We start from the raw sequence: 108,860 nt of genomic DNA on the forward strand, positions 1-108,860 counted from the left end.
TCTGATGTCTTAGACATGCAAACGAGCTTATGCCTGAACTAAGAAATGAACTGTAAAGCTCTAATACAGCTATTTATACAGTTTAGCCCACAGTCATTGAATCCACAAATTCAAAGGACTGTTGACCTAAAATATTGAGATCTTGAACTCTAAAATAGTCTTGAGGCCTCTTCACACCAAGTCAAAAAAGGCGCATGAGAAGAAAGGTGCATTCAAAATGAAAAAAAAAATCATTCCTAAAAAATATATTCCTATGATGTGGTTCACTTTTTTTTATTATTTAGTTACATTTTTTTTTTTTTTTTTTAAGATGCCTAATATTTTGACTTTACCAGTTTGAGAAAATTGGCATCAGATTCTGTGCGAATAGTTTTGGTGCGAAAATTATTTGCAAATATTTTATACTTTCATGTTTGGTCGCATCCGTCTTGGTAACCCCTTTAATAGATATTCTTGAATATTTGACAAATCTTAAGTGATCATCTACTGTAGTTTACATGTTGAGCAGTTGCATAAGCTGGACTTATGTTACCACTCTTTGGGAGCAAAATACCTTATAATTGTCTTAACCAGTCAGTATGTTATCCTTCTGTTTACCAATTAGTTTGGCAAATTTTGTTACAGTTCCTGACTTGTTTTTGTTTAACTCTTTTCTTCCTGAAATACAGTAAAATTAATTCTGGCAAAAAAATACCAGAATGTTATGATTATCCTCGAAATCAGTACAATTTGCTGTGCACTGTATTAAAAGACTATAGGTTTTTTTCTGCCCATGTTAAGCCTACAGAACATAGGACCTATGATGGTTTTAGTTTCAAATGATGGTTTATTTAATAAGCAACTTTGTTAATTAGACTTGAAGAATTCATGTGTAGTTGCTACTCCTCATCTTGGGGGTTTGTGAGGTGCCTCTCGCTGGTATCTGAAAGTCATGACCTAACAGCTGTGCATTGCTAGTCTCTTTTAGTGTATTTTGGTGACATAAATGTCTGTACTGTAATGATAAATAATGAAAAATACCTATATGTAGCAACTTGAATAAACAATATATATTGTATATTTATGAACTGATCAGATTTTGTATACATATTTTTTTGCATAGTACATGCCTCTGGTTTGTTTACACCAGCAAAAGGGATTCTTGTTGGCATCTTTATGATTGACACCTCGTTTTGGCTTTAAATTTTGCTATTGTTGCAGCTTTTAGGATCAATAATGCATTGCTTAATTTTTTTTTAAATGAACTTTTTTCATTGTTTTGTTTTTATATACATTTTTCATATCAGCCATAGTCTGTTGGGGCAAGAAAAGTCATAATAAAGACCATGATACAAAGTAAAAAAAAAAAAAAATTTTAATCCACATTGTGTGGCTTCTTTTTCTAGTGTAAAAATTCATTCCTGATTTCATATTTCAATTACAATGCAATTTGTAACACAAACAGATTTCGTCTAACGTGTAGACTCTGGAAATCTGTTCCGATCACATTCTTTGCTTTAACCTTTGGTCACATCACTTATCCACATCCACTGAACACTTGGAATGTGTTGGACTCTTTTCCAGCCGCTTCACGTGATTCAAATCATTGCACAGTCAGCTCTCTTTGAAAAATGCATCATCTATTATGCAAATCCATTTACAGTTCATTATGATTTCTGAATGACTAATAGGCAAATAAAAAATGTAAGCATACTAATTTTAGTAAGGTTATCTTACTAAACTATTTACCAATGGGACAAGGAAATTTACCTTTACTGTAAAAATGAACTTGTTTTAAAATTGACAAAGAACTGCACACACCCATAAGAATTTGGCAAATTTAGCACTGATTCAGTCTAATACTGGCTTGATTATTTTTGTGAATAATGTCCATTGCTACGTTCAATTTTAGAATCAATTCTAATTCTGGCATTAGAAATGACTGCTGGGAATGGAAAATGATATGTAAAGTGCTTTCCTGTCCACATAAAAGTCTGTGGATTGTCTCAGTAAGGAACTGTCCCAAACAAATTGGAGAGGCATTCAATATTGGTTTGTAAGTGTTTGAAAAGATTGACTGGTGCCATTGACCTTCAGTGGTTTTTAGTGCAGGAGTGTGTGTGTGTGTGTGTGTGTGTGTGTGTGTGTGTGTGTGTGTTATTAGGTAGGAATACCCAGACAAGATTGTCACAGGTTTACCTTATTGTTACCCTTATTGTTTCTTCTTCTTTTTCTTTGTCTCTCCAGTTCTTTTGTTTATTTTTAATTTGATTGATTGATTGATTGAATGAAGGTCTGAAGGAGGGGTATTCTTGGCAGCTCAGTTCAGTGATTCAGTCCATGCTGGAGCTCAGCCCAGTGAAACAGCTAGCCTACAACACATCAGTGTCTACAGTGGCCATGGTTTATTCAAAAAGACAAAATTATACTTTTTTGTAAGATAAATTCTATGGGATGCTTTTTATAATAGTTACAATAAGTATTTTTATACATTTAGTACAGTTTAATCATTTAGAGTTAAATTGACAGTGACTTCCTGTTGGTCGTATGTTTTTTTAAAGGAGACTGCAGTAAATTATATTTCATTTTAGTAACTTTATTGTGTTTTTGTAATTTTGTTAATTTTTATATATATACTTAAGAACTCGAAGGCTTCTGGTATCTGTTTCTTTACCAACATTCTTCAAAATATCTTCTTTTGTGTTCAACAGAAGAAAGAAGCTCATACAGGGCTTGAACATCTCGAGGGAGAGTAAATGACAGATTTTCATTTTTGGGTGAACTGTCCCTTTAAAGCCACGAGAGGGCTTGTTTGAGCTCCAGTTAGTATCTATTAGTTTCTGCACGGGTAAAAATAGCTAAACTTTGTGGTTTGACTACATTTGTATTTTCTCTTTGGAATATTTTATTTTCAGCTTTTCAGTTTTACATTTGTATTTTCTATATATAATATATTAAAGTGTCTGTCTTAAGACCGTTTGTCTTAAAGGAACAGTTCGCTTGAAAATTAAATTTATACCTTGTTTACTCAAATCGTTTTGAACGAATCGAATCGTGAATCGGTTGATTTGAATGAATTGATTCACAGACTGAAAGTTCCAGTCGCAGCTTAAGTAAACAACTAGCTGCAGAGTAATTTTCACTGAAAAACAACTTAAATTCTTCAGAAAACTGAACTGCCATTTTATTAAAATTATGCTTTTAGATTATTCAATATATTTAACTTCATTGCTTCACAGATGTAAGAAGAAAGCCGATATGAGGGCGAGTATGACAGTATTCAATTTGAGGTGAACTAACTTGTCTGTTGCCAGCTGCATAACAAAGTCAGATTTTGATCCCTGACCTAGTTTGGTTTTCTGTTTACTGTCTGGGGTGTTCATATCCCTCTAAAAGTCCTACGGCTAGACATTCCTTATGGCTCAAATCTACCCAGACAGCCTATTACAAAGTCAGCTGAGAGAGAGAGAGAGAGAGAGAGAGAGAGCAAGAGCAAGCAGCTAATCAGTAGAATGTGTATTTGCATCCTTGTAGGTTTGGTTTAACAGAAGCTCCATCTTGTAAGGAGTAAAGAGAGAGGCCCTCATCAAAAGTAAGTGTTTTATTTTTAAATGGTCATTTACTTTAATTTATGTCACTTGATGCCTTTTGATGAATTGTGGCACAAAACTGCTACTCTCCATCATTTAGATAATTTAGTTTCATTGTATTTATTTAGGAAGGTTTCCTTTCCTTGTATAGTCTCGTATTGCATATTTACATAAATATATATGTTTATAATAATATTACATTGTGTATAACCCATTTTCTAGCCTCTCTTATTATTTAGATAATAATCTTTATTATTATGTGTCAATGTGTTTTGCTTATTTTTGCATATATATTCTTGGCTTGTGACTAAAATTGTAACTCAATTTAGGTTAAATCTAGTTTAGTAAGTGGTTCACAGTGTGTTTTCTGGTCAGCTGATACCAATTATCATTGCTGAAGACAGCACATACTTTTGATCGAGTATCACCATATTTATTTGTGTTCAGTCTGTTTAAGTGTATTGCATTTCTGGTTCACTGTTAATTATTATGTAGCTCTAATTAAAATTAATCAGCTTATTTAGCATGAATGGTGTAATAATTGCTGTTGCTGTGTGAAATAGCTGAATATATACAGAATTTTCCCCATGCATTGCATGTATTCACTGCTATATTTTTTACAACAGTGCATTTGTGAAAGCCGGTCTCTGTGCTTCACTCATTCCTTTCCAACACTCATTTGAGAGGATTTTCTCACTAACAATGGCCGCCCTGCAAAGTGGCTGAGCTCTGCATTCCACTCCAGACCCTAGCTTCATTTGTGTATATATTTAAAGAAACCCTAAGAAGCACTTGTCATGGTCCTCTCTCAAGGGTGCCACACTCTTAGTTTAATAGCTCTCAACTTTGAGCTTGTTGCCATGCAACTCTAAAATCACACTTTAGAGTTGCATTTCCTACTCTCCATGACTAACTTACTGTTCTTAATTAACAGATCAATTATTAACTGAATTTATTCTGTAATAAAGAACATATTATTTTCAGTAAAATATATAAATATAAATATATATATATAGAGAGAGAGAGAGAGAGAGAGAGAAAGACGTCTCATCACCAAAAAGCAGCCAACTAAACATTCAGAGTACCATGAATAAATTGTGTTAGCACACCCATTTTTATGTTTTATACATTTTTAAAAGGAGTGGAGTTGGAAACCATAATGTATTCTCAATTCATTCTTTCATTGAAGTGAATGCTGGTGTGATTCAAAAGTTTGGGGTTGGTAGGATTATTTCATATCTTTGAAAGAAATATCGTATGCTCACAAAAGCTGCATTTGGTGAAAACTACAGCAAGTACAGACCTCACTGCTTTATGGACAGTGAGCTCCAGCAACATGCAAATGCAACCAAACGATCACATGAGAGAGATTTTCAGTGCAGGGTTTATTTGCTGCATAGTAACCACCCATCTCATTAGACCATGACAATAGAGGAATGACTGGAGAGATGAAAGCACATCACTGAATGAGCTCATTTATTTCCATATACATTCATCTCATGACCTGCAAGAGTGCAGACCTAGGCTGTACCAGAGTAATTAGACAGCCTTATCATATTGGATACACTAGTGTATGTGTCTGCTGTCTTGGAAGGTGATATAATTGTATTATTTTAACACTTAATATACGCAGACAGTTCAAAGGGATGCACAGTAATATCTGTCTTAGTTGTATCTTTTACAGTTGGTTAAGGATTGATCCATTATAGGACCTCAGTGAAGCATGTCTCACATCAGAAACTTGCAGAGATGAAAAAAAGCCTTCTTATCCTGGCATAATTCTTAATATTGCTTGCTGTATTATATATTGCATGTACACTAACATTCAAAAGTTTGGGTTCAGTAAGATTTTTAGTTTTTTACTTTTATTCCGCAAGGATGCATTAAATTGATCAAAAGTGACAGTAAAGACAATACAATAAATGTGCTTCTTTTGAACTTTCTATTCATCAAAGAATTCTGAAAAATGCTTTCAATGTGTTTCCACAAAAGTCGTAAGCACAGTAAACTGTTTTTTACAGATAATAAAATTTGAATCAAATATTAGAAGTATTCTGAAGTATCATGTGACACTAAAGACTGGAGTAATGACTGCTAACAAGAAAACATTACATCTTAAAATTTCTTAAAACATACATCACTTCACCTGATTTGAAATGTATGATAAATTAGTTTACTAAGGTTCCTGAATCTGTGTCTGACTCTAGTATGTTGCTGGTTTTGCTGGGCTGGTGTTTCGGGGCCACAGTGCTTTTATATGTGTTGTACTCCTGGCTCATCCCCACTGCGGTGCAGTTCAATGGCAGTCTGGCGTTACTCTGGCACGATGTCATCGTTGAGCGCGCTCTTGATACTCTGACCAGATCAACTCGACCACAGGTGACTCAGTCAGTCCTGGTTAAACACGGCTTTCCATCACCAAAATTACGGCATGTACCTGTTCTTTGTCTGCAACTAGGATGGATAATGGGATCTGAGAGAGTTTAATGATGTTAGACTTGTGAGGCCCATCAAGTAAACAAAGTCATCACCAGATTTCTTTATTCTTTGTTGTGACCAGCGTCTGCTGAAAGCAGTACAGAAGCATGCGACCCGTGGTGACCCTCAGAGTGTGATCTCGGCCATTGATCATTTCTGCCGACACAGTGAATGGGCTATGAACGTTGGAGATGAGAAAGGTCAGAGCGCTGTTTTTATTCTTTATTTCCAGACTCATGTCAAATGATTTTTTTTCAAAAAATTTTGGACAAAATCTGAAAGAAATATGTGCGTTGACACAAAACAAAATGTATTTTGTTTCAGATATTTAAAAAAAAAAAAGTGTTTATATGGTTGCTCCAAAATACAAGTAAGAAAATGGATTTTATTAATTATGCAATTTTTGCAACTAAACTAAAGATGAGTAAGTGTTTATTTTATTTATTTATTTTGGCACTGGAGCATTTAATTGACCTAAACTGTCAGTAAAGACTTGTTGATCTAAAGACATTGTTGCTAAAGATTTATATTTCAAATAAGTTTTTTTTTTTTACTTTCTATTCATCAGAAAATCCTAAGATGTGTCATGGTTCCCAAATAAATATTAAGAAGCACAACTGTTTTCAACTTTGTCGATAATAATAAATGTTTCTTGAGCACCAAATCAGCATATTCAATTGATTTCTGAAGGATCATGTGACACTGACTGGAGTAATGGCTGCTGAAAATTCAGCTTTGCCATCACACAAATAAATTACATTTTAAAAGATACAATTAACATTTTTACATGTATTCAAATAGAAAACTGTTAATTTAAATTATTTAAATTCTTCACAATTTTCCTGTATTTTTATTACATAAATGCTATGTTTCTGAGCAGAAAACTCTTCTTAAAAACAACCCTTGTCAAACTTTTGAACTGTATTTTTTTTTTTATCAAATAAATGCTGTATTTCATATTAAAAACAAGTCTTGGTCAGCATAAGGAACTACCTTAAAACAGAAAAAATATACTGTCCCCTAACCTTTGAACGGAATTTAATATTCTTTAAGTTGCTTTGAATAAAAGCATCTGACAAATGTCAACATTGCTCTACTGTTTCATGTCCAAAATATGTTTAAAGATAAAGAAATACAAAAGTATTTATATTAGAATTTACATGTATTGCATCCATTCAACTCAAATTCAATAATTCAGTAATTTTAACAAAACAACTTTAATTTTAGATTGAACCAGTAACTGTCTTTTACGTATTTGTGTGTGTGTGTGTCTCTATATGCTCAGGCTCTATTCTGGACTCAGTGGTGAGTGAGTTGAACCCAGAGAAGGTCCTAGAGTTGGGCACATACTGTGGATACTCCACAGTGCGTATCGCTCGTCTGCTTCCTCCTGGAGCTCGACTGATAACACTGGAGTTCAATGCTGATTATGCTGCAATTGCTCGACAAGTAATCGCCTGGGCAGGTCTTGAAGACAAAGTAAGGGCCCTGTTCCTCAACAAACATATTTTACATTGTTTGCATACAGTAATCTTTATTCATGTGAACATTATGATCGTAGCCTATATATTTAAAGGTTAAGAGTCATTTCAGTTAATGTTTTACTTTGTCAGGTCCAGCTTGTAGAAGGTGCGTCTGAAGATTGGATCCCATGCATGAAGGAGCACTTTGGAATTGAAACGTTTGATTTTGTTTTTCTGGACCACTGGAAGGACCGTTACCTCCCTGACACAAAACTAATGGAGGTGTGTTTGATTCTGACCATTTTAACCTTATTCAATCTCAGCTAGAGATTATGGTGTCTCTTCCTGTAGCCCAAACAGGCACTAGCAGTGCCAATGTCATGGGTTCAGTTTCCAGAGAAAGCAAAAAGTCATATAAATGTAAATGTGTACCTTAAATGCAAGTTGCTTTGTATAAAGTGTCTGCCAAATGCAAAAATGTTCTGAATTTACTGCTATTCCAGTATTCTCTTCTCAATATTGCACACCAAGCCTATATCCACCATTTTCTACTCTTCTCTTTTTCTATCTTCTTTGTTTGTAGGATTGTGGTCTGCTAAGGAAAGGCACCGTTCTGCTTGCTGATAATGTGATCTGTCCAGGAGTCCCAGACTATCTTGAATATGTGCGCAATGGCCTTTCTTATAAAAGCTGCTATTTTAAATCCCATTTAGAGTACACCAAGGCAGAGGACGGCTTGGAGAAGTCTGTGTTTTTGGGCTAGAGATATACAGGGATGGTTCAGAGTTTCTGAGACCCAGCATGAGATATATTTTAAATGATTTATTATCATAAGTCCCTAAGATGTATTGTGCTTAAAGTGTAAATCGGGACACACAGCTCTGCGTTTATGTTTTACAACTGTGTACCACTAGAGGGTAGGATCACGTTTAAAATGGCTAAATGAAATATGTGGCTGTGTCAAGACCAGACCCTCATATATCACATATTTGTGTTTGTACAGAAAATAGGACTTTTGTAGGTTATTTCAAGGTTATTCTGTAATAATTAAAACATTGCCACTTTGTGCTGATGAAGATATACAAGTCAGCCGTGATGATAATGACAGAGGCATTTGGAGTGTGCTAATTTGATGTATTTTTTCAGTGTTGATAATAGCATGGATTGCAGTTGTATTTGTTTTCAAAACATTTGGTGCATAACCGTGTATGCTTTTTACTAATTTAATTTTTTTTTACTACAAATTTAAAATGTTTGTCTCTAGCATTTATATATATTTTTTTTATTTGTTTAATTTTTAAGGTAATACATTAATTAGCTGTTACTATTTTTTCTCTTTTTGTCTGCTAACTAAGTTATAAAATCTTTTTTTTTTCCTTACCCATTCTTTATTTCTTTCTTTCTTGACACAAACATGAGGGCCTGTCTTGAATAGATATTATTGTCACAAAAACCAAGACCATAAAGATGCAGAAAATTACACTTTTTTAAATTTAATGTTCAGATCCCTCAGATTTTATAGAGTGTTATATCCCACAACTTAAATTCACTGCCATAAATCTTTAATAGCATTCCAAATTAAATGCTACAGTTCATTAAAATATACCTTGTGATTTATAATAGATGAAACATCTCGTAATAACATACAGATCATACAGCCGCATACTTCAACTCATTTCATCCACAGGCACACTAATAAATAAATGAAAATATTACAAGCACCTTAAATGAGCATTAGACATGAATATTGTAATACTTGATTGCAGGTTTGCTTTAAAATTTAAAAAATATGACAAATTTAGTTGATTAATTCATTAATAAAATAAACAATAGATGAACAGGTAACAAAAAGTGAACAGTCGGTTAGTTGGGGATGTAAAAGCATTAGCCCATATATATTTCAGTGATGGTGCTATTAAGGACTAGAGAAAGCCTATACACTACCATTTAAAAACACACGTGACCGTGAGGTCAACTAGATTATCTGTCTTTATATATATATATATATAAAAAAAACATAAAATCATTCTAAAATGTAGCTGCTAAACAAAGCATGTAAATCCTTATGATGAGACCAGGAGGGATTGTTGCTTATAAGCAGACGGTCTGAATGCAGAGAACTATATCTAGCAGTTCACATTAAAAATATATACGGTCCATCTCTCTCAGACTTCTCAAATGCATGCATGTGGTAATCCCAATCTGTGCCCATTAGTGCACATCGAGAGAGAGACTGAGTGGGTGAGTGAGTGACAAAGAGAGAGAGGGAGAGAGTGAGGGAGAGACAGAGTGAGGTGGCTTTTAAAGGATTTGACAGTGATTTGTAGAAGCACAGTTGTGGAATGTTTGGGCATTTCCACCTTTTCCCGCGTTTTAGGTTTTACTAAGGTTCTGAATACTTTCTATGTTAGGATCGTATCTGAATCAAAAAAAAATATTTAGCTCGTCTTTGCGTGTGAGAAGGCTGTGGACGTTTTAAGATGAGAGCTGAAGACTCGGATGTTGGTGACGTTTGCCGTCGTGCTTCAAAACCATCAAACTTCAGTTTCAGATGGGCGCACACTGGCATCTGCAGCAGTCGGTGAGACATTTTTAAGAAGCGAATAAACTAATAATCTTTATGTCAGTATATTGAATGTTAATTAAATGTGGGTAAAATGTTACGATGTTGTAAAAATGTGTATTCAGGTAACGCGATATATGGTGAAGAAGGATTAGTGCTGCTGTTCCCCTCAACACTCGATCGAACGGTCGCGCGCGTGTCTTCCCGCAGCAACTTCAGTTTTTAATCCAAATATAGCACTTTTCCGCTCACCTGTTGCTGAATATGCATGAGCTAATTTACATAAAATTTTAATAAGCATGCCTATACATGCCCTTTATTCTCAGCGGTCTGTTGAGTGCGAAGACTTACAAAGTGAATTCATTTTCTAGAGGACAGAGACTTTAGGTTGAAATATAATTTTGGAAGAATAATTATAAAAAAATAAAGTAGCTGATCATTCAAATGTGTAATGAATAATATAATTACATTATATGCACTGTATCAGGGTATACAAAAACTATATAGGCTATTGTTCTTCCTTGAATATAGTATAAAGTATAAAGGATGTAAAAGAATATGCATATGGTATTTTTTGAAAGTACCTTTCAATATCATTGTGCCATGGTATATGAATATGTAACCAAGTTGTTTAGTACTATTTTTTATTCTTTGTTGAATATTTCTGGTGGAAGAAATGAAATAGGAAAAATGGAAATCAAAGCCTTAATCCTTGGTTAAAAAAAATCTAAATAAATAAACGGAATGGCAAGTTGTAAAAGAAATGTGTATTTGTAAAAACGGTAATAATATAAATTTATTATTTAAATAGGCATTGTAATTGATCACATATTTAATCAAAATATAACACATTCCTATTCTGTATTAACTAACATTTATATACTTTTAAAATCTTACTACAATTTTTTTTACAATATTCTAAATTATATATTAATATACTGTAATTATTATATTTAATTAAATGTATTTGTATTGAATTATATTTATAGTTTTTAAATGTAATCTTTATAAAAGCAGTGAGTGTGGGTCAAGAGGTCAAACATTCAGCTGCATTATCACATGCAAAGTAGTGCTGTCATAAGGTATGTTTTATACATTTTTCATGTACACCTTCTGTCTCATTTCTCCATAGGAGACACAGGTAGAGAAGAAAGCATTGTGCTGTAGTAGAAGACTACTACGACAACTATGACATCACAGCACCACACAACATCACTATGTCATCGCCGCAGGATCAGCGGGGCGCCCGGACAACGTGTGAGCTCCCTGATTCACGTCATGTGGATAGTGATGATGGGATTCACTCCAGAAACCTTGGCCTCCTCAGAAACTCAGCCTCATTCCATAAAGATAGAGGGGGACGTCACTCTGGGAGGCCTTTTTCCTGTGCATTCCAGGGGCCCCGCTGGTGTTCCTTGTGGGGAAATTAAGAAGGAGAAGGGGATCCATCGTATGGAGGCCATGTTGTATGCGCTGGACCAGATCAACAGTGACCCAGACCTGCTTCCTAACATCACCCTGGGTGCCAGGATACTGGACACGTGCTCCAGGGATACGTACGCACTGGAACAGTCCCTCACCTTTGTCCAGGCCCTCATCCAGAAGGACAACTCAGATGTTCGCTGTTCCAACGGAGAACCACCCATCATCCCAAAACCGGAGCGTGTGATAGGGGTCATCGGGGCTTCGGCCAGCTCAGTGTCCATAATGGTGGCCAACGTCCTTCGTCTGTTTGCGGTAAGAGATCTTTTTAATAAACCTAATTTTAATTAATTACATTTTAATGATGATTCCCTCAGTTACAGGAAAAATTCTTAATTTTCAAAGCGTGAAACTACAGGTGAACAGTGTAAAAAAAAAAATCACCATTTAGCTGGTTTATTATTCACAGGACACTAAGACAATTGTTTTGTATCACAAGTTTTCTAAAATGTAATGTCTTAATATGCAAATGAGGCACTAGTTAATTAAATATGGGCTCATTTGCATACATTCAGAAGACTGAGGTAGGATTTTGAACATCTCTCCATAAATCAGAAAATACTTTCAATAAATAAAATATAAGTATAAAACAAATCAAGTGGATGTTATAATGAGCAAACCCATCTGTAAAAATCTTAATAATATAGAATATAGATAGAAACAAAACTGCGAAGTTTGCAAAGTAGTGCTACTGAAGGGAAGGTTTCAGACAAAGTGTGTGAGAAAAAAAAAACTTATTTTGAGAAAACAGCTTTTAAAAGTGTGTATTGTATTTGAAATCTACAGGTGCAAAACCTCAAAATGTAAAAAAATAAAAATAAATAAATAAATGTACACTTTGGAAGTTTTCTTTCCACACGTTATGCCTTAATTTTAAGAAGACATGGTATGAAACAAAATCTCAAAATTTACCATTACATGTAAATACAATGGTTTTGCCTTTAGTGTCTTTCTGTAAGACAGATTTGTAATTAGGTGATGTTTTTTGTGTGATTTGTAAGGCTCTGTTTATGTTGTATATGTGTGTGGCAGTCATTGGATTCCCTTCTGTTTTGTGAGGAGCTCTTGCATGATTTTGCTGCACGACTGGAGTCTGCAGTGCTGCAGGAAGTATAACTAATTCTGTTAAAAGGTTTGGATTGTGTTTCAACTCACTGCCCTCTCAGCAAGAGCTTCTTAAACAATATAGATTCTTCCTTTATTTAGTTCTGAGGGAGAGTGCATCAGATTTTCTTTGAAGTGAGAAATGTTTTTGACAACCACGAAGGTGAAATGTGCTGTGTGCATGTCATTTAATTTCAAGTCCTTTCTCATTTTCAGACCGTCATTCAGTAAATCCTACACCTGAGCTACATTCAATTTCATTCCACCCTCTGCCACTTTTTCGGATTTTTTTATTCATTTGTTTTAATCAATAGTGTTCTTTGTGGTCACCGCATCAGGCTGCGTGTGCTTTAGTACATGAGCTGATAACCTCACCCAGGAGTTATCTGCAATCATTTTCAGTCATCACAGTTTCAGGGAAGATAAACAATTCACAAAATAAAAGTGACTTAGTCAGAGCTCCATTAGGTTTCTCTCAGGACATTATACCTGGAATTTGTACATCGTAATCATATTTTGCTGTGATTATTCATTACTTTTAGTGATACACTCTGGAACACGACTGGCTGATATAGCTAAAACAATCATATCTAAATTCTCTATCCTTTTTATAGTATTGGATAAAGGGGAGACTGGGGCTAGTTGAATAAATGAGCAAATGAACTTTGAGAAATATTTATTGGAATAAAAAGTGTCACCCAGACTTACGTATCTAGAAAACACTACAGGCAAAATCATAGTTTTTTTTGTTTTTTTGCATACTTAAAAAAAAGCACATTATTTTATTACACTTTATACACTTTATCTATTTGCTTCTGTAGATTTCAATTGCAATACATATATTCAAAGCTTTTTTTCCCCCTCATATACTGGGCCAGAAATCTCCAATCCAGCAGCTCTTACGTTCACCAAACTTGTGAGTTGTGAGTGTTTTATTATTTTCCAAATACTGAAGGTGGAGGGGTGGAGGGGGTGCATATATTATTTGCCTGATCTATATGATATTTAATTCCTTAAAACAGTTTTCTGGCTGTTAACAGTATTTTATGATAAATGGAGTAATATGCAAAATTCTCTCTCTAACAAATACATTTTTAATATGACAACAAAATTAAACAAGAATTTTGAACATGACTTTATCCAATATGCTCATTTTCATATTTTAACATAACATTTCAGAAAACATGTAATGCAAAACAATCTTGTACTTTGGTTAATCAACTGTATAGTTTAAAATCTTTTACCCTATTTTACCCTGATATCTTCCCAGGTTTGTTTTCTTCATTATTAAAAGTATAATTTCAACCAAACAGCTTATTCATAATGTTTAGTGCATGATGTAAAATACAATTAAAACAAAATGAATAATTTATTAACTATCAAGGTAGTTTTCCACACTGTTTTCCACAAAATGATTATTTTTGTTTATGTACAACAGTACATAATAATAAACATCAATATTTTTACAGTGTTTTTGTCAAATATTGTAATACAATAAGAACAAAGAGACCTCCACGAATAATTTTAAATAGTGACTGAAAGGGAGCAAATGAAGAGTTTAAATCGATTAATGAAAGAGACTGTGTGTATGGACTTACCACAATGATTAAGTCACACAGAGATTAAAAATATCAATCAAAACCATCAAAGTGTAATCTTGAATGTTTTTCTATAAATGTCAATCTTCCCACTAGTTTATGTCTATGTTCCTTACTGAGTTCTGGTAAGTGGGAACTAAGGATGGCAGATATTAACTACAGCATTACGCAGGATCTGCTCTCCATTAAAGCCTTCTGACCATCTCAGACTCCTGATGGGAAATCAAGCGTGAGCCCAGAGAAATGCAGCTGCCCTGTTATCAGAAAAGTTTTTATCTTGCAACATTGTCACTTTTAAAAGAATACTTTGGAATTTCCTTAAACAAAAACTCATTATAAAATCTAAATCATATTGTAAATCTTTAAAGGGGTCATATGATGCTTTTTTAAAGATTATTATTTTGTTTATTTGGTATAATAGAATATGTTGACATGCTTTAATGTTCAAAAAACACATTATATTTCAAATACTGTACATTATTGTAGGTCCTCTATGCCCCACCTCTCCCAAATGTGTTGTTTTCTACAAAGTCCCTCCTTCCAAAAAGCGCAGTCTGCTCTGATTGGCCAACTGACCCAGTGCATTGTGATTGGCCAAATACCGCAAGCACTCGGCGGAAATGTAACACTCCTTTCCATAATCGCGAGCTTCATCTTTCAAAATAAATGTAAAGACTAGTGATTGGAAGTTTGGATAATTTTACAGACTCTGACCTTTGAGTCTCATTTTAGCAAAATGAACAAAAACATTTTCATTTTGTAAATATTTATCAAAATATAATTAATTGTTACGTGTTACTTCCCTAAGATGTCTACTAGTACTTACACAAACGTTGATCATACTACAAACAATACAAAACTACAATTCTATAAGAAACAGAAAGTATTAATTTGTTGTTTACCTGGGTCTTTAGCCTGATTAGCTCACCTCTTATCTGACAAGTCTTCGGGTTTGAGTCGTTCTTTCATCACGTGACAGCCCCATAAGTTTCAACCATAGACTGCATAAAAGGCTTTAACCTATCGTTCTTTCTTTTGTCACGTGACAGCATTGGATAAAGAAATTAATTTACAAGCTTCATTACAAACGGGTGTATAGTTTTTATTATCATCATCATCATCATTATAATTATTATAATTATTACCTACTCTTAGAGTTACTGCATTTCTCCATCTCAAATTTTAGTTTTTTTTACTTCTTACAGTTTATGAATGTGTGAATTTATGTCATGATGGTTATTTTCCATACACTGAATGTTGTAACAAAGGTAATAAAGAGTTGGTTATTATTATTATTAAGTCCCTTTCCGACTCAGACTGCTAAGGTCAAAGCTTATGGGTCTGTCACCTGATGAAGAGAACGACCCATCACTAGTAAAGACATTTAATAATGTCCTTAGCTTTACCATCAGTTCAAGCCGATAGTTTGTTTGCAGTACACAAGCCACAGATGGTTTAGACAGCTGACTCCACTGTGTGACCCTGTCTCTCTCAGCATTTGAACATTCAATAGCAAATACTTAAACAAATAATAAAACATACTTACAGTAGCTGATTCAGAAGTGCCAGATTGTCGTAGAAGTCAGAATGACCTCCTCTCCTAGGTTCACGAAACTGTCGTCCATAAAATGCTTTGCTGTTCTGTTGAAAGTAATCTTAAAGATTCCTAAATGCACCTACTTTCAGAAAGCCAAATAAAGTGCTTTTGCTTTCGCCTAGAAACACACAGCATCTCCCTGACACAGCTGCTTCAACACTAACTGTGGTTACTAAATCAATGCTTTCTTTCTTTGCATGAACATCTGGGTGGCATTACACAAATATTTCCACATAGTGATGTAGACATGTGGGGGCGTGTTTGAACGAGCTGTTTTAGGGGGGCGTGGCAGTCTTAACTTTGATAAAGAATATTTCTTTGGATTTGAGACTTTAGTCTTTGCAACTTTACATATCTTCTTTATGCACCAAGAGCTTGTAACACTCCAAAGAGAAAGAAATTTTTTTAAACGCATCATATGACCCCTTTAATAAATCGTAGAGTATACTATACTTAAAAAAAAATTATAGTAATTGTCGGGTAACCTAAAATTTATTTTAAATTAACTTTATAAAATCAGAAATATTATTTAATCTGGATGAATCAACCTGAATATTTTGGGTTGTATTTGGAAAACAGTGAAAGTTACTTTTAAGGGTCAGATCATGACAAAATAATGCAGATACTCATATTTTTACAAAAATGGATGCTTAGAGAATAAATTGAAACACTTCTAGGAAATATGGGCATTTGACTGCTGTTAATCTTGACATGACTCATGAGGATAGCAACAAATCAGTATCTGAGACTAAATATTTCAGTAATGTCTCCCTATAACCATGTTTTTTGCTTGTATATTTGCATGAAACTAATGTATTAGAATTGCATTTGGATGGTTGGATGGATAGTTTGCATTTGCAAACTTAAAAATGAGTTATTTCTCATGCAAGATGTAACAAGTGTCTGGATGGTCATTGGTAGATCAACAGGAGTGCCACACACTGTAATGTATATGTTGCATGATGGGGGAGGAGTGGTTAAATATGTCGCAGCATCTAAGCTAGTAGAATTAAATATATTGTATGGCTTATGGCTGAGAAATGGCAACCTTGTCTCTTGATCTGTCTCTCTCCCTCTGAGCTTAACGTAATTTGAATAAAACCCCTCTAATCCTTCCAGATAATCTGTCAAATGGTCCTCTCCCTTTTCTTTCCTTCTCCGGTCTTTATCCACCTTTTCTCACTGTCCGCTGTCCGGCTTCTTTAAAGAACCTTTCATTAAGCCACACGGGCTCAGCAGATATTAGTCTGTGCAAAGCCTAGTCCAATGACATCAGGTGCATCATTAAGAAACTAGCACAACAGTAAATTAATCTTCTCATCCTTTTTTCATACAAACAAATGCTTTTACAGTGGTAGCTCGTGCCATCTGTATTTCCCCAGGATTTTTATGTGCTGCAGAGAACATTACCACTAGGGTTGTTTTTCTGCAAAAGACTTGCTAGGACAATGTAACACGAACAACTGTGCTGTTGCACTGAATATGATGATCTTAAAACCTGATTATATCACAAAGGAGTATACTTGGAGTGATACTTCTTTTATATAACAGTTCAGTAAACAAGAGAAGCCTGTAAAAAGTTATTTTTCAAATCAAAGTGTCAATTCAAAGACCATTGTAGAAAGAGAAATACTATAGACTATAGAAATACAAGAAAATACTGATTTCAAAATGTCATGTTTTATTCAGTGTATTACTTGCCATTTCTTTGTTACTGTTTGTGAAATTTACCTGCAATTTGTGAGTGAAAAACTGTGTATATCTTAGACCCAGTAAGATACTTTGTCATATACTTTGTCCATCAAAAATAGTTTTTGTTTTATCCAGTTGTACTTACACAGTGCAACTTATAACATCAAGTGAAAGATATAACACCAACATGTCAGAAAAAAAACCCTGAAAAAGAAAGATCACTTCCTTGTGTCAGTCTTTTGTTAAACCACTTTTTGCTGTAATTTAGCATACGATGTGCAAATCCAGCGTCGACTTGGGCCTTGTTTATAAAACATTCGTCACTCAAATGAACAGAACACACAAAGGCACTTGATACACTCCGTTGCTGCCCCGGAAAAACAAACTGCATCCACTGTTCATGTAACGCTGGGTTCCTTGGGGAAGCTGAACAAGGTAAACTTTCCCTCACATCCAAAAATGTACTTATTTGGAGGCATTCTCGAACAAATCCTATGCAGCGCTGGCGACGATTTTGAAGCGCTTTGATGTGCGCGGTCTCGCTCTCCTCTGGTCAATGTGTGTGTGCGGGTGCGCTTTTCCGGAAGAAATGCTCATATAAAGACCGCTCTCGTCTACGTCATTAGATCCACGATCAAAAAAAACTGCCGAAACTTGTACCAACCCGGAAGTAAGATTTTCGACACAGAAATTCTCAGTCATTCTTCTAAATAATTTTTTAAAACTTTGGCCATGTTTTTAGCATGAGAATCCATCTCTTTAACACTGATGACAACTTTGAATACACGAAACACCATTGTACCCCCCCCCCCTTTAAGTTTAGTAAAATTTGATGGTGACTGTTTGTGGACTGCAGTCTTCAAGTCATTTTTACATCACCTTTTACTCCTTCAACCACTGTGTTCTCAGTTTTTCTGTGTGCTTTGGGTCATTGTCATGTTTGACATTCTTCTTTCCCATTGACAGCTTTCTGGCAGAGTGCAGCAGATTTTCCTGAAGAATTTGACAGTATTTTGCCCCATCCATTTTCTCTCCTATCCTGACAAGTGCTCCAGTCTCTGCTGCAGAGAAACACCTCCATAACAGGACATTACCACCTCCATGCTTTACTGTACAGTAGGAATGCTGTTATTTGGATGTTGAGCTTTATCAGATACCTGCCAGACAATACCATTTGGTGTTGAGGCCAAATAATACATTTTAGTCTCATCTGCCTCAGAATCTTCAAGGTGTGTTTTGGCAAAGCTCAGTTGTGACTGCATGTGGCTTTTCTTGAGGAGTGTTTTTTTCTTGCAGTACATGCTTTTTTTTCTTCCATACAAGCCACATTTGTGGAGAATTTGTGATATTGTTGTCACATGCACACAATGACCACTCTTTGTCATAAATTCTTGCTGCTGCTTCAGAGTTGCTGTAGCTCTTGGCTGCCTCTCTGACCAGTCTCCTCCTGGCTCTTTTATCCAGTTTGGAGTGACGTCCTGATCCAGAGAGGGTCTGTGCTGTACCAAATACACTCCACTTCTTAATAATAGACTTGACTGTGCTTCTATGCATTGCTAAAGCATTTTAAATATTTTTGTATCCATCTCCTGACTAGTGTCTGTCCACAACTTTATCCCGGAGATCTTTTGACAGTGCCTTGCCACCCATAGTTAATTGTTTGCTTCAGTTACACTACAAGGACTGAAATGCTCCAGGAAAGCTCTTTTCATGCTGAGCTGATCAAAATGAGCACAGCTGATCACAGATGAAAGGCAAATGGCCTTTTGTGCCATTGAGAAGGTGATTAGCTACACCTGATTGAGTGGAATGAACACTTTTTTAGGAGAGTGGCGATCCATTTTCCAAATCAGAGATTTTTTTTTTCTGCTTGTTTGTGTTTTATCTTTCACTAGGATGTTATACAAGTACGTTTCATTGAGTACAGCTGGATAAAACAAAAACTGTGTCCATCTTCATTTCAGGCTGCAAAGCAGCAAAATGTGATTATTTTAAAGAGGGTAATTCTTTTCTAAACCCACTGTAATTTGGACATAATACATCCATGTTGTTATTTTTATTTGACCAACATTATGTGGCCAGCATCTATTGTGACACTTTACACTCACAAATCCTCTCCCATGGCCTCATGGCATAGTAAAGTGTTCATTTGATGTGCTCTTCCGAATTCTGCCGGATGTAATCTGGGTCATCCGGGTACTTTTCGCCTACTGTTTTATAAATAATGTTCAGACATATACAGATCAGAGAAATTCATGTTCACATTTTGATGGAAAGTGAGTCCTGCTGCTCGCTGATCTTTTATGCATCTTTCATTTTGCAGATACCTCAGATCAGTTATGCTTCAACAGCACCTGAACTTAGTGACAACAATCGCTACGACTTTTTCTCCCGAGTCGTGCCACCCGATTCCTTCCAGGCCCAGGCGATGGTGGACATTGTCAAAGCCATGGGGTGGAACTATGTTTCTACTCTGGCTTCAGAGGGGAATTATGGAGAGAGTGGTGTAGATGCTTTCGTTCAGTTATCAAGGGAGGCAGGTACAGAAAACTGAATTGCTAAAAAATTGAATTAAAGAATGCATATATAAATGTATATATGTAAACAAATACATGTGTTTTGGTTGCAGCTTAATTTACCATAAATTACCATACCCTGATTTTCCATAACTAAAGTAAAATGTAATGTCCTCAGAGTCCTTCAAAACTGTCTGTCTTTTTTTTTCCCCAGGTCTTTGTATCGCACAGTCCATAAAAATTCCTAGGGAGCCAAGACCAGGAGAGTTTGACAAGATCATCAAAAGGCTAATGGAGACATCCAATGCCAGAGGGGTTATTATTTTCGCTAATGAAGATGACATCAAGTGAGTAACTTTTTAGTGGTAATTCTGAATCTCTCTGAGGCAGGAGGTATGGCCTTGGAAAGGGTTTATAAATGATTAGAGAACAGATTAATCACCTTACAATGGGAATATCAGGAGTCTTGGAAGAAATTATTGCATATGAATGTACCACAGTGTGAATTTTTAGTCTAGTCTAATTTGCATTTGCATAATATAATTTAATTTGCATAATATAAAATGCTGCTAATACATAAAAATTACATATATATATATATATATATATATATATATATATATACACACACACACACACACACACACACACACACACACACACACCAAGGCATATACAGTAAAAGCAGTAACATTGAGAAATATTACAATATTATTAGAATTTAAAAGAACTATATTCTATTTTAATACTATAAATTGTCAAATTTATATATTATAAAAAATTTACATGTAATTAAGTTCTGTGATAGCAAAGCTGTCACATGATTCTTCACAAATCATTTTAATATGCTGATTTAGTGCTCAAGAAACATTTCTTATTATTATCAATGCTTTTTTTGTGTGGAAATATTAATATTTTATCTAGCAAGGAAGCATTAAATGCATTAAAAGTTCGCTTTGAAATCAGCAGCAATCAACAGATTCCTAACTATGATGGATCTCATATCCTTATCTTTAATGAAACCTGCCTTTTGTGAGGTGTCTGATATTTTTGTATTCTTTGTATTGTAGGCGTGTCCTGGAAGCAGCAAAAAGAGCCAATCTTACAGGTCACTTTTTGTTTGTGGGATCTGATAGCTGGGGAGCAAAAAACTCACCCATCCTAAACCTGGAAGACGTGGCTGAGGGTGCAGTTACTATCCTCCCCAAGCGGGCATCCATTGAGGGTATAAAATGACAACACAGGCAACTACAAAATCAATAAAGGCTAGATCATTTAAATAAAAAAATCCAACTGAAAGTCTCAGTTGAACTATTGGTAAGCCCCTCCAATCGAACACAGATGAGCCAATGCCAGTTGAGTATCAGTTGCACAGGGAGCAGAACTCGGACATCTTTAGGTTTCAAAGCCATAGAGAAACATTAGAAGATCCGAAGCTTGCATCGGTTTCATTGTGTTTATGCTTCAAAAATGGGGGAAAAAAAGTGCTTAGGGTACTTTTAATGCTAATTCCAGGTATCCTGAGAGGATAGGAAATGTAATTTATTCCATTTCCTAAATCTAACCGAAACAGAGCAAAATGTCCCTAAACATCATAATGAAGATGAAAACTTGATGAAGATGAATTTTTCTGGTTGTTACTCTCATTAAGTTACACTTTATCAAAATCTGCTCAAGGAGAATGTTAATGTCATCTTGTGCTTCAGCAAGGTATCTCTGGCTAAAACGAGCTAATCTTAGCGTTAAAGTTAGTGAGTTCATGCTAACGCACAAATCTAAATAGCGAACTGTTCTCACGTCGTGTACCGTGCAGTGAAAGTCAAAAACACATAAACGAAGGTCTATATGAGAGTGTCTCTCCATATTAATCTGGTTAAATGTAAAATAATTTAATCTTACGCTGCAGTATATGAACGTGTTGATCCGGGATGTTGTCACTGCGATCGTGACGACCTTAACCTAATTCCCCCTTTTACACTGTGAACTGTATATTTTATTTTAATTTATTTTATATATCCCTCCATGGCATATTTAAGTCCCATTTGAGTGTCCCATCTGTGTCCCAAATTTATCAGAAACACCTCGGAAGAAGGTTTTACTGAAAGCTTTTACTGAAAGCTTTTACTGAAAGCTGTTTTACTGTAATTATTGTAAGACAGTGAGCAACTCCGTTTGTTTGTCCGAGTTAGCAACAGTAACTAAGGGGGGCGGGGCTTACCGGTAGGTCAATTATTCTGAAGATTTCTGCTCATGTAATTACTTAAAAGGATAGTTCATCCAAAAATTCTGTAATCATCCATGCCATTCCAAACCTGGGTCCTGTTTTTTTCTGTGGAACACATATTTTTGAAGAATTGTTATGCAGCTTTTGCTGTAGCAAAACAGTAGTTGAAAATAAGAAGGAAAACACAAAAATTCTACTTATGTGTCCCGTTGAAAAAAAAACAGTACAATGTTACATTTTTTCATATCCCTTTAATCTGTTTCTCAGGGTTTGACCAATACTTCACATCAAGATCACTGGAAAACAACAGGAGGAACATCTGGTTTGCTGAGTTCTGGGAGGATGACTTCAAATGCAAACTGACACGTCTTGGCATCCGAGGAGACAGCGGGCTGAGGAAATGCACAGGCGAGGACATAATTTCCAACAAATTACTCCTATAAATGCAGTAGTACTTGGATTATCATACTTTCTTATGCTTTTAAGACATGTAAAGCACATCTAAGTGGATTATTCCCTCAGCATTGCTTTTAGATTCCTGTCATGTTGCTTTCGGTCATTCAGGAGAGGAACGAATCAGCCAGGATTCTGTATATGAACAGGAAGGGAAGGTGCAGTTTGTGATCGACGCCGTCTACGCCATGGCCCATGCTCTCCATAGCATGCACATGGACCTCTGTCCAGGTTCGATGGGCGTTTGTGACAAAATGGACCCGGTGGATGGAAGAATGCTGCTGAGTTACATCCGTGCTGTCAGTTTTAATGGTAAGCCTTCCCAAGGACACAGCTGAAGCATGTGAGCCATTTCAAACATTGTGAAAGAGACCTTGAAACGGCCAGAATTTTAGCATTGGGTCTGTATTCATACAGTGCAAGACTTACATGAACATCTCAAGAATTTGAATGTAAGCTTTTATTTCCGAGGAATGCTTTGTTCCACTCTGCCAGGAAGATTACACATAATAAACAGCTTTTGCCAAACACTCTCAAATCGATGATATTTCCTTTACTGTGAGACTGTCAGGTGAAAATAGGTGAAGAGTAGTTTCTACAAGAGGGGAAAGGCCAGAAACGAAGCTGCTGTTTCCAAGGAGGAGGCATGCAAGTCCCATGGGTTAGTCAGAGTGCGGCAAGAGAGGTCAGCACTCAATCCCAGCCTGAAGAGATCCACTAATGCACAATCCAGCAGCGCACATACTTCTTTTAACCCCCTCCCCTCGTCTCTTTCCTTGTCTTTGATTTTCCCTAGGGCAGCCTCTCTCCAAACACAAGGCGCATTTCCTTTTTTCAGCGCTATCTCTCTGTGAAAATCCTTTTTCTTTTCGTCACTCACTTCTAAGAGATTTCTATGAAAAGCACAGCTATTCAGTTTATGCACAGTGGACGTCCTCACACTCTTGTATGAAAATCTTTTCAGCTTTGAGAGCCTAAGGGGAACAAAATCACGCCACGTGGAGACCTTGCCCCTAGTGATTTGTAAACTCTGGTTTACTGAAAGAAACCTGGGATTGAGTTTGCTTTGTTGAAACACATCTATCTTTACAGAATTACATCTGAGACGTGTGTATTTTGTCGATTACAACACCATATTTTCTTGTAAACAACCTTTGATATGGAAAAGTCACCTTTAAAGTTCTGCTTGACAATTTTACTATAAAATCAAAGGGTGAAAAAGAACAATGATGTGCCGAAGTGTGTGTTTCTATGCATGAATCCAATTTTATGCCCTTGAAGTGGCCCATTTCTATTCTGTTGTTTCAAATAATTGCATTTGAAGTAATAACTAGTGATGTTGAATATCAAAACCTCTTTTTACTCTGAAGGGAGCGCTGGGACAGGTGTGATGTTTAATGAAAACGGTGATGCCCCAGGACGATACGATATCTTCCAGTACCAGCTTTCCAATACCACCAACCCGGGATATAAAGTCATCGGCCAGTGGACCAACCACTTACGACTCAGTGTAAGCGTGTTAAGCCCCTTTGTAGTTTGGAACATTTTTGGATTTGTGTTCTTGAAATGTCCTCTCTCTTTCTGTAAGGCGGAGGACATGCAGTGGTCTGGAGGGGGTAAACTGGTTCCAGACTCGGTTTGCAGTTTTCCCTGTGAGTCTGGGGAGAGGAAGAGGATGGTGAAGGGTGTGCCGTGCTGCTGGCACTGTGAACTATGTGATGGCTATCAGTACCTCCTGGATGAGTTTAACTGCGACACGTGCCCCTTTGACATGAGGCCCACGTCCAACCGCACTGGCTGCCGTCCTACTCCCATCATCAAGCTGGAGTGGAGCTCTCCGTGGGCCATTATCCCAGTATTTCTGGCAGTGCTGGGCATTCTTGCTACATCAGGAGTCATCATCACCTTCATCCGCTTCAATGACACCCCCATAGTCCGCGCTTCAGGCAGAGAGCTCAGCTATGTTCTCCTGACGGGCATCTTCCTCATCTATCTCATCACCTTCCTCATGATCGCTGAGCCGAGCACCGTGGTGTGCGCGTTTCGCAGGTTGTTTTTGGGGCTGGGCATGTCCATCAGTTACTCTGCCATGCTCACCAAAACAAATCGGATCTACAGGATCTTTGAGCAGGGAAAGAAATCAGTGACACCACCAAAGTTTATCAGCCCCACGTCCCAACTGATCATCACATTTATTTTGATCTCAGTACAGGTGCGTGTATGTCTGTGATAAATTTACATTTCTTCATTTAGCAGATGCTTTTTATTCAAAGCGAGCTGGAGACCAACATACATTTTGAATAAATAAAAAATTAATAAATTACACATAACTTATAACATGTAGTATATACAGTATATACAGTGAATTAATGTATGTCTTGAAATATATATATATACAGTATATATATATATATATATAAACATTTTGTTTGTTGAAAATGTATAATAATAATAATAATAATTTTATATATATTAATTCACTTTAGTTTAGTATATATATATATATAAAACAATTAAATATATACATTTTTATGTATATAAAATATATACACATTTTGTTTATAATAGCACAACATTGTCAATGTTAATTTAAATTATCTGCACAATAATCAGTGCTAAAATTACTCTTGTTCAGAGTAACTGCTTTTCCAAGTTGTTTACAGTGTTGTCACTGTGCTTTATGTCCTTGAAATAAATTTTTGTCTGAGAACATTTTATCAATTGAATAATTAAAGCAGCAATATTTTGAGAGTAGCATTTCACTGAAAGCTCTTCTCTTTTTGGTGTTCCATTAATGGTTGTTAATGCATATTATTTGAGGAAACGTTAAGAGACATGGTCTCCTTCTCAAAGATGTCATTTTGTTTGAAGGTAGGTTAGATATCATTGACCATTACGGACATTGGTTTTGTATAAACATTCATTCATGCGTCTTTCTGTTCACAGCTCCTAGGTATTTTCATTTGGTTCGGAGTGGTTCCACCTCACACAATCGTCGACTTTGATGAGCTACATCCCCCCAACCCAGAGTTTGCCCGTGGGATCCTGAAATGTGATATGTCAGATCTGTCTCTGATTGGCTGTCTGAGCTACAGTATGGTGCTGATGGTCACGTGTACAGTCTATGCCATTAAGAGCAGAGGGGTTCCTGAGACCTTCAATGAGGCTAAACCCATCGGCTTCACCATGTACACTACCTGTATCATCTGGCTGGCCTTTGTTCCCATATTTTTCGGCACGTCACAATCCACAGAAAAGGTAAATTGTAAATAAAATGTAGTTTAAGATTAGAGACTATGCTTTTCAACAGAGGTTTTTACATTTTAATAGGCAATAAAAATAGATGTACTTTTTGTTGCAACATTGCATTTATTTGGATTTTTCCATTGCTATATATTTTCGTATGTAAAAAAGCACATTCAAATTAGTCAGAAACAATAACTAAATTAGCAAAAAAAAAAAATGTGTTTTATAAAATAAAATTATTAATACACTTGATGTAATGATACATTTAAAGAGAACAAAAGAGATATCATATTATTGGTTTTCTTACTGAATTATTTAATTTCATTTTTATTTAATATTACCAGAGATACATGCATCACTTACATTGCAATGATTTTACTATTGTTTGACTATTAACAGTCTATATTTGGGTCTGTTGACATGTCTGTTCCTAGATTTTCTCATCTATATAAAACCCTTACTTCCATGCTATTAGTGTAGAAGATTGGCTGGTGCCTGATATTAACATGACATACAGGAATATGATCTTTACCCTGAGAGTGTCTAGACATACATTTCACTAGATTAGATGGTTGTGTTTCAGTTAATGATGCTGCAACATTTACTTGTGTATGCTTCAGCCATAATCAGATGATAAGACACCTAAAGAAATGTAGCTAATGTCAGGTTAACGTAATTGCTATTTAATTGTGGTGCTGTTTTGTGTTGACCTAAAAGCTGTTCAGATGCTAGCCACACTTCATGCATTTAGTCATTCAGTTTTTCACATCTATTCATCCTGTGGGGGATGGTTTTGCTTACAAAGCACAGGGATTTAAAAATGGAAAGTATACTCTGACTAATAGAGAGGTCTTTTAGTGACCGGTCAACCGAAAAGCTTTTGGCCCTCAGGTGGCCTTCAAGTCTTTTCATTTCTTGTAAACGAAAAGAAGAGCATGGAAGAATAAAATACCAGACTATACAGCGGGCTGCAGTATATATATTTGTGGGATCTTATCTAACATTTTATCATATTGAGTTTAGATTTTAAAGTGTAATTTGTTTATCTTCATACTTCTAATAGGAATTTTTTTTTAACATCATAGTTTCTCGTGTTTACATTTTTCATTAAATGTATGTTGTGCATCTTCAGCTTTTGTCATAAACATACATGATATACAGGCTTTTTTGGCTCACATTAAACAAAGAAAAAATATGTAGTCACATACCTGACCTCAAATCAACCTTGCTTGAATACAAAATGTATGCAAATTATATGTAGCTTTTACTCTATAGGTTTGTATTGTAAACTGATTGAAATTAATGCTTGTGGATGATTTCAGCCATTTGTCTTACACTATTAGTAGTCTTTACATTGATTTCCAGGAAATGCACTGTGACAATCAACAGAGAGTTTATATATAAATATATATGTGTATGTGTGTGTGTAATGTGCAGTGATATCTCTAAAGCCCTGAATGCTGATCTGTATCATGTGATAGGTCGTGGCTGAGGCCAGGCTGAAATATTACTCTTAATCTTTTTTTTTTTTTTGCCCTGAACCAGATGTTCATTCAAACTACCACACTGACCGTGTCCATGAGCTTGAGCGCCATGGTGTCCCTGGGCATGTTGTACATTCCCAAAGTCTACGTCATCATCTTCCACCCAGAGCAGAACGTTCAGAAACGCAAGCGCAGCTTCAAAGCCGTGGTCCAGGCAGCTACCATTTCCACTCACCTCTCACAGAAGTCCAGCGACAAGCAGAACGGAGAGACCAAAGTTGAACCAGATAGATCCAAATAAAGACAACGAGGTATATATATATATATATATATATATATATATATATATATTGTACATGTGTTTTTTTTTTTTTATTTATTTATTTTTTAACACTAACACCCCCCACCCCCCAATATCTGCAACAATGCAAGAGGCTGTGTGAGAAGGACACTAATATAAATGAATAGTACGATATGTAAAGGAATTAGATGATCAGTGGATTTTTTGTGGTGTGGAACTCACTTTCGCTTCGAGACCGAAAGTATTTGTCCCCTTTAAAATTTCCTTTGTCACCACAACATCACCAGTTGAGTTGAAATGATTCATGAATTCATGATGAAGAAGACTTGCCAAACAGAGTCCCTTTGGAAAAAAAAACAACAGAAAATGTCTTGCACTAGCATTCCTTGAAGGACTAAATGTTTGTCTCTGATGTGTCTAAATGGAATCAGACATTAAACTTGGGAACACATCAGTGAGTCATATTCAGCTTCAGTGTCATCTCCATCCTGATCTCCTTATCCTAAATACATATCATAAAAGATCAAATGAGACTTTCAGAGCTACAGAGACAATGCTGGGATCAAATGTGCTTCCAACAATTCACTCAGTGGAGTGCACTCTCTTTGAACTCTTTGGTTTTAAAAACGTGCCATAACTTTCAGTATAAATGTTTTAAGTGTCTTGTGTGCGAAATCGTGTATTCTTCATTATATTTATTAAAATGTATATATTACCAAGAAAAAGCAATGACAATCTAATGAAACAACAAAAGTTTTGATCAGAGATTTTTAGTTGTATCATGTTTCCTTGAGCTTCCCAAGAAATATTGATTTTAAACAAAAATATATTCTATTGATCAATATTTATTGAATAATTTAAATTAAAATAGTAAAATTTTAGATCCTTTTATTGGCACATGCAACTGGCTTTCAGAGCAGTCACTTGTATCTTAGAAAGGAGAGGGGAAAAGAAGACCATGCATTATTGTTCAGTTACTTGTATTTTCAGCATTAAAGAAGCAGTTAATATTTAATGATGATCATGCAGTTACTGTAAACTCAGGTTCCAGTTAGGCTTACTTTACCTTGATGAATTTTGTGGGTGTCTCGTTTTCATTTAAGAGATGTAAAATATATTGATTCAATGCATGTTGGAAAAAAATATTAAAAAAAAATCCTGAAAAATAAATTGATATGTAAGAAATCATATGTTTGTGATTGTGAGTGTTTTTGTTCTCATAGTGTTTAGAACAGAATTGCATTCAATGGTCCCTTTACTCTGGGGATTTTTACCCATTGTTCCCATTCCCAATCATATAAAATCATATTAGTTTCTCATTGACTTAGTATGTGTGAATGGTGAAGTATTTGAAAAATAGGTTTTTAGATTCAAACTTTCTATAAAAACTATCTCTTAAATGACACAAATTATGGGAAATACTGGGAAAAGGGTCAAGAATCACAGTCAATAGAAGTGTTAATGCGCTAGGGGGCAGTACAAAGCAATATGAGCCCATTTGACAGGACAAAGCTGAGCAAGGGTCGGAAGTGACGTAAAAATCGCATTGTGGTTTGTTGATGTTTGTGTCAAACGCTCGGTCTTTAGGTGTTACGAAAGAAATAAAGTCGATCTGTGACGACTGTGTTGATTCGCCGAGACCCCGTATTATGTTAGGACGGGTGTAACTATACATGCAGCGAGCAAACTGTTCACAGACAAGCGAAAACGGCAGTTTATGATCTGCGTGTAACTCATAACAACACACATCACCGCACGCTGGGCCAGCGATGACAATCCTCCCGAAGAAGAAACCGGCCTCTACAGCCGGTGGCGGGGATCATACGGACGAAGCGGACAGAAGAGGCGGCTCTGAGTCGCACCCTCATCCCCTCGCAGGACGATCGGGGTCCAGACCCAGGGCCTCTCCGCCACCGTGGACATACCAGGCCACACCGCACACGTCCAGAGAGGAGCGGCGGATCGAGGCGAGCGCTCGCCCGCAGCAGGCCTCCCCGCAGCCAGGTCCCGCTGGAGCACCGGTCGTGCAGTGCGAAGGGAACGCGAACTCGGTTGTGGTTGCGAGTCGTGTCGAGGTGCCCTGCGGTGCAGGTGTTGTTGGAAGCTGCTGCTCGGGACCCGGACTCAGCAAGCGCAGACGACAGGCGGTGTGCTCCATCGGTCTGACAGGTGGAGGAGGTAGAGTGGGAGGCGGAGGTGGAGGAGGGGGCAGTAGTCCAGTCTCAGAATCCGAGGACGGAGCTGGAGGCAACAACAGTGAGGATGAGTATGAGAATGCGGCCAGTCTTCAGGTGGTGGACCCCGCCACTGTCGAGCAGGTATCAAACTGCCGTTTGTCAGGATACTTGGCAACACAAGGTTGGCAACAGGTTGCCAGTTGTGTTATCCTCTAAAATGCATTAAATGTGTAGCTGCTGTTCTTAATTATCTCTACACATTCACTGTTACTGTAAACGTTTTTAATGTCATTCATAATTGAAAGAAAATAAATAGATTTTCCTAAGAAATACAGTAATGTTACTAGACTGAATGAAAATTCTCTCGTTATTAACCCCCTAATTTCTTTCCAATTCTGTTTTGAGTTTTGGTCTTTTAATTATTGACTTAATTAATTCTATGAAAATACAGTTAAAAGTTCAGTAAATGCACACACAAAAAAAATTGTTGAAATTATGGACATAACCTCATACAAGTAAACCTACATAATTGGATGTTTGACAGAATTTTTTTTTTTAACCAACTATTAAACTGTATGCCCAAATACATTTTGGAGACACTGTCTATTTTGGTGTTATGTATGTGCTCGTTGTAATATAATATACTTTCCTGGTTACCTTTTGGCCTACAGCAAGAAGAATGGTTTGAGAAAGCCTTGAGGGAAAAGAAAGGCTTTGAAATAAAAAAAATGAACGAAGATGGAGCATGTCTTTTCAGAGCAGTCGGTAATATTTCTCTTCTGTGTCTTTTTAAGAGTTTATTACTTGAAAGCTGAGTTAGTTTGTCTTTAGGATATATGCTGTGCTTTGAATTTGCTGAAATTATCATTTAGCTGTGCAGATGTAGTCATGTGCTTTTTCAGCGCATAGGTACTACATTGTGGCAGGGTTTCCACAATTAAAGAAACCCTTGAAATATCAGTTTTTCAGTCCTAAAGTAGTGATGGAAATTATTAAAACCTTTAAAAAAATCTATAATTTCTGTTTTTATTAATGTTTTGAGTTTACATTTAAAAAAAAATTGTGATTTTGTTATGCGCTTTTATCATTTTTTTTTAAAGCTGATCAAGTATATGGGGACCAAGACATGCACGATGTGGTACGGAAGCAGTGTATGGATTATTTGGTGAGTCAGTTTCATATTTAAGAATAAATTATTTGCATTTAAATAAATGCGAAATGTGAACTTTACCCTTTTGAATTATTGACCAAGGTGCCGCTTAGATTTTTTGTTTATACTTGCATTGCAGACGAAAAATGCAGATTACTTCTCCAGTTATGTCACAGAGGACTTCACCACATACATTAACAGAAAGAGGAAGAACAACTGTCATGGGAATCACATTGAGATGCAGGCCATGGCAGAAATGTACAACCGGCCGGTGGAGGTTTACCAGTATGGCATAGGTTAGTTAATATCTGTTAAATTCCTGGCATCTTATAGGCTGTCTGTGGTATATTTGAGAAAAGAAGAGGAAATACATTTTAATTTTATTTAAAAATCCCCAATTTCCAGAGCCAATAAATACGTTCCATGGCATCCAAGAGAATAAAGACGAGCCGATACGTGTCAGTTACCATAAAAACATCCATTACAACTCTGTGGTGAATCCCTTCAAGGCCAGTATTGGGGTAGGGCTGGGCCTCCCCTCCTTCAAACCGGGGGTAGGTGTTGTGAATAAGATTCATATGTGTTTACCCTTATAATATTTCACTCAGTAATTTTGCTGAGAATGTACTCACCCTCAGGCCATCCAAGATGGGGATGGGTTGTCTTCATAAGTTTAGCATTACATCACTTGCTTACCAATGGATCCTCTGCTGTGAATGGGTGCCATCAGAGCGAGAGTTCAACAGCTAATAAACAACTCACAAGGCATTAATTGATGGATTGCAGTTGTGTGGATTACTGTAATCTTTTTATCAGCTGTTTGAACTCTCATTCTGACTGCACCCATTCACTGAAAAGGATCTACTGGTGAGCATAATGTAATCACCAGTCCCCAGATGATAAAGAAACAAACCTATAAACATCTTTTATGGCCTGATGGCGAGTACATTTTTATTTTTTGGATGAACTGTTACTTTAATATTTGTTATTTTGTTGGAGTTTAGCATGCTGACCAGAGTCTCATGAAAAACGCTATTAAGACGTCTGAGGAGTCTTGGATTGAGCAGCAGATGCTGGAGGACAAGAAGAGAGCATCTGATTGGGAGGCCACCAATGAGGCCATCGAGGAGCAGGTGGCTCGTGAGTCCTACTTGCAGTGGCTTCAGGACCAAGAGAAGCAAGCAAGACAGGTATGAAACCATCCCACCCGTGCTAATCAAACAAAAAAGTTTAAACAACTCTGAAACATTTGCCTCTCTGCTTTTCCATTCAGCCTCGTAAAGCTAGTGCCACCTGCAGTTCTGCCACAGCTGCTACATCCAGTGGCTTTGAGGACTGGGGATGCCGGTCTCCCCGCCAGCGCAGCTCTGCACCCTCTCCAGAGCATCCAGGCCCGGCTCACCCTGAACCCCCTGTCAAACCCCCCTCCCCAGCTGGAGCTTCTCTGGTTTTTCCTAAACCCCCGTCACCATGTGCCCCAGGTATCTATGTATATGTATGTTTTCTATGTTTACACTAATATGCATTTCTTGCTTAATGACTGGTTCTTCCTGGACTTCTTTTCAAGGTCCAAGTCATCAGTCTTCTGCCAACTCTTCCCTCGTGTCTCTCTACCCAACTTTGGGCTACAGGACTCTAATGCAGGATATGTCACCTACTGCCTTCGGTAAAGCATCATATGCTTCTGTATAAATGTTTGTTGATTTACAATACATGTCTTTAAACAAACTTAGTTAATTAGGTGGTTGATTTGTTTTTAGGTTTAACAGATTGGGAAGATGATGACGTTCTGGCCTCAGTTCTGGCTGCTTCACAACAAGAATACCTCGACAGCTTGAAGAAAAATGCAATGCACAGAGAATCTTCTCCAGACTGCAGTTGATATAATGGACAGCACAACTGGCAGCACAAACCACAGAACAGCTGCATTTCTACATTTCAACACATTGCAATGTTTCTTCCTCTCCACTCTTTATAAATACCACTGTATTTTGATCTTTTTTCTTTTTCATTTTTTTGGCTAACCCATTTTCCTTAATTTCATTAAGCGTCATGGACCTAGTTAGGTGCGTTTAAATAAATACACATTGTAAAATTAATATAAAAAATATCAACTCAACTGTTTATTATTATCAGGTGTTTTCATTATTTCAGCAAAACAAATTATACTTATTATTAGTATAAGAATTTTGAAAATATTGTGATTTTTCTTCTCATTTTTCCAATATTGAACAATGCAGCACAGCAAGCTGCAGGTTTTTGGTTATTTAAAGATGAACAATAAACAATTCAAATTCATGCTTTGATGTTTGCATACCGTACAGAAGTATTTAGTGAAACTTGAGGTTCCTCTAGTTTCTGAAAATCTAATTTCATAACATATGAAACATACACACACACACAATTGATATATATATCAATTGCTAAGTACAAATTGTATATATTGTGCATATTATATATGTAATTGTATAAGTTTATATATTGTGTATATAGATATATATTTATGTGTATTAACATGGAAATATACAGAATAACAAATAGATAGATATACACGTGCGTGCACACACACACACACACACACACACATATATATATATATATAGTCAAGTTTGAGATCAGTGAGACTTTTTTTTTTTTTTTTAAAGAAGTCTTTTATGCTTATCAAGACTGCATTTATTTGATCAAAAATACAGAAAAAAAATAAAATAAATGCAGCCTTGATGATCTTTAAATACTTCTAAAAAAAAAACAATTATTACTAATCCCAAATATTTGAACAGCTGTATATGTGTGTGTGTGTGTGTACAGTCGTGGCCAAAAGTTTTGAGAATTACATAAATATTGGAAATTGGAAAAGTTGCTGCTTAAGTTTTTATAATAGCAATTTGCATATACTCCAGAATGTTATGAAGAGTGATCAGATGAATTGCATAGTCCTTCTTTGCCATGAAAATTAACTTAATCCCCAAAAAACCTTTCCACTGCATTTCATTGCTGTCATTAAAGGACCTGCTGAGATCATTTCAGTAATCGTCTTGTTAACTCAGGTGAGAATGTTGACGAGCACAAGGCTGGAGATCATTATGTCAGGCTGATTGGGTTAGAATGGCAGACTTGACATGTTAAAAGGAGGGTGATGCTTGAAATCATTGTTCTTCCATTGTTAACCATGGTGACCTGCAAAGAATTGCGTGCAGCCATCATTGCGTTGCAGATAAATGGCTTCACAGGCAAGGATATTGTGGCTACTAAGATTGCACCTAAATCAACAATTTATAGGATCATCAAGAACTTCAAGGAAAGAGGTTTAATTCTTGTAAAGAAGGCTTCAGGGCGTCCCACGCACAGTGAGGCGAAGACTTTTGGAAGATGGCCTGGTGTCAAGAAGGGCACAAAGAAGCCACTTCTCTCCAAAAAAAACATCAGGGACAGATTGATCTTCTGCAGAAAGTATAGTGAATGGACTGCTGAGGACTGGGGCAAAGTCATATTCTCCGATGAAGCCCCTTTCCGATTGTTTGGGGCATCTGGAAAAAGGCTTGTCCGGAGAAGAAAAGGTGAGCGCTACCATCAGTCCTGTGTCATGCCAACAGTAAAGCATCCTGACACCATTCATGTGTGGGGTTGCTTCTCATCCAAGGGAGTGGGCTCACTCACAATTCTGCCCAAAACCACAGCCATGAATAAAGAATGGTACCAAAACACCCTCCAACAGCAACTTCTTACAACAATCCAACAACAGTTTGGTGAAGAACAATGCATTTTCCAGCACGATGGAGCACCGTGCCATAAGGCAAAAGTGATAACTAAGTGGCACGAGGACCAAAATGTTGAAATTTTGGGTCCATGGCCTGGAAACTCCCCAGATCTTAATCCCATTGAGAAATTGTGGTCCATCCTCAAGAGGCGGGTGGACAAACAAAAACCCACTAAATCTGACAAACTTCCAAGAAGTGATTATGAAAGAATGGGTTTCTATCAGTCAGGATTTGGCCCAGAAGTTGATTGAGAGCATGCCCAGTCGAATTGCAGAGGTCCTGAAAAAGAAGGGCCAACACTGCAAATACTGACTCTTTGCATAAATGTCATGTAATTGTCGATAAAAGCCTTTGAAACGTATGAAGTGCTTGTAATTATATTTCAGTACATCACAGAAACAACTGAAACAAAGATCTAAAACCAATTTAGCAGCAAACTTTTTGAAAACTAATATTTATGTAATTCTCAGAACTTTTGGTCACGATTGTATATACATACATACACAGACACTCGCACACATTCTTATAAATCTAGTGTATTTATAGAAAATTAGAATGTGGTCTCACTCTTGATATATTTTTTCATGGCCTTCTATTTTGAAACATGTCAACCGGAAGTGGTTGTTGGTATTTATTTTGCAGTGTTTTTTTACGTCAGGCTTCCTGGAGCAGCCGCCGGCTGAGTCAGATTAAGCTAAGGATGATCTTGGTTTTGATTTATCGTTAATAATTTATTCAATCAGACATGCATGTGATTATGACGATTAGTAAATCAGTTCACGAGAGGAATCCTTTATTGCGGGAGATCATGAGCTTTTCCCATAAACATCGTAACGTTAGACTAGCTGAAGTTACTGTCCTGTAATCAGCTTGATAGCTCTGTAGTTTGAACCAATCCTTATTATTTAAATAACTGCGATTAGTAGTCATTCATCATTATTAAAGTTTGTTCAAACTCCAGGAGCGCTGCAGATATGGGATAACACCAGTAATCAGATTAAACGTGTTTAAACGTCACATTTGTACACGAAGTACGAAGCTCCATTCATTAAATTGCTTTGCTGAAATATTTGCCGTTTGATTTGGTGTTATTAAGTCACTTTTTCGTTATAAATTCAGATGTTTGCATGTTGACATAGATCAGGTGAGTCAAGAAAGTGGAAATATGGAGGAGGAGGTGAAGATATGTGATCCATCCATCCTTCCACAACATCTGGATCAGACAGGTAAGGCTTTGCGCTAGTTCACTAGTCAAACGTGTGTTATAGTGGCTAACCTGCTGATTCTACTCTGCTTTCCAGATGTTGCATACTCAGATAGTGATGTCCCATCAGAAAACCATTGTGTGAATGAAGATCACAGGATGCCTTCAGACCCAGAGGGGCTCTTGGAGTCAGCAGACCCTAAACCAATAGAGAACTGCCAGTCACAAGAGCCTTCAACAGATATGCAAAAGCTCCACATTGATGAAGACCGTGCTCTGTGTGCCGGTGGTTCAGAGACTGATTCTGGGAAAGCGTCGGAGGACTCTGCACTAGCGGACATTGGCCATGATGGCTCGGGTGAGTTTGTCGTAACCATGTTAGCCCGGCGTCAGATCGAAGAGCAGGGATTGGGTATTGAAGAAGTCTCGTCCCCTTTATCCGAGACTGGCACTCCTCTGGGACCTTCCTCGCACAGGAACGAGGATGTGACGGCGGATAGTTGGAGACAGCACAGGAAGCATGTGTTTGTGCTGAGCGAGGCTGGGAAGCCCATCTACTCCCGATATGGAAGTGAGGAGGCCCTGTCCTCCACCATGGGAGTGATGATGGCCCTGGTGTCCTTCGTTCAAAGTGGAGACAACATCATCCGTTCGGTCTATTCCGGTAAGTGACTTCTAAATGATTGGCTCAAAGACCCCGTAAAAATCAAAAATGCATGCTTCAATAGCTCATTTACTCATAAACGTGCATGGAAAATGTTAATATATTAATGAAAATATGAATATATTAATGAAAATATTAATGACCAGACTTGCACTTAACAGTGTTTGCAAATCTTTGTCCAATCAAATGCTTTTCTAAAACGTGAAAGCTCCACCCTCTTATATCCTGTGACATCTAAAGTGTATCTAAAGAGTATCTAAAGTGTTAAATTTAATTTCACTGATCTGAAAATCTTTCGAATTAATTTGGATGAACAATTAATCATTATTTCATTAATACTTTGCATAAAGAAAACATTGTTAAATTGGGTTGAATATATTGTAGGTTTTTCATTTTTATTTTATTTTTATTAGCTGTCTTGTATTCTATCATATATTTTATTTAAAAAAAAATACACTTATGTACAAAAATTTGGCTCGTCAGATTTTAAATGTTTAAATGAAAAATCTCTTATGCTCACCAAGGCTGGATTTATTTGATGAAAGTAAATAGTAATATTGTAAAATATTATTTCAGTTTAAAATAGCTTTTTCTATTTTAATATATTTTAAAATGTAAATTATTCTTATGATGGCAAAGCTGAATTTTCAGCATCATTACTCCAGTCTTCAGTGTCACATGATCCTTCAGAAATCATTCTAATATGCTGATTTGATTCTCAAGAAACATTTCATATTATCAATGTTGAAAACAATTGTGCTGCTAAATATTTTTATGGAAACTATTTTTTTTTTTAAGTAAATAAATAAAAAACATCATTAAAAAAAAAAAAAGTAAATACATAAATCTACATTAGTACAAATGTGAACAAATTCTTGTATAATTGTTGCGTTAGACCCAAGAACAATTAATCATATACCAAGTAATCATTCTTAAATAACTTGAGCAGGATTCTTTGCTTCTGTTCTTCTCCCCGATAGATGAGCACACAGTTGTGTTCATGCAGCTGGGTCCTCTGGTGCTGGTGTCCGTCTCCAGCAGCCGTCAATCAGAGCAGCAGCTCCGGAACGAACTGCTCTACGTCTACAACCAGATCATCAGCATGCTCACGCAGGCCAGCATCACCCGCATCTTCGAGCACAAGAAGAACTATGACCTGCGTCGTCTGCTGGCCGGCTCGGAGAAGATTCTCGACGGCCTCCTAAACCTCGTAGATTCAGACCCCAGCTTCCTACTCTCCGCCGTGCACTGTCTCCCCTTGGCCTCGTCTCTCAGGGACTCCCTCAGTCAGATTCTCCAGAAGGCCATCACTGCTAACCTGGTCTTCTCCATCCTCATAGCCAAGAACCAGCTGCTCACCATAGTGCAAGAGAAGATGGTCATTGACGAGGCCCGACTGGAGCCTGCTGACCTCCACCTCCTGCTAAACCTCATCGGGGCCTCGTCTGCCTTCCAGGCTGGGGAGATCTGGACGCCCATCTGCCTGCCCAGTTTTAACCCTGACTGTTACTTTTATGCGTACATCTCATATCTGGACCCTCCTGAATGCACTGTTTGTCTGGTTCTTCTCTCTACTGATAAAGAGGCGTTTTATTCGGTGGCCGGGTGTAAGAGGAAGATCGAGGAGGCTATGCAAACGCAGAATGCGCTCAGCTCCATAGCGAAAGCTCATTCGTACAGCGTTAGTCAGGTGGGAGTATCTGACCTCAGGCATTTCATGTACAAGCCTTTTGATGTGCCCGACAACCATCGCCAGCTAACACAGTTCACCAGGTGAGTCGTTTGAGAAGCTCACAAAACCTGTCCAGCTCTTATTTCATCCCAAAATAAAACAGAAAAAAGTAAGAAATTATATATTTTAGTTTAGTACCATCAAGAAATTTTTTTTAGTTCTAATGAGCTTTTATTTTATGGCTGCTAACGGATAAATGCAGATATTAAAAATGACTTGCTATACTATTTTGTCCAAAAAAAAACAAAAACACGTTTACATTTAGGGGAATATGTGCTTAGGAAGTCGTGGCCTAATGGTTAGAGAGTCGGACTCCCAATCGAAAGGCTGTGAGTTTGAGTCCCGGGCCGGCAGGAATTGTGGGTGGGGGGAGTGCATGTACAGTTCTCTCTCCACCTTCAATACCACGACTCAGGTGCCCTTGAGCAAGGCACTGAACCCCCAACTGCTCCCCGGGCGCCGCAGCATAAATGGCTGCCCACTGCTCCGGGTGTGTGCTCACAGTGTGTGTGTGTGTGTTCATTGCTCTGTGTGTGTGCACTTTGGATGGGTTAAATGCAGAGCAAAAATTCTGAGTATGGGTCACCATACTTGGCTGAATGTCACTTCACTTAGGTGTCATAAAATAGTGTTACAATGTAAAAAGTATTAACTTTCTTAATGCAAGAGATAATTGCTTTTTTCCTTTTGATTTTTAGATCAAATGTGAGCTGGACCTGTTTTTATGAGATTAACCCACATAAAATAAATGTATGCGCTACGATGCAGTGAAATTAATTCAAGTAATAAAATAACTTTTAAAAATTAAATAAAAATAATTTAAGGTTAATTGAAAAGTATGTCAAACTGATAAACATGGAAAAAGGAAAAATAAAAGCGAAGTCAAAATTTTAACAAATACTATATGTAAACAGTACAATAAAAACTCTGACGTTTTAGTTGTTTTCAATTTACAAATTTTTAAATGCATTTAAAGTTTTATTTTTGCTGAATAGGAGATAAAGTCTTTCACTAAGGCTGACTTCATGATGTTAGATTTTTTTATCAGCATCTTCATAACCAACTTTTTGAACCGTATCTGTGAGATTAATATTTTCACTCTATACCTGAGCTCATGCTCACACACATTTCTCAAATGAATGTCATGGAGGACAGTAATTGAAAGCATGTTTTCAAAATTAATTCTATTGATTGATACCCACAGACTGCAGTGGTTTTATTGAAAGTGCTCTGTTTGTCATAAGATGTGTGGTACAATGTGGGGCTACTAATATAATTTCTGAAAACATTGATGAATGACATACAGAAATGAGATCTAATGCACAAAACCACATTTGTTTTCCTCTCGGTCTCATGGTTTTCCCGCAGCCCAGAGATGGAAGCCCCTTACAGCAGTGAGGAGGAGCAGATGAGACTCCTGGACCTGTACAGAGACATGCACGGCCGAATCCACAGCACCTCACGTCCCCTCAAGCTCATCTATCATGTGGCCGAACGTGAGACTCTGCTGGCCTGGGTATGTGAATAATAACTGCTGTCACATGCATCTGTTCTCAGTCCTCCAAAGGCAAAACATGTTGATGCTGTGCTTTCTATCTTGCCTGGCGCTTTCACAAGCTCTCTGCGCAGACCTTAAAAGATCAAGTTACCTTCAAGGCCTGTGAGCAATTTGCAAATGAGGATCCTCTTGACCTTGCTCCAAATGGAGTCACTTTGTGATTGATTATTAGGTGGGAATCTTTATAATTTTCTCAGGTTCATTACGTGTTGCATAAAGCAATTTCAATCAAAATTCAAATTTGCTGAAAATGTATTCACCCTCAGGCCATCCAAAATATAGGCGTGTTAATTTCTTCATTAAAACAGATTTGGAGAAATGTAGTATTGTTCATCAATGGATCCTCTGCAGTGAATGGGTGCCGTCAGAATGAGAGTCCAAACAGCTGATAAAAAGCAAATTGGCATATTTGGTCTGAACTATTCCTTTAATTTCTCATTCCAGGTCACGAGTAAATTTGAGTTGTATACATGCTTCAGCCCACTTGTCACAAAAACCTGTGCCATCAATGCCATCACCAAACTGCTGCGCTGGATCAAGAAGGAGGAAGACCGTCTGTTTATCCGATACCCTGCAAAATACTCCACCACCCCCAACCCCAGTAAGAGCTGAATCAGATTATGATTTCTTGGTCATTTACAAGATTCCCTCCATCAGCTGACCACCTGCACTGATTTGCTTTCAGATGCACACTGACCAGACCAACTTAAAATGTCACGACGTGCATCTCTGCATTCGAACTTAACTCCGTTTAGCTGCTTTTTTAGTTTTTTTGGACTATTTGACAGACACATCTTGGACTGGATCTAATTTTATGTGGAAGAAAAGCGAATCACATTTTGTGAATGTTATAAACTCTTATAATTCCAGAACAGAACACTTTGAGCTTTACGTAGCAAGAGGCCCAATAAAATGTGGATTTTCTTCTCCTCAGCTGGTGGCAGTGAACAATTATTGAGGATATAACTGGATTGTTTTATTTAATAGAAAAATATTCATGGACATTTAATTGCATAAATTAGAATGTTTATGGTACAAAATGAAAAGATCAAATTTGGTTAATGAAGAAGATGAGCTGTTCATCATGGTTTCTGGCTGCTGGAGCTGTGCATTGTCACACTGCACCTTTGTTCATTGTACTTGTGATGTATTTTAAAGGTTTCCTTTGACTTTTTGTCTTACATGGTTTTCTACTTCAAACCAAACAGACCAAATCTTGCTCCATTTTAATAAATGAAAATAACATGATCTGAAACATCAGAAGATCATAAAATTACGTCCTTACTATGGGATTAATGTTCTTTTATTTTTGTCTTTCTTAGGTTACTGCACGATACAAGTGGCTTACTGTTGTATATATGTTTGTTTGCTGTTTGACATGCCAGTCATGATTTGTGACATTTATTCCTATCTAATAATATCAAAACCACCAAAATAAGTTAGGTTGAACCCACTGGGCATAACAGGAAAATCCTCATTGTATGGTTTTTAGAGAACTACATAAACATTTGTATTCAAGAGGATTAATATATTGGTGCTGGAATAAATCTGAGGTAGCTCAAAGTACATGTTGTATTTTGAAATCTTATTTACTTGCATGAAGGCTAAATATAGTGTAAGTGTGGGATCAAGATGTATTACTCAAGTTCAGCTTGTAAACAGATGACATACAGGGAAACATCAGCTCGACAGTGTTTTTATTTCTCGTTTGAGAAAATACTGTTTCAGACATTTTTATTTGTTTGGTACTATTACCTTTTTTCCCCCACAGGCTTTAAAAAAACATTTCTTTTTTACTCTACATTCATGATCTAAGAGACTACATAGTATTTTATTCTATAATGTTCTCTCACTGTAGACCACTAAGGAACAATTGCATTAAAGTTGTAATGCTTTCTGAATAATATAAAGCTCAACAGAGCTGTTAAATTAAACCTTCTCAATTACTATTAAATAACTTTTCCATAACCACTCCAAATAAATTAAAATGACATTTACAAAGTTTGCCATTAATTTACATTTCAGATTTTAAAACACATCTGCATATTTTCTACATGCATTTATATTTACACACTGATCTTCTCCACCGACAACTACAATCTCGTCAACAGATGCATCCTTTTTCTTTCAAATAAACAGCACATATTAATTTAAAAAGGACACAAAACAGGTGCTGGGTATAAGCACTGCCAAATATATGACTATTTTCATTCAATGGCATCTCACAGTAGTTTAAAACTGTCATGGTAGTTGAACACCAGACGCTCAGAAGTTGGAATCTGATAAAGATGAAAAGCATATATGATCATGCTAGAATGATTAACCAGTAGCTCGAAGTAAAGTGTTACAAAAGGCATCTAGCTCCTGAACTTTGCTGCCTGAACACCCTGGCACATTGGCAACATGAGTGATACGATCAGCTCACGTTCAATAAAAACAAGTGGCAAAACATTTTCAACATACAGAAGAAATAAGTGCAATTACAACAAGTGAATTTCAACATTCTTAAAAATCTTAGTTGAATGAGAAGGTTAAAAGTGAGTTATGGATGGTAGGAAAACAAGACAGAAGAATTATTAAATAAATAAAAATGAGCTTATGAATCTGCCTTTCACTGGAATAAAAACCAATAAACAACTGAATGTTCTGAACGTATCTTCACTGGTACCTTACAGTCAGTTTACCAATACATTTAACAGAAATCCTCTATATAAAATTTGAGGGGTTAAAGGTTGAGTTTTCCTTCACTTGGCTCAGGTGTGTCATCGCCCGGTCATACGCCATGTGCACTGACTTGCGCACATTCGGTTTCTTGCCCTCCATCAGACGTAATCTGTCTACAGTGTCGTCAATGCCCATGTGATGGAGCTTGTCCAACGGCAGCCACTGCCTGATTGTCAATTAATAATAAAACAATGACTTTGGTAGGCTTAAAACAGACTTGCAGGTTTGAAATGTGTTTCATGAAATGTGTGTTTCACTTTACCAGGTTCTTTTTGTATCAAAAAACAGCACAAGAAAGAGCTTCTCCTCGGTCTCCTCCTTTCTGCGTTGACCCAGATCCAAAACGTCTGTAGGAGGCACAGGGATGGGGATGCCGTTGTGAAGAATTCCTTCCCGGGGCATATTAGGATTGACAATCTGTTGAAAAGCATCATTACTTTAAGATAGGATAGGTTGAATATAACAAACCATATATTCAAGTGCCCGTGTGATCCTTACCATTGCAGGGTATGAGGGGTATCCTCGACATTTTGCCCAAACTAAGGTAAGAGGTTCCATCTCATCATTCTGAGAAGTTTCTTCGCCTAGAAAAAAAGTAAAGAAAATGATAGTTGACCAAAACAAATTAATAAAAAAAAAAAAGAACAATATAGTTTAAGGTCTTTGTTGTACTCACTTGCATTGGAAACACCGTTCTCCTCCTCACCAACAGGAACTTTGCTGAGAGCTGGTTTACCACGACTGCGTTTTGGAGGTGAGGAACTGCATCAAATATTAAAGACATGTGTTTTTAAAATACAAGTCTCTTGTTTGTAACTGGCACCTTGAACACCTGCTGTTAACATATACCGTATGTCAGGTGATCCAATCTCAATTGGGCAGTGTAAATACCCCTTCATATAACTGGTTTCCAAGTACTTTTAATGTGCTTTTTGGGATGCTTTTTTGATTTGAGGTGGATACATATTTTATCCAGCAAGAAAACATGAGCATAAACTTATATACAGTAAACTTTGTAATGTATAAAGGATAAATTAAATGTATAAATTCTAAATTACATAAAACATTTTAAATGCAATTTTTATTTGTGAACATGACGCTAAATTTGCAAATAAACGCTTATTGTTATAGATTATAGTTATTTTCCCTGTTCTGAACAGAGATTGGGACAGTGCCACTGCATATCATGCCAAAGGGCTCATGGCATGCCGGCGCTTCATCAGCTTGAGAGCGGTTTATGAGCTCGGACTTTATAGTGACTGCCAATCAAACTTCCCAAAGGCTGACAGTGATCGGCAGCCGATCAATCGGAGCACCCCTAATTTAAATCCCTCAATTCAGTGTGCTGACAGCATCCATTACCTGTGTGCTGGGAAGGTGGGAGTGCAGCTTTCTGAATCTGACGAGTTGCCGCTGTGTCTCTTGAGTCCATTTGTGAAGCCTAAATAAAGAGCATTAGAGCACTTTAGCATATTAAGCACATCGTGGTGAACAGCTTTTAAATCACTGGTCAATAAACTTGAGTAATCGCCTTGGTAAAGATATTCCAGTACCGTTCTCTTCAGGTGGAGAATGGGCCTTTTCTCCTTCGCTGTCTGAGCATGAACTTGGTCCTCTGGATCTCAGCTGGTGAGGGGACGGAGAGGGCGATTTTGGGGCTGGTGACAATAATTTGGCTGGTGTGGCCTGCTCCGACAATGCATCATTTTCAGCTTTGCCTACTCCATTTTGCAATAAAACAGCCTTGTCCTTTGCCAGTCTAGTTCCATTTTTAGCTTTCTTGAAGAGGATCGATGTCCGACGACCCACACCCATTTTGGGGGAATCAGATGGGCTCTTTGTGGAGGAAACCCTGATCACAGGGTTGGAGTTCTTGTCTTCTTCTAAAGTCTGATCGTGATTTTCTTTCAGGCCCCTTTCTTTTGCTTTTGCCCTCTGTTTTCTGCTGCCAGGCTTATTTGACTGTGCTGCGGTGGTCCGCCCTGTCTCAAGGCTGAAGATAGGTGGGTTTGGTGGAGCATCTCCAGGTAAAGGTGAAGAGGCCGGACAAGTGGGTTCTTGCACTTTCTGTAATGTTGATTTCTTGGGATCTTCAGCTATGGAAAAAATAAATGATTAACTCATAATATTTGAATTAAAAACAGTAATTTTCCATAACTTGATGTATGGTTTTCTGCCATGGTCCATTTCTGAAGCTCAGTTGTGCCTCAATTAAAAAAAAGGTAATTTGAGACAGTTTAAAATAACATATTATCCATTGTTATTAACTTAAACTATTAAAACATTTTAATAATAAAATAAAGCTGAAACCAGATAAAATTTAAATCTTAAATGAAAAATCTATACTGACAAACCAAACTGGCAACTAACTGAAATAAATTAAGCTGAAGCTGAAATGCTACAATAACTCAAACTAAAACTAAAATAGTTTAATATAAAGCTTAATATAAATATTTAAAAAATACAAAAATCGCAAAAGCACATAAAACTACTGAAACTTAAACAAAAATTCAAAAGAAAAATTAAAATAAAATATTAACAAATACTACCATAGTATTTAAATAAAACTAAAACCTCAAAAGGAAAATTACCAGATATAAGGTCACAACAAAATATGAAGTTACAGATATGGAAAATAGTCGCATTTTTTTTTTTACTAAGGTGCAAATGGTCTGAGGCAAATTGAGGCATCAACAGTGGGCCTGGAAAAGAATAGCCCTCTTTCAAATAATTACATTTATTGCTTTGCAGTCTGAAATGCAGATGAACACCATTTTTGTTTTATCCAGCTGTATTCACTCATTTAAACTTCTAACATCCAAGTGAAAGATATAACACCAACATGTAAGAAAAAGAAGAAAAAACTGAATCACTGAGTTGGAAAAAGGATCACCCTTGTTAACTTGTAAACTCAATCAAGTGTTGCGAATCACCTTCTCAATGGCACAAAATGCCATTTGACTTTCATCTGTGATCAGCTGTGCTCATTTTGATTAGTTCAGCCTGAAAAGAGCTTTCCTGGAGCATTTCAGTCCTTGTAGTGCAACTGAATGCCTAAAAAGCCCAGTGAAATCTATTATTAAAAAGTGGAAGGTATTTGGTACAACACAGACCCTCCCTGGATCAGAATGTCACTCGAAACTGGATGAAAGAGCCAGGAGGAAACTGGTCAGAGAGGCAACCAAGAGCTACAGCAACTCTGGAACTCAAGCAGTTGCAAGAATTCATGGTCATAAAGAGTGGTCATTCTGTGCATGTGACAACATAATCCCAACAGACTTAAAATTGTAATTAATGCAAAAGGTCGGTTCAATAAAATACTGACAGAAGGGGGTGATCCTTTTTATCAGTGATTCAGTTTTTTTATTTTTTATTCTGACACTATTTACTTTGCATTACCTGTATTAGAGGTCATGTAATCCATCTTCTCATCGCTCTTTTCCTCTTTAATTTTTCCATTCAGCAATAGTGAGTTGCGGTCCTGGTGGCTGATTTTGTAACGGAGGCTGTTAATTTCTCTGCGCAGCAGTCGCATGCGTTTTGTGCGACCTCCGCTGGTGCGCATAGAAGACACCAGATCCAGTTTGTCCAGCAGGGTTTTCAGCTGGTCTTCAGGAGACATGTGCACACGATTTTCTGGGTCCAACAGCAAGTCAACTGTAAATCATTTGAGATAAAGAATTTTTTTTATAATTAATATTCAGGCACCAAGGGCTACATTTTTGGTGTTTTTAATCCTTTATTTAAACCTTAAAATGACCTGAAGGTGATTAGATAATGACCGAATGCAAATTGTTTTGAACTTCAGAATGTTTAATCACATCATTTAAAGACTGAACACCGTTTGGGTGACTTTTGGCATTGGAAAGAAGCTCACCTTCATCCCACCAGGAGACTGTGGCATTGTGTGAGCTGGGCTTTTCTGGCAGGTGCATGCCTGTGATGGGATCGAGGCCTATGCTGAGAGCCTGAAGTTGGGCGTGTCTCAGAATAGCTCCGCCCACCTCTCGAAGTTGCATGGCAGCTTTGTGGAACACTGTGTCATTGGAGTTGTACCTCAGACAGTTGGATATCATGAGATTGAAATCACTTTCCAAGTCAGCCACTGAGGAGTATTTATGGGCTTCCAGCTTGTCACGCATCGTAGAGAAGTCCATCGGCTCAGAAACAAACTCTAGATAGTCTGGAACCTAGGAAAACATTAAAAGACGACATGGTAAATAAGGATTTTCCTTACTCTCTTAAAATAAAAAGGCCAGTCAGTGTAGACAAACGCTAATGTACACAACAGGAACATTAAAAATGGGTCTGCAAATTTTTTTTCCTTTTTTTCCCTTTTTCAAATTTCTAAAATGTAAAGATATACATTTATGTATATCAACGGTTTTAAAAAAATTAGCAAGTTAGCCCAGCCTGATGAATGACAGTTTGAACTACCGCAAAGTTTGGGTGATTAGCATGGTCCAGTTAGCCCTTATAATAATAACTTAAATTTTATTTTCATCAATATTTATAAAATTGCAACATTTTCAATTATTTATACAATATTTTATTGTCATTCATTTTAATTATCTCTGACGTCTTAAATATCCTAAATTTAAAGTGATTTAAAACAACAACAAAAACAAAAAGTATTTAAATAAAATAGAATTGAAATTAAATAAAAATGTCTGTTATTTCCTCACCTCTTTCAAATCGACAGGTGTGGTAAAAATGTGATCAATATCCTTCTCCTGCAGCTGTTCAAGTGTAGAGTGCAGAAACACCAGCGCAGGGGTAAGTTGCAGCTCCAGGGTAGCCTGCTGAAGTTTCATCTTACGAGAGAAGAGAGCCAAATTAAATCAATGCTGTGAATTAGTAATTACCTCAGACCTGTTCTGGCAATAAGTGATGGTTAGCAGAGATCGGGCCTTGAGAATGTAACAAAAGAACATCACAGACATGAAAGGATCTATGTCACCTGTTCCCTTTTAAGTCTCTCTCTCTTTCGTATGAGCTCAATAAGAAGTCGAGCTTTTTCCAGGTCCTGACGAAGCTTCTGCCAATACTTTAGCTCTTCTCTAACAGCCTGCAACTTTGCATCTGGCTCTCTCTAAAAAGGAATAAAGAGAAAATCTGTGAAGACAATGCACATACAGTACAAACAACCCTGGGTCTATTAACACGCCTGATAAATAAAACTTTTGTCCTATGTAGACTTTTTCTGCTCTGATTTTGGGGAAAAATTTGCAGAATTCTGCAGAAAATTCCTTGATTTTAACAAGGAAAATGTGTTACTAAAAGATGAAAACATGATTAAACTAGCAATAATATTTAATAAACAAACAAACACAGGGCAGGTAAAATGTGATGACTAGTGCTGCAAATTTGTAGAAATCGACAGCGCTTTCTGCAGGCACAGATTCTGTGTGGGCTTGGTTATTCATAGTTGAAGTACATTTTATTTACACTCTTAATAAAAGCACAATGTGTAGGGGTGTAACCGAAAAAAAGGCGATACACTACCCACGGTACATACCGCGATACATTCTTTCTTGGCCTAGCCCGCCTCCTTCTGAGACAGCTGAAAAACGCATTTGGCCATGATGATTTTATAGATCCTTATATAAACTTTATTATCAGACAATATCTGAATATTTTTCTTGCGTAACAGTAAGTTTCTTTCACACTACATCTTTACAAAGAAAATACGACATTTCACAGTAGACACAGTAAATAAGATTGAATAAAATAAAAAATAAAAACACAAAAATATAATTCCTGTTTCGTGTACCTTATCCAGTTCTAGGATAGAATGATGTACAAAAGAGTGTTCTAATTTCACTCGGTTAAATCTGAAGTTTTAGACTTTAGTTGCTGTAAAATACGCAACTGTTACATAACTGCAACGTAATCTGACGAAAAAACTTTCGTTTTGCCACTGGCAACGACACTAATTACATCATGGCAACTGGAAAAGTGAAATTCTGTTTTGTCGCCACAACGTAGCTTTGTGATGATGTCAAGTAGTAACTGCGACGTCAAAGTAACGTCGTGGATCAGATAATTGTGTGTTGGTGTCGGTTTTATTTTTAAATGTATTTTTTATTTGGACGTGAGTAGCTAAACTAATTTATGTCCTTATTTGCCCAAACTATTTTAAAGGCTATTTCAACAGAAGTGAATGAGGAATTCAAAGTCATTAATAACTTTACATTTATTTTAACAAATACCAGCATGAACAACAAAAACGCTAGCTATTAATAAAAATATTTTTAAAAAGGTAAGTTACGTTGTGACAACCCTAAATGTAAAATTCCTGTTTTCGTTGGGATGTGGCAAATACTATCAAAAATAGAAACATTTACAATATTAATATTTAAATGAATGAAAACATCAAAGTTCGGTACTGAGCATCTTAATATGTGATATGTTAAAGATGTGTTATCAAGCATACATGCTAGTGGACAGATGATTACCGAATAATCACAGACAAATATTAACAAAAGGACTTCTGATAGACTGTGGGTAATATTACTTACAAAAGTTTGAAGTTGCAGTTACGTTGTCAATAAGTCATGAAATTACTAAAGTGTTATGAATACAGTACCTAACTGGAACGTTCTTGGTTATCTTATGACCTTAGGAGGCCGTGCTGGCGATGCTGCGAGGAGGTAATATAAGTGAATCTAGTGGTGCCATGCCATGAACCCTACCTCCACAGCAAACAGAACCAAATGAATCGAGTCTTGGTTCCAAAACCGTGATATGAACCGAACCGTGTCATTGGTATACTGTTACACCCCTAGTAATGTGTTACAGCCCACTAACCTGCTCAGACTTCTGAGCCTGTAGGTGAGAATGGAGCCGGCGGATGAGCGGCACTCCATTACGAGAGTGACGCTTTAGCAGCCAGTAATTGTGGAGCCTCTGCATAAACTGATTCTTCCTTTCAACAGAAACCCCTGTGCAAATCTTGTTGAGCCTATTTAAAAAATACGACAAAGGCCAACTGATAAATTCTAAATGAAACATTCACAACCTTTATTTCTTCTGTTATGATGCATGTCTAAAGTAACACAGGATATCCAATTGTGTTTATTTTTGTAAAAAAAAATTTTGTAAAAATTGAGTGTTCAATATTTGAATAGAGCTAGACCTAAATGTGCTGGTAAAGGACTTTAACAAGTCAGCCAGTATTGAGAATTACTTTTTTTTACAGGATGAGAAGGCTGAAGGTCAAGTTCACCTTCAAAAGCTTCTTGATGTATCCCAATAGTAATGCTTAAAGCATATATTTGTTTGCCATTATTGCAGTAACATTTATTACACTACGACCAATCAAAAGCTTAGTGTTAGTAAGTTGTTTTTAAATGTTTTTGAAATACGTTTCTTATACTTGATCAAAAATAAAGTAAAAATAGTAATACTGTAAAATTGTATTAAAATATAAAATAACTGTCAATGACAAAGCTGAATTTTCAGCCCTAGTTTTCAGTGTCCTGATATGGAGCTCAGGAAACAGTTCTTATTATTATCCATGTAGAAAACAGTTGTGCCGTTTTAAGGTTTTTCTTGAAACTATAATACTTTTCAGCATTCTTTGATGTATAGAAGATGACAAAAAAAAACAGCATTTATTTGAAATAGAAATTGTTACAAAGTAAAATTCTTTACTGTCACTTTTGATCAATTTAACATTCACTAGAATTAAGTCACTTCCACACTGACTGAAGATAAGGTTCTGCTACATGCTTACAGTGAAGTAAGATCAAAAGACCAGACATAACAAACAAAAGACCAGACGAAAACATTTACCTAAAGGAAGGTATCTGTGGTACCAGCAGAAGCGGCACTCCTGTCTTCCGTGAGGTCCCTGCCGGATTCTTCTGTTGTGCGGCTGAACCTTTTTTCCTCCCATTCTGGTTTTGCTGCAGCGGGGGGCCTAATGTGTATGACCTTTGACCTCTGTTACCCCTGCCCCCAACCAACCCATTGTCTTCATCCCCCTCAGTGCCTTTGCCAGGAGGCAAGTGGTTCTCGCAATAAGCAGTCTTCTTCACAGTAAAAGTAGTGCCATTGGCACCAGTCTCCCGCACCGGGTCTATTTTCATGTAGAGACCGGCTCTCTGGGCACAAGTGACGTGAAATGCCCTGTAGCAGTTCGCTTTGTGACACTGAATAGATGCTCCCCTGCCTTTCTGTTTGCACAGGTAACAGGTGAGCTTCCATCGTGCAGGAGGAATGTTCTTCACTCCCTCCACGGGCTCCAGGAACACAGTGTTGGCAAAGCACACTTCAGGGATCCATATAGCACAGATGACGTGGGTCCAACTTCCGTCGCTGGTTTGCTTAAATGCACCTCCCCGATTCGGGCAGAGGACACAATCGACGGGGCGTGAAGGGGACTGCAGACAGCGCCTGCACAGCCACTGGCCCTCAGGGATGTAAGGCACCCCGTAACATTCCTGGTGCACGGCGAGGTTACAGATGTCGCAGAACAGGATGACGTTGCTGTTGAGACACTCGTCGTCGAGGCAAACGCAACAGTAAGCATCCTCGTCAATAGTGCTCTGGGACAGCATCTGGCTCCGGGACTCCAAAATGGACTCTCGCTCAAGTCGGTCAATCAGTAACTCGAATGTATCAGGGGGGACCGAGGCATGTCCATCGGACACACGCTTCTGATTGACCATCTCTAGCCAAGCCATGTCCTCCTCATCCATGTCATACTCTGCCTCGTTGTCCAGCTCCTCACCTGACTTTTCCATGTAGCGGTAATAAGCCACAGGAAGAGGAGGAGCCTCTGAAGCTGTGAAAGTGTCCACCTTACGAAACGTAGGCTTAGGCAAGGGGGTTTGGATATGGGCGACCTGGTTCCGCAAGCCATACTGAGAGCTTGATCTCTTTTTGGCTGCGTGTCTGCCATCTTTCCGCTTGCTTTTAGATGTGGCTTGTTTGTTTCCCCGTTTTTGCTCACTGTTCTCTTTGTTACTGTTGCACTCTGTAAGATCCTGAGCCAGCATCTCATCCTCGGTTACGACAGAGAGCTGGTTGCAGATGTTGATCCGGTGGAGCCTTCCTTCCAGCTCAATCTCCACCATTTTCTGAGCCTGTGTATATGTAAGTGTGTCTCTGGTTGTAGAGAGGTTCAGTCTGTATGGAGAAGGTGGACAGAGTAAAGTGTCCATGTCAGCATGGCTGGATGGACCAACTTGACCCAGATTGTCTCCTCTGACCATTCCTCTCCCAAAGCCTCCATCCCTGGACTGGCCAACTCGTTTTCTTAACTTCCTCATTGGAGTTGTCCTCTTAATGTAAATAAATGTTTATTAAATATTTCTTACAAATATTGAGCAGATACTGTTGAAAAAACTTAAGGCAAGAGAGTACAGGCCAAACCATTTCATGCACTGGTCAGTTTTGGGCTATCGCTACATTTTGCTTCTAGAACATGTCTTCTTTCAGACTAGTAAGAAGAAAACATCCAAAACACACATTTAAGTGTTTATTTGTTCTATTACACTTTATCTTTTTGCATCAGTAGATTTGAATTAGATTACATAATTTTATTTTTTCAAATTGAGTTTTATTTCTGATTTACTGATCTTACTTCAGTAGCATGTACATACACCAACCTTTTCCTTTTTTTTTTTTAAAGAAGACATTGTTAAAATTATAATTAGCATATTTGTTATATATATATATATATATATATATATATATATATATAGGCAGTAGACAATTGGCAGATTTATGGAGCGATTAAAAAAATATCCAAAATCCCCTCAAGTAAAACCTTGAAGTCTAATAAGTCAGCAAAAATAAAAACTTTATTCATTTTAATTAAAGAAATGCATGCAAATTATTGCATGTATCATTAGACAATGCATCATATGCATATTTAAGCATAACAAGTATAATACAAAACTGTCTCAGTGCACTCTGATTTATCGAATCAAAACACTTGATGATTTAATTCATTCACCGGTTCACATGTAGTGTCTTGCCTTAAAACATAAAAACCTTAGTCCTGCAAAGCTTCTCAGGTTGTTTTAGCAATTATATGTGTTAACATCTGTACATAATAGAACATTAACTGTAAAACGTAGCAGCTAATCTGCTCCTTCGTCGTTTTTGCTGTAACATACAAATTAAAAGTAAATGATTTATTGTAAACAAAAACATCTTATTAATAATGAGTAGATACAGATTTACAGCATGCATGTCACTCCATTTGAAACATTAAAAATAAATATATATCAAGCGAACCAATAGGGTGCTTCGCACATATCACATGAATAGTTCGAGCCAATCACCGGGCAGACCATCAGTGTTTTCTCGACCCAGTTGACGTAGTTCGGTTGCAGAGCGCTAAATACCAATCCTGAAGCGAGACAGACAAGTCAGCCATTTTAGCAGAGCTTATGGGCAGTCTCAACCTTGATTGTTTTTCCCGATAACAAACTCTGACGGTTAAATATGTCCTATTTAGACTTGATCAACCAAACGACAGAAAATTGCATTTGACGCTATAGCTATCTCCAAGTCGTTTGCATGCAATGCCGTGTGCGTATCTGCAGAGAAAAAGCACTTGTATGCAATAAAGCGCCGTGTACAGTCAGCAAAGCAGCTAGTAAATAAGCGCCTTTCAGTTTTGGAGCCATATTTAGAGAGTGCAAGCAAGCAACCGCCGCGCTGTCTGCCCCTGCGACGCGACACTTTTCAGAAAGCAGTGCAAATAAATCAACAAACTTACTGTTTTATTGATCGCTCGAAACGAAAGAGAATGCCGGTCATATCCAGGAGCGACAGCGTCCTCTTCTGTAGCAAGACGGGCTTCCTCAACCCTCCATTGATGAGACTTCCCACAAAAACCTTTCTAAACACGTATCCCGGCTGTTTACACAACACTATCACGTTGACACGGTACTCGAGAGTTTCAAATAGGCGCCTGACATTGTTGCAAAGTGTATCGTGTGCATTGAATGTTGGTTTGTAATTAAATAGGCAAGAAAAATACGCCCCTTTAGAAAAAAAGGCGAATTCTCGGCGTTGTGTTTGCATTTGGCGCGCGCAGCGTGCGCACTGGTCTGTCATTGGTCGAAAGGCTCATCGCGAGGCCGTGGAGTCGTTCTGAAGCCAGTAGAGACTGAGAGCGAGGAGAAAAACAACACCACAGACTTCCCTGATCTGTTTGCGCGCATACACTGCATGTTCACAAGCTACTTAAAACGCCCGTGGATTGTATGGTTTATTGTGGAGAAAAACATGATTTCTTGACGATAGTTGACATAATAGCTAATAACAATAATACGATTATTATTATTATTATTATTATTATTAACCCTTTCACGCATAGTGGTCACTACAGTGGACAGCTATTAAAAAAGCATTTTCTTGAATTTGCACGGATTTTTATGGCAAAGTTGCACACCAGCCTCTTCATTGGACCCTGGTGCATCATCCTATAAATTGCAACCAAGTGGCAAGCTGTTGTATTTTAAAATTTTTCCCCCTCCAAACCAAGATGGCCAAGGGTCAGTCAGATATGCCAAGTTGCTCCGGAATATCCACCCATTCCTTCTATCCTAGGAGACTATTGTAGGTAAAAAAAAAAAATATTGCAGCATCAAGCAATATCTAATGAGTCATATCACAGTAAAATTTTCCAAGTTTTGAATTTAGATTGAGAGAAAAATCGGATTAATCACATGTCCACTGAAGTGGACGTCATGCATCAATTGCTATATTTCAGCTACAATTCATAATTATAATGTGAATATTGTTTTTGAAACTTAAAACTTTATCTGCAGTGACTTTTTTATTGTAAATACATGTATTTGTATTATTAGAATGTAATTTTCATTGACAATCGAAATAAAGTCATGAGATTACATAATGTATGACACTTGTAGTGCATTACTTGTTAGATCAAAAAGTAATCTGATTTCATAATGCACATTATTTTAATGCGTTTTTTTTACTCATAACATCAAAAAGTAATCTGATTACGCAATGCATGTTACTTGTATAATGCGTTTCCTTACTCATAACATCAAAAAGTAATTTGATTATGTAATGTGTGTTATTGTAATGCGTTTCTTTACTCATAACATCAAAAAGTAATCTACGTAATGCATGTTCCTTGTAATGTGTTTCTTTACTCCTTACATCAAAAAGTAATCTGATTAGGTAATGCACATTACTTGTAGTTAATTACTTCATAGATCAAAAAGTAATCTGATTAGGTAATGCATGTTACTTGTAACACATTACTTTACTTGTAACATCAAAAAAGTAATCTGAATGCATGTTATGCATGTTACTTGTAATGCATTACCCCCATCACTGATCATTTCAGATGAGATTGAAAAAACGTATCGCTAGGTACCTTGACAGGCTGTAGAATATTCTGATGGAATCATGTCCTCATGTTCTAATATCAAAGATACGCGAAGTGCAACTTGTATGAAGTTGTATGAAGCCTTTGCAATATTTCGCATATATATTTTTTGTATATATTTTATAGTTTTCACATGATTTGATATAATTGTATTGATTAGTTTGTTAAATTTACATACTTTATCTGTTTGATTATTGTCTTATATTTAATATATTATATCTTCAGTTTAAACCATAACCGCTCAAGTGGACATCTGAAGATCTCTTTGAAACATTTGTAAAAAAAAAGAAAAATTAAAAATTAGATTAAAACCCCTGACTGAGGTTATCATAATTCATGCATGAAAGGGTTAATAATAATATTAGTATTGTTGTTGTTATTACTACTATAATCAGCATCGATTCGCTCGCTATCATTATGTTTTAAACATATTTTCGCTTTCTATTTTCCTTTGAATATAAAGACCATCTTTTAATGGTACTGTAAGTGATTTGTGTGATTTTTTTGTCCATATTATTAATAGCATTGCTATTTTATTTTGTAATTATTTTTTTAAAGCAATCTGAGATTAATTAATCTTTTCTTTTTTCATCAGAATTTGAAGACCATCTTTTAATGTACTGTATATGTGATCTTTGTTTACTTTATGCTATGCGTTATCATTTTTCCCACATACACTGTTAGAGGTCATGCCAGTTAACGTGTTCAATATTAGGCCATACTGACCTAAAACACTAAAATTAGACACAAATGTAATTTTCAATATTGTCTGTATCTAACATATTCTGGAAGTAGGCCTATATCAGATCCATAATTCATCCTGCTCCAGAACAATCAACCCACGTTTCATAATAAGTGTTTGGATGACTTTCTCCACCCCCCAAAACCCATTGGCTTTTCCCAAGCCTTTAGTGAGAACCCTCTAATTCATTATTGCAAAGCACAGCACTGTCTTGATCGGCATCAGTGTCAGTTCAGCCACAGCAGTGGAATTTCACAGCAGACATAATGGTAAGTGTGAGACTGGGGGGTTGCGGTTTGATTGATAGATCCTCATAAAGTCAATTATGTCCGTCTGATTTGAAGTATGTTGGAAGCTCTGAAAATACATTGGTGGTCATATGGTAGTATTAGTACTGTCAGTAACCTCAACAAAATATAAAGAAGTCATATAAAGTGATTGTACATGTTATGTATATTTATATATGCATATTATATTATTTTACATTTTAAAACACACACACACACACACACACACACACACATATATATATATACATATATATATATATATATATATATATATATACATATATATATATATATATATATATATATATATATATATATATATATATATATATTAAAGGACATGCTGACCACTTATTACATTTATTAATACTAAATAGTCTATGTATGTAGAAAGATGTCTGTAGTATTATGAGTTGTAATAAATAGACTATACATAATTTAATATTACATTTAATATTGTAAGTGTAATAAGACTTTTTTATGTAAATACATATAAATATTGTAATGTATAAATGTTTAAAAATGTGTTAAAATATAAACAGTCCGATTGTTTGGCTTGCAGGTCAGAATCAGCAACATGTTGGGAATTGTCTCTTTATGCATAGTATATCTGCTGGGCACAGAGGTCTGCATAGCAGGTATTTCTAAAGTTGATATAATATAATGTAAAAGATAAATATTCTTGTGTTCTGCAGTTACTGTGTTTTTGTCTCATGTAAAATTGTTATGTTGTAATGGCAACATGCAGAAAATCATTTTATTTCTTATATTCCATCTTAGAATCAGTTCTGTTTCTGCAAGGAATACAGTAGAGTCATTACTTTTACAGCATCTCGTGTAAATTCATAAACAGCAGCTATGATGAAGTCTGTGCCAACTCGTCTTGTCCTCGTCGCATGAAGTTCTTGAATTTCACAGGCCTGTCATATGATTAATGGCTGAAGAGTCAGCTGGGCACATCATCAAAGATAGTGACCACATCCTGCTTGGCACACTTCAATCCCCATTCTGACAGAGAGGATGTCAGCCAGCTGAAACCTTCTCAAAAATAGTTATAAATCAATTCAAAGCCTTGAACAAACATAACAGTGTTTAAGACATGCCAAGCTATGAAAGCATGTCGAGAACCCTCTGGGTCTGTCATAAATTCAATAGGAGGAGCTGATGAGTGTCAACATCACTTTATGGTGTTGATGGAGTCCTGAGGACTTCGCCGAACTTTGGCTTCAGATACTCTTTGACTGCCCTTACCAGGCCTTCGTGATCAAGTGGAAAAAAAACAGTAACTCCAATTAGTCACAGTTCAGGCCTGCAATGAGATTGTTCTTCTAAGAAAGAATAAAAACACAGCCAAACCCGGACGCAGCCGTGCCATTCACTCATACTCATCATCTCCCAGAGATTCGCAGACTGATCGAGGATGGGGCTTTTTCGCTAAAGATTGCTGCCAAACAAAAGGTTCTCTGATGACTCTGGCTACTTTAAGATGGATCTATTTGTGACTCAAATGCAGCAGGAAACGAGACTCCCAGCCAGAGAACTGATTTGGCAGATCAATAGAGGAGCCACTGAAATCTTGGCCACGTCTCTCTGTGTCAACTTGAGGTCACTTTTGAACAAACACACTCTTGAACAGATCTGAGGTTTTCAAATGTGTTTACTCAGTAGGACTCTGTTGAGTTTATCGACTTCAATCCATTGAAATTTCATTCAACCTTTTGTTTTAACTGAAATTCTTATTGACGTTATGAACGGTCCTATGATGAGATCTTAGTATTATCTACACTTCCGTTCAAAAGTTAGAATTTTTGAAAAAGAAATGAATTGTATTCAGCAAGGAAAGAGAATTGAAATGAATTGCGTTCTATTCACCATGTATAACTATTTGCATAAAAATATTAGGCAACACGACAGTTGTCAATATTGATATTTTGAAAATTGTTTCTTGAGCAGTAAATCAACTAATTAGAATATTATTTCATATGTTTCGTGTCATGTGACACTGAAAGACTGGAGTAATGGCTGCTGAAAAATTCAACTTCACCCACATGAATATATATATATATATATATATATATATTCAAATAAAACCAGTTATTTTAAATGATAACCATTTCATATAATTTTTATCAAATAATTGCAGCTTTGGTGAGCACATAAGAGACCTCTTTAAAAAAAAATCTTACAACCCATCCTTTTTTGAACAATACTGTATATAAATGTATATTTATAATAATTATATTAATAAGATTTTATTATCATTTTTCCATTTCAGCAAGGCAAGAGCTGATAATTACCACCATAAAGGTAAGGTCTAAAATAAGTTAAAAATTATGAAATATTTGTTTTTGTTTTTTATATAATTGATATTAGCAATAATATAAATAATAGCACATATTTATATGAATATATAATTTTAGATTATATTAACAACTTAAACGTTTTAATTTCAGCAAGACCCCTACACAATGAGCAAGGGCTCGCAGTTGGAAGGCTACTGTATGGATCTGCTCGCTGAGCTGGCTAAGAAACTGGGTTTCAAATACAAAGTTCACCTGGTAAAGGATGGAGCGTACGGCCGACAGGATGAAGGTGGAAACTGGAATGGAATGATTGGGGAGGTTGTTAGAGGGGTATGTGATGTGCTTTACAGAATAGACAATAGTACTGGGATTGTACTGATGCATATAAATCAAAAAGCAGCTCAGTGATATTAATACTTCCTAAGTAGAGTCAAACCTTTCATGTGTTTTGTTCACAGGAAGCTGATCTCGCCGTGGCTCCCCTCACTCTAACTGCTGCTCGTGAGAAGGCTGTGGGAATGACAAAACCTTACATGCAGACCGGAATCAGTATCCTCCTCCGCAAAGATATTGTTTCTGAAGAGGCCCGGTTTTTTGACTTCCTCTCCCCCTTGTCTGGGGAGACCTGGTTCGGCATCCTGATTGCATACTTTGTGACTGCAGTCTGCATCTGCATTGTGGGAAGGTCAGAGAAAGGAGGAGAACACCAGAGACACATAGAACAAGAGCCCTTACTCATGCTGTACTGCACTGCTGTAATGTTTTCCAGGATGGTTTCTGAATAGAGTTCTGAAACTCAATTCTGCGTTTGTCTTTTTGTATCAAGGTTGAGTCCATGTGAATGGAGTCAACCTGAGACGGAGCCAAATCGCTTCACTCTTCTCCACAGTTTGTGGTATGCTGCGGGAGCCTTAAGTCTGCAGGGTAATCATCTAAATGAATGTTATAGCAGTTTTTATGGGTCATGCACTGAAAACCCCAAAGTCCTGGTCCTTTGAATGCAGAAAATATTTGATCATCTTTCCAGTGTCCATGCATGCAACATATATTTTATGGCCATTTTGATCTGGTTTACTTACTGTTCGCTACGTCTCTTGCAACATCTGTGGAATCTTCACCAAAATTATTTCAGATCAACAGTTATCACCTACTAGATTGTTTTGTGCGTTTTAAAAATGGTTTTGCATAACCTTATTGGTGCACAATGAAAGTTTTATATACAATAGTGATTTGTCGGTCAATGTTAATTTAGTAGTATTTATATACTATGATATCGTTTTTATTAATATTATGAATTAGCATTTGTTTTTATTTTTTCAGTTTTCATTTTAATTTTGTTATATGATATTATATTAATATAAAATATATATTTTTTAATAATAATACTGTTTCGGCTTAATTTATTTTTATTTCAGTTTTAGTAATATTTTTTCCCAGATGCTTTAAATTAAATTTAAAGTAATATAATATTTATATTATTTATATCTAATATTTATATTATTTGAGCTTTATTTTAGCTTTTCAGACCTTTTGTTTTAGTTTGTTTTATAAAACTATTTAGGTTTATTTGTATTTTGTAATCTTTTTTTTAGCTATTTTAGTAATTTTAGTGCTTCAAATTAAACTTATTTTATTTAGTTGCCAAGACACGATTTCTGATTTTCAGTTATTGTGTTTTTCATCTAATGATTATTTTATTTCAGCTTTATTTAAACTAACAAAAAATTTTTTTAATGGTTTTAATCAATGATAATAACACTGCTGTCCATAAACAAAAAAATAGTCTAGCTAGCATCATTTACATTTTTTCAAAGTAGTGCATTAACAATTTTGCTGGTGAAGACGCCAAACAGGAAGTGAAGCTCTATTTTAGAGATGATTTGGTGTAAGAAAACAAAACTTGGAGAATGTCATCGCTGCCATATCCTTATAGAGTCTGCAAAATTTCATGCCTGCACCTCCTACATATCAAAATATATAACCAATAATATACTTATATCTTTTAAACGGACTGTCTTTAAAAACAGGTATATGCCTGCCTATAATGTATTTTCCAGATATTGTAGAGTCAGATATATTTCACTGGTGTTCTTGGCCCTTTATTGCTGCCTGCAGCTATTTTTCCTGTCGTTGATAATGAAAGGTTAACATCTTGTCCTCTAATTTGTTTTGCTTTCTGCAGGTGCAGGCCCTCACCCTAAAGCTGTGTCAGGAAGGGTTATCAGTTGTACCTGGTGGTTGTTTGCCGTCGTGCTCCTGGCCTGTTATTTTTCCAGCCTCAGTTCCTCTCAGGGGTCTGACTCTGCACCGCTCATGATTAAAGGTTTTGAGGACTTGGCTAATCAGGATGTAATAGAATATGGAACACTTGCCGGCTCCTCCACCCTCGCCTTCTTTAAGGTCTAATCACATGAATTATATGCACACTCTTCTGATTACTCAGATTCATTCCTGCCAGATGTTACAGAAAAGATTTCCTAACATGTTTTTTTTTTACGCAGAACTCGAATAACCCATCTTACCGTCGCATCTATGAGCACATGGAGCGGAGAAAGAGTTTTGTGTCCTCCATGGATGAGGGTGTCCAGAGAGCAAAGGAAGGAAACTATGCTTTTATTGGAGAATCGGTGTCCTTGGACTTAGCTGTGGCACGACATTGTGAACTGGTCCGGGCACATGAGGTCATCGGGATGAGAGGTTACAGCATTGTAACTCCTCTTGGTGAGGCAAACATATTTAAGCAGGTTTTTTAAAATGTAAATTAAAAATTGTTGTAAATAAAGATTTCTCAAAATTTCTTGTAAAATTCAGTGTGTTATGTGCTGTTTCATTGTGAAATTTACTACAATTTGAGTTAAACTTGTCAAAAAACATGTTCCCCAAAGGAGTTTAAAAATGTATACAATTAAAGCTATAGTTTATTAAAAAAAAATGCAAATTAGGTAAAAGTTTACTCATTCTCAGACCATCCAAGATGTAAATGAGTTTAATTCTTCAGAATAGATTTGTAGAAATTTAACGTAACGCTCATCACTTGCTCATCAATAGATCCTCTGCAGTGAATGGGTGCCGTCAGAACGAGAATTCAAACAGCTGAAAAAAAAAACTATCTGAATAATCTACAAGTAATCCACAAGACTCCAGTCCAACCATTAATGCATTGTAAAGTGAGAAGCTGTGTGTTTGTAAAAACAAATCCATCAAGGCATTTTAACTTAACCATGACTGCTAGCCAAAATACTCCATAATCCATATCAACACTTCCTCCAGTGAAAAAAATCTATCCCCTGTTGTTTCTCACAACAAAATCCACATATTTGTTTAGAACAGTTTTGAGCTGTTTTTGCTTGATATATATATATACGTATACGTATTTCTCTCCTGATTCAGACAAGATTACTTTTTCACTGGAGAAAGCAATATTATGAATTATGGACTCATATTACAGCTGGGAGAACTGTTTGAAGTTAAAAACACCTTGATGGATTTGTTTCTTACAAACACAGCTTTTTGAATCATAAGACATTAACTGACAGACTGGAGACGTGTGGGTTACTTGTGGATTATTGTGATGTAACGACTTGATGACTTGGACCATGTAACAACTGTACCTCCTGACCGCCACCAGGTTCATTTAGGTGCTACTTTAGCGCTACCTCTGAGTCACTATACCTTTTGCCATGCCGATTACTTGTATTACTTATCATTGCTTGTCTCGTTCAATTTGCAGTGAATGGTTTTAATGCCACAGTATGTTTTGGAACAGGATCTCCCATGCTGAAGAACCTGAGCGTCGCCATCCTGCAGCTTAGTGAGGCTGGGGAGCTAGCGTACCTGCGCACTAAATGGTGGGCCAGCAGCTGTATACCGGATAGTGCCAAAGGCTCGTCTCTGAGGGCCCATAGCATGAAGGGCATCTTCCTGGTTCTGGCTATAGGCCTTGGGATTGGAGTGCTGCTCTCCTTGTTTGAACTCACCTCAAAGTCTCGCAGCACTGCAGGGGAGCAGAAGGCAAGTAATGCCAATATAAACGCGCGCACACACACACACACACACACACACACACACACACACACACACACACACACACACACACACACACACACACACACACACACACACACACACACACACACACACACACACACACACACACACACACGTTTGTTTTTGTGAAAAACAATAGGCGTAATGGTTTTTATACTGTACAAACTGTATATTCTATCGCCCTTCACCAACCCTACACCTAACCCTAACCCTCACAGGAAATTTTGTGCATTTTTACTTTCTCAAAAAAACTCATTCTGTATGGTTTATAAGTGTTTTGAAAAACGGGGACATAAGTCACCCTTTCCTTGTAATGTCTTTATACAAAGCTGTGTCCTGATATGTCACAAAAACATGCCCCCCCCCCCCCCCCACACACACACAAACATTCGAATGACCTACCACATCTGTAAAAACATTTACAGTTTTTCATTGTTGTTAAACTTAAACACTGTACAGTAGCACATTTTGGTATGTGTTTTTGTTCATTATAATACAGTAAGGTGAAAATAAATCTGTTCTTATCCATACAGAAATCCTGCTGTGCAGTTTTGACTCAGGAGTTGAGCCAGCGTTTGAGAATGACCAAGAAGAAGGGAGACCAGGAAACCTAAAATGCTCAGCAACATTAATGTAATATGCAAGTCTTGCATAGCACAATAACTTTACTGTTCATAGGTTTGAACATTATCTGGTGCTAGGTATTATTACTATTTCCCAAGTTAGATAAATATATTCTTTAACATTTTATATTTCATCTGATTTAGATAAGATGTACTAATTTTCATATGGGGAGAGTGGGGTGAGTTGAGCCAGTTTTTAATTATGGTGAGTTAGGCTCCAGCTCCCCGTGACCCTAATAAGGACGAAGAGGTTTGGATAATGGAATGGATGGATGGATGGATGACTTCTTAAAATTTTTATTTAAAGATACAGTTTACAACTTTGAAGCCATTTTTTTAATTATTTAAAAATCTTAGAACAAAATAAAGTTTCAATTGAATAAATAAATTGCAATTGACCAGGCTAATATTTCTCAACATCCCACTTAAAAATGTTCCAAAAAACTCAAATGGCCAATTTTCATAAACAAGGTCTATTTCAAATTTTCTAAATAATATCAAGTTCAAAACAAAGAACAACATCAAAAATGTTTAGTCTAAAATTAATGAATTATTACATAGAATTACAGTAAAATAATACTTTATAATCATAGGAAGTGGTGAGCCACTGGCTCAACTTACCCCATGACTTTTGGCTCAAATTACCCCACTCTAATCATTTGAACCAACTTGTATTGTCCTGCAGTTTAGAGCTAACATCATGCTAAAAGTACAGTCTCATATAATAACTTATTACAGTGCAAACACAATATATTCTTTCAGATTTGTCTGTAATTGTTCAGACACTAGAAGCATGAGTCCTTGAACATAAACAAGTCACTTTGAACAGCAAAACTTTTTTTTTTAACTTAAATGGAGTTAGCAATTATTCCATGGACCTCTCTCTATCACAGGGTGAGTAAAATGGACAACTCTCCATATATATCACCAATTTTGTTTAAGGTTGTCTAGAAACAAGGGGTGGCTCAACTTCCCCACATGCCCAAATCCCCCTGCTCTTCCCTATTTGTATACATAATTGAATAATTTAATTTAATAATTTAATAATAATAATAAAAAACATTTTACATTTAAATCAAGCTACCTGTTTGTTCAGTAAAGCTGTTGCAATGAGACACTTTTATAATTTTTTATCTTTCAGCAAAATATCATGCAGTTTGTATAAGATTGTTCTCATGTATTCCATCTTGAAACAATATAGAACCTTCTTTAGACCAGAATTACGAATCAAAAATGTTAAATATAAAATCTATTTTGTTAACGAATGACAAAGATTGAGGACAAGTAAAAAGGAAATTAGATTTTATGTTTGTTAAATTCTGTACACCAGAGGAACTGTTTGTAACAAATTCAAAACAAGAACAAGTACAAAAAAATTACAAGTAAAAATGAATAAATGGAAGGAATAAAACATACACCTCTTACTATCACAAAAGAGGTATGCATTCTGGCACCATGTATATTAATGAATTAATAAACCCTATTTAACACCAAAGTGTGATTGCATTTTTTAACAAAGATGAGTAGAAACATATGTTTAGTTTTAAACTGTGAATTGCAGCTTCCAAATGAAAAAAAAGCAACACCCCAAAAAAGGCCCAGATAGCATAAGATGTTAAGTAAGATTTAAACAAGATAATACGTGTACAAAAAACAAATATGAAATTTTTGTAATTGCTTTTCTTCTTTTTTTTTTTTTACAGTGTTGATGAATCTAAAAAAAAAGCAAAAAAATGCACCATAAATAAACATGAGTGAGATCTCTTGGAAGGTCAAATAGAAAAAGCCATTTTTGTTTTACTCAAGCTCTAGACATTTCAACCAGCATGAAAAGAGAATTAATTTAGCATAATGTATAATTTAGAAAAGGCACTGTTTGGGCCTTACGTCTCATCTCTGAAAAACAGTGGTGAATGGCAGCGAATCTCACTCATTTTCTGCTCAAACAGGGCATTCATTTCCCTCTGCAGTGTGCCCATCGTCTGCTGCTGGTTGTCAGGGAAACGGGACGGCAGAGTACTCAGGTCAAGGCTGTCCAAACTACTTAGGCTGCTTGATTCGCTCTCAGTGAGGTTGTGATTATTAGAAACAGAGTTTTTTGTTGCAAAGTAACTGCACTGAGGCAGAGGAAACTGGTTGAGGAAGTCTTTCCTAATGTGATGGGGTGTGTTTGGTGCCAAGAGTGGATGGCGTCTTGGGACACTTCGTGATCTGCGTCCTATTAATGGTGAATCTTTGGAAGACGGTGTGTCTGGGTCATTCATGCGTCTGCTCAGCACAGGGGTTGCGGGGATTGACCATGTCTGCCACTGAGGATTAAGTCTAGCATCTAAAGAACGTCCAAATTTATTCCTGAGCACCATGTTTTTGGTGTTTAACGTTCCACTGGAAGGATCTAGTATACCATCAGGTATTGGATGGAAATTTAAGGGTTCACACTCATGTGTAAGTTCTTGAGATTCATACATCTCAGCTTCCTGCTCTGAAGCCTCAATGACAGATTTAACACCTGAGGTCTGCTTCAAAAGGGGCTGATTATTCAATGTAGAAGCGGGAACCTTCATCTTAGACACTGCTACGTTTGTAGGCTCACACTCCGGTTTATTTCTTTTTGGAACAGTCAACTCTCTGGTATCCTGGAGGTGTGATTGAACCACAGAAGTCTGAATTTCCAAGTGTGAACTGTCTTTTGAATCCAATGCTAAGTTGGTGTAGTCCATAGCCATTCCTGCTCCACCAGAGCATGTGATGGAGGACAAGTGGCGCCGTGCCTCATGAGATCCTTCTGGCTCCTGAAAACAGACCTTATGTGCCCTTCTCAGGGGTTCACTTTGAGCTCCTCTGAGTAAAGATGCAGACTGTGAGGTGCTCCTGCTGCCTTTCGAGCTCACGTCATCACTGTAACGTCTGTTTAGAAAGTCTTCTTTGGTGTAGCAGTCGGCTGAGCCCTTCACCACTTTTGCTTGGTTCTTTCTACCTTTTCGCAGGAAGATTGGACCAAAAGATGTCCTTGTGCCATCTTCAGAGGTCTTCATAAGGTTTTTCTGGATTAGCTGCTTTACTGCATTGCTTGATTTGACCTGATGATAAATATATCAGCAGAACAATTTTATAATATTAAAATGGTGATTAACAGTCAAAACTTCTAAAGACTGACAAAGATAGATTAATGAAAAATCGAATAGAAGTTACCTTTCCTGTGATGTCATTAATGGCAACATGGACAAAGATAGATGCCTCTTCCATACCTTCTAAATAGACATGTCGATAGCCTGCAGAACAAGGAAATAATATGAGGCTGACTGACTAAATTATTGAAGAAATATGTAAATATTTACATTATTCTCTGTCCAATAATGCATGTCACCGAATGGTTATTTACCTGGCATCATGCTTTTAAATGCTATGGTTCTCTGTCCAATGAAGTCTCGTCCAATTGGATCATGGTCCCAAACCATAAAGCGTACTAAGGCAATCTGAGGCATGTGCAGCGTATACACTAGCGTCTCCTCCCACATGGGGTTAAAACCTGTTCATGTGGCATTAAAACATTGGCAATGTGTTACATTTGGCTGCACTATACTAAAAATATGTTTGTGAAATGAATGATATTTGTAAGCCATTTTATATATATACAGTAAGTTTATAAATTTGTACTTACCGTTGTCATCCACAACTCTTGTCTGCTGTTTATTGCAATCAACAGGCAATCCGATAATCTCCACTTCCACAAAGGGATCTATGATCTGACAACAAAACATTTCATCTCAGACAGTTTGTTACATATGATTATTTCCTTTTCTTTTCAGTATGAGTGAACTCACCTCTCCTCTGTCCCCTAACATGGAGTCTTTTGGCTTCGGTAGCTGCTGGCCACTAATTATCTTGAGGACTAGCTGAGATTTCCTGTGTCCTGGCAAAGGGTCTTCCAGCATAGGATTAAAGGCACCTGAGGACAATAATTATGTGTGGTGAAAATTGCCTTTCAAAGAAAATAATAAATAAAATGCATCAAAGAAATGTGTCTCTTATTTTTGACTGTACTCTAGAGGCACCAACTTACCTTTACACATGCATTTTGGCTTGAGTACATAGCCACAGTTCCCATTCACTGCAAATTTTGCCCTGTTCAGCTGTAGCATACGGCCTTCTGTTTGATAGTTGAGAGCGACTGGAAAGATGAAACAACATTTCAAACAAATGCATGACGCAACTGTGATTTATAGAAAAAAGAGAAACCCATCAGCCACAGCAAGGATTCATTGCTGTTCAAATCAAAGTCCTTGCTGTTTCATCATTAATAAAAAACAACAAGATTCAATGATAATTAGAAAGGAAATTATTCATTGTAAATCAAAGAAAAAAGCTAATTCATACCTAAATGACATCCTGCATTCCAAAAAGGCTGAGGATTGAAGTTGCTAGAATCAACACGGTAGTTGGAAGGGTAGACTCGTAAGAGCTGTCGTTGATTAAAGCGAACTAACTGAGCAGGCTTTAGCTGCAGAATCTGGTTCGTTAGGCTTTCGTTTAAGGAGGACACTTGCCAGCTGCACACGTATGCTGCAACACACATGCAGTTTATTTAGACATAAACATCAAGAACACTTTTATAGTTTCTGCTTTATGTGGATATTATTGAGGTTGCAACTGCATTCAAATGTGTCTTACCTTGAGTTTCTATATCATGAACTCGCACTGACTTTGTGTATTTGACCAGATCAGAGAGGGCACGAGAAAGTCTCATTGTTTTCCTCCGTCTGAAGAAAATTTGCATAAAACACTGACTATCATTAGTCTGGACAGATTTAGATGCCACTGTAAAAATTGTGTTTGTAAGAATGCTACAATAATACTATGCCTAAGTGAAAAAATTATTTTATGTTTAATAAGACAATCAATGTTAATGTACAGCATTAATTTTAGTATTGAGATACTGTTATAGTTTTTATTTATTTATTATTATTTATTCTTATATTTTCTGTTTTCCTTTTAATTTGAGTTAATGTTTTGGTAATTTTTCTTTGTTTTTTTATGTCTATATAGTTTTCATTAATTTTTATTTTTGTTTTAGTTATTTTAGTACATCAAGATAAATTGTAACACTTTACAAAAAGGTTTATTATTTAATATTTGTCCATTAATTAACCAATATTAACCAAGCAATATTTTTTTACAGTATTAATTAATCTTTGTTAACATTAATTAATAAAAATACAACTGTTCCCAGTTAGTTCAATTTACCTCAGGTCCATTAATTCATATTAATAGATTTAGTTTTTATTAATGTATTAGTAAATGTTGAAATTATTATGAACTGAGATTAATAAAGGCTTTACAAGTATTTTTCATTACTAGCTTATGTTAACTAATTTTATAAATGGAGACTTACCACAAAGATTTTTTATATATTTTATCTCAGTTAATTTTTTTTCAAGTAACAAGCTCTCTTCTTTTTATGGTTAAATATTTCTATTTTATTTTCTAATAACAAATACAGCATTTAAGTTTCCAGAATTCTATATGTGATTTGACTTAATTAATTTTTAGTTAATCTCTTATTTTATTGACCAGTGATGTAGATTAGGGAGTTATGTTATAAGTAATTTAATTAACATCTATTGAACTATTAAAATATACAGTAATGAATATATATAAGCACCAAAATACCATCTTGTCAGTATTTATTTATTTATTTATTTATTTTTACTGTGACTTTCTGGCAACCTTAGATGCCAGTTTTTCTTCACTAAATTAAACGGAATACTTTACAGTTCACAGTAAATTCAACATCAAACTGTATCTCCTGAAATACTCACTTGCCATAGTTGATGACCTGTTTATCATTACTGCTTGGAATTTCCTGCTCATTATCAGAGTCATTCAGGATGGGCTTCTTTTTTAACTTGACCCGTTTTTTCTTCTGAAACACAGATTACGGATTACTGTAACACTAGTATAATGCTGCTTTTGTGATATTTCTTTTTCCTCTATTACTGGAAATATAATGTGTCTAGTGCAAAGTCCTTGCAGACCTTGCGCCTGAAGCTGTCCATGAACAACCTCTGTGAGCGTTTCTTTGATTCTTCGCCCATCTCCGGTGCTCCTGTGGTCTGTACTCCAAAACACAGCAGCTTTTAGTTAAACACTCCAGAGAGGAAACAGTCCAATTATTCTAATGTAGAAAAAAGGAAAAAGCATCTCACATCTCCATTCATTTGCTCCTCTTCCTCCTCATCCTCTTCACCGCTGTCTTCATCAGACACATCTCCTTCCTCTGCATCAGCATCAATGTTGGCTGGCAGCTTCTTTCCCTGGAAAGCACCGCAGTGTCAATTTCATTTCCATGACTTAGTTCAAGAAAATTCTACTTCCAACTTTACTTAATGTTTTCCATGCCAAGGGTAATATATTACCTCACCTTGACAAGCACTTTCCCCTTTAAAACCTCTGGAGATGGCAGACGCCTGGACTCATTCATATTTATATTTGACAGGTCCAGCTTGTCCTGCAGCACTTCCAGGAGGTATTGAGCCATTTTCTTCTGCTGAGACACAGTGCAGTGGTTCTCTATAGAAAGGATCACTGGATATCTGACAGTGGAAGAATTAGTTATCATATTATATTAATTATATATATATATATATATATATATATATATTTCAAATAAAATGAATGTTAAACAAATAGTATTTCTTTTTTTTTTACTATTATCATTAATTTTTATTGATTATTAATTGATAAAATTCAAGAAACTATTTCAAATGTCACTTACTGTGTTTTGGAAAATGCATATTTGTTGATTGTCTCAACAACATCTTTAAAGAGGATTTTTGAGGTAAGTGTGTAACCATGATGCACAATGGGTTCCCCATCAGGACCATCCCAGCAGTCAACTGGAGAGGCAGAGAAAAACTGCGTCATTTGAAGGATAACATTTTGTTTAATGATTGTAAAAACCTCATTGTAATGTATTTTCCTTTGATCAACACTTTATCCAAAAAGACATTGACTTCACAGTATAGGCTCAGAGAAGCGTTTCTACCTTCAACACAGCGACAGCCTGCCTGAAGCACATACGCATACATATCAACCCGAGACTGAGACAGCAGCTGATCTCCAGTCAGGTAGGTGTTGTGAGATGATGCAATGTAGTAGTTTGTCAACGGCTGTGTCATGTCCTGATTTACTTGATAGTGTTCTGGGTTGAAGATGTCCCCTGCAGGACTACGCATGTAGTTGGTGAAACCTTAGAAAGCAAGATAAATGTGGTAAACATCAGATGATACAACAGCCTTAAAGAGATGAAGCAAAGAAAGAGTCTCTCACCATCAATACCCAGCACCATATGTGTTTGGTTTTCAGAACATGGCTCAAACTGGTTGATGATCATCTTGCAGTAGTCTTTGGTCACATCTACCATCTAGAAAAAAATGACATATACCAATTACAAATATGATGGTTCAAGTCCATCAAAAGAGCAACATAATTAAGAAATAACTATGTGAAGATACGCAAAATGAATCACACCAGCCTTTTGCTCATTTTCCAAGAAGTGTTGGAGGTCGTTTAGGTCCATGTGCTCTTTGTGGTTGCTGTAGGTGATCATTAGTAAGTAAAGATCTCGGCGTGTCGAGATCAGCTTGTAAAAATTACAGAATTCATCAAATGTCAATGACCCCTGGTTTTCATCAGTGTCAGCCTCCTGTGAATGCAAAAAGTTTTTCCATTTTTTTTAAATGAAAAAATGTGTGAAATATAATCTTACACATTTGTCGTAGACCCATGGATGAGGTGTCAAATCAACCGGCTTATTGAGGAGAGGTGTGCAATCCTACGCTGTTTGCACAGCGGATGAAAAAGTGGGCAAACAAATCCCATAGACTTACATTGATGGAATGTTCATGAATTTGAATCTCTACTGTTACTTAATATTCTTATTAAATATTCATATCTATTTTTTTGTTTGTACTTTTAAGTGAAAGTAGTGTTATGGCATTGGTTGCAGTAGATGTATGACTCCGTTAAGGATTAGAGGCTCTTGAGTTAAGACCTCAACCAGTTTCAGACAACGCCATCTGTTCAGAGTGAACCATATGTTACATACTCACTGAGCGTAACAGCACTCTGAAAGTGTTTTTCAATGATGACATTTAAGGAAAACTTTTACATCAACTATACAGAAATAACACAAAGTAGAATAATACTTTTCAAAAACAGCAGCTAGGAGAGTAATAAAAGAATCCAAAAAATGTATCATGGTTTTCACAAAGATATTAGGCAACACAACTGTTTTCAACATTGATAATAAGGAGTATACCAGATCATCATATTAGAATGATTTCTGAAGGATCATGTGAAACTGAAGACTGAGTAATGATGCTGAAAGTTCAGCTTTGCCATCACAGGAATAAATTATAATTTCAAATATATTCACATTTTCTAAATTATTTTATATTGCTGTTTTTAACTGTATTTTTGATCGAACCAATGCAGCCTTGGTAAGCATAAAAGATAGAAACACAATGAAACTGGTAGAGTATACTGTGTCTCCTTCTTGTTGTATTTTTGGATGTATATAATGTACCTGAAACATTTTTCTGACTTTCTGCTTTGGAAGGTTCACGTTGAGCTTGTGAAGCAGCTGTAAAACTTCTCCAATGCTCAGATTCCCATCTCCATTTTTGTCTGCTTCTGAAAAGGTCTGTCTCAACCATTTGCAACAAGATGTAAGGAAACATGCACACGCAAATTGCACAAACTGAAAAAGGCCACTATGGGTGGATTCAGACCATCACCCTTCCCTCTCAGTGGACACAGTTAAAAGGATATTGATCTCGTGTGCGTTGTCTTTTTGCCAGACTGTCCTCATCACTGATGCCTGCCAGAAGGTATTTAAGGCCAGTAATCCAGGTCCGTGCCTCTTCTCCATTCGTGGAAACCAAGTCAAGAGATTCCACGTGGTCTCCATGGTAAATACTGAAGCAGCAGTTTGGATCAAAGTTATTGTTGGCAAATCGCCTGAAGACCTCAGTTCTCATCCCCTCACAGACCTCGTGGATGGAGTCTATGGTGACTAAATGAAACAAGAACAGGAATAAACTGTATAGTACTCCGAGTAATTTTTTCAGTGATTCGGACAAAGCATTTTAATTCAACAGAATATTCTTCAGAGACAATATAGCTGTAAAAACGATCCAATCTAGATATTTACACTAGTTATTCATTAAGACCCCATGAAATCAATCACATGTGTGTTTAGTTTGAATCTACATGCTAATGTACTCCTAAATGTTGACAAAACCAACTTTCAGCAAACAAAATGTGCAAATGTTAAAACGCACAACTTTCTCTTCCAGGAAAATGAAGCAAAAATACTTCAACAATCATTTGCTCATTGTAAGTAGGTAAAAGGAAATATTGTAAATGAACAGAAAAGTGGACTTGTCATGCAATTTAATAGCGTGTTTAAAATGACAAGCGCATGCAGATGTATCTCCTCAGCGCAAGCAGCTTTCTGTCGGACTCACTTTTGGCTCTTTCATGTTTTCTGGAGGGCCTCCAGCGGATGCAGGACTTGTGCTCGTCTAGGTAGAAGAGGCGCACCAGAGCCTTGGATTTTCCTTTCAGTTTAATCATCTGAGATCCGGCCTGCATGCTGCAAATGCATCTCTCCACTGCAGAAGCAAAAGAGGATTTTTATTAGTAGTATTTGGCTGCTCATGTGATAAACAGCCTACTGTTATAACTTATGCCTGCCTATTTTTAACCAGACATGTCCTGGCTGGGATGTACTGTACTGCTTTGACCATTCTCTGTAGAGCCCACCTTCCTGCCATTAAGTATAATGCTATTATATTAATACCTATTATATTAATACCACTGTCTTAATACATTAAGCCATATTAAGTGTTATTGTTTTTTTTATGAGAGGAAAACAGATGTAAGGTCCCCCTACTCACCCTAAATATTTTGAACTTCTTTATTAAGAAAACTTTTGATTGAATGCAACTTGAAGAAAATCTTTTGAACGTCAGAGTTGAATTGTTCCAGCAGATTCTCAATCAGATTACACAGCTGCGTCACACACGCACAGGTTCATTGGGTGTTTTCTGTCTGCTGGCATGCATCATGGAAACAGTACAGTACTAATGATGACAAACTCTTATTATATCAAAATAATTAGGTTGTATTGTTATGGAAAAGAAAGAAAAAAAATGTTAATTTTTTTTATGGTCATAAAGGTACTACAATAATATATTAGTGGCATTTCAGTGGCTACTGATGTATTATTTTATATATCTTATATTTTCTGCAATGGACCAGGAGTCACTAAAGGTTACTTTTAACAGTCAATTTAGGGTGTGTTTTCAAAAAGTTGCTTTGGAGGAGCGGATCAAGGACAGAGGTCATGTGACGCAGCTAGTCAGTCTAATCTCTGCGGATTGTTTGTGTCCATATGCCGTGAGGTGCGTTTCTCACGATGGCCAATCATTTAGGACACTGTCTTATTATACTCAAAACACTTAGTTAAAAGTTATTAACATGCGAAATGACTCTAAACATAAAACTGAATACAGTATGAAACAATAACATTTTAGATCTGTTGGAAAGTGGCTGAAATTAAACCCAGCACAATTAGATCATTTAACCATTATAGTGAAAAAAAGTGTAAGAATATGGGATTAGTGCCTTTAGGTGGCTTCATTTTTACCTATGTGGCCCATTCTCCATTTCGGCGATGCAACAATACTTCCCCCTATCCAGAAGAACTCCTCAGCCAGACGTGAAATCGCAGCTTTCTGCCATAGTTTAGGTGAAGTCATTATAGAAGGAGAAGGCGATCTGAAAGGTGAAGGTGGCCTCCTGCCAGGACTGGGGGGCTGCCCGCTGAGAGAAAACAAGACTGGAGATGATGGTGCCATTCCTGGAGATGTATTCATTACTGCAGGACTGTTGTGTAGTCATAACCTAGACCTCTGGTCATGTCCCTCGCCTCATATCAGTCCTGTGACTCATAAGGTCAGCTCTCTTCCACCGGCGGCATCCAGCGCGACAGGTGTTACTGAAATGATGAGCCAACACTTCTCAAGGGTAGCAATGTGCATGTGGACAGATGATTTAATTCCAGTTGGCACCTCTTTTTGATAGATCTTCTTTGTGATTGACCCTCCCTCTGGTCCATTGATGGTGTGTTGTCTTCAGATGTTCCAGGGTGTGTTCAGTTGGACTGCTATTGTGGCTGTGCGTGCTGTGGCTGTAAGTTTAGGAGGAACTGGGACGGGAAGAGGAGCCACACGTGTCAGCGGTCAGTAAATCTCTAATCCAGGATGAGGTGAAGGCATTACACGTACTGGGGATTTACGTGCCTCATTGGTTGACTTGAGGAAAAGGATAGGGGATGATATATCAATATTTTCCTCTAATGCTAGTAAAGTAAAAACGATGCCAATTAACATGGAAACATGAAAGATTTCATCACTGTATGTCGATACAAACTCTTATCTTTTTTTATCATAGAAATTATGAATTATAAAGTTTTACCATGTTCCTATGAACCAGGGCCAACATCATATAAAATAAAAAAATTATATATATATATATATATATATATATATATATATATATATATATATATATATATATGTGTGTGTGTGTGTGTGAGTGTTTAATATTATCTTGTGAACTAGGGTTTTGGGTACTATTCATGTAAAAATAATTTACATTATATAGGGCTAATTATATTTTTTCTTATGAACCAGTGTTAACTATTCTAATAAAGGCACCAATAAAAAAAAAAATTAAACCTGTTTTTTGATCTTATGAACTACGGTAAAAATCTAAATCACATTTTTAGGAATATAATTTAAAAAAATTCTTATGATCAAGGTTAATCTGTTCTTATAAACATTATTTATAATTACAAAATATGAGTAAAATACAAATATATTTTGTGCTTTTTTAAAATATAAATCTTGTTTTATGAACCAGGGTTAATTGTTCTTATAAAAATATTTGATACTTTTTAAAAATCTCGTCTTATGAAGGTTTAATTATTCTTACAAAACTAGGGTTATTTTCTTATATTTTTCTTGCAAAAACAAAGTAGAAATTAAATAAAAAATAATACAATGCTGCTCTCAAATCTAGGCTCTTCAGTTGCCTTAGATTTATATAATCCAAATTTTTGTATGGCACAAAAATGATCAGAAAACACAAGAAGAATGGTTGGTTCTGTTTAATGATGTTATTATACGTGAGGGAACATTAAAACAAGTGATGAAAATGACCCACATCAAAATCAAGACTATGACAAGACCCTGAACACAATGCATATCTCTAGTGTGACGCATGAAAACACAGAAAGGTCAAAACTGACATAGGCAAGCATATGGATCTCGTTACATAGAGGGGGAAGTGAAAATGTACCCAGAATAAATAGAGCGATGGAGAACTTAGCATATGTATTACTGCAGGTTTATTAAAGACAGGGGTAATGGAGATAAAAGATTGTTACAAATCCTCTTTACAGTTTATCAGTCACATTTCTGATCTATCCACCACAAATTCAGAATGTGAAACTTTGCTTTGGTAATTATATAAAGTGATTTCCAAAGGGATTAAATTTATTCAGAAATATAATGATCTAAGATTTTTTTTTGTTAATATTACATAATGATTTTATACAGTAAATGCCCTCTAGATGAAAATATGATAGGAGAAATTCATTTTTGTGTTATATTATTTCATACATACAGTCTATTGGTTTGGAACAAAAAACATTTAGTGAAGTGTAAAGTGAGCTATCATATTTAGATAATTTTATTTATTTTTTATGTTTGAGTGGTATTGACATCTGTAACAAATGTATGAAAAATTCAAGGGGGCTTCAAATACACAATACAACTATCTTTTTTTAAAAGTGCAATTCTTTTTTTTTTTTTTTTGGTTGAAAGTAAAAAAATATATATCCTTATTCTTTATATAAGTAGAAATGTTATTTTCATTAACAGCATTTTTAACCTTAACTGAGCCCTAAAACCAGTGACTACAAAAAGCATGGAGTGATCTATATCAGGTCCTGTGCTGTAATGTTCATTTGGACTGTGAAAACTGGTAATTAGTGAAGAATAATACTTGATACTGAAGTTCAGGACTGAGGGTAGGATTCAGCCCATATTGATCACTGCCAATACTATAGGGTTTTAAGTACATAGTAATTAAAAATACTAAGATAAAAAGCTCAATTGAATGTAGGTTTATAATAAAGCTTTGCAGCACCATAGCACTGTCGCTCATGCAAATTATTTCAATACAACAGTGAAAAAAAGGTCAAATAAAAGCGAGCAGAATATTGTAATGACAACACTTGTGTACTATGTAGAACTCTGGCTTGTAACACTTTCTAGTTAACAGAGTATCAGCGGCACTAGCAGGTTGTTCACCTGCTACTGTCAATGTATTGTGAATAGAAAACATGTTCGTTTCCCAAATATTATTCAAGTATCTTTGCAAAGAATTTAAATAGCTTATAACAAAAAAATCCTTAGCTTAGCTTAAAGAAGCTAACTGAAGGAGAGTCAGTTACATGCGATGCCATCGTCTCTGAGCGTCCTCCTCTCGAGGAGCGACCGAACTTCTTTCCAGTTACTTGAGTTCATGATTTATGGTTACTGTTTCCATTTTGGTAAACATCCACTGTAAAATGCTTGTTTTTCATTACCATTGTCCTGTGCTCCAGTACTTTTTCCACGAATGCGTTGGCTTTAGAGGCATCCTCTATTCGTCCTCAAATCAAAGTCTTCAACTGCAGCCATACACTGAACACAGAAGTCGAAATGTTTAAGATGCATCTTCCTCTCTCATTTCTTTCTTCTCTCCCTCAGTCGGTTGTGTGTTGGTGATGGCGTGTCCCTCCGTCTCTGCTTTGTATCCCAGCTGTTCCTGGAGCTCTTTGACGGCCGTCTCCAGGTTCTTCCGGGCGTCCCGCTCCTTCAGCAGGTCCTCTCTTAACTGCTCGCGGTCTACTTCTGCTTGCTGGAGCTTTGTCTGCAGATCTTCAATCTGATTGAGTAAAAAAAGAGATGCTGAAGTGGAGCATATTTTATGCACATCTTATTTAATGTCATTATACTGTCCAAAATATGAGACCACTATTGAAAATGCTTCTGTTTAGCATTTCAACACATCCTGCTCCCTAGACATTGAAAGCAGTCATTAAAAAAACACTAACCGGCCAGGACACAGTGTAACTTCACCTTCGGTACTTGGCTGTGCTGAAACATACCAACAGGATGTGCCAAATCTCACCTGTGAGGAATACTTGGCCCGCAGACGTCCTGCCTCACAGCCCTTATCGCACACATGGAGCTGTCTCTCTCTGTCCAGCTCCCTCTTCAGCCTGCCGCATGACTCGTTGGCGTCTCGCACCTTCTTCTCACTGTCCACACGGAGGCGCTCAATCTCCTTCCTCAGGTTCCGCTTTGCTTCGATGGCCTCCCTCAGCCTGCCCTTCTTAGTCACCCTGACAAACTCCAGCTCCTGTTAAAGATTCAAGGGTAAAACATGAATCTTACACCTTTAGGTAGTGTTCCAAATCTGATCATGCAGAACAGTTTTATTTTAGTATTATTTATGTTCTATTGTGGTATATATTTAGATTTTGAATTAGTTTGTATTTTTGTTTTACGTTTTTATTTTAATTTTAATTCAATAATTGGTATACTTGTTGTTACATGCTTTAATCGTATTTATTTTTAACATTTGTATCTGGCTTTAGTTGATAAATTTTCAGTATTTCAGTTTCAGCATCTATTTTTTTTTTATCGAACATTCATATTTTATTTTATTTCAACTTTATTTTGATTAGATTTTTTGTCAGTTTTAGTTTGAGTTAAAAAATAACATCGGTGCAGAATATTCTAAATTCGAAATATTTAGAACTATTCTAAAAATATCATTTTGAATAGTAATTGGAGTATTTAAATATTTAAGATAAAAAAAATCTTCAAAAGATATTTAGAATTGTCAGACTTTTGGACGTCGCAGTAAGTACCTGCTGAAGGCTTCGTTTGGCTTGGAGTGCAGCGGCTAGTTTCTCCTCTTGCTTCACTCTCATGCGGATGATCTCCTTCAGGAATTTCTCTCTAGCCTCCTTAGAGCTAAGGTGACTGCAGAGTGTCTGCTTGAGGACTTCCAGCTCAGAGCAGGAGGCCGTCCCCAGTCTCAGCCTCTCATCATCCACCTCTGCAGTGCTGTAAGTGTTGAGGTTCATCTCCCCAATGCCATAGGTAAAGGGAGGGGACATCAAGGAACAGAGGGAAGGAACTAGAATCAGAGAATAATACACCAGTAAAAAAAGGTTCCCAGATATTGCAAATGTTTTTCCATTAGCCGTTATGTTTTTTGACATCCTACCTTTGCTACAGTTGTCAATCTTGATTTCTGCGTCCGAGTCCTCGTTCTCCAGAGGACGCTGTCTGACTGCTCCAGTGGGCAGTGATTGTCTCTCTGCAGAAGGCCACCTCTTTCTTGGCCTTGAGCTCTCTGTCTTGCCTGTGTTGTTGGTCTCAGTGGGCTGAGAAAAATGTTGCGGTGGCTGCTCATTATTTTTAAATGTGGCAAGAGATACATTTGGGACTACCAGGCTGTCTTGTCCTTTAGCAAGCGATCTGAATGTCAGGGGAAAATAAGATGGTAATTGAGATGTATTGCATACTGGAGATGATGCTAACATTTCTTATGGTGAATCATTAATGTATTAATTCTACAATCACATTAATGGTCAAATGGTAGGTCTTGTGGTGTACCTCTCATATGTGTGGCTAAGGGTCTCTCGCTCAGCAGGAGGAACTCTGGGAGACCAGGGCCTGAAGGCTGAAGGTCTCTGCTTGAACTTAAGATCCTAAAGAGAAAATAATAAGAGGAATACATTAGGGACGCAATATATAAAGTTAATCTTTAATAATAATAATAATCACTGAATCTTTATCTCAAATCCCAGAATAAACAGAAACTTTTTATATTGTATTTTATACTATATTATAATGTGGTGATGCCTAAATTCACTTGGGGCATTTAAAATTACTGATTAAATTTTTAGTGTGTTTTTTTATTTATTTAGTGTAGATTTTTTTATTTTAGTGCACCCCTAACTTCAATATCTATGTCCACATGATAAAATAAGCATAATAATGAACACACTAATAACACTAATAAATTCACAATGCAGAGATCTAAAATAGCTCTAAATATATATAACTAAATAATAAAAAAAAGTTTTATTTATATATATATATATATATATATATATATAAAAAGAATCAAAAGAAGGCTAAAATGAAATCTGAAATCTTTAAAAGCACAAAATATGCAAAACAAGGATAATGTAATTCATAAAGAAAATAAATAAGTCAATAAAACCAACCTTATTTGCAGATGCAGCCAGATCAAGCCAATCAGCTTGCTTCGCTTTATCCATTGATGGGGATCTTGAGCGGTCATGTTTGGACTTTTTGGAGGGAATGGGACTGTATGCCTGTTAAATAAAAAGAAAACAAAAAAGAAAACAGTCTGTGAGATGAAATAACACCCTGTGAAGTCAAGACACTAGCACTGAGGTACAGCTTTGACCATGTACGTGTCAAACCGACTTACAGTTCTCAGCAAATATCTGAGAGAAATCAGAGGTAAATTTAGCATCAGTACAAACAAAAACCAAACACTACAGGTATTCATGCAACTAAAAAGTGTTCCAAAAAAAAAAAAAGAAAGACGGCAGCGAGTAAATCCTCCCCTTTGCCCTCAGGTTTCAGCTTGTCGGATCCAGGATGTGTTTACCTTCGCCGTACCAATGACCTGCCCAAACCTGTGCCTTTCTGACTCAAGTTCTGGAATTTAAAACACCCCCATTACCAAAGCATCCTGACAGCTCCAGTTAGGTGAGGATAAAGTCAGGTAGAGGTGCAGATACAAAAGTGGTTCACAATGAATGAGAAACGTTGTGTTTTAAGGTGAAAAACACCACATGGGTGAGAATTATAACTGGATAAATAATATCAGGCACTGCGGCTTTAACAGAAATATAATAAAATATAAAGTCTTTGAATATAATGCGACACAAGGGGGATATGTCAGGCTGGATTTTGTCTTATACCTGCCACAGTGCAAGCTCTCTTATAGTACACATTATTTAGCATTTACTCTCTGTGCCAATCTTAAGTACCATAATACTAATAATAAGAACTCTAATAATAAAGCCTAACTGTTATCACAAAGTGCGTGGGTGCATGGTGTGTGATTGGAGCTCATTCCTTCAATGCGTATCTAACTGACACTCACGCAAACACATACTTGCCACCATGTCCAGCTTCAGCTGTTCAGAGTTTACAGTGGGTAACGTGGGCCTTGGAGCCGAGAAACACTTACTTTCTGAGAGTGCAGAATGGAGTAGCGCGATCAATTCATGATCAAGAACTCTTCAGTCTGAGTGTAGCGCTGTGAGAGGAACCTCTTACCGATTCAATACACTTTCTGAATGATTAAATAGGCACAGAATGACAGAGGATGTGTAATCTTCTAATGTAGAAAATAGTATAAAATATATACTTCACGAGAGGAAAAAAAATATATCTATAATTCTTTTTAACGCTAGAGAGCCATTTCAAACAGCATATCACAGGATACTGAGACCATTGCAACTGACTGACTCCCTCACTAAAACGCTGTTGTCTGATGTTAAATAAAACCGTACTAACAAATGAACACACACATAATCATAGCAGTTTTTCTGTTATAAATGGTATTCTAAAAAAACTAAATCTAATACTTTACTAAAGTATTATTGGTTATTTTAGAACATGGGGTAACAGCAATTGGGAAACATGTTAGAATAAGCATAGCCAAAAACAATCATTGAATGGTCTTCTCTTTCAACATGACAAACCTCTAAAAATGATTCAGTGCATGATTGTACTGTGATTGTCTGCATTAATCAAGAACAAGTGCCCCAAATCAAGAACCAGTGCCCCAGTAATCATTTATTTATTTATTTTTTAAAATCTGGGGGCCTGCCTTGCGCAAAGGGAAGCATTGTTTTTTCCCCTTTTTAAAAAATGAGGATGGGAAAAGTCAAAACAAGTGTTGACTCAAGTGTTGAACAACCACTGCACACCCAACAAAAAACATCTGTCTGTGTTTGTTCCTTCCGTGAGGTCTGAAGTTCCAGGAAGACCAGGGCATCCCAGACATAATAGACTTTGACTGTGCACCCTCCCAGACACCACAAGAGAGCCGCTGATACAACGTCTGCTGATCTGAAATCAGGGCAGCCGTGACTCGGCCCTCACTCACAACCACATCAAACGTGTGGTCTTGTGACACACATGCAGGGCAGACTGTATCAAATAGCTGGGCAAAACCACACAAACAAACAATGCATGCAGATTAGGACATGTACAACATCTGGACTCAAACCTACAGTCTTATAAACCTTAAAAGAAGCCCGTGGCCATCTGGATTTATTATACAGTTTTGAAGAATTCTAAAGATTTTTCCAAAGCACTACACATTACACTACAGATAAAATATTATGCCTAATGCAAAATAAAATCTAACATACTTCATATTCTGAATCATGACAGAAAATGAAAAAAGAGGTAACAAGGGCTCCATTACTGACGGAGTGCATGAGTGAGTGACTGAAAGAGTGAGTGAGTGAGGGCCACATTTCCTCTCTGTAGCTTGCTTTGGCTGATGGCCCTGTAGGAACCCGAAGCGTCTGGTTCCTGAATGTTAGTGGGTGGGTTCGAGGAGCAGGAACACAGAGGAAACACAAAGCTGCAGGAATGTATACTTGAAGGCCAAGTACGGCTTACTCTTAAAGTGGCCATTCAATCCTATGTCCTTTCAACTGCCTATTGTGCAAGATTTCTTTGAAGGCATGTTATAAAGGAGTGCTTTACGGCAAACATGAGGCTGAACTTACAAAGATGAAATGTGCATGTTAGCACAGACGAATCAACTCATGAATAAAATCCTTTATTTTTATGTTAATGACAGATAAATAATAACCAGCATATATTAAAAGGATATCCTACTTTTTCTCAAATTAAAAATAAGACATTGAAATGAATCATTTTAATGCTATTTAGATATCACAACTTGATAATAAATTATTGATCCACAAGAGGTTCTTTATTGTGGGAAATACATTTTTTTAAATGTTCTTCACACACACAAAAAGAATTAGTCCCGAACAAATATTGTGTTTAACAGTTTGGAATGCATTGTTCCATCCAAGAGCCATGGGTGCATGATGTCATAAACTGGATTGGATAACATCTGACCACTTTTGCTTCTGATTTCGGAATGACTAATGAAGCAAATATTGACTTCCTCTTGCATTCGTTGCGATACACCATCCGTCGTGTTCAGGGAAAACGTTGCAATGCTCTAAATCTTTGTTGATATTACTTGGAAGCCAAACAAGTGGAATTACATCTGCCGTGAAATAAAAATGGTCTGCTCTTTTGAATTTACTCAGGCAACTAACATCCTCACAATAATGCGCTACGCCACCTGAAAGAACTGTAGTGGTGGTGGTGCACAGCAACCAGGCACAACAAGTTTCCTATTACAGCTTTTCTTCCCCCCCATGGAAAACCTGCATGTAATCCCCAGATCTGTGTGTGCTTTGGCTCACTCTGCAAAGTCAAGGGGCAAAACTGGTGAAGCACACTTGGGTAGGAGCTTTATTGAGACGTGCTGGAGACTGAGGCTCTGATTAGAGGAGGCTTCTGGAAGACCATACAGGATGATAGTGTCTATATAAGAGTATGTGAGATCGAGAGAGGATAAGGTAACGCCAGCTGTCCTCATGCTAGTGCAAGTTCTTTGTAGGGTCTCACAATTTATATTAAGCTTGGCTTTCACCAGGTGTCAGCTGGCAGATCGTCGCTATTTGAAAATGCCCCCAGATTTTCCACTTTCAGTGCCAAAAAAAAAAAAAAAATGTTTGCCCTCATGTTTCCTTTCTAGTCACTCATCTTCCAGAAGCCTTTCCAGAACTCAGATATGGAGCCTTAGGGAAAACCAATCTTGATTGGATTGTGTTAATAGCCTTTGGACTGGAGTTTTGCTGCTGTCTGAGCTGAAGATGGAACAGACTTTTGAGGTAAAGACAGAGCGTAACGCATAATCCCGCTCTGAGAGTGATGGAGGAATCCATCTGCTTCAATATGCCATATTCCAGCAGGCACATAAAGGTATGGTCTCATCAACGCTTAATAAGCCCTCTACTAAGTAGTCCACTATCAGACTGTAAATAAAAAGCATCCCCGAACTCATACATACAGCTATTCCCAAATTTATCTCAATGTATTAATGAAATGGATTGCATTTATGCGTTTAAAATGATCAAACATCTTGTGAAGAGTAATGCTTGCACTGAGGCAGAGACAAAAAAAACCCACAAGGCACAAACATATTCACACAATGTCTTTCTGCTTCTCTTCACATTTAGAACACTAATAATGCAGGAACATGCAAACCATGAAGCCTGAGGGCAAGGTGGGAAAAAAGAAAATCAATTACTGTCAACATCTGTAGAAACTTTGAATACTTACAACTAGGGATGGGACGGTATGAAAATTTAATATCACGATTATAGTGACTAAAATTATCACGATTATCAATATTATCACGGTTTTGTTGAAACGAGATGAAAGTGTTCAAAAATAGTTGATGCTCACACTGAAAACATTTCAGCAAGTTTTATATTTAATAATCAACAAACAACTAATAAAACAAGCAACTCTATGCACTTAATTTAAAGAAAGATTAAATTATGTGGCATTTCCTTCCTTACAATGAAAAGTGTAGAAGCATAGAAAAGCATAGAAAAGTCACTGACTTTCGCCATTCCTTCTCGAAAAAAAACAAAAAAAACATTGTGCGCTGCGCTTGCGTCAGACTGTTGCTGGCTGGACATGATTTAATAGTGAGTTATTAAAACCGCGATAATCAAACACGGTTTTAATGATAATTCATTTTTAAACGATATTACTAACCTTCAGCACATTTTATCACGGTTATCAATAAAACCGGTTATCGTCCCATCCCTACTTACCACTAAAGATTATTACTTTCAGTGCTGCTAACTTTAAGTCCCAACTATGTATTATGGTTTTAGGATATCTTGAGACAAACTTCCAAAAGTGTGTGTGGGGGGGGGGCAACATTCGCTGTGCTGGTCGTGCCTCAATTTTAATCTGTGTGCTTTACTTCTAATGCTAATGCACAAGCAGTTAAGTGCAGAAAGACCATTAAAGTCTCACTGAATCGCCTCTTCACCATACCAACACAAGGGCTCAAAATAAAGAGGGTCATAATATCACATGTCAGGTAGAGGAGCTTCAAGGCAGCCACAAGCCACCGAACCAACACTAAGTGAAAGAGTGATATTCCCGCCCTTTCTATTAGCCGTTTCTAGCTGTCTAAATGTGCAGAGTGTGGAATGGCTGGCCGGGTTTGGCTCTTGTGCCTGAGTGATTGACTTAGCATATGGGGCTTTAGTTCCTCCAGTGAGAGTGTGGACGTCTGTTAGCAGCTGTGTGTCTCACTGAAGAGCCCCTCCTGTCTCTGCTAACAGCTACCTAAATCTCTTGCCTGATGCAATGAAATCAGAAACTACAGGAAAAATGTTAATAGCGAGGGCAGATTAAGATGAGGACACCGTCAGAGCTGGCACACATACTACCATTCAAAAGTTTGTGTTCAATAAGATTTTCTTTCAAGAAATAATACACTTAATCAGAATGTATGCAGTGAAACATTAAACCAGCTTGGAGTCTAGCTTGCAACATGTTATGTTTCATTTTCTCCCATCTCTTAGATTTCCTATCATTATCCACCTCCTCTGTCTAGACAAAATTATGACCCCCAAAAAATTCTGATAAATATTTAAAAGGACCCACACTAAAGAGATATTCGCCACATATATGGAATGCAACCAATGTATTATTTTTGCACTCACGTAATGTACGTAATGCTCCAGCCGGTGATCAATCAGTCATAACAGTTAAACAGGGCAGGACACACAGGATATGTATTTTGTCAGGGAGCTACTTCGGTCTGTCAGACACTGAATACTCAATCACTCCCTCCCTCCAGCAACACCTAACGCTCACTCACTCAGGCACTTCAGAATGCTTCTAGAAGAACACTCCAAAACTCATACTTCGATGTGTACGGAGGACTAATCGCAATAATTGTGACTCCTCCACCAAATAAGGTGCATTGCTGTTTTTTTTGGAAGGGTGATACGGGAGTGAATGCCAAGGGGAGGTCAGGAGGTGTCAGGGTACAGAGAGGCTCCAGAAGTTGTAAAAGCTCCCGCTGGGAAGTGGCAGGGTGAAGTTGGGGTCAGTGCTTAGGATCTCAACGATGTCACAGCACCTTCACTGTGTCTGCCCTGGGATAGGGGAGGGATGGTGTACTGGTCATTGGCTCAAGAGAGGCTATAAATCCATCTGAAATTTACTGCTTCCAACCACCCTTCGGCATTCTCAACCCGATGCCATCTCAACGCTGATTATCAACAACACAGAGATGTTGTAAAGATGGTGCAGACATTCTCTGCGCAACTCCAAGCGCTAGCACAATAGTGTGCAACCATCTAGGACAAAGACCATCACTTGGCCTTCCACAAAGTGTCCATTTAAGGCTACAGCTAATCACTACAAGTGGACCTACAGTAATAAAAAACATGACAGTTTTCTGTGAAATGCTCTTAGGACCCGTGCATTTGCGAGCAAGGCAGAAATGGGGAGTGGGCCCTGCAATTAAGGTTTGATATACAGCCAAGGCTGGAAATGGATTTTTTTTAGTTTGTTCTGCTTTTTACAGTCACTTTGAAAGCCCAATGTTCTCCCAGCATTTGTACAAACAAATATAAGTGCGGCAGAATGGAGGTGGAAGTGCTAATGGATGACGTAGAATGACAGGAAGTGTTAGAGACAGGAGAAGAAAAACAGAGGTTTGTATGGTAGAAGGAAAAATATAAAAATTTTGGGGGCAAAAAGAGCTAACCGCTGAGTAAAAGTGCCCAGAACTTCGTAATTGAGCGATTTTCCAAAGTACAAGACATACAAGGTCGAAATTCTGTGTCATTACAGCATTGTGTAAAACATCTGTACATGGAAACCTTGCATTTTGGAAAAATCCCTTTTCCATTTTTCCATGAAGTTGTTTCTACATCCACATGGAACACATTCAGCAGAGCTTAATAAAGCAGATGATTACATAAAGACATTAAAAGGGAAACAGAGAAGCTCATTCTTCCATAAAGCAGTAAAGAAGGACCCTTACTCTTTTAGGACAGGAAACGTAATGGTGGAAAAAAACAATGCATCCTTCAAATAAAAGCTGGAATGGTGTCTGGTTTCAATCCGTTTTTTTTTTTGAATGTCTTGTCAAAAGTGACAGATTTGATGCATGAAACCTTCCATAAAACAAAAAGGTTTGAATGCATGGAAAAAAATTAAATTCGGTCATCATTCACTCACATGACTTACTTTCTTCTGAAGAACACAAAAGAAAATATTTTGGTAACCAAACCATTTATTTATATATATATATATATATATATATATATATAGATATATATATATATATATATATATATATATACATATATCTTCTTATACATTCCACAGAAGCAAGTCATAGATGTTTGGGACGACAGTGAGTAAATGATGACAGAATTTTCATTTTTGTGTCTTTCCTTTTAACTTGAAACACCTGTCAGATAGGGAATGTGATGCATCCCTAATGAAAAGACCCATTTTTAATCTCCATGTTGGCTTGGAGATGGTTTAGCTGGTGGGGGCATCAGCATACTAAATTGGAGACCAGAATCCAAAGCACAACCTAACCTACATTATTCTGCTTATTTGATGTGCTGTCTACTCTGTAACCCTGAAAATCCTGTAAATTTATTTTTCCTGGACCATTTCCATTTTATAGCGCTCCTCTGAATCTGAAAGGGCCAATGTTTTTCTCCATAGCAACTGCATAACATTTTGAGATCAGCTCTGACTCCACTCTAAGGCATTCAAAGATCAGACCCTCTCCTAGCCTTGCTTCTGCGGCTAACATTAGCCAGGCAGTCTTCTGGACACTTCTTAAAAGGACCCCCACACCTGACATCCATTAAACATGTAATTTTGCTAGTGTTCCGCTCCCATAAAGCCTGTGAAGTACCTTAATTTGAACCAAAATGTGTCTGGTTTACAGATAATCTGTTGTTTCTTAACATGTGCCAAAATGGCTGATGGTTGGAGTATCTTCCCAGTCTGACACATGAGAGAGAATGAAGATATAGGCCAGTATGTTATATAAATGTCTCCTAAGTCTGCTGTGTGTATGTTCCGGTGTTTTGAGGACACACTGCTCTATGTGTTAATTTCATCAGTTTGATCTGGTCAGAAGGATTAGGGCCTGGTGCTCCTGTTCTGAGCCTTGGCTGCCTCAAAAGAGAGCCTAGTGTTAGCATGTAATCTCCCAGCTTTCCCAGCACCAATCCATACTGCCCATGTGGTCTGTCCACTAACAGCTGAGGGGCATTTGTCTGTCTGTGTCTGTTCATATGTTTGTACTGCATTCTGTACCTTATAAGACCATATGCTACAACATGTACGATGTATGTGCACTGATATAAATTTTTTTTTATAGAAATTAAATGACAAAATTAAAAATAAGACACTAAAACCAGTTATTTTAAATGTTAATTGTAAAAGTGAATTTAGGTCTCACAAACATACATTTGACAGTATTCTTAAATGATTAATGTTCTTTAAATGGTGTTGATGGTGAAGATAATCTAAATGTAATAATATGGGAAAGTAGCATGCACAATTATCCAATATCCAATAGCAAACTTTAACTATGACTAAAAAAAGAAAATAAATACTCTAATATTGGTAGGTAACTGATATGGTAGCAATTGTTTGAGTTTTGAGTTTTCTGTATTTAAAGCAATTCATTTAAAGTAAGCTTTTTTTAATGTCATAATTTGACTCCCAAAATTTAAGATATAATTTTTAACATCATTTAAATTAACAATAAATCAATATTATAAAATTGTACCTTTATTTATTATTGACTGATTTTTTAATTGAGCCTTGGTAAATAATTGTAATTTTATTACATTAATATATAATTGTAGTAATATGTGTCTTTTATAAAGATCAATCAAATAAGCTGGATACTATATTCTATATTATAAGGTTACATTTGTTAAACTTAATTTATAGGCTATTTATAAATTAAGACATGCCATAAAAATAGTTAATTGTTAGTTCACGATACCAAATGTAATAACAAATGTCAGCCAATTGAATTTTCTAGCAAAGTGTTACCATTAATTCTTAAAAAGACTGGAAGATTCCTTTTAAAAATGCTAGTGTGTGCTGTGTTACTGTATAAGGCCATGGTGAATTGGCAGCCAGTAAACACACACACACACACACACACACACACACACACACACACGTATACCCACATAGCGAGCCTGAGAGAATGAGAGTACAGGGTGAACAGACACCAGTAAGGCAGGGAGGAGAGGCTCTGCTCAGGAACTCAATAATAACTTTCAGCAGTCTAGCCAGAAGGCTGGAAGCCCAGACTGCGGCTGTTCTATCCTCTAGCACTCCCCCCTCCGCAGCCCTGGGCTCCTCCCTCTGCCCTGGCCAGTGTCTGCTCCACAGGACTAATGCATTTTGCAGACAGCCTAGAGACTTAAAGAGACATAAACCGCATTTTTCCTCCCTGAATCACTGCTGTTGATATAACCACAAACTCAGAACAGAGATCATTATTTCCAGCCATTTATTCGAAATCTCCCGCTCTTGCTCTCATTCTTATTACTCTTTTCCTCTCTTGGAACATAGGAGACCTCGACATGACATGAAAGTGAGGGAGAGACAGCCTTAAATATGTTAAGAGCCTCTCAATAAATCTCGGGCCAAATCCTCTACCCGTACCACCCTCCACCCTAAGAATGTGTCTTTGATGTGCAACTCACCAGCCTGGAGAAGCTCTTGTCAAGTGCAATCAGAGGTCCTGGCATCAAATACATTTGATGTCATTATTATGATAATTATAAGGGGCAAATCCAATAGGCATGTTCAGACAGCGCTGGAACAGAGCAGATCCAGTTGTTGGTAGTTGGGATGTACACTTCTGCCCGTAAATCAACAGAGATTACATTACTGCTGTCTGCCGGGCAGGGAATAATGATGGATCTGAATGCTAAATGCATCAGTCTGAGAGACAAAAGCTGTGTGCGGGACTCATAGTGAAGTGGGAAGTGGCGTCTGTCTCCAGCAGACCCACTTTCAGGAAACGCTGGCGCTGTAAATATGGGAAATTTGGGATATGGGAAAAACATTTTCAGGGACTGAGATACAGTAAAGGGACTATTTGTTTACTCATCTAATCTGTAGGACTTTTTTCTTCTGTGGAACACAAAGAATTTTTTTTTAAAATGTGTTTTTGGTCAATACAGTGAAAGTCCCCATTGAATTTCATTGCATGGACTGCAACAATTGAAAACTTTATCAAAATATTATTTATCATATTATATTATATTATTTATCCAAATATGATTGATATATTATATATTTTCTTATGTGGTCTCCAGAAGAAAGTAAGTCATACAGGTTTAGAACGACACAAGGGTGAGTAAATGTTAGAATTTTCTTTGTTGTGTGAATTATCCTTTCAAAAAAGGCCCTCGAACCAAGGTCTCTCCTGCTCAGAGTAAGTATCTAAGGATTTGAGCACATTTAACCGCAAATGTCTAATACAGTGTCTACCATCTGAGCTGTGAGACAGCACGGAGCCAGGCACCCTAGTGAAGTAGAGCTGAATACCACAGCCAGGAAATAATTAAAAATTCAATGGGCTTGAGTGACACAGAAACCCTCAAGGGCGTGCCTGCCAAACACAGTTTTTAGTCTTCCACTGTCAGCATTTTTCGCCCTCCAAAGAGGATGCTGAAACAAGTGGGGGCCATAAAGAGACTGGAAACTCAACCACGCTGAGAAACACTAGATGGAAATGAGACAGGAAACAAAAACAAGGCCAAGAAGTTGAAAGAAGGTCATTGTGCTTCTGACTGAATTTATTAATGAAAAAAAAAATACAGGATCAAATTTGTCTTTTAACACCTTCTCAGTTTGATTCACTCCCTCTCTGTTAACTGATATTTACGAGAGGACATTGTTACTTGAGCTGCTGAAGGTGTTGGTTCAGCCTCTGTAGAGGGTATAATTTCTAAAGGAATCCGGACTTGATCAGACCTGAAAAGCCCAATGAGAAAAGCACCCAAGATAGGATTGTACAACGGTAGAATACCAAGACAGGAATTTAGGCAGCGTTCATATATTCCAAAATCATTTGTTTGTTTCATGACCTTTTGAACTGAATGTAGAAACATAATATACATTGATCTGAATGCTATTTTGAATTGAGACCAATAAATTTTATTTTTTTAATTACTTCGGTCTCATTGTTATTCTGTTCCGTGTCAGTGGGGCTGTTTCAGAGCGAATTGATGAGGCACATGATGACGCATATCGACACAAAATTCATTCGTTGACTCACCAGGGTCCAACTTCTCACCATCTGTGTGAATCACGTCGGCTGTCCTGCCTTGTAAAATTCTCTATGTGGATAGACACATGCAAAAGATGCCTGCATAAAACCAACTTCCCACCAAATAAATCTCCAAGGTATTTTAAAGGAGAGAAAGGCAATGAACTTCTGACCTGCAATAGAGGGCTGTGGAGGAAGCTGAGGAGCTCAGGGGCATCCAGAGTGCCTTGCCATGTCTCACCCTTTAAGGCAATAAAAAACCCCCCTAAAACTCCAACTTCCAAATCTTTTATGGCTGCCAGATGGTGGGGGAGTCTGTGTGCCCCTGGACCCCTTGTCCCTGGACTTGTCTCAAGCTCTAGTAAATCCAGCTGACCTCGACGAACTGACCCTAACTCTCTATCTACAGTAGCTATATATCTAGCGGAATGGCTATCTGTCTCATCTATTGATTTAAATATCTGTCTATCTATCTATCTATCTATCTATCTATCTATCTATCTATCTATCTATCTATCTATCTATCTATCTATCTATCTATCTATCTATCTATCTATCTGTCTGTCTATCTATCTGTCTGTCTGTCTGTCTATCTATCTATCTATCTCAAATTCTTTCTTCACTGCCCTTATGCAGGTCAAAGGGGTTTTACAAGTGCAAGATCACCAATAAAAAAAATATTTAAAAAATCAATCAATCAATCAATAATATTCTCTGCTAGCTATCAATTCAAGACATTAGCTGCCTCCACAACCCCCGAAAAAAAGGTACTGCCATCAGTTCCACCCTTTACCTCAGCTGCCATTGCTTTTATTTTCTCTGGTGATAGGAGGCTTGTGTTGTTGTTTATGTCCTGTAATTCAACCTGACCTCCCAACAACCCTGGCCAGGGGCTTCCAGGGCCATTAGGGGAGCTGGGACTGTAGGCAATTCAAGGGACAGAGGTTGACACCCCCCTCATTGAGGCTACATTTACACAACAACGATGTAGTCGAAAACTGATAAGTTCTTCCCTTGAATGAAGTTTCATGTATACACAACAATTTTTTCAAAACAATTTGCATTTACACATATTGGCAAAAATTGGCAAAAATGGTATATAATGTATGCCAGGCCAGTAGTTTCATCTTGTTAGTAAACAGTACCTGTTGCCGTGTGTATATGATGCATCTCCGCTGTTCGTTGTAATATTGGTGAAGTAAATCCACACTTTGCTGAAGCGTTAACAAACTCTTAAACAGCAACAACAGTACCATATACTCCGCCATTGTTGTTTATGTTTGTTCGTGCTTGCCTTTAAAATCGACACATACTGTGCACGTGCATGACGTCACCGTTTTCCAAGATTCCTGTTTTGGGGGGTTTACAATTAAACAACAATGGAGGCGGTTTAAAAAACTTGCACTTTGAAACCCGTTTTCAAAAATATGCGTTTTCAGTCTCCAAAATGCCGTTGTGGCATAAACAAACAGGCAAAATGCATAAAAAGTTTACCGTTTTTGGCTGAAAACATTGTCGAGTAAACGGCCCATAAACTGATAGGGCTGCTGTAAAACACAGAGGACTGGACCTCTTCTTTTCACTCCATCCCAATGACATTAAATGGCATCACATGGGTCTATTTTGAAGCTATGTATTAGCTGAAAAACTTAAGGGTGGCCTCCTGTCAATCTTTAAGACAAGTTAGCTGTTTAGAAAGTAAAATAACGGGATTAGAAATAAATATTTTTATGTGTGACAACAGAAGGGCTAAACTCTTTCTGATCTAACAGGGTTTTATACAAGCATTTGACCAGTTTAATCACCAACATCTGACTGAAAGCAGCCAAAGAGACTCATTATCCGTGCATTCTTGAAAATTCCCTTGGGCTTTGATATGCATAAATATGATTACCAACACCATGTGCCCTCAGCCTAATCCCTAATCTTCCTTCCAATTTCTTCAAATGTTTGATCTTAAGTCACTTTCATATTTTACAGGCTAGCACTCATTTAGCGTCTCTCTCCACCACGGACAGAAAACTCCATATTCATGAGAAGCTTTAATTGAAAGAACAGAGGTGAGCCCTAAATTAGATTTTTGTGTCAGCCAGCAGGGACAAATGCAGCTTCAGCACATTCTTCATATTCTCTGGAGGAAAAGAAGGAGAGAGACTTGAAAAGGAGGAGAGGAAGAAAGAAGAGAGAGATTAAAGAAACTAAACTGGTGGTGCTAAGAAGAGCGGATATCATACATAAAGGCCAGTGTGAATCTCTTATTATCTAAATAAAGACGCAATCCTTCCAAAAGACACCTCTTTGGCCCATTTTCAGTAAGAATCAGACAGGGAGGTTGTTTGCATTCCAGGAAACGTCTCCCACTTTCTGCATGTGCAGCACTTGGTTTCCTTACTGAATGCTGAACACTTCAACGGCCAAAGCAGTCTCAGGTTTTTCTTTAGGCCTTCTGCAAGCAAAACACAGCCAAGGCTTGTCAGGAATTTCAATGAAAATACAGTGTTATAAATGACCTTGAAACACTGGTTTTAAAATAAATAACAATGGTGGAGAGGCGAAACGTATTTCGAAATCTGTTTCATGAAACATTTCATTAGTGCTCCATACGTCTCCAGAGTTGTTTTTTCTGTGTTATACATGTGATTTTCAGACCAAAATTTTAGATGAAGACAACTTACATTTCTGAATGGCCTTGTTAACAGACACTGGTAAAAAAAAAAATTGAACCCCTACTGAAGTGTCCTGTAACAAACCCTTCCTAGCTGTGCATGTCCCTGGCAGTTCCCCTCATAAGGCTTCACTTTCCTCATAGGATGTGAATGACCTCAGCACGGTTAAAGCAGACAAGGACTGCTCACCAGATGTGAGAGGAGAAAACGGAGAGAGGAGGGAGTGCAGAAGAAAGAGAGAGTGCGAGAAAGAGAGATGGAGAGAGTGCAAAAAACATTTGCCTGAAGAATTTACTGCCAACCTCAGAGGAGTCCTTTGATTAAGGCTTCAAATGGAGTTGCAGGGGTTTCTGGGATATCTCAGGAACACTTATCCAGTGGTGAGGCTGGTTAAGTGAAGAAAGAGACTGCGACAGCCAGAAAGAGAGAGTTTGGTAGAAAATGCATTTCCAACCAAATTCCCCATTGTACCTACAAACCAACAGGTTTGGCCTCAAACATGGCCCAAACCCCCTATAAGCAAATGCCCGTGTCATTTTACACCCCTGTGCACCTGCCAGGCACACAAAGGGCAACTTCCTCCCTCTGTCTCGGTCCAAGGCCCCTGATCCCATTTAATACAGCCTGCACCACAACAAAGGGAGATAAATTAGGGAGAAGGCTTGATGATAGGGTGAATAATCCATTTGGAAAGACTAATTCTATCAGATGTGTGAATTGAGCAGCATGTGTAGCCGCAGATTTGCCAGTGACCGTTTTACAGAAATGCCTTCATGGCCATTTTACTGCCGCCATAATCCCTCGAAAAAGAGATTCTATCTCAAGGGACTTCCTGGTTAAATAAAGGTTAAATAAAAAAAATAAAAAAATTCATACTTGCAGGGTTTGACCCAGACATTTCTTTCCAATCATACCCAGTTTTTATATGTATGTCCTGTGGTATGAACTTACATAAAACTCCAGACAGAGATAAAACCTTTTTTGTTAGTTTGTAGACAGGCCTTGCAAAAAAAAACATGGCAAAAAAGTACAGCGTGTCCACATACTCAAACAAATGCTGTTGAACTTTCTATTTATCTATAAATACTGAAAAAAAAACAAATTTATTAAAAAGAAGCATACAGGAAAAAAGACCTTGGATAGCTCACATGACAACTGGTTATGAATCTATCACCTCTGCTATGCATGCTGAGCAAATCTTTTACAAACTGACTTCACGTCTACCGCACATCAAAGCTCTGTGTGTCAGTCCAGTCACACCTTAATCTCACATTCCTCACCTCATTCACAAATAGCCTCTTCAGCTTTTGCATGCACTCCTCAATCCTAACCAAAGTTCCAATTAATCACAGCCTGCTGTAGTGCCGTAGCCCAGGTGAGCTGATGTCTCCACCAGAAGACAGCCGCAGACAAGCATACAAGACCACTATATGGTGAAGCCAATTAAGCCAATGCTGCCTGAAGGAACAGTGATTACCCTGTTTATAATGATAAGCCTCAGAGCAGCTCAGATTTTTGAACGAGAAGTTGTAAACTCTATTCTTGTCCTCTTTGACCACAATAGCTGGTCCCAAGTTTAAGACACAGGCCTGGTAATAGCTAGGTCATTATGGGATTTCAGGCTGCTCTGCTCTGGCCTGCCCGGGCTCAGGCTGCCCATGTCTGTGGTCACTGGTGCACTATAAATAAAAGCAGACACTGAGTACAAGCATACTATCACATTGCCCTACAAGCCAGAGAGAGAGAGAGAGAGGGAGGAAAGTCACCCTAGCCAGAAAATTTTCAGCTGCCATTACTCCAGTCTTCAGTGTCACATAATATGCTGCTTTTGGTGCTCAAAAAAAATATTTATTAGTATTATTATCAATGTTCAAAACAGTTGTGCTGCTTTATATTTTTGTGGAAAGCATAATATAATTTCCAGGACTCTTTGATCAATAGAATAGCATTAATTTGAAACAGAACATCTGTAACACTATAGACATCTTGCTGTCATTTTTGATCAATTTAATACGCAAAACCTTGGATTAGTCTGTTTTATTGCATCGGGACCAAAATGTCTATATTTTTAATGTCTAGAATATGCTGAGCTGACTGTACCTCCCCCGTGCATGTCCTGCTCACTTCAGAGACAGAGAGAATGGATGGATTAGAAAAAGAGAGAAAGAAGCCAAGGCAGAGCACAGCTGAGTAATTGAGGGTGACATGTCTGTAACAACACATCAGGCTGTTTGAATAAAGCCCTTTCCTCAGAGAAATGGAGAGAATAGAGAAAGAGAGAGAAGTGATGGAACAGATGCTTGGAATTAGAGTAGCCAGTGAGGAGGTGTCATCCGCAAAAAAAAAAGGAAAGTGGCAGCAGTTTTGGTACTGGATAAATAGTCCCACACAACCTTGCTGTGCTTTATAGAGCGAGGAGGCAGTCGTGCTGAATGCGTTTGATATGGGCTCTCGCTCCAGGCCTCACCGTCGCATTGCTAAAGGCTCCAATAGCAGAAATTTAGTAAGTGTTTAACAGCAAACCACATTTCCTTTGCTCGCTAATACCTGATCTCCAGTGTCACGCAGAAATCTGGCACACACTCAAGCCACTGGGGGTCTGCTTGTTGGTGCTACTGAGGAACATAGAAGAACGAGTCCTTCTCCCTTCTGTATCCTTTTTACTGTCAATTGTTTTATTTATTGGATTTCATTACCTTTTAACCATCAGAAGAAAAAAAAATTGTAGTTGATGAATGAGAAAAACACTGACATTCATTCAGTATCCACTGGCTCCAGCATTTGAAGAGGCAGCCAACAAAACCGCAGCGCATGCTTATAATAAACAGAATATTATTTTCCATTGCTGTGGATGCTTATATAGTTATGGTTATAGTTATCTTTACAGTTAGAGTTCTTGGTGTGATTTTTACTGACTAAACATGTTACTTCATAGCATTAGCTTCAGAAAGATGCAGTACAATAAATAACAATACATTTCATATTATATATAAAAGCAAAAGAACTTTCCGTTTCTGAGAACGCCATCTTGCCGAGCGCTCCAGAAGCAGTTCTGAAACACCATGTTGTGGTGGACCATCGCAGCGGGTTGGAAAATGGAGGCCTTGCCAGCCGTCTGAGGGTTGGAGGAGTGAATCAGCCTTTCTGGAAAAATCTGAATGTGCCTCATAACCCAAAGCCTCAAACACAGGGAGGGCAAATGCAGGATAACCTCCATCCTTGCTTCACCCAGAGAGCAGGAGAGAGAGAGAAGAGACTCACACTCATCCAAAGCCAAGGCACAGAGAAATGGAGGTTATGGATCAGGTCATCCTGACATCATGATTTCTTTTTTGCAAGGCTGGGACAGAGCCTTGTATTCCTCAATAACACAATCACTATGAGAAGGCCTGGATACGAGTGTTGCAGAGACTAGTTTGTGTATGTGTGTGTGAGAGAGAAAAACAGAGTGAGCAGAGAGTGAGTGAGCATGAGAGAGCTGGCACGCTCTCCTCAGCCCACCAGCCAGGAAGCATCAAGTTCTTATTTAGCACAGGAAGAGCTGCTTTGCTTAGCAACTACACTCTCCAATCACAGAAGTTTTCTGAATAATGCTGCTTGGACATGGAGCGAGAGCCGTCTACGTGCCTCTGAGGAGTGAACGAGAGGCCACAGGCTGCTTAAAAACACAAAATCCCTATTTTCATAAAAGACCCAGACTGCTCCTTAGCCTAGAAAAGAACCAGCTTTCAATGTGTGGTTTAGAAAACTCATAATTTAATTAACAGGAACAGTTTACCTAAAAGCTAAAATCATTATTCACTCAACCTCATGTTGTTTCAAAACCATAAAACTTCTTGCTTCCATGAAAGATAAACAATGCAATTACAATGAATGTGGAGCGACGATTTCAAGCTTAAAAAGGATGCAAAAGCACCATGAACGCATCATGAAAACAGTCCATTCCACTTAAACACACTATATTCAAGCATTCTAAATTCCAACGACAGCTTTACATGGGGAATGGACCAAAACTTATGTTGCAGTGTTAACTACAAATTTTCCTTTCCAGTGGGCTATTCATTGGAACTCTGTGTCAGAACCAGATCAGACTAATTCACAAAAGAAGAACTCAGATTGGTTTTGCAAATAAATTAAAAAAAAACAACAACAACTGACTACTTCGCTCATGAACAAGGGCAAGAACCTAGATTTTTAGTGAATTCTGACTTACAGTTGGGTCTATTTTATACACAAAGGTATCTAAAGAGTTGTATGGTTTTAAATGTTACTTCTGTGGTGCATTTTAATCATTATAGAGTTTGGCAGACACATTCAGTAATTATACTGTAAAGAACGGCCAGGATATTAAAAATCTCTCCTCTTATTCTCAGCAGAAGAAAGTTAGTTTGGAAAGATATGAGAGTGAGTAAATAATGGAGAATTTTCCATTTTTATTCCCTTTAAAGGAACACTTCACCCATTTGCATTTAGCTTTGTATTGTTAGAAACCCAGTCATATATTATAATGATCATGGATTTTTCCTTTATTTTTCCCTAAAATGGGAGAAATAAGGATTTAAGTGTTTTACTTCCTGCTTATTATGACGTAAAAATCGTCATTTTGCGTCATAATAAGCAGGAAGTCAAAATTCATTGAAAAGTGTATAGACTACAGACACTAGCTTATTATTATTCCAGGGGGTGGGACCCACTCACCCTACAGGCCTATTACAGATCAGTGGGTGGGACTAAACTTACAGAAACGAAAATGAAAATCCGCCATCTTGTTTGGAAGCTATGTAGCTAAGCTAACAAGCGCTTATGGAGTCAGATTTACGAGAATGGCTGGAGGAACAACTCATGATATGGAAGAAGAGGATTTTCAAAGTCTGTTGCTCGAAACAGATGTTCGTGGCTATCTATACGAGCCACAATATAGCGCAGAGGAGGAACAGGAGGTGGCGGCTTCAGCCGAGGCCGGAGACCTGCCTGTCACGTCCGAGGAGACCGGGCATGCTCGAGCTGGCGCGGACTGGTGGTGTCTGTGCTCTCGTTGTGCGCCTACGGACACAGAGCTAGAGTCCGTCTGCTGCCAAGAATTTCAAAGATGCCAATTTCTCCTCGAAGAAATGTCCGAGGCAGACAAGGACACGGATGTTTGCGTTGTGAACCATCCTAGTTTCGTACATGGGTGTGCATCTAAGGGAAAGAGATACAACACTGAATTAAAGTTACATTTAAGCCATTTCCATCGGAATGAAACTTTTTAAAAGTGGGCTTTGCAGAGCAGTTACGGATTAACGAATTTGCAAGGGGCTCAATTAAGAAACTGGGTTTCTTGCACAGTGGCAGCTGTCTACTCCAGGATTTTTCATATCCAGAGCAGATGGGTTGCCATATTAATCACGAAGCTGATGATTATTGACTAAGGGGTCTGATCTGAGAAACTGATCATAAAACACAACCATGATTCTGCCATCTGTTCCCACAGACTTGTGGAAGTGCCAGCCTGCGCAACTCTAAACCTTAACCGATGCCGTCATCAGACATCATACAGCCTTTACTCACAAAACAAAGGCCTGATTCAGTGACATTCATGGTTAACTGCATCCCAATTAAAGATCATTAATTTTGTGGTACCAAATCAACACTACACCACTTCCTTGTAACACAAAAGGAGAAAAATCTAAATGTTTAATTAGAATGCATGTGGAACAGAACTCTCAAGCTTAAAAAGGATGCAAAATAGGATTGGGTGATGTCTACAAATGTAGCATCGGACAATGTCTACAGAAGTGAAACATCGTGGTGGACGATGACATTGGCGGGGGCGAGCCTGGGGGCAAGGGGAGGTTGGTGGGTGTTGGGTGTGTGAGTTAGTGGGGGTACCCGAAGCATGAATCCTTATAAGGGAAAACAACTAACCATTTCTAACACTGTGTCTACACCGGATGCGAGCGGTGCGGCGCAGTACTATTCGACAAAATACTGTAAACACTGATCTATAATAGAGATTAATTATATATAGATCAGTCAATGGAACTCCGTATAATCAGTGATGTTGTCTACTCTGGATGCGGCGTGCACACACAGACAGAAGTTAGTTTAAGTGTTTGGTTCTTTTAATTATGATGATTTTGCCTCACATTTAACAAAAACCCACCAATTATCTAAATAATTTAATATCCTAATCAACTCAACACACCTGCAAAGGTTTCCTGAGCTTTCAAAATGGTCTCCCAGTTTGGTTCACTAGGCTACACAATCATGGGGAAGACTGCTGATCTGACAGTGGTCCAGAAGACAATCATTGATCACCCTTCACAAGGAGGTTAAGCCACAAACATTCATTGCCAAAGAAGCTGGCTGTTCACAGAGTGCTGTATCCAAGCATGTTAACAGAAAGTTGAGTGGAAGGAAAAAGTGTGGAAGAAAAAGATGCACAACCAACCGAGAGAACAGCAGCCTTATGAGGATTGTCAAGCAAAATCGATTCAAGAATTTGAGTGAACTTCACAAGGAATGGACTGAGACAGGGTGTCAAGGCATCAAGAGCCACCACACACAGAAGTGTCACGGAATTTGCTGAACCACAGACAATGTCAGAGGCGTCTTACCGGGGCTAAGGAGTAGAAGAACTGGATTATTGCCCAGTGGTCCAAAGTCCTCTTTTCAGATGAAAACAAATTTTGTATTTCATTTGGAAACTAAGGTCCTAGAGTCTAGAGGAAGGGTGGAGAAGCCCATAGCCCAAGTTGCTTGAAGTCCAGTGTTAAGTTTCCACAGTCTGTAATAGGGTTGGGTATCGATTGGGTTTTATTCGATACCGGTTCCATTTCGATACTTTTAAACTGGTACTGGTGCCTAAACGGTGCCTGAACTGATACATCTATAAAAATAAATAAAATTCAAAAAAGCCTAAATAGGATAACATTAAAGAACATTAAAACTATTTACAATAAATCCATAGCATTCACACGCTCCTTGGATACTCTCATTTCCCAAGCTTCCCTTACTCTAAGGCTAAAAAAGTTATTTTTAAATCCACACAATGTTTCTACTGTATCTCAGTCAATTACTCGGATATTTAGTTAAAATGAGTGCTGTCTGTCCCTGTCTTTAATCAGTTCTGTATATGACTGTATGGTCATTCTTTATAAAGTAGCAACAATGTCATTTGTAAAGTAGCCTAGTCTTAGGCACATTAGTATTTTCACCCAAAAAAAGGGGTTTAGGCCAGTTATTTATATCTTTTGCTGTAGTGTGTCAGTAGGAAATATCATTTTACATTTCCAAACATTAATTTTGCCATTAATTTTAATAATATTCTAGTGAGATTGTTAAACGCACATGCAGTTTGACAACAGATTGCCTAAGACTAAAACTTTTGCACAGTAGTGTATGCATAAAGTACATATAATTAGATTAACAATATTTAAATTGAATATAATTCAAGTATGCGTTCATGTGTTAAGGGCTAGATTACCGCTGGAGGAAACAGCTGTGGTGTGATGAGCGGTGAACGGACCTCGTGTCCTCTGTTTGTGTTGGGGTCCGCTCACGCTTCTCCGCGCGGTCTGTGGATTAAAGAGCGCGCTGAAAGACGGAGAGAAGACAGATCTGCCGCCATTTTCATTACATTTAAGCGGACTGACTCTGAGGCGATTGCGAATTGAAAAAAAGCCTAGCGACGCCCATGTTTCGTGTGTACATTTTGGAGAACCAAGACAAATATTTAAATCGATCGCTCAGGCATTTAAGAGGCACCGAAATGAGGCACTGAAACCTGCTTGCTGATTCTGTTTGGTGCATACCGGTTCCATAGGTACCAGTGCCATATCGGTACCGGTTTTCGGTACCCATCCATAGTCTGTAATGATTCGGGGTGCAATGTCATCTGCTGGTGCTGGTCCATTGTGTTTTTTGAAAACCAAAGTCATTGCACCCGTTTACCAAGAAATTCTGGGGCACTTCATGCTTCCTTCTGCTGACCAGCTTTTTGAAGATGCTGATTTCATTTTCCAGCAGGATTTGGCAACTGCCCACACTACCAAAGCACCAAAAGTTGGTTAAATGACCATGGTGTTGGTGTGCTTGACTGGCCAGCAAACTCACCAGACCTGAACCCCATAGAGAATCTAAGGGGTATTGTCAAGTGGAAAATGAGAAACGAGAAACCAAAAAATGCAGATTAGCTGAAGGCCACAGTCAAAGAAACCTGGGCTTCCATACCACCTCAGCAGTGCCACAAACTGATCACCTCCATGCCACGCTGAATTGAGGCAAGGCAATAATAAAAGCAAAAGGAGCCCCTACCAAGTATTGAGTACATGTACAGTAAATGAACATACTTTGCAGAAGGCCAACAATTCACAAAAAAACAAACAAAAAAAATGTTTATTGGTCTTATGAAGTATTCTAATTTGTTGAGACTATTGGTGGGTTTTTGTTAAATGTGAGCCAAAATCATCACAATTAAAAGAAATTAAAAGATTTAAACTACTTCAGTCTGTGTGCACTGAATTTATTTAATACACGAATATCACAATTTGAGTTGAATTACTGAAATGAACTTTTCCACGACATTACAATTTATTGACATGCACCTGTAAACTGCTGCCGCATTTTATTTATGACGTGCTGACACAAATTTCAAATGATTTTCAACAGCCGCTTTCTCACATCCAGTGTAGACAGACTTTAGCTGATGCGCCACACTGTGTAAGCAGAGGTGCCCGAGGACAATGGCAAATGATTTGCAGATCCTCAGTACCACTGTCAAACATATAATCTTGTAAAATGTGTGGTAAGTACTTCCGCTGCATAGTATAAATAGAGTAGCCAACGTGCGATCGCGAATCTTGAAAGTGATAGTGAAACTAAAAAGTGATCGCGCATTTAAAAGGGGGGCAACATTGTGGCATCGTCTATCAGCCCGACCCTACTGCAAAAGCACCATAAAAGCATCATGAAAACAGTCCATTCGACTCATGCACTATATTCAAAGTTTTCTGATGGGAACAGGTTGTGTTTACTGAGAATTCTTCAATTTGAGTCTATTAGTTAAATTTGTGAACAAGATCAGTCTAATTTTACAAAATAACATTGCTACTTTCATGAACCCTGCATGGAGGGCAAGGGTGGATATTGAGATTTTTAGTGAACTTCAAATTACATTTCAGTCTGTTCTTCACACAAAAGTATCAATTGACTTTGGAAGACTTGAAATATAGTGCAAGAGTTGTATGGACCAATCATGCAGACTTGCTCAAAAAACAAACGCCTAATTTAGTGACATTCGTTGCTAATTACATCCCGGTTAAAGATCAACATTATTGTGGCACCAAATCAACATAACACCACAGTAGATGCATTTCATGTTGGCAGCAGACACAGAAAAAAGTCTATAGACTGATTACCATAGAGGCATTGGTCGTGCAGCGTACACCAAAACAAAGCCAGAGACACAATGAGGGCTGATGGCTTGAGTAACAAAGCTATCCGGAACAAAAGAGGCGGCAGGTCTTCACCCCAGCATCAGCCAGTGGAGAGCTCTAGCTTACGCCCTTTAAACAAGAGGTCACACGGCAGAGAATAGAGGGCACATCCTCTGAGAGCCCCTGACCACCCCCTCACCTCCATCCCTCCAGGGAGGGGATGAGACAGCATCTCTTGGGGACTGTTAAGTCATCAATCTGCCCTTGTACATTTCAGACAGTCAAAGAATAGGCATCAGAAAGTGGATTTGGACTCAGCTAAGTCAAACCCCAGGTAGCCACTAGCCAGTGTTGTTTGAGCGTCTGATTCTGAGCAGCGGGGGTTGTTTGCCAGCTGCCGGGATGTGGTATGGACTTGGGATGAATAAGTAGCACTTGCTTTGTTTGGGTGAAGGGGATGGAATTGCTGGCAGTCTGGATGCAGAGCAAGGGGCAGTGTTGCTGGTGGTACGCAATGCGGGCCACAACGGCGAGGTCAGCAGACAGATGGGAATGGAAATGAGTAGGCCGTGTGCTCATTTTAATCTTTTCCCTACAGCTGATCCAGGCATTATAGATGCAAACCTGCACGCACATTGCGACCTCCATCCCCCAACCGTGCACATTTATTATGGCCGTTGCCACCTTGGGTCGGACACTCAGTTGATTGGTTTTGTCTCAGGTTGGTTGTCATCTGTAATTTAATATAGTGAGTGAGCAGAACAAAGAGGAGTTTTATACCCCCCCCCCCATTTAAAAACGTTGGAGACCCTCTGTGTCCAATATATTACACAACAATATTCTCACTGGAGTCTTCATTTCTGGCAGGACAATGCACATGCACTTGACATATGTGTTTTATGGGAAAGTTTAAATTCCAAATAAAACAATATATGACAAAGTCATTACATGCTGTATCAATCCGTTCAAGTTAGAACTGGAGCGAATAAGTAATATAATGATAAAATAATATTATATAATAAAGATAATTTTACAATTAAATAAAAAATAATAATCAAGTTAAAATGTCCCTATTAAGCAATTTTTATGGGTCCTAATATTGTTTTGGTAGTCTCCTACAATAGGTTTAAATGCATGCATGGTCAAAAAACACTTTCGTTTTCTCAAAATATGCATTTAATTTGACCTCATTTTCCAGCGATTGTCAAATGATTCCTTTGAAGCAGTTCAAAGATTCAGTTTCTCTAAACCCCTCCTTTCCATGACCTCTCCTCTGTAGTGATTGGTCTACGGCATACAGCAGAGTCGGAAACGATATGCCTAATTGCCTATTTCAATAGTTCTGTATTTTGAACGCTCTATAGAAGAAAAAAAAACATCATCTATTATTTATCATACTTACAGGTTGTGATTCAGTGGAGGAGCTGGTTCAAATAAACAGGATACTAATCCATCTTTCAACAGCAAGTGTTTTGTGAATCCTGCGTTGAACTTCCCCCGAGATTAGAGAAGCAGTCCTCAGTAAAATGACGTGTTTGTAGGTGAAGTCATGTTGTTCGCATGCGGCCAACATAGAACATAGGCACGCATTATGCAAATGTGTTATTGCGTGATGTGTAGCCGTCACAGAAGTGGGATTCGAATTACTAATGACTTGTTTCAGCTGTACAGAGTCAATTCTTTATTTTGGGAGACAATAACTTTATTAATCGTGCACTTTCATCTTTTTCAAATTTGCAGATTGTTGACATTCACATACAGCATTACACACTGCATGAAAGGCAATTATGAAAATGGCATAATAGGGGCACTCTAAATAATCTAATTAAAATAATAAACATTATAATAAAGTGTATAATTAATTTAAAACATTTTAAATAATTAAAAAAACATTTGGTGACCTAATGAAAAAACAGCTTATTCAGTTTTAGATATAAATTCAAATTATTCTTTTTTTTTTTTTTACAACTATTAAGAATTTTTACAAAGCAAAATAATATAATAATGAAATGATGAAATATTAAATAAAATATTAAGAAACTATTTTTCAATTTTTACACATATTTAAAGAGGATGACACAGGGTTAACTCATGAGGTCATACTTCTTCTATGAATCAATAGAAATTGGGCAAAAAAATTGACACTAAGGCAAACAGTAATTAGGTGGGATGTTTCGCTACCTATTTATTTTCATTGTATTCTTCAGTCTCTTATCAGACAACCATCTGTCCAGCTGAAGAACCAACGGCCGAACACGATTGGCCAGACTGACTGAAAGGAGAGGGGGTGGGGTTGTTGGTTGACTGTCTTTTTAGGGAGGTCACATCACGGCCCTTTGACGGCATGTCAAGGCCCCTGGCGGACAGGGGCGACAGATTCTTAATGACAACTCGCCACCCTCTCCCTGTGATCTACCCCACAATGTCAGCCAGTCCAGACAAAGTCTGGATGCAGTTTTAAAAAAATTCAGCTCAGAGATATTTTGTTCTGATTCACCTTAGATAAAAAAAATATATATATATATATATTAATAATAATAAAAAAGCAAACTTGGTACTGCTGCAAACAAGTATATTACATAAAAATCCTGAGGATTCAGAAACCTAATAACCATGGCGACCAGCCTCTCATCAAAGTAATATTTGGAAGCAGCAATTCTCTAAAAAGCATATTCTCTGCAAGAGACCGCAAACAGCACATATTCTCAGTGAGACTCAAAAGTTTACTTTTATAAAATAAAGGAAAAAAAAATATATATATGTCTCAATTGAACTGAGGTTAGGTGAAAATTGCTGAGGTTTTTTTTTTTTTTTTTTTTTTAATACAGATCCGCTGGTACACAGCTCCCCATGGACCCAACCAGCATGCTAACTGGGACACCTCTGACAATGAACCATTGAAACTGCACAAAATTCACAATTCTGTATACATTAAGGCTACTGTACTGTTAAGACAGTCCCTAGCATCATGGTAAAATGTGCTTATTGTACAATTTAAACAAATATAGGACAGACAATAACTTTAGCCTAACGAGAAGCAAGGCAAAGCGTAAACTAGCCACTCAGCTTCCATGTGACAAATAAAAGTCAACACCTTTCTCATAGAGAAGCATTCGTAAAAATCACAGGACGCTGCATTTCTGAAATGTGCCATGTCTCTCACATTTCCAACAGTAATGAAACTGCATTTGCCACACCATGCATCCCAAGGCTGCCGAAGTGACACCATGGTAACACATACATATATGTGTGCAGACCCATTAGCACGATCACACTCAACAGCTGCTGCTTGGAGGGAGCAGCCAACCCGAGTCTCCCGTGCTTTTGTCCGCTCGCCATGTCTCTGACCCTGGCGTGGAGCCTGATCAGACAGTGGGAGACCCAAGGGTAGCACTGACCCTACACCAACTGCTTTTTGGAGCGTGACTTCAACTCCAACCTGCCCCCCACCCAAAACACATACACAAAACAATGTCCTACACAGCACTCTTATCCTCCTCCACTACTGGCTTCCCCAAGCATCCCCATTTATCTCTGGCTCCCACAAAATACACAATTGAGGCTCCATTTGTCATATGCAGATGCCCCTGAGTGCATCCAGAGGCACAAAACAAATGCTTTTGGGGGGCTGATTGGGGGCAGGACACCACCTGGCTGTGCTCCTTCTCAAAAGATAGCATTAAATTCTGATATTACATCATAAATATATGCAGTATAGTTCAGTGGTTCTCAGCTGTGACCTCGAAAAGTAAGGAAAAAACAATGCTAAACTCATATGATATAGTGCATAACATTTTTTTAGTTGCTGGAATCAAATTAAACTCCCAATTTTTTTTAGATGCCAAAATGAACATGCAGTGTAATTCAAAAATAAAGGCTGAAATTAGGAAAAGTATGGTTTGTATTTTGTATGGTGAAACTGAAGAAAGATATGTTTGACATTAAAGATTTTTGGTTGATTTGGCACAATAAACAATTTTGGCAAAGCCACTACAACATACCCAATGTAAAATTTGGGTTTTGAAGCAAAACTTGTTGAGATGCACAGCTATAGACAGTTTTCAGAGGTGGCACCATGTGTAACAGGAAAGTTCAATGTAAGTGCATGAGAATCAATAAAGTAAAATACACACAAAACATTAAATGATTATATAACACCGATAATTTCTATAAATGTTTGGGACTTAAATATTCATAATTTTGGAGTACAATAGTCCAGATTTCGATTTTCATAATATTTCAGTAGATCGTCAAGGGTTAAGCTCACCTTGTAAGATATCTTGTGCTTGTTCCCCAGGTCAAATTTCCCCTTTAACTCATTGAGGAGCTGTTGCAGTGTGCTGCTCTCCTCTTTGTCACTATAGTCTTGATCCAAAAGAATATAAGCCCTCCAGTTGGACGAGTCGAAGCCCCAGTGACAGGTTCTGTTCTCCAGCCTTTTATGACTGTGCACCACAAACTTGTGCGTTGGGAACATGAGCCTGCAGTCCAAGCACTGTATGCACGCCGCGCTGGGGCTCGTGTAGAGCTCTGGCACGAACAGACCGTTGCACTTCCCGAAGCATTCGTGATAAACTTTAAAGCTCTTCTCCGTTCTTTCCAGCTCGATGGAGCACGACAACTCTTTGTCGACGTGTGGTGGGAACGTGCCGGCGTAGATGAGGGCATTGCAGAGGCGCTCGGCGTCCGTCTGGGTGATGAGTCCGCATGAGGGGGCCGAGAAGGGCAGGATGCCCATAACTTTGAGGATCTCCAGCTGGTCCGCCGTGCACCGGGAGCAGTAGATGTGGAGGTCGTCGCACACCGAGTTGATCTGCTGGAGGGAAAAATCTCGCAGGACGCTGTTGAGGATCTGCGGCAGGCAGAGGCGCTTCTCGCCGCCCACCACAAAGCACGAAATGGTCTCCCGCTCCAGGACCGTCTCGCACCTCTCGGTGGAGCGGTCGGACGGGATGAAGAGGGGCCCCGGCATGACCGGGGGCGTCTGCGCGGGGAGGTTCACCATCACCTCGGCGCTCTTACAGTCCTTCTTGAACAGCATGTCATGCTGCCACCGGGCCGAGAAGGCTGCCGGTCCGCCGAGGGAGCTCATGGAGCTCAAGTGAAACTGCTTGAGAGTTTGCTGAAGTCCTGGATGCGGCTGAAAGCTGGAAGCAGCCTCCATGTTTAAACCCGGGCAATCTGATCACAACAGATTTGGTGAATGTGAACGGAAAGAGTCGCAACAGTCCATGTCAGTTCGGAAAGCGTAAAACACCGCCTTGTAATCCATTCAACAGTTTCATTTTCAAATCTTAAATCGAACCAGAGTTCCCAGCGACGAGAAAATCCTCCCTAAAGTGTAAAGTTTTGAACGAAATGTAATTCCCAGTCCGCCTGTTTCACAGACCCGGTGCAACTCACGCGCAAAATGTGTGTCTTGTGTAAAGCTCTTGCCTCCGCTTTACTATGAGAGTGTGCGAGCCTCCCTCCCTTTCTCTCTCTCTGTTTGTTTGTGTCTGGTTCAGTCATTGAATTCCTGCCAAGAATGTGACTGACTCCCCGGGCCGGCTGTTCCGTGAACAGTTCTTCCTCCCCCCGCAGTCTCAGCAGCTGCAAAAGCGGGAACACTACCTACACGTAGAACCACAGCGGCGCATGGCAGCGTGAGGATGAGGTCGAGGAGAGGTGGAGTTTACCTACAGCGGCTATTGAGAGTGAGGAGTCACGTGCCGATTTGGGTTGATTTTGGAGGGGTCTGAGCCGGTCGGCCATGATGGTAGGACACGCTATCGGTCGCCAGGGGCAACGCCCTTAGAACTTCACAGAGGCGCGACTAAACATTCCAGAGCTCTTTAATTTTTGCGCATTATGTCGGCGGAACAGAGACGGATCTACGAATACGAGAAAGAAAAGTAAAAAAGTAAAGCAATGCAGAAAGGCGAAAGAAAGGGGACCTTACATGAACAAGCTCACACCAAGCGCAAAACAGCGGTGTTTGGAGAAGCTCTC

The 108,860-nt window shown here is 37.6% G+C and overlaps 8 protein-coding genes across 10 annotated transcripts; 5 read left to right on the top strand and 3 right to left on the bottom strand.

Moving 5' to 3' along the window:
* Positions 1–3,116: 3,116 nt before the first annotated feature.
* On the top strand, positions 3,117–8,593 carry LOC132119056 (catechol O-methyltransferase B). 2 transcript variants are annotated; one of them, XM_059528804.1, is made up of 6 exons: positions 3,117–3,269; positions 5,777–5,948; positions 6,130–6,247; positions 7,333–7,526; positions 7,661–7,792; positions 8,094–8,593. In XM_059528804.1, the coding sequence occupies exons 1-6, from the start codon at positions 3,175–3,177 to the stop codon at positions 8,271–8,273; spliced, it is 891 nt and encodes a 296-aa protein (XP_059384787.1). In that variant the 5' UTR covers positions 3,117–3,174; the 3' UTR covers positions 8,274–8,593. The 2 variants fall into 2 exon arrangements, with proteins under 2 accessions (XP_059384787.1, XP_059384789.1); XM_059528806.1 differs by lacking the exon at positions 3,117–3,269 and adding an exon at positions 3,415–3,571.
* A 1,351-nt stretch (positions 8,594–9,944) lies between these two features.
* LOC132119515 (metabotropic glutamate receptor 6-like) lies at positions 9,945–27,814 on the top strand. The gene is made up of 11 exons (XM_059529552.1): positions 9,945–10,091; positions 11,206–11,810; positions 19,870–20,086; positions 20,277–20,409; positions 21,133–21,287; positions 22,554–22,694; positions 22,851–23,051; positions 24,110–24,249; positions 24,328–24,951; positions 25,686–25,997; positions 27,531–27,814. The coding sequence occupies exons 2-11, from the start codon at positions 11,262–11,264 to the stop codon at positions 27,768–27,770; spliced, it is 2,712 nt and encodes a 903-aa protein (XP_059385535.1). The 5' UTR covers positions 9,945–10,091; positions 11,206–11,261; the 3' UTR covers positions 27,771–27,814.
* A 1,481-nt stretch (positions 27,815–29,295) lies between these two features.
* Positions 29,296–33,221, top strand: LOC132119516 (OTU domain-containing protein 5-A-like). The gene is made up of 9 exons (XM_059529553.1): positions 29,296–30,088; positions 30,619–30,712; positions 31,048–31,112; positions 31,237–31,393; positions 31,503–31,651; positions 32,102–32,287; positions 32,371–32,578; positions 32,665–32,763; positions 32,858–33,221. The coding sequence occupies exons 1-9, from the start codon at positions 29,540–29,542 to the stop codon at positions 32,977–32,979; spliced, it is 1,629 nt and encodes a 542-aa protein (XP_059385536.1). The 5' UTR covers positions 29,296–29,539; the 3' UTR covers positions 32,980–33,221.
* A 2,908-nt stretch (positions 33,222–36,129) lies between these two features.
* Positions 36,130–40,768, top strand: LOC132119517 (vacuolar fusion protein MON1 homolog B-like). The gene is made up of 5 exons (XM_059529554.1): positions 36,130–36,723; positions 37,704–38,496; positions 39,824–39,971; positions 40,458–40,614; positions 40,699–40,768. Exons 1-5 carry the CDS (start codon positions 36,219–36,221, stop codon positions 40,707–40,709), a joined length of 1,614 nt encoding a protein of 537 aa, XP_059385537.1. The 5' UTR covers positions 36,130–36,218; the 3' UTR covers positions 40,710–40,768.
* Positions 40,769–41,693: 925 nt separating this feature from the next.
* LOC132119518 (bromodomain and PHD finger-containing protein 3-like) lies at positions 41,694–53,911 on the bottom strand. Of its 2 annotated transcripts, none has more exons than XM_059529556.1 (13): positions 53,476–53,911; positions 50,535–52,027; positions 49,548–49,701; positions 47,698–47,829; positions 47,423–47,551; positions 46,615–46,927; positions 46,137–46,394; positions 44,291–44,833; positions 44,100–44,178; positions 43,414–43,499; positions 43,236–43,321; positions 43,000–43,154; positions 41,694–42,903 (listed from the first exon to the last, which is right to left on the bottom strand). In XM_059529556.1, the coding sequence occupies exons 2-13, from the start codon at positions 52,013–52,015 to the stop codon at positions 42,720–42,722; spliced, it is 3,600 nt and encodes a 1,199-aa protein (XP_059385539.1). In that variant the 5' UTR covers positions 52,016–52,027; positions 53,476–53,911; the 3' UTR covers positions 41,694–42,719. The 2 variants fall into 2 exon arrangements, with proteins under 2 accessions (XP_059385539.1, XP_059385540.1); XM_059529557.1 differs by lacking the exon at positions 53,476–53,911 and adding an exon at positions 53,007–53,465.
* Positions 53,912–55,978: 2,067 nt separating this feature from the next.
* Positions 55,979–64,622, top strand: LOC132119519 (probable glutamate receptor). Its single transcript, XM_059529558.1, has 10 exons — positions 55,979–56,133; positions 56,717–56,792; positions 58,430–58,461; positions 58,608–58,787; positions 58,916–59,142; positions 59,284–59,381; positions 60,640–60,857; positions 60,959–61,178; positions 62,224–62,468; positions 63,038–64,622. Exons 1-10 carry the CDS (start codon positions 56,131–56,133, stop codon positions 63,116–63,118), a joined length of 1,380 nt encoding a protein of 459 aa, XP_059385541.1. The 5' UTR covers positions 55,979–56,130; the 3' UTR covers positions 63,119–64,622.
* Positions 64,416–74,382, bottom strand: LOC132119520 (1-phosphatidylinositol 4,5-bisphosphate phosphodiesterase eta-2-like). The gene is made up of 20 exons (XM_059529559.1): positions 73,842–74,382; positions 72,658–72,804; positions 71,961–72,203; positions 71,715–71,845; positions 70,662–70,832; positions 70,457–70,550; positions 70,173–70,376; positions 69,903–70,023; positions 69,549–69,720; positions 69,334–69,441; positions 69,163–69,240; positions 68,947–69,050; positions 67,799–67,887; positions 67,505–67,690; positions 67,191–67,298; positions 66,952–67,076; positions 66,789–66,873; positions 66,510–66,656; positions 66,320–66,399; positions 64,416–66,207 (listed from the first exon to the last, which is right to left on the bottom strand). The coding sequence occupies exons 1-20, from the start codon at positions 74,068–74,070 to the stop codon at positions 65,011–65,013; spliced, it is 3,819 nt and encodes a 1,272-aa protein (XP_059385542.1). The 5' UTR covers positions 74,071–74,382; the 3' UTR covers positions 64,416–65,010.
* Positions 74,383–76,909: 2,527 nt separating this feature from the next.
* On the bottom strand, positions 76,910–108,396 carry LOC132119521 (ski oncogene-like). The gene is made up of 7 exons (XM_059529560.1): positions 107,137–108,396; positions 79,554–79,664; positions 78,937–79,031; positions 78,545–78,798; positions 78,183–78,454; positions 77,438–77,668; positions 76,910–77,191 (listed from the first exon to the last, which is right to left on the bottom strand). The coding sequence occupies exons 1-7, from the start codon at positions 108,031–108,033 to the stop codon at positions 76,970–76,972; spliced, it is 2,082 nt and encodes a 693-aa protein (XP_059385543.1). The 5' UTR covers positions 108,034–108,396; the 3' UTR covers positions 76,910–76,969.
* Between the last annotated feature and the right edge of the window lie 464 nt (positions 108,397–108,860).

Source organism: Carassius carassius, chromosome 38 (assembly GCF_963082965.1).
Source record: "Carassius carassius chromosome 38, fCarCar2.1, whole genome shotgun sequence".
Lineage (NCBI taxonomy): Eukaryota > Metazoa > Chordata > Actinopteri > Cypriniformes > Cyprinidae > Carassius > Carassius carassius.

Bases quoted from the DNA above. Each gene is read 5' to 3' on its own strand.
- LOC132119519 (XM_059529558.1), top strand. The intron at 58,462-58,607 runs GTAAGGTCTAAA...TTTTAATTTCAG, and splicing joins TGATAATTACCACCATAAAG to CAAGACCCCTACACAATGAG. The intron at 59,143-59,283 runs GTCAGAGAAAGG...TTTTGTATCAAG, and splicing joins TGCATCTGCATTGTGGGAAG to GTTGAGTCCATGTGAATGGA.
- LOC132119517 (XM_059529554.1), top strand. From the start codon at position 36,219: ATGCCTTCAGACCCAGAGGGGCTCTTGGAGTCAGCAGACCCTAAACCA. The intron at 36,724-37,703 runs GTAAGTGACTTC...TCTCCCCGATAG, and splicing joins CATCCGTTCGGTCTATTCCG to ATGAGCACACAGTTGTGTTC. The intron at 38,497-39,823 runs GTGAGTCGTTTG...GTTTTCCCGCAG, and splicing joins CAGCTAACACAGTTCACCAG to CCCAGAGATGGAAGCCCCTT.
- LOC132119521 (XM_059529560.1), bottom strand. From the start codon at position 108,033: ATGGAGGCTGCTTCCAGCTTTCAGCCGCATCCAGGACTTCAGCAAACT. The intron at 78,455-78,544 runs GTAGGATGTCAA...CTCTGATTCTAG, and splicing joins GATTGACAACTGTAGCAAAG to TTCCTTCCCTCTGTTCCTTG. The intron at 77,669-78,182 runs GTACTTACTGCG...AATCTTTAACAG, and splicing joins CCAAACGAAGCCTTCAGCAG to GAGCTGGAGTTTGTCAGGGT.
- LOC132119520 (XM_059529559.1), bottom strand. From the start codon at position 74,070: ATGAATACATCTCCAGGAATGGCACCATCATCTCCAGTCTTGTTTTCT. The intron at 71,846-71,960 runs AATATCCTTTTA...CATCTTGTTGCA, and splicing joins AAGACAACGCACACGAGATC to AATGGTTGAGACAGACCTTT. The intron at 67,077-67,190 runs GTAAGTTGGTGC...TATTGTCCTCAG, and splicing joins GCCAAAATGCATGTGTAAAG to GTGCCTTTAATCCTATGCTG.
- LOC132119518 (XM_059529556.1), bottom strand. From the start codon at position 52,015: ATGAGGAAGTTAAGAAAACGAGTTGGCCAGTCCAGGGATGGAGGCTTT. The intron at 46,395-46,614 runs GTGAGCTTCTTT...AATGATTTACAG, and splicing joins AGTCTCCTGGTGGGATGAAG to TTGACTTGCTGTTGGACCCA. The intron at 42,904-42,999 runs GTAAAGTGAAAC...ATTGACAATCAG, and splicing joins TTTGATACAAAAAGAACCTG to GCAGTGGCTGCCGTTGGACA.
- LOC132119056 (XM_059528804.1), top strand. From the start codon at position 3,175: ATGCTTTTAGATTATTCAATATATTTAACTTCATTGCTTCACAGATGT. The intron at 5,949-6,129 runs GTGACTCAGTCA...TGTTGTGACCAG, and splicing joins CCAGATCAACTCGACCACAG to CGTCTGCTGAAAGCAGTACA. The intron at 7,527-7,660 runs GTAAGGGCCCTG...TTACTTTGTCAG, and splicing joins GGGCAGGTCTTGAAGACAAA to GTCCAGCTTGTAGAAGGTGC.
- LOC132119516 (XM_059529553.1), top strand. From the start codon at position 29,540: ATGACAATCCTCCCGAAGAAGAAACCGGCCTCTACAGCCGGTGGCGGG. The intron at 30,713-31,047 runs GTAATATTTCTC...TTTTTTTTAAAG, and splicing joins ATGTCTTTTCAGAGCAGTCG to CTGATCAAGTATATGGGGAC. The intron at 32,288-32,370 runs GTATGAAACCAT...TTTTCCATTCAG, and splicing joins AAGAGAAGCAAGCAAGACAG to CCTCGTAAAGCTAGTGCCAC.
- LOC132119515 (XM_059529552.1), top strand. From the start codon at position 11,262: ATGACATCACAGCACCACACAACATCACTATGTCATCGCCGCAGGATC. The intron at 23,052-24,109 runs GTAAGCCTTCCC...TTTACTCTGAAG, and splicing joins CCGTGCTGTCAGTTTTAATG to GGAGCGCTGGGACAGGTGTG. The intron at 25,998-27,530 runs GTAAATTGTAAA...GCCCTGAACCAG, and splicing joins CGTCACAATCCACAGAAAAG to ATGTTCATTCAAACTACCAC.